The sequence below is a fragment of the Monodelphis domestica genome, chromosome 1, assembly GCF_027887165.1.
Source record: "Monodelphis domestica isolate mMonDom1 chromosome 1, mMonDom1.pri, whole genome shotgun sequence".
NCBI lineage: Eukaryota > Metazoa > Chordata > Mammalia > Didelphimorphia > Didelphidae > Monodelphis > Monodelphis domestica.
This window is the reverse complement of record NC_077227.1, coordinates 172994016-173138194: the sequence shown is the minus strand read 5'-3', so window position 1 is coordinate 173138194 and position 144179 is coordinate 172994016. Positions and strand designations below refer to the sequence as shown.

At 36.8% G+C, this 144179-nt stretch overlaps 4 protein-coding genes, 3 non-coding genes and 1 pseudogene across 7 annotated transcripts; 5 read left to right on the top strand and 3 right to left on the bottom strand.

Annotated features, from left to right (window-relative positions):
- Window positions 1-3981: 3981 nt before the first annotated feature.
- On the top strand, window positions 3982-4058 carry LOC130456789 (small nucleolar RNA SNORD126). The gene has a single exon (XR_008915822.1). It is a non-coding gene; the product is annotated as a small nucleolar RNA SNORD126 (small nucleolar RNA).
- Window positions 4059-7859: 3801 nt separating this feature from the next.
- LOC130456788 (small nucleolar RNA SNORD126) lies at window positions 7860-7936 on the top strand. The gene has a single exon (XR_008915821.1). It is a non-coding gene; the product is annotated as a small nucleolar RNA SNORD126 (small nucleolar RNA).
- Window positions 7937-11104: 3168 nt separating this feature from the next.
- On the top strand, window positions 11105-11252 carry LOC130456760 (small nucleolar RNA SNORA79). Its single transcript, XR_008915803.1, has one exon. It is a non-coding gene; the product is annotated as a small nucleolar RNA SNORA79 (small nucleolar RNA).
- Window positions 11253-15566: 4314 nt separating this feature from the next.
- CCNB1IP1 (cyclin B1 interacting protein 1) lies at window positions 15567-32998 on the top strand. The gene is made up of 4 exons (XM_001368551.5): window positions 15567-16312; window positions 19283-19629; window positions 25397-25730; window positions 31994-32998. Exons 2-4 carry the CDS (start codon window positions 19333-19335, stop codon window positions 32194-32196), a joined length of 834 nt encoding a protein of 277 aa, XP_001368588.1. The 5' UTR covers window positions 15567-16312; window positions 19283-19332; the 3' UTR covers window positions 32197-32998.
- Window positions 32999-34550: 1552 nt separating this feature from the next.
- TTC5 (tetratricopeptide repeat domain 5) lies at window positions 34551-49685 on the top strand. The gene is made up of 10 exons (XM_001379137.5): window positions 34551-34796; window positions 36031-36163; window positions 40802-41013; window positions 41406-41556; window positions 43342-43433; window positions 46256-46312; window positions 46700-46846; window positions 47045-47259; window positions 48307-48451; window positions 49057-49685. The coding sequence occupies exons 1-10, from the start codon at window positions 34668-34670 to the stop codon at window positions 49174-49176; spliced, it is 1401 nt and encodes a 466-aa protein (XP_001379174.4). The 5' UTR covers window positions 34551-34667; the 3' UTR covers window positions 49177-49685.
- A 25981-nt stretch (window positions 49686-75666) lies between these two features.
- LOC100029406 (olfactory receptor 11H4-like) lies at window positions 75667-76644 on the bottom strand. Its single transcript, XM_001379125.3, has one exon. The coding sequence runs from the start codon at window positions 76642-76644 to the stop codon at window positions 75667-75669; it is 978 nt and encodes a 325-aa protein (XP_001379162.2).
- An 8489-nt stretch (window positions 76645-85133) lies between these two features.
- On the bottom strand, window positions 85134-103361 carry LOC100617266 (olfactory receptor 11H6-like; annotated as a pseudogene).
- Window positions 103362-139033: 35672 nt separating this feature from the next.
- Window positions 139034-141467, bottom strand: LOC100022595 (olfactory receptor 11H4-like). Its single transcript, XM_056809962.1, has one exon. The coding sequence runs from the start codon at window positions 141080-141082 to the stop codon at window positions 140150-140152; it is 933 nt and encodes a 310-aa protein (XP_056665940.1). The 5' UTR covers window positions 141083-141467; the 3' UTR covers window positions 139034-140149.
- Window positions 141468-144179: the final 2712 nt, after the last annotated feature.

Below are 144179 nucleotides of genomic sequence, written 5' to 3'. Positions count from 1 at the left end.
CAAAAGTTGGGATGACTGGCAACTGTCCCAAATGCAGTGGATGACCTTGGAATCATTGATGCCTGACCGAGCTCCAAGTACTCTTTGTTGCCCCTCATGCTCCTTTGTGGCCATTGGAACAAATTATTCTCATCTACCCATTCTACTAGGGGGAGTGTTCACATGCTCAGGGGAGAGACATCCCTGTGACTCACTGACGGGTTTGAGGCCTGTTGATTACTTTCAGCTTGGTTCAACCCATTCGCTGGGGTAGTTTTATTGCAGTGTGGCTGCTGCACATGCTATAGCTTCTTGGAGTCACAGGTGAGAATTGGATGAAAAATGGACACCTGAGGTGGATGACAGCAGCTTTGGAAAGGGCTTGGCCAGCCCTCACACTAGAGGTGTTAGTCCTCCCTGAATAGCCAAAAGCCCCTACATGTAATACAGTGAAAAAAGCAGTGAGTTTAGGGTCAGAAGACCTGGGTTTGAGTCTTGGTTCTACCACTTAATTGTTGTATTACCTCCAGCAAACTACTTTTTTCTGTGGTTAGTTTGTGTATCTGTAAAATAAGAAAGGTTGAAGAATGTTTTCCCCAAAAGAGGTAAAAAGATATGAATATACTATTCAGAAGAATTGCAATGAAAAATTAGGAAAGATTTTTTCCAAATCTCTTTAAGAGAAATGTAAATGAAATCAACTTGATGAGCTCAAAGAATAGAATGTTTTCAAATACAGAGTCTAAGTACATAATCAACCAGTAAATCAATCAATTAATAAACAACCTATTGGCTATCAGAAAAAGCAAAAACAGTTTCTGCCCTCAAAGAGTTTACATTCTAATAAAGGTCACAACATATATAAATGTAGAATATTATAAGAGAAAGCTTGGTGACCAGAATAGGTAGAGACTGATTCTGGCTGGGGATCATGGGTGACTTTATGTAGGTGATATTTCAGATTTGAGGAAAGCTGGAGAATTGGGGAATGGCAAAAAGAATAGTTTGACTAGGATATAAGGTAAGTAACTGGTATAGATTTTAGAGGAAAATATAAAATGAATCTTTACATAAGAATAATATTTGTAAGTCTGTATATTTTAAACATTATTTGAATAAAAGTAAAATATCTGAATTGCCTAGTCATGATAAAAATAGTTATAATAAAACTAGAAAGGCAGATTGGGACCAGATTGGGGTAGTGAAAGTCAGGGTAAGAAGTTTTAGACTTTTATGCCATGGGGAACACCTTAAGATTTTTGGATCAGGATGCAGTTGATAGAATGTTATCAGATCTGTGTATAATAAGGAAGATTAATCAAGTGTCAGTATATAGATAAACTAGAGCTGAGAAGATCTGGAGGCTGGAGGTCCAGCTTGGAATTTATTTAGAATCATAGATTTAGAGCTTAGAGGCCTATGAATCCAATGCCTTCTTTTTACAGATGAGGACATTGAGTCACAGAGAAGTTAAATGACTTGCCCAGGGCTACAGATAAGTCAGTATCTAAGATGGGGTTCTAAGTCCAGTGCTGTTATCAGTAATATAGGTACCTAGGACCTAAATGCTGAGGGAATACTAAAGAGATTACTCATTGAACCATTATCTATTTATAGTCCGATTTGGGTTCTTAAATTGGGGGTCTTTTATCCCTACATAAAGGGTACCTAGGTGGTACAATGGATAGAGTGCCAGGTCTATAGTCCTGAGTTCAAATGTGGCCTCAGACACTAGCTATGTGATCCTGCTCTTAGCCCTGTTTGCCTCACTCAGTTCTTCATCTGTGAAATGAGCTAGAGAAGGAAATGGCAAGCTACTCCAGTATCTTTGCCAAGATAACCCCAAAATCGAATTAGGAAGAATCTGACATGATTGAACAGACTAAACAACAAAATCCCTACATAAAGGAGATAATCCTTTAAAGATATAAATATGGTTTGCTACATTCTGATGCTACATAAGTTTGATGTTCAGAGTCTATTTAAATCACCTTCATTAGTCTGATCTTGTTAAGCAAACTTTGCTCAAAAACAAAGCTAGATGGGATACATAACCCACTGTATTTCAATAGAATTTATTTCTTTTGTGATCTTATGTATTTATGCATTTAAAAATATCATTTTGAGAAGGGGGACCAAAGGCTTCATCAGATGACCAAAAGAATCTATACTTGCAAAAAAGTTAAAAGCAAACACATAATTTCAACACCTTTTAAGGTGGAGGAAGGGGTGGGATTTTGCTTTGAACTAACTAGCCAATCAGGTGTTTCCATTGCTTATTAATGCAGCTTCCGGGCCCTCCCCCTTTTTTTCCTGCTGGTGGGCTGGTGAGTAGTACTTGGGGGTCTTCTCAATCCCTTTTGAATCAGTATTTTAGGGGAACCATCCATTCTTGTTTTCAATTCCTAATGCTAGCTAGAAGCAAGATTAGACCCTGTGAAGTCGTGAGAAAGCTCGGGGTGGTGTGGAGGTTTATCCTGGGATGCGGATGAGGGTGACGGGGAAGCTGAGCCAGGCCTTGGAGCTGCCCACGTGCCGGGGCTCTGCTGGCGGTGACCTGGAGCCTTCCGCGGGACCGGGAACTGCGCTAAGGCCTTTTATGAATAACTACCTTGATAGCTACTATCAAGCTAATTTTTCCTCTTTGCCAAAGGGCAGGCCGATTTGAACCTGAATAAGAAATCTGATCTTGCCTTCCTGGCACGTTTTCTGTTCCTATCTGTGTCCGTAAGTGGGTGAGGAGGAGGGGAGAAGATTACTTCTTTGTTTAATATTTAAAAAAATTATTTTATCACTTAATTTTTCACTCTTGCTGCAAATAGTATTTGGGCTGGGTTGGGGGAGACTGTTAGCAACCATTGGAGATAGGGTTTCATTGGGCCTGGGAGTAAGTCCTTTATTTTGTGCTTAGATTTTTTTGAAAACTTAAGCTGAAAACTTTAATTTAGATTGCTAGCTTCTTTGCCCTAATAACCTTGATTGGGACTGAATGGTGTTGGCTCTAAATTTCATTTTACCCCAGCTCCATTTTCTCATTAGTCAATGAGATTAATAATATGAATTGTGGCTTTAATAAAAGAATGGGCAACAAATGTCGACTAGATTATTAAAAATGCCTCCTCATTGATTTATCGATTGGTGTGAAATATGTGCCGTGTTCAAAGAAGTTAGATCATTTGTGGGTCTCCTATTAACCACTGTAGTTTTCTGGCCTGGATAGGACTTTGGATGTGTTAGCTTTTTTTTTTTTTAACGAAATTTCTGGTGGGAAATTTTCATAGCAGTTTTTGCTATGAAAATTGGAAGGTGGTTTTTTTTTTCCCCCGGAGGGTCACCTTGTGCTGACACAAAAACGGATAAACATCTTTAAAATATGATGGATTACATAATGGCTTTTCTGCAGAGAGAGCCAAACTGTATAGGCAACCCATCATGCAGATCTTTTTGCCAACAGCTACTCTTTTAAATATGGGTTAGTTTATCTTGCGGTTTAGTGCTTATGATGAGGGTGAGGGAGGAATGAGAAAACTGGGCTTTGTGCCTTTAAGAGAAACCACGTGGCCTCCAAATTCACATGCAGGTCTTAAGGTGCTGATCTTTATTTTTAAATGCTCATTTCAGGTGCGTAATTCGTTTGTTTTTCTTTAGCAGCATTAATTTGTAAATGTAATTGAAGCTTTGGATGCTAAGAAGTGTAGCTGTAGGCCATTTTAAGAGCTTTTTAAAATGGATATTTTCGTGCAATGTTTGTGATCTCCGGACCCATAGCAAATAGAATGTTGCTCAGGTGAGGAGACTGTTGTAGATCTTAGAGAAATTGTTTTCCTTTTTAAACTATTTAATTCTTAATTCTTCTAGCCTGTATATTGCTTGTTGCCTAATCTAGAATAGGAAAGGAGGAAGGTAGGGGTCACAATGTTTCGACCCTTTGTTAATTAAAAAAAAAATCAAAATCCCTCCTAGTCACTTGATTTGCAAAAACAGCATAGTTCCTGGAAAAGTTTTCTGCCATGATGAGCTGCATGTTTTGTCCGTGTTTCACCTGATTGCCCTGATTATACACATGCCCTGAGCAGCCAAAACTTTTCGTCCTTGGGGGATTTTCCAGCTAGAATTGACCAGTGTAGTTTCGATCCCATGAATCTTTTCCTTAACATATTAAGCTATGAGCAGAATGCAGTTGTGTGACTAGTTCCAGATAGTAATAGAGAAGTTTCTTTTTGTTTTCCAGTTTTAGGTTGAAGATGGAATTGGCTTTTAGTGGAAGAAGGGCTAAAACCTCATCAGGGAAAGAGACATGGCTCTCTGGGGACAACTGGGGAGTGCAGAAGCCCAGCACCGAAAACAAAACTACCTTGTCTCAGATCCATATCCATCATGGACCAGGTTAGCTGGTATTGAACTTTTCAGCATGGGAAGGGATGAAGTGTAGCATTTCTGCATCTCTTTTAGGTAAGTTATAGGATTTGACTTAAGTAGATATTGGTGTTTCCTAACTGATTTATCATAAAAATAATATAAATACACAATACTTATTGATGTATCAATAAATATAAGTGTATGAATATAAAATATAAATAATATAAAAATATAAATTGAATTTCAAATATATGTAACCATAAATTTGTCATTTAAATGTTCATCTACCTAACAGGATAATAACCTCTTGCTATCTGGGATCATTATGAATGCTTTCCAGGAGATGGCTGTCAATTGAGTTTTACAATACAGTCTAGGGTTCCAGAGAACCATCCTGCTTAACAATAGACTGGAGACTGTTTTTCAGCTTTCTCACATTTCTGGTGTACTTTACATAATATGACAGACTTCAGAATGGGTGGTATCAGAATTTGATAGTAGCCTTTTCTGTACATGGAAGGAATCATCACTAGAACAAACCCAACAAGTGCTCAGCCACCCCCAAGGACAAGGAAGCAGCTTTCTCTGACATGAAACTTAAATTTGTTTCTTTGCAGCTTCTTGCTCCTTGGCTTTATCTTCTGGAACTAAGCATGATGAGTCTATTCCCTTTTTCACTTGACAACCCTTAGAATATTTGAAGTCAGTTATCAGGTCTCCCCTGAATTTTATCTTATCCAGGCTAAATATGCCCATTTTCAACTGATCTGCATAGCATTTAAGTCAAAGCCTTTGACCATCTCAGTCATCCTTGAAACACATACTTCCAGCTTATTAGTGTCCTTAAACTAAATGATTGTTTCCAGCACTCCTGAATAAGGTCTGATAAAAGCAGAGTACTGTGGGAATGATCACTTCCTATTCCTGGAAGGTGCCTTCCTCTTAAACATACCCCAGTATGCATTAACTTTAGCTGCTAGGTAGTGTAGTGAGTAGAGTACCAAAAAGACTGAGTTCAAACCTCATTTCAGACAGCTTGTGTGGCCATGGCCCTGGGCAACTCACAACTCTGCCTCAGTTTGTTTTTCCATAAAAAGGGGATAATCATAGCACCTACCTTATACAGACTTGTGAGGATCAAAAGAAATAACTGAAGTGTTTAGCCTATTGGCAGCTGCTCTATAAATGTTGGCTATTATTCATACTGCATATTATTCATATATGAGCTTATATTCCACTAAAATCTTCAGCTCTTAGATCAAGTGCTAACCATGCGTTTCCCATTTGGTGTTGGTGGTGCTAATTACTTTTTTGTTAGGTGCTGAGACTTTACATATATCTTTAATAAATTTCATCTTATTAGATTCAGCCTAGTGGTCTAACTAGGAGAGATGTTTTTGGATACTGAGTCTCTTCCACAATGTTAACTCCCCTAGCTTTTTGTCATCTTTAGGTTTGAATGAATATGCTGTAATAGTACAGATCTTATTGAAGACCTGCCACATTGACAAGGAAACCATTCACATTCTTTTGTGTTCAGGCAGTCAACCAGTCGAATCTATCTCTTATTAATGTTTAGTCTATACCTCTCCCATCTTCTCTACAAGAAGAATGGGAGATAACATCCCCCCAAAAACTTGGCTAAAATCTAGATAAAACTATATCTCCAACTCTGCTTTCATCTAATAATCCCCTCAAGGGGAAATGAATTTAAACTGATTCAGCCACTTTTTGATGAAGCCATGCTGGCTATTTATAATCACTTCCCTTTCTAGATGGTTACTGCTTACGTCATGCAAAAGCTGTTGATGTAAAAAGAGAGACAAAAGACATTTATTCTGTCCTCAAGGAGATGCCCTTATTGAATGGATGGTTTATTCTAAAATTCCTCAGGAATTGAAGGGTTCAAGTTTGTTGCCTTATCCTTTGCAGATCATATTTTCTTATTTGAAAATTGGAACGTGTGTCCTTCACTCTTGTGGCCAGTTTTCTACAATCTTTCAACTATGATGGAAGCTCTGCAGTTGTGTCTGACAGCTATGCTTTCCTCTCTAAAAACTATTCCTTATTTACCATTGACATGTGTACCCTTTAAATAATCATAAGCTTTTTGGCCCTGTATGGTGCTGCACAACTACAATTTCTGCTACCAGGGAGGCTGGACTTGGGAATTCTGAGCTGCGCTAGGGCTAAAGTCAGCTTGAAGGTCCACACTGGGTCCAGCACTAGTATGGTGGGCCCTGAGATAGGAACCAACAACCAGGCTGACTGATGGTGGGGTGACCAGGCATGGGTCAGAGTGCCCCTTCTGTACTTGGCAGCTTGACTGAGATAGACATATTCTATATCTATACTCTGCACAATCTTTTTAGGATACCTGTTCGAGGGATTGTTTTTCATTTTTTAATAACACAATTTAGGTTAGATCTCAAGTGTTCATTTGTATCTCCTGTGGATTTAATAAATTCTTACCTGATATGTAAAGATGACAAAATTGAAAGTTAATTCCTATATGCATTTCTACAAGCTTAATTTTTTTGGGAGGGGTCTTCAGTTTAGTAAAGGAAAGAAAGTCATCTGCACTATCTGGTCTGTTTCACTCAGTTTGACATTTATTTAAAGTGACACATGACCTGGGTAGGTCTCCATTTATAAGATAAAATTTTGCATGTTGCCATCTTGTGGAATAAAGAGCTGCATGGTACTATCTCATATTTGTCCATAAAAAAAGAAAGTTCATTTTATAGGAAGAAGTGTTATGTCTGACATAGTAGGCACTTAATAAATGTTCATTAATTGAAGCCTGGATATGGCTGACAGCAACACTTGAGATTAGCAAAACTGAAATACTCTATTAATCTTTGGTCATTGAAAAATAACATACTTGTGCATGGTATTTTACTGAATAAAACTGGATCATTTGCTGGGTCTTATGGGTATGCATATTAGTGTTACAAAGTGTACTATCTTTGCTCAGGCATATTAAACTTAACCTTTGGAATGTTAGGGCAGTATTGACCTTTAGCATTTAATATTTATGATGCTAATGAGTCAGCATTGAACATTGACATTTAAAAAACTTGTCAAAATGGCTGCAACTTTTTTGAAAAAAGTTTTTGTGATTTAAATGATGGTGTGGTGTAAAGCAATTAAATAATGTAAATATATTTCATTTTGATCTATGTGGTCTCATTTCCTAGAATCTTCAGAGAAGGGCCTACAGTTTTAATGTCCTTGACTTGCAAGCAGAAGCTGCACTCAGTGTTAGAGGTGAGTTAAAAGAATTCTGTCTTTACTTGGATGGATCATCATTATGGAGGGGCAACATTATAAGCAGCTTGGGAGGTGTTCTGTCTCACATTTTGTCCTCCAGCAGCAGGGAGAGCTCTTTATTGAATGAATAAAAGATAACTGGGTGAGTGAAGAGCTGTCTTCACTTCTGAAACTAAAGGGCCTATTTTGAGCTGGGTTTTTCAGTTCAGGGAACACCCCGAAAAAAGGTATCATAGTTACACATAAAGTGTCTGCCATGATGAAATGCAATTTCAGTCCGTGTTTCAGCTGATTACCCTGATTGCATGCATACTCTGAGCAGACTAGAACCAGAGATGAACACTTTAGGAAATGTGGTTAGTTTTATTCCTAGACTTTAAGTCCTGGTTAGTGATCTATATACCAATTTCTAACTTTTGTGACTGTAATACCATATTGTAAACTTGGTATGGTGACAATTTCCCTTCTAAAAGGGGACATTTGTCTCTTTAAAATTAATGACATACATTTATTTTGAAGTTTTTATTTTTATGAGTTTGTAGTACTCTTAAAGTAGAAAAAAATAAGTGAATGAAGGAAAAAGCATTATTGTCACAGGCACCCTGTTGAATGCTAAGGAGACATGATCTCAACAAATACCAACAATTATGAATATTTTCAAGTTTACATGATTATAAGAAACTGATTCTTTAAAATATGTTATCTTGTAAACGACTACTTCCTTGTAACAAATAAGTATAATCTAGGAAAAGAAATTCATATATTGAGCATGTCTGAAAACTTAAGTCTAAATCTGTATGTTAATTCCCTTTCCTCTGCCAAAAGGTAGAAGTTTATTTTGTCATCAGTTTTCTGTAGTCTAGTCACCATTTTATCAGTATTTTCTGATAGAACAAGAGTATCCCTAGAGGAAGTTGGACTTTATTTATTTGTTTATTTATTTATATGTTTATTTAATTTATATATTTTTGGAATAAAGGTTGGCTGATAGTGTATGAAGGTGACCAGTTTTAGAGAAAAATGGAGAATCATACTACTAACATTTAGATAGTAATTTTTGGTAACTTTTGGCCTTTTCTTTTGCAGAGATGAGACTGAAGCTATAACCAAAATCACTTTCTCCACTTGCATTATTTAATGGTAGATGCCATGATTGAAAGTCCTACTGACATGACAAAAATGGTTATCCGCTATCACAGAAGAAAATGGAATCTGAAAGCAGATTGAAACAAGGCATTCTTCACTTTTCTTCCTTTGTGAATTTTTCTCTAGTGTAAGCATTATGCGTCTCCTTTCACAATATGTGAACATGGAAATAACGTATTTTTTTTTTGAAACCCTTACCTTCCATCTTGGAATCCATACTGTGTATTGGTTCCAAGGCAGAAGAGTGGTAAGGGCTAGACAATGGGGGTTAAGTGACTTGCCCAGAGTCACACATCTGGGAAGTGTCTTGAGACCAGGTTTGAACCTAGGTCCCTCCAGTCTCCAGGCCTGGCTCTCAATCCACTGAGCTACCCAGCTGCCCCCAATAATGTATTTTCTGATAACATGTACAACCTATATCATATATTACCTGCCTTCTTGAAGGGAAGGGGTGGGGTGGGAGAGAAGAGAACATGGCTTTCAGAATGTCAGAAAATTTTTAAAAATTGTATTGACATGTAATGGGGGGTGGATGAAAACTAGATCCAAAAAATCTTGAATCACATATAATGCTAAGCAGACTAAGCAATGTTTTTAAAAAAATTTTATAGAGAAGAGAACATGGCTTTCAGAATGTCAGAAAATTTTTAAAAATTGTATTGACATGTAATGGGGGGTGGATGAAAACTAGATCCAAAAAATCTTGAATCACATATAATGCTAAGCAGACTAAGCAATGTTTTTAAAAAAATTTTATGTGGTAAGATGTTTGTTTTAGATGTTCTATCCTTTTGAGCTTAAGATGGAGAGTAAAGAAGTTGGGTTGCACTGGATCTCAGATGCCTCTTAACCTGCAACAGAACTGAACACTTAATGTTGCATACCTATTTTTAAAAAGTATATATTTTTTTGTTACATACTGAGGCTGGTTTGGATAGCTTGGGATAATTTTTTTTATCAAGAAAGTGATCATCACTAAAACCTTGTTGGCATTCATTAGTGAAGAACCTAATAGTAATCATCTAATAGTGAACTCCATTATTTAATAATGTGATGTATTAAAATACCCTGGCACATAACTTTTCTTAGGTTTATTAAGAGCTATCAAACTCTTGTACTCGGGCATTTTTAACTAGAGTTAATGAAACAAAAGCACTGCTCTGTCTGGACACTTGGAAAAGAGACTGATGCAATAGCTAATGTTTGGTGCAAAATGCTTCACGCTTAAATTTTATTCTGCCTTTTTTTTTTTCCCATTCCATGTACCTGAGCTTATGTAGTTTGTGTAAAACTAGTTCCTACTGTAATCTTGCTAATAATCTCTTTGCTATTTTCCCTTCTACTTTCTCTCTGTCATTGGAAAAAACAATGCTTGTAACAATCATTGCTAAAACAAATTTCCACATTGGCTATGTCCAAAAATATGTCTTCCACCCTGAGTCCATTTTTTCTGCTAGAAGTAGGAAGCATGCATTGTCATTGGTCCTCTGGAGTCACAAGTGATCATTGAGTTGATAAGCATCCTTTAGTTTATCAAAGTTGACTATACAATGTTACATATAAATTGTTACATATAGGTTGTCCCTTCCTGTCAGATCATACAAGTTCTCCAATGTTTTCCCAAAATCATTGATTAGTCCTTACAGCACAATAGTAATCCATAATAGTCTTCCATAATTTAGCCACTCCTCAATTGATAAGCACTTCCATTTATCAGCTCTTTGTCCTCACAAAAGGTGCTGCTATGAATATTTATGTATATGTGGGTCTCCCCTTTTCCCTTCTGATATAGATCAACCTGTGCTGCTGCTTGATCAAAGGATATGCATTTCTTTAGCACATTAATACTCCTATTACCTTCCTATACTGTACTCTTAATTTGCTTTGCCATTCTTTGATGACCATCCCCTTAATTTACAGTTCTTTGTACAAAAAGCATTTTTTTAAAAGTATATTTAAGAGATACATTATAGGTCCCTTGATATCTTTAGGGGCATAAATAGGCTTAGTAGTATTCATTGGGTCAAAAGGTACATAGAGTTTAGTAACTTGCAGAATGGTTCCAAATTGTTTTCTAGATACAGTAGGTAAATTTGTAGCTATACATTAATAGTGTGCATTAATATTGGTGTGTTAAATAGTGTGACATTCAGATGTGAGTTGGAATGGAATCTCAGTTGCTTTACTTACCTTTTTTCCAATGGAATATATTCTCAGAGCATGTTTTGTTGTGACTCTTGAAGGTTTAGATTTCTATGTTGAAAATTGTTGGTTCATAGCCTTTGAATGTTAAGAATTTTGTCTTTGTCTTTAAGCTTAATGTATTAAGATAATTTTGTTAAGATCCAGATGGCTGTTCCTCTCATTGCTTTTGAGTTTTGGCAGTGGGATTTTAGGCCATCACAGATCAAATCTGGTCTTTTCTTCACTCAGGGCACCATTGGATGGATTGGCCATCCGTTAGTGCTTTCTGAATTTTGCGGGGCCAGACATAAGGTTAATCTGATCTAATAACATGGGATGTTCCTTATCTCATGCTTATAGATGAGACAAACCGATCTTTTAAATAAAAGCTAAGGGGGAAGGCAAGGAATTAGTTTGAACTAAAACCTAGCAGTTAAAACTTAATTTTGGTATAGTTTTATATTACAGTTATGTAAACTTAACTAGATATTTGGGTGGATTTAATTATTTGAAAGGTTGCTTTCTGATTTTCAAAGTGTTTTTTTTTTCCTTTTCAGAATGAAGATAAAAGCATTCACCTACAGCTTTAAAACTAGAAACTGACTATACTTCACCAGAACTAATAAGTACTAAAAATGGATGAATCATCTTGCATATATGAAGCACGAAATATGATAAAATTCCTTAAAATTTGGCCTTGATGGTTAGCAAGGACAAAGATTGTAAATTAGCCAATTTAAAAATAAATAGTATTTGAATTAGTTTGGAACATTTTTGTTTGTATTTTAAGTGGTGGTATAATTATAGCTTATTTATATAATTGAGTTCATAACAACTATGTCTAACTAGGAGAATAGAACTAAATTACTATAAGTAACCATTTTTTCTCTACCATGTCTGAATATGGTGCTCCAAGATAATTGAAGTGTTTATGATATATATACATAAATGTTTATGTACATGACTATTAACATAAGACTTCAGGAATTGCTTTCTTTGTGAGAGATTTACAATGGAAGATTTGCCTAATGTTCTTAACATTAATTTTTTAGAAGGCTATTCATTTAGCCTTTTTGTTTATGGAACCAGAACGGATTTGGATATTCTCAAGAATATTTTGTGTTGAGCTTGAAAATTAAGCTGTATAATACATTTAGTATTAAACATGTTTCTTAAAAATTACTGAATTGCCTTTGTCAGTAATTTTGGGAGTTGGAAAACTAAAAGAAGACTACAAATTAGTAAAAAGTGAAAAAAAGAGAATGAAACTTTGACTTGTGAACTAAAACTGCATTAATGTTCTCCATCAAAATCAGCTTTTTTGTACTTTATTGTCACTGGTAGTTACCATTCCAATTGTTAAGGCTTAAAACTTTGCAAACATTTTCTAAAAAAAAAATCTTGCCTTCTGCCTTAGATTCCATATTATGTGTTGGTTCCAAGGTAAAAGCAATAAGGGCTAGACATTTGGGATTAAGAGGATCATACAACTTGGAATACCAAATTTGAAATCCAGATCCTATGGACTCCAGACCTGTTACTACCATTTACTGAGCCACCTAATTGCTCCAATCTTGAACTTTTTGCCTCTCATGCCCCTTGTCCAATAAATTTTGCTGCTACTTCTTTATAATCTTTACCCCTTAAAATTCAAAATTACAAGGGTCTTAGTTTGTATTTCTTATCCCTTTCAATGTCCTCTGATGGCTATTGCTTACTATATTCCTATTTATAAGGAAATAAAAAAAAAACCTTTTCAACTTTTCTACCAATATGCAGTTGCCATATGACAATATGTACATAGATGAAATCTCTTCTGGAAGTAGTTTAAATAGTTCGCTTTTCACAATAGAATAAAAAACACCTCCGTCTGTCATTTAAAGTCCTCAACAATTTGGTTACAGTTTACAATTTAAGGGACTATTTCATAATAAGAGGCAGCATTCTATTCTTCCAGCTACATTCTATTCTTCCAGCTAAACTTGTTCCTCTTGATTGGACAAAATCTTTGTACCCACACACTAGCACCTATGGCTGAAATGCATGCTTCTTTTCACTTATTTCATATAATTCTTAGGGGTTTTTTTTGTTTTATTTTTCTTTTACCATTACATGTAGTAAATTTCCACTTAAGATTTCTGAAGTTATATGATCCAAATTATGTTCCTTTTCCCCTCCCTGTTCCAGGAGCTTGCAAGCAATTTAATTTGGGTTATATATGTGTTATGCAAAATATACATATTCACTTTAAGTGAAAAATTTTATAAAGCCCAAACCCCCATGCATACTCAAATAGACAAGTGAAAATTTGAATGCTTTCATCTGCATTTCTATTCCAGTAGTTCTTTAAAATCCTTAGTTTCAATGAATGATGAAGTACCTTTTCTAAAAGAATACATGTCTTTATTTTGGATCTAAGTGCTTGCTGTCTCCCTCATTAAATTATATTTACTTGTCTTAGTAAATGCTATGTCCCATACAGCATGTTAACTTCTTGAGGGCAGTTACTGTTTTCCTCGAGGGCCTAGAGCAATACCTTGCACATAGTGGATAATAAAATGAAATCATAGTTGAATTGGAATTTGGGAACAAAAGTTGATAGTCCTAAGATTAACATTTTTTGCATATCGAGATCTTTGGTATAAATACCTGTGGGTTTTTAAATTGATAACTATTTTATAAAGTTTTATTAATAACTAAAGCAAAAGAACTGCCTGATTTCAGCCATGTGGTAGGTCCAAAAAGAGAAAGGGAGGAGTTACAGCCACTTAAAATACCATCACGCAAAATGTGGGGATGTAGGAAAATGGAATTTTGGGAAGTATTAAGGGAATTCTGGGGGATGAAGTCCAAAGGCTCAAAATCTCTATATATACCACAATAAGCTTTTCTCCACAATATTCAAGGCATTTTAAACTTCTTAGAGATCAGCCCCGGTTTAGTTCTGGGTATATAAAACATTGGATATGTGAAACATTTCCTAAATCTGTTTAGTCATCTAAATAACCTTAATTCACTTGCAAAAATGTATTTTTAAAGTCAACTTATAACTGCCTACATGGTTTAAGTGAAATCAACTCAATTTTTTTGGAAATCTACTTCATTTTAATCTTCAAACTTATGTAATTTATTTAACCAACATATTCGGCCATGGGAAACTTCTGTTTTTAAATTTCCCACAAATACCAATTAAAGGAAATTATCCATTAATTTATAAAGTGACAAAAGTACCATGAAAGTACAAATACAACTGATCAGTAATGCGATATTCCATTTCCATCTTGTGTTTTTAAGTCCCAGCTAAAAATACTATTACAAGAAGGCTTTTTCACTTCTTAAATGTTAGTGCCTTCATCATTTCCAGTTTATTCTTTATGTAGCTTGTTTTAGGCTGTTAGATGAAAGGGATAGAGTGTTGGGCCTGGAGTCAGGAAGACTCATCTTCTTGGGTTCAAATCTGACCTTAAATTAGCTGTGTAACCCTAGGCTAATCAGTTAACCTAGCTTGCTTCAATTTCCTCATCTGTAAAATGAGCTGGAAAAGGAAATGGCCTATTACTCCAGTATTTCTGCCAAGGAAACTCCAAATAAATCTTGTTTGTACAGTTTGTGTGTTTTCAATTAGCCTAAGGTTTTTGAGAGCAGAAGCCATTTTTTGCCTTTTTTTTGGTAGTGTTTAGCTCAGTGTTTGGTATGCAGTATTGCTTAATAAATATTTGTTAACTTAGGGAAAAAAGACAAATGTGGCATAAAATTAGAATTTTACTAGTTTAGTTTCTGGAATTTTACCAGGTCTGGATTTTAGTTTGGGCTGAGCCATTGGTTGGCTATGAGATGCAAAGTTACCTAAATGTTCTTCAACTATAAAATTAAAGGGTTATGCTAGATAATCTCCAAGGTCCCTTTTCAGATATTAAATTCTAGGAATTTTCTTACATATGGACATAGAATCTAACTGGAGCGTGTGTGTATATGTGGATATGTTTTGAATTGTGTATGTGGTTTTTAAAAAGTAGTAGTTAAGCCTTGTGCTAATGGGGGGCCATGCTTATTAAGGGAGGTATAGTTCTTGGGAACTTATACAGAACACTTATGATCAGACTTGTAGCACAAGGAGAGCAGAAAGAAAAATTATCATTCTTATTTACCCAAGTGTTAAAACCTTGTGAATGAGGTATATGGGAATGGTAGTATGGGAAGATTATTATATTTGTTGGAATTATATTTCCATTTTTCTTTTCTTAAACCTTTACTTTCTGTCTTAGAATCCATAATAAGCATCAGTTTCAAAGCATTAAAGTAGAAAGGGATAAGTAATTGGTATTAAGTGACATCCAGTCATGCAAGTAGAAAGTATCTGAAGTCACATTTGAACTCTCATATCTCCCGGTCTGGTTCTCTAACCACTAGATCATCTGGCTGGCCCCAGATTGCAATTTTTCTTAAGTGTCTAATTTCATTTTGTTATTTCACAAACTGTTATTGCATAAATTCATTAATATGTTTTCTTCTCATGTCAATCGATGCCAAAGTTCTGTTTTATATATTATATTGATATATATATATATACATACAGAAATATTTATATGGTCTTAAAAAATAGTAGGGATGACCTGCTCTATAAACAAGTTGTTACTTGGCAATCAACCATATAAATAATGTATAGTGCCTTTAAGTCAGGAACATTGGTTGAGGACACAAATAAGCACAGGACAATTTGTTAAAGAATTTAGTAGTGGAAATAGACTGTATAAAACAAAAATACAAGGCAATATTTAACTTCTAAATGAGAGCTTCAGGAGGCCAATAACGAAACAGCTCCTTTCCAGTTTAGGGTAATGCCACTTAGGTAGGTAAAGGCAAGTTAGTATTTAGAGAAACCTTTTTTCCCCCATTTCTTTGCAATTATTCTTTTTTCTTTTTGAAATTTTTATTTAATTAGTCAATTTGGAATATTTTTCTTTGGTTACAAGAATCATGTTCTTTCCCTCCCTTTCCCCCATCCCCTCCCGTAGCCGACGCGCAATTCCACGGACAAACGTTTTAAGAGGATTAAAGAAATAAAAGTAGAAATCAGGGCAGTTAATTTTGAAGAAGACCATTTCGGCTATAGCAGGATATCCGACTGCAGGAAGTACATCAGGTTCAATGGGCATGTGATATTATCCACATACTTTCTTTACGTAAGTAGGCGTGCAGCGCTCAAGTAACGTGGCGCACGCGCAGTACAAAAACCTGGGTTGCGGCTCCAGGGTACTTGGCGCATGCGCAGCGAGGCAGGTGGGCGAGAGTAGGAGGGGCGAGGGAGAAGACATACTCTTCGCGGCTGAGGGAGGGCCTTTTCCCGCTTTTTCTCTAACGGCAGGCTCAAGTAAAGTCTTAATTTTAACTTTTTTTTTTAGTTGGTTTTAAGTCGTCATGAAGTGCTGGAGGCCGCGTTCAAGACCCTCCCACTAAGTCAAGCTCCCCAACCCCCCACCCCACCACCTCAGCGTTCTGCGCGGTCATGGAAGTAGCTCCTTCTGGTGGAAAATCTCAGAGTGGGCCCCCTCTCTCCCCTGCCACCCCAACGGGAGACCTCTCTGGCTGCGGCCTATCGAACTTTAGCTCAGTCTCCCACCCTCACCTGCTGCTCCCCACTCGATTTTTGGGCCTCGCTCCCTCTAGGCACTTCGTAAAAGCTTAATAGGATTCTAGTTCTAGAGTTGGAAGGAGCCTCTGAGGCCTTCTAGCCCAACCTCTAATTTTACAGATTAGAAAAACAGGTCAGACACAGGATCATAGATTTAGAATTGGAAGGAGTTTATAGAGTCCAGCAGCCTTCTCTCACTCCACCCCCAGCCTTTTATGGCATCCCCTCCCAATTCTCTAATGGTGGGGAAACTTAAGGAAGGTTGTGACTTGCTCCAGGTCTCCCAGGTAGTTAATATCGGACATGAATTTGATTAAACTCAGGTCCCCTGGTCCTTTCACTCTACCATGTTTTATGAATTGAACTGAAAATTAGGCTGCATATTTACAATGACTCAGTCATTACAGCAAATACTAGTAGCTCCCATGAAACCATGCCAGATAATGAGGACATTTGGGCTATAAATTGCTTGGGAGAGGATGCTTGATGTCTGCTACTTGGTTGAACCAAGCATTAGTTATAGCAAAATTTATTAAGTTTCTCATTAAAATAAATAAAACCAAAAAACACTTCAGTCAGTGTAGTGTTGTAGTTTCGGAATGGAGTAGGGGCAGAGTGTCTAACCTTAACTGGGATTGCCATTTAAGAACAAAGAAAACTAAGCTATAAGATTGGTGGATAAGTAGTAATTAACTTTGGGATAAAATACCAGTCATGTAAGTTAAAAAGCAGGCAACTATCCTCTCAACTCTGCTACTGAACATCTGTATAGTCTCTGGGCCCCACTTTACCCATTAGGAAAAAGGGGGAACAGGATTCAAATTGGAAGATACCTAGAGATCATCTAGTTCATCTTCTCATTTTATGTAAAAGAAAGCAGAGGCCCTGACTTCAAACTCCTATTTCAATGCTTATGGTCTATGCTTCTAGATATTTTGTCTTTTCCTATTTGTAAATGATTGTCTGTGCCCACAGCATTGTTGTCCAATTTAAAAGCTAAATTTTTTTAAGTTTCACTGTCAATATCTGTTTTTCAAAATTTAATGTGTTTTATTTGAATAAAGAAATCATATCTGGTGATGATAAAAATCAGCTAATCCAGTAGTGTTGCATTTTTTTTTATGATGTGCAGCAATCAATCAGATTAATTTTCAGGGTAAAATGGTATCAGATGGCTAACACTGACAGAATTTGGACTGGTTGGGATTATAGTTCTAGCTTAACTGCTACATAGCTACATGATCTTGGGCATGACAATATTTCTGAAACACAGTTTTGTCATCTGTAAAATAACAGGTCTGAACTAGATGATCTTTTAAGATCTCTTTCTACTTTACATTCAGGATATCATCATCTCTACAGTGTCATCTTGCTCTAGAATTAACATTCTAGAGCCATATGTGGATGTTCAAGGAGATTGATGTTAAATACTTTTAAAGTAACAGCAAATATTTCAAAATAAATTCTGAATGTGTACTTGTGTTAAAGTCTTGCTTGGACTGAAATCTATACTTGATGATCTCTTTTTCTTTCTTTAAATCCTTATCTTCTATCTTAGAATCAATACTATATATTGGTTCCAAGGCAGAAGAGTGGTAAGGGCTAGCTAGTCAATGGGGGTTAAGTGACTTGCCCAGGGTCATGTAGATAGTAAATGTCTGAGGTCACATTTGAAACCTGGATCTCCTGTCTCTAGGTCTGACTATCAATCCACTGACCCATCTGGCTGTTCCCTTTATAATTTTTTGATATGTGCCCCTTTTGAGAAACTGAATTCTAAATATCTTACCAAATAATAAGAAATGAAACATTTGTTGTGGGTACCCAGGAAGAATACTTTATAAATCTTTTTAGTTGAGTATGTACATGTGCATATTTGTATGTGTGTCTCCTGGATGGAATTATTGGTTGCTTCATGGCATATGATATAGAAGAAAGAGAAGTGAACAAGCATTCACTAAATGCTAGCTATGTTCCAGGAATTGTGCAAAATATTTCATGTGATCTGCTGAGGAAACCTGTGAGGTGCTATTCTTATCCTCATATTACAGCTGGGAAAACAGGCAGAAGATAAGTGACTTGCCCAGGGTCATGCAATTGGTAAGTTTCTGAGGCTGGATGTGAATTCAGGTTCATCTTGACAGTAGGCCTATCTTTCTAAGTGTGTCATCCAGTCACAGAAAAAAAGGTAGAATTTGAAGTTATCGTAACTGGGTTGGAATCCCATTTCTGCTACTTAGTACTTGTGTAACCTTGGGTAAATCACTTAACCTGTCTGGGTCTCAGTTTCCTCATTTAAAAAATTGGGGATTAATTAAAATGAGATAGTTTCTAATTTTCTTCCAGATCTAAAGCTAGTACTCTGTGATAAAACACATTCTAGTAGAAATAGAAGGGAGCTGAGATCTTCTAATCTATATTTCACAGATGAAGAAATTGAGGCCAGGAATGATAAATTGATATTAAAAATATAGATAATTAGTTGCAGAACCCAGTCTCTTATCTTTCAATTCAATATGCTTTCTGTTATAAGAGTTTTCCGAGAGTAGTACTGTTTTACAATTTTTTTCCCCCATCCTCCCTTTGTAGATAGAGGAAACTCAATGTTGATTGCCATGAAAAGTACCAAGTGGCCTTGTTAGTCTTATCCCTTCTTCTATTTTCTTGACTTTAAAGTTTAATTGCTTATCTCATTTGATTCCTCCTTAGAATTCCTTTTGGCATTTTGGAGCCTTGAGAGAATCATTGTCACTACTGAAATGTCTATATGTGAAGATATGCTGCTCTGTAATTATCGCAAGTGTCGTATCAGGCTCTCTGGCTATGCATGGGTAACTGCCTGCTCACACATCTTCTGTGACCAGCATGGCAGTGGTGAGTTCAGTCGGTCTCCAGCTGTCTGCCCAGCCTGCAATAGTACCCTTTCTGGTAAGCTAGACATTGTTCGAACAGAGCTCAGTCCCACAGAGGAATACAAAGCCATGGTATTGGCAGGATTGAGACCAGAAATTGTTTTGGACATTAGTTCTCGAGCACTGGCCTTTTGGACATATCAGGTAAATGTGGCTAAGTTACCCTCCCTTTATAGAGATTATGACTTGAGCTATCTGTGAGTGCTTTCCTGTTTGCTAATTAATGTATACATTTCTTCTTCTTTGTTTAAATTATGAACTTTTTAAGGACTACTTTTTTATTTTGAAATGCTACTATATACTTTTGAGCATGTTATTATGTACTATGTATGTATGTATTTAGAGTACAACTATCCAGATATTTTTTATGATGATGTCTGCACATTTCATAACAATATGAAATAATATCACCACCATATACAGGTATAATGTAATAAAAAAAGAATAATGTATTATCTTAGTAGGGGTGAATGAAATCTGGTAAATCTGTAATGATAAATATGAGATGTAAAAGAATATGGGATTATTCTCTGATTTACAAAAACAAAGTGTGATGGAGCAATAAAGATTTTTTTTAATGGCCAAAGAGAATCAGTAAGGAGAAATGGCTTGATTATTTTGCAATTATAATAAAGCAGCAGATCTGTGAATCCACATTTTTTATTTTTGAAATGTAAACAAATTAAATTAGCCTTATTTTAAGAACTGTAATCAGAAATCCTGATAGATCTTGTGAGTTAGGTAAACACTCTAGCTCCATTTTTACAAAAGGGGTGCTAAGGCACAAAAAAAGACAACAACATGACCATGAGATAACACGTCTTGTGTCAAACAGACTTTATATGCAAAATACTTCATATGCAAAATTTTTCCAGATTTTGAATATGTAGCATTGGGTATTGGCAGAAAATAGCAAATGATATAATATGTAGTAGACAACATTAAATAAATAGACAGTGAAAAGAACAGGACTAAAAATCAGAGAACCTTTCAGTCTTGTGCTGAAATGTTTAAAAAATATCCAAGTACAAACCTGGTTTCTATGAATGTCACAGAAAAGGAATTCTTAATTTTTGTCATGATGATAGAGTGAGTGGTCTCCTAAGGCAAGCAAACCCATCAGTGAGAGTAGAATGATTATAGAAGAACAAAAAAAAAATGCTGAGAGAGAACAAATATCAGAACAAAATCAAGGAATATAAAGATGGAAGAAGGTTTAAGATTTCTTTAAAAACAACAAACAGACAGATGGAGGGAAAAGCTTGATGAAACAATCTCGAATCATTTGTCTTAAAGAAAAGAAAAAAATTTGGTTGAATACCTTAAGGAATATATTTGTAATTTCATTAGTTAAAGGTAAGTTCCAGGTGAGGACCCCCACCCTCTTTTTAAAAACCCTTACCTTCTGTTTTAGCATACATACTTAGTATTGGTTTTAAGGCAGACAAGCCTTAAGAGCCAAGTAATTGAAGTTATGTGACACAGCTAGGAAGAGTCTGAGGCTATATTTGAATCCAGGACTATTTGTGTCCAGGCTTGGCTCTCTACTGAACCATCTAGCTGCCCCTGGAAACTCTTTTTACTAATGAAAGTTGGCACTTTTTTAATGGAGTTGCCTAGGATAATGAAAGGTTATGTTTCCAAAGTCACTGTATGTGTCTGTATTGGGACTTAACCAGATCCTCCTTGTTCAGAGTCATGCTTTCCATAGACCATAATACACTGCTTCTCACCTAAATACCATCTTCCAATAAATTATTGCTACTTACTGAAAATAGTGGAAACAAGACCAAGTGCAAATCCATAGGGTTCTTTGTTGGCTTCCTTTTGAAATTGGAGTTCATCTCACCCAGGTATTTAGTTGTAAAGTTGCAGAGCTTTATGTTTAAGGAGAGAGTCTTTTATATACCTAGGAGAAAACATTTATACAGACACACATATATATGCATTAGTGTGAATTACATAAATCCATTCAACAAGGACCAAAAATTAAGGAGAAGATTAACATAAAATATGCTGAAAAGCAAGAGAATTTGATTTTCAATCCAAGGTTACTTATTCTGCAAAACTGAGCATACTGAATGAGGGGAACAAGGGAACATATGATTCTTCAATGAGATTAGCCCCTTCCCCCCCCCAAAAAAATACCCTCACAAAACTTTTTTATTTTTAAACCCTTACCTTCCGTCTTGGAGTCAATACTCCAAGAGAAGAGTGGTGGTAAGGGCTAGGCAATGGGGGTCAAGTGACTTGCCCAGGGTCACACAGCTAGGAAGTTGCTGAGGTTAGATTTGAACCTAGGACCTCCCGTCTCTAGGCCTGGTTCTCAGTCCACTGAGCTACCCAGCTAGCCCCCCCCCCTCAAAAAAAAAACTTTTAAATATTTCATGATGAGAAATACAGAGCCAAGAATGTGCTTTGCTATGGTAGTTTTGGATATTAATTGCTTTTTTTAAATGATGAAACTCATGTTTTTACTAATAGTTTGGCATCTTCCTCTTTGTCAGATATCTTGAGAATCATTTTGAAAATTCTGTTGTTTCTAGTTCAGGTTTCCCTTTGTATACTTTGGTTCAGTTTTTTTTTTTGCCATCTTGATTTTCTTTAGGACCATTTCTATTTCTTCATAAAGTATTTTGGAGATTGAAAAGTTAGAGTCCAACTGTCATTAATGGAGAAAATAATTTGTTGTGGATCATAACTTATCCTTTCCATTTATTTGTGGTCCTCCTCCTAATCTAGTCCTTCAGTGTTTTAAAAGAAGATCTGACTTAATTGATTTTTATTCTAAACTTACTATAAATGAATTTTTCCCATCATTGCTTCTTATTATGTTTTTTAAAATGCCTTTGCTCATAATTTTTCCCTGTTCTCCTACTTGAGTTCTTTTTTTTTCTGCCAGATTTTACAATCAATTTATGCTCTAAACTAGGTTTTAGCCTTTATTGATATAGCTCTCTGCTTGGCAAGGAAACCAACCCAAGTTCCTCATCTCTAAAATGGATGAGTTGTTCTAATTGTCTTCTGAGGCCCCTTTCAGTGCTAGATCAGTGAATTCATGAGCTACTTTTAAGGAATAATATTAGTCTCTTTGGATATCATTTTCTTTATATATTTCCCACTTTCAGCTTCAACAGCTTTAAAAAAAGAATAACATGTTAGAATTGCCTCAATTGCATGATCTTTTGTCTTGTTTTCATTCTATTTTGGCATTGATTTTGAAGTTTTTTCAAACCAGTCAGGGGTCTATTGATACATAGGTAGCTCATTTGGAAATAATTCCTACATCTGTTAGCTCATAATTTCCTATTAGAATATAGTTACTCTCATTGTTTATGGTGATTTTATTAGTTTTTTTTTCATGTACAGAATTTGATAATTTTTTTCTTGGAGAAAATATTCATCAGTGTATAGGCACAAGGCACAAGGTATCATCTCTAAACCTGTGGGCTTTTGTATTTCTTACTTTGAAACATGTTTTCTCATATAATTTCCTCCATCTTCTCCATACCCTACCTTTGTGTTAAGGTTACTATGTATTAAGGAATATATTTATTTATTTTGGAAAATGTTATTAAATCTTTCTTAGAATCAATATCCCTTGTTGTTTGGGACAGATTTTGGTGCATAAGATGTTATTATATAATACTCCACAATGATCTTTCTATTTATGCTTATCATGAATAGTGCAAGATAAAATGACCAAAGTGTCCTATGCAATGGTATTTTTTTCTTGCATTTGGATACATAAGACAAAAATCTGTCAGCTCCTTCATTAGCTTCTTCAAGGAAAACTTGTGCTATCTTTCCATTTACTTAAATTTTTTCTTCTGTTTTAATTTATAGTGAGAATGTCATTGTTGATATGATTTACTTCTTTTATTTCTAAGCCCACTCTGATTTCTGGACAAAGATCTTATATTTAGATGTTAACAGTGAAGTTATTAGTATTTTAGACATTCTAAAAACTCTGTGATTCATAGCAGCATTGGCTCTCTTTTCTGCCACTATCATTGTAGAAGAAAAGTGAGGGTCCACATAGGACCATGGACTATTTTTTTTTTATTCTATTTCATGTGTTTCCTTGACAAAAGTATTTCTCATCAAATGGATAGCCTTCTGGTTAGTAATGAGTATCTCCATACTTAACTAGTTTGGTTCACAAAACGGAGTTATATGATCAAAATCAAAGTCTTTTGTCTTATGCCCTTTAAAATAATAAATTCAAAATGAATAAATGAACTAAATGTAAAATATCACTATTAAAAGTGAAAGAACAATGAAAAGTTATACCTCCCACAACTGTGGCTTGGGGATGAATTTCTAGCCTACCAAAACATAGAAAATGATACAAAAAACTAAATGGATTATTTTTCTATGTAAAATAAAAAGCTTTTAGAGAAATAAATGAATTTTTACTAGTGACCAGAACAAAAGATAAGAACTAGGAAAAGACCTTTATACATATAATTTTGATAAATCTGACTTGTACAATCTATGGAGAATAGACATATAAGATTAAATATCATTCCCCAATTAATAAGTGATTAATGATTATGAACAAAGGAAGAAAACAAACTTTAAATAATCCTATTCAAAATGCTCAAAATTGTTGCTGAGAGAAATGAAAATTGAAACATTGAAACATGAGATATTACTTCACATATTTAGACTGGCAAAAATAGCAAAATTCAATGTTACTTCTGCTACAGAAGTAATTGCACTAATTCATTGCTGGTAAAAATGTGAATAGGCTCAATCATTTCCAAAAAGATTATGAAATTATGTGAGAAAAGTTAGAAAATTGTCTAGGCTCTTTGACCCTTTTACCTTTAATTGAGTTTATACCCCAAATCAATAAGGTTATTGACCAGAAAAGACCTATCTACATGAAAGTATTCTTATCCATTTTTACTACTAAAAATTAGAAACAATCTGATCGTCCAATAATTGAAAAATACCCAAACAAATTGAGGTATATGAATTTAATGGACTAGCACTATACCATAAAAGATGAGTTCATAGAAATAGATAAAGATTTGTATAAAGTGATGCTGATAGGCAGGTAGGTGGATAGAGAGCTAGGCTTAGAAACAGGAGGTACTGGTTTCAAATATGGCCCCAGACACTTCTTAGCTGTGTGATCCTGGGCAAATCACTTAACCCTCGTTGCTTAGTCCTTGCTGTTCTTCTACCTTGGAGCCAATACTTGTTGCTCTTGCTTCTAAGATAAAAGTATATACATTCCACACAACCGTGGCATGGTGCTGAAGTCTACCAAAATGTAGACAATGCTATAAAAAACTAAAAGGACTTAAAAAAATTAATTAAGAATATTTTTCCATGGTTACATGATTCATGTTCTTTCCCTCCTCTCTTCCCTCCTCCCTCCCTGAGCTGACAAGCAATTCCAACATGTATCGTTGTTCAAAACCCATTTCCTAAATGGACTATTTTTAGAAGGTAAGGGTTTTAAAAAAAAAGTGATGCAGAGCAAAAAAAGCAGAACCAAAAGAATAATACATATACTCTTTTTAGGTTGTTTTACTTAACTTTCTTTAGGAATTGCACAACTGAGGGAAATTTAATTGGAAACAAATTAAAGTCTGCTAGGGGTTTGTATGGTATATTGAAACATAAGTTATGAATGAAAAAAATTTTCAGAGAAAAACAGAACTATTTGTTTTTTCAAAAAGTAACAACTAGGAAAATATGACATTGGCCAAGGTTAGACTTATGAAAAACTAACCATGCCTTAACTTAATTCTAGTGGTTAAAGTTATTAACAATATCTTTCTTTGAGCATGTCTTTATTTCTCTTTGTCACTTGAGCAAACTTTTACAACATATTAATGATGGTAACATTTTCACTTTTTACTTTAATAACTTTTCCCTTTCTCTTTTTGAATAGGTGCATCAAGAGCGCCTTTATCAAGAATATAATTTTAGCAAGGCTGAGGGCCATCTGAAACAGATGGAGAAGGTATATACACAACAAATCCAGAGTAAGGATGTGGAACTGACTTCTATGAAAGGGGAAGTTACCTCCATGAAGAAAGTATTGGAGGAATACAAGAAAAAATTCAGCGACATTTCTGAAAAACTCATGGAGCGCAATCGCCAATACCAGAAACTTCAGGGTCTGTATGATAGCCTCAGGTTACGAAACATTGCTTTTGCCAACCATGAAGGAGTCCTGGAACCATCCATGATTTCTCAGCCAGCTGCTTTTGGCTTCCCAACAGGTAAGGATGTTTGTGTGTGATGATGATCTATGCCTACCCTTTAAACCAGCAGTTATATAATGAAGGTCAAGAAAGTAATTTTAGTTTCTTAATAACAAAATAGCCAAGTAATTGCTTTCCCTCTTTTTAGGAATTTTAGTGATAGAACTAGAAGTACTCAAGTCTTTTCCTGTGTTTTACCCAAACTGATGTACTGGTCTTAAGTGTTTAGTAGACCTTTATTACATATAGGCTAGCTTAATTGAAGAGTTAATATCTGTAGCTGATCAGACTTCTTTTAAGCAAAAGGGTAGTATCTGGTTTCCAAGTGTTAAGAAACCATTGACTGTGTATTTCAAAGTTTCTTCCAAGACATTTCCATTATAAATCATCACAAGCCTCCTGAAGAAAATTCTCTAGCCTCTTCCTCATGTGAAATTGCAACAGTGGCTGGCACTCTGTGTATGCTTTTAAGGACAGAGCTCAATGATTAGGCCCTTGTACATGTACAATGAGCCTAATAGTACTTCAGTGGAATCTGAATCTTATGAGTGCAGTTATATCCTTCAATGGTGCAGATCTCAATACACCCATATCTTCTCATACTTGTTTTTAAGTCCTACTCATGGGGTTTACCTAATATTATTAAGGCTTCCCCTCAAGGTGTTCTGATGTTACTTGGGAACTCCTCTAGTAGGTGGCATATGGGTTGCCTTTTCACCTTTTGGGGGTAGCAATTACATCTTTGATATTTTTTTTCTAATTTTTCATTATCTTTCCCTCTTTCAGATATTTTGAGAATTCTTCCCATAATTAAATCACCTCCAGCACAGGTCTCTTCTTAGCATATATGGAGTTTGGTTTATCTGATCTCCACTTTATCATTTTTGTTTTCTTTAATGCATTTTTACTCTCTTATAAAACACATTGGCAGTTGTGTTAAGAATAAAGACAATTTTTGCTTTTAAGTGGACCATTCTGCAGGCTTCTACATGAAGTAATTTTTTTTCCCCATTTGAATAAGTTTACTTAGTCAATTTAGAACATTATTCCTTGGTTACAATAATCACATTATTTTCCTCCTTCCCCTCTACCCACTCTTCCCGCAGCCAACTTGCAATTTCATTGGGTATTACATGTGTCCTTGATCATAACCCATTTCCATGTTGTTGTTTGCAGTAGGATGTTCATTTAGAGTCTTCATCCCCAACCATATCCCTTCGACCCATGTATTCAAGAACTTGTTTTTCTTTGGTGTTTTTACTCCCACTGTGTTTCCTCTGGATGTGGATAGTTGTTTTTCTCATAGGTTCCTCCAAGTTGTTCAGGGTCATTGTATATAAAGTAATTTTTATGAAATATGAATGAGGCAAATTTAGGGTTAGAGTTGGAGTCAGAGGGTTAGGGTTAGGGTTTAGGGTTATAGTTTGCCCCTACTCATCTACTTTATTTAGCCTATATAATAAAGTCACACACAAAATAATACCTTTATGAAAGCCATGTTGTACTAAAATTGTTGTTCAGTGGTTTCAGTCTGTGGTAGAGACTCTCTCCACAGTCTTGGTTCTTTCATCTTACTCTCTTTCTTCAAGTCTCTACCATAGTCATATCCTACTCTTTATGATCCCATTTAATATTTTTTTTGGCAAAGATACTGGAGTGGTTTGCTATTTCCCTCTCCAGTTCATAGATGAGGAAACTTAGACAAACAGGGTTAAGTGACTTGCCCAGGGTCACACAACCATTAAATTCCATACAATAATAAAATTATGAAATGAAATGTAAAGTTGATGATAAAATATACACAGTACTGTAAAGTAAAATTAACATAGTTGTCCAGTATGTTGTCCCTTCCCTATCTATTGCATCTAGCCTTTATCACTGGTGGTTGGCTAAAATTTCTTTCATAGTTCTTTATATAAAGTCAAATTTGCATGATTCAGATTTATGTAAAGTGAGAACTATAAATATGGTGGCTAGACTAACTCAGAGAGAAGAGTTTGTTGTAGAAATCTTGATAGATCTTTTACATTTTTCATCTTTATGTTGTTTTTCCTGCTTTCTTATTAAATTCTCTTAGGATAATATGGTTTAATTAGTTCTCATAATATACTTTTATAAACTTATTTTTTCTACCATCCCTTCTATTGATTTATGACACAATAGTGCCTGTGATCTTCTACCCTCTTCCTTTCTAAGGATTTGTAAATGATTTTATAGTTTAAACTAGTGTTGCCTTTTTCATGCTCTTTCTCTTTAGCAAGGAGATCAAGTTTTTGTTAGTTGAATTTGTTTCTAGTTTCATTTAGCCTCCTTAGAGGCAATTTCTTTACATTGGTTAAATTTCCATAAGATATGATGGTAGTCAGTTTGGTGTAATATTTCACATTTTTCAGTGTCAGCAGCTCTTAAAAGCTGTGTAGAGTGAGATGATTTTAGTTGCATTCCATATTTCTTCCTATTTTATTCTTATATTCATTTTGATTTTTGTTCTAATAAGCTGATGGTCTAACTATAGCTATGCAACTAATCCAGAAATGATTATCAATTAGCAATAAGTTTTTCCTTCTTTTTTTGATATAGTAAATGTCATTGTTTTTTGGTAATATTAGTAGGTATTTACCATGTGTATCACCTCCTAACTTTCTTGAATCAAATATGTCTAGGGATGGCATTTCTGTGTAGTCTGCCAAGTATTAGTTTCTTTTATTTCTGAAAATTGTACTATATTTGTCATTGTATTTTTATTCATCTTACCCATGCTAATCTATGCAATAAAGCCACTAAATATATTTTGAAAAATTTGTAGCTTCTGACTTAGAATTAGTATTATGTATTAGTTCCAAGGCAGAAGAGTAGTAAGGGTAAGGCAATGGGGTTAAGTGACTTGCCTAGGGTTATACAGGCAGTGTTTGAGACCATATTTGAATGCAGGACCTCCCATTTCTAGCCTCACTTTCAATCCACTGAGTCATCTAGCCCCCTGAAGTCATTTAATATTAACATGATTTAATTTGGAAGTCTTACCAGGTTCTTTGTAGAATTTTTCCACCTCTTTGCCCTCTACAATAGTTGTTAGTATGTAAGCTATAATTATCTTTATGGTAGTCTCTTTTGCTTATAAGCTTGTCATTAGCACTGCAAGAGAAAATAAATACATGCTATATGAAATGCCTTGTTATCTTTTCTCATGTGATAAAATCAGTTTTATTTATTTCTTTTTTATTCTCCTGTGTGCTATCCTTCCATTTAACTTCAATGTTCTTTTTATTTGTTTTGTTTCACTTATAATGAGAATGTCAAAATTGCTATGATAATAGAATATATTCTTATTGGCCACTGGACAAATATTTCACATTTAGAGTGCAAAAGTAAATATTTAACTTGTAAGCTAAAACTACTGCAAAACTTTTCATCCTTTGACAAACCTCCTATGACAACTCTTCTTCTCAGCTGAGTACCTTGTCTCAAACTTCACCAAAAATTTGAGGCCATTTGCTGAGAGCTCCTTCTCCCTTCTTCCTTTTCTCACATCACCTTGCTGCCTTATAGTAACTACTTCACCCCTGCCTCACATAAAGAGGTTACCCTTCTTGCCAATGCGTCCTATATGTATACTTGAACTCATTCTGACCCATATTCTTTAGCAGATTCTTCTCTCATTACCACTCTGTTACTAATCTTATGTCTCTTGCCTCTACTGACTGCTTCAGTGCTGTCTATATACATGCTTATATTTCCCCATCCTTAAAAAATCCTCTTAACTCAACCATCCATGCTAACTATTGTCTTATATCTTTCATCCCTTTAATGACCAAACTCCTTGAGAAAGCCGTCTACAATACTTGGCTCCACTTCCTCTCCTATTACTCTCCTTTGTGCTATCTATAACCTTGCTTCTAAACCTTATCATTCAACTAAAATTGTTCTCTCTAAAGTTACAAATGATTTCCTAATTGTCATATCTAAAGTCTTTTTCTTAATCCTTATTCTTCTTGACTGCTGCAGCCTTCAACACTATCACTGTCTTCTTCTGGATACTTTCTCTTCTCTCATTTTTAGGATATTGATCTCCATTGGTTCTTTTACCTGATTGACCACTCTTTTTCAGTTTCCTTTCCTGGATCTTTCTCCAGGACACATCCAGTCCTCAAGAGTCTGTCCTATGCCCTCTTCTTTGTCTATACTATCTTGTTTGTGATTTCATCTACTATGATTTCAAATGTCCTTTCTATTCAGATGATTCTCAGATCTATTTATCTAGCCCTTCTTTCTTGACCTCCAGTCTTGCATTAACACCTGCCTAATGGACATCTCAATTTGTATGTTTCATAAATATATAAAACTCAACATGTCCATAACGGAATGAATTGTTTTTCTCTTTAATTCCTTTTTTTCTTCTGAACTTCCCTATTACCCACTTCCTGCCTCTCACTCAGGTTCAAAACCTTACTGTCATTTCTGATACTATTCATATAACCATTCTTTTGTAAGTCTTAAATCTCTACCTTCACAGCATTTCTCATATACATCCCCTTCTTTCCTTTCACACAGCAGCCATCTTGGTGTATGGCTCTTATCACCTTATGCCTAGAATATTGCAATAGCTTTCTGGTTGCAATAGCCCTACCTCAAAGTCTCTTCCTACTCCAGGTTGTCCTTTACTCAGCTGCTAGAGTGGTCTTCCTAAAATGTAGATCTGACCATGTTACACTCATACTCAGTAAAAGTCTAGTGGCTCTCTCTTACCTTCAGGATCAAATATAAAATTTTCTGTTTACCTTGTCAAACTTGCAATCTTTTTTTTTTAAACCCTTACCTTCTATCTTTGAGTCAATACTGTGTATTGGCTCCAAGGCAGAAGAGTGGTAAGGGCTAGGCAATGGGGGTCAAGTGACTTGCCCAGGGTCACACAGCTAGGAAGTGTCTGAGGTCAAATTTGAACCCAGGACCTCCAATCTCTAGGCCTGACTCTCAATCCACCGAGCTACCCAGTTGCCCCCTTGCAACCTTTCTGTCTTGCTTGTCTTCTTGTTAGTCCCTTCCACATATGCTATTGTCTCACTGTGCCGACCTACTTGCTGAGAGATTGAACAGGACACTCCCATATTTTGTTGCTCCTCGTCTCCACTTCCTGCTTTTCCTGGTTTCTTTCAAGACAGTTCAAATTCCATATTCTGCAAAAGACCTTTCCCAGACCCCTCCTACCACTGCTTGTGCCTTCTTTTTGAGATTACCTCCCATTTACCACACATACATGCACATCTTGTATGTAGCATATTGCCTCTCTGAATAACATTTTTGTTCCCTTTAGTCATGGACTGTGTTTTTGTCTTTCTTTTTATCCCCTGTGCTTAGCAGAAGGCCTGGCAAATAGTAAATGCTTATAAAATGATTGTTGATAATATGGTATGATTCTGAGTACCCTTTGCCCTAAGCAGCACTGGAATAAGGCTAATTTTGTGTTTTTCTTGGTTTCTTTGGTTGCTGTAGCTAAAAAATTCATTACTAAGTGGCTATCCCTTTGGTGAAGTTAGTTCTCAGAAAATGATTTGTTTTCAGAACTAGCTATAAATGAGAAATTTTAATAGAATTTCTGTTAGGGGGAATATTTTCAATAAAGACAAAAAAGACAAAATTAACTGGAATCTAACCAGAACACTTAATCAACTCATTTCATTTTCTTCTTGAAAGGACCTTATAGTAGAATATAACATATCAGATGCTGAAAACAAAGTTACAACTTGCATGGGATGTTTTGTGATCTGTATATTTTGGCTCTGTCTTCTCTGTCATCTACAGAGAATGTATGTTGAGGGATGATGCCCAGAATATTAAGCACCTTTAAGAACCCGAATCATCTAAGAAAAAATGTGATTTACAAATACATTAAACATCCACTATAATCAAGGCACTATTCTGAAGGAAAATGGTGAAAGTTATAAGGATTCCCTTTTAGCTCTGTAATTCTGTGATAATCATAAGTACATTCTAGTTCTACCTCAAACTCATGTACTTTTCCAGACCCACTTTTGATAGGGGATGGGTAGGAATAAGGAAAGATAGCCATGACAGAACAACTAAACAGAAATGTATATCAGGCCCTTTGGTGGTGATTACAGACCTTTTTACCATTCTCAGGATTATATTTTAATTTTCAGAGGACTGAGTTTCAGGATTCAGTAAACAATGTTTACAAAATGCCCATTAGCTATGTTATTGTTAGAGATCTGTGAAGAAATAGGTAGCTAAAAAATTGTGTTCTGTTCTTTCTTTCTCTCCAGGGAATACTACCAAGTTTCCTGTGGATATGACACCAGTTCGAAACTGGGGCGGTGGGGATGGAGACTTCCAGTTCAGACCATTTTTTGTGGGTTCTCCTACAGCAGCTGAACCTAGCAATAGCTTTTTTAGTTTTGCTTCTCCCAGTCATGAAGCAGAGCCACAGCCAGGTGGTAGCAGAGCCTTTAAAGTAAAAAGAATGTAGCTCATTTTGGAAACAGGGCAAAGTGAGAAAGAGGGAAAGTTATAATTATGCCTGCCTACCATGCCTCATTTTTAAAAGTTGAATTCACTAAGAATTTAGTTTGCTTTCTTGCTTGTCTCTTGTGGTTTTCAACAGTAAATGGATCCTGGTTATGGTGTAGCCATTCTTATGGCAAGTGTTGTTGCTCATTCATTCCTGAGGTTATTAGTTCCCTTGTGCTATTACTTCTATAGAGTTTGCTGCTTGCTTTGAAAAACTTAGTGAGGAAGGAAATTGGCTTTGGACTCTGGTTTTATTTTTTTTTGCCTGTCTATATTATTTTGAATAATGAATACACTGTTTTATTCAACTCAGTTTGATTGTGAACTTTTGCTTATTTGTGATCAGTAGTATTCAGATGAATGTGAGAATATGTTGGCATTTAAAGAAATATTTAGCTTATTGTAACCATCTGACTTGTATGGCCACATATTGCAGTATCCATAAAGTATTTTAATATTAGAATATCTGTGTGTAGATATGTGAACAGTGTAACTTCTTTAAGTGTGTATATATATATTTACCTGTGTATGTAGGTTGTAGTATTTGTGTATATGTATGCATTTTATTTTATAGTTGCATCTTTGTTATATTTTTATATATGTATATTTAACTTGGGAAATATGATATGAATCTATGATCAGATGCTTTTGGCATATTTTTGTATTTATGTGTGCCTGTTGATAATTTTATGTTTATGTGTCACCGTGTCAGCATGTATTTGGAGTATATTCATTCATGAATAAATGAACATCTTAGCGCATTGGCATTTGTTTGTCAAGTCTAATTGAAAATTAATCAGACTTTAAAAAAATGAGTGATAAGGATTATTATTTCCTTAAGTTGGCTATTAGATATTCATTTCAATATGAAACACACTCTATTTTTACCTTACAACATAGTCTCAGTTTTGTTTTTTCAGAGACATATATTTGTCTGTATAATATACACATACACTAAAGGAAGTTTTCATTATTTGTATAACTATAAATACACACAAACAGTGCTTTGCAAACCTTAAGGCACTATACAAATAAATGCTAGCTGTAACCAACACATAATTAATTTTATCTATCTATCTATCTATCTATCTATCTATCTATCTATCTATCTATCTATCTATCTATCTATCTGTATTTATTTATTTAAATAAACTCTTACCTTCTGCCTTGGAAGATCAATAAGGGCTAGGTAATGGGAGTTAAGTGACTTGCCCAGGGTCACACAGCTAGGTAGTGTCTGAGGTCAAATTTGAACCCAGGAACTCCCATCTCTGGGCCTGGCTTTCAATCTACTGAGTTACCCAGCTGCCCCCCACACAATTCATTTTAGAGATGATATTTTAAATGCCTTGTGAAGAACAGTTTCTTGTGTGCTGTTGTTGGAGACTGAATATTTTTAACTCTTGTCACAAACAAGTAAAAATCAAACATGTATCTGTTAGAATCTGATCTTGGAGCTTTAGGAAGGTGTATAATATATATTGAAAAAGCACCTTTTAAGGAATTTGGAGATTTGAGTTCTCATTTAGCTTTATGACTAAGACTCTTTGCTTCTGTTTCCTGTAAAATAAGTGGTTTAGATTAACTGGCCTTTAGTTGTTTTTCTGTTCTCTAATTCTATCATTCATTTAAAATAGATTGGGAGGAATCATAGGAAAGTTTTTCTTGGTGTTTTAATACTACAAATAAAACAACAACTGACATTGATATAGTGTTTAAAGGTTTGCAAAATATTTATGTATAATTATTTCATTTGTACTTCATAGCATTTCTCAATCAATCAATCATTCAGCATTTAAGTGACTACTGTATGCCAGGCACTGTGCTAAGTGCTGCTTAAATGTCAGATTTCAAATGTACTTGATGGAAAAAGGGCCTAATCAAACTAGATGTACATAAAATGAATCTGGGATGTTTTATTGGAAATTGAGGGGAGGTGGTGCAAATGAACATCTCATTTTGAATATCCAAGGACCTTTATAAGGAAATCTACAGGTTTTGATGCAGTTCAAAGAAGTAAAAATGGTTGCCAAGGTGTGACAGCTTTTGGTTTAAATGAGGAGAGCTCTTAAATGTGGAAATTCTCTTCACCTGTAGAGAATGACTCTCTTTTCACCTGCAGCCTATAGCTTCAGTGCTTGGGAATCCCAAAGTGGTCAGGGACTTGCCCCAGGCTCACACAGCTCCCATAGTGTGAATGTGTCTCGGACAAGCCTGGCTCCCTGATATGCTGCCTAGTCAGGCCTGTGGTTAAAATGAGACATGAGAACTCGGTGTGAAAATGGCTTCCTTCGCCAACCTGCCTCCCCCAGGGGTTTCATTTGCAGTTGCCTGGGCACGGAGGAGTGGACTGCAGACAGACAGACAGAAGGCCCGTGGGCGTTCGTCTGACGCTCCGCCCCGTGCGCAGGGGAGCCTCCCCTCCTCTAGATGTCACTGTGGCTCCGCGCGAGTTCCTGTTTCTCTGTGGTTGTAGCGCTGGGGGAGGCGAGGGCTGTAACCGGAGGAATGATGGCTGATGAAGAGGAGGAAGCCAAGCAGTCCGTGCAGCTCTTGCAGGTAAGGGGACTGGGGGCGAAAGCGCTTACGCTAGATTGGTTTATTGATTGTGAATCCACGCGCCCAGCTATGCTGCCCGGTGGATGCGGGGTGCAGTTACTCTACAAACTCTTTTCCGAGTGGGGGGGCCGTTACTGGGGGTGCGGAAGCGTCCTGGGCCGGGGGTGGGGGTGGGGTGAGCTGCGAAGCTTCCTGGTTTGGGGCTGGGGTCCCTGGAGGCCAACGTTTACGTATTAGTAGCCCCGGGGACTGTGCAGGTCGTGCAGCCTGGATGCTCCGCAGCCGCTGGGGTGCCCCCTCCTGTGTATGCCCAGGGCATTTACGTTTCTCTCTCTGGTGGAAGGGGCATGGTGGGAGCTTTACTAGCAGTCTTTTTCTTACACTATTCAGATAAGATTCTGGTTTCTTTTCTCTCCAACCCCTTGGATTTCTTTTTCCTCACAGAGTACAACTCCTCCCACCTCCCCTTTTCGTCAGGTTCACCTACCATGCACTTGTTGTCGGATTGTTTTGCCTCTCCCCATTCTCTGCACGCCCACTCCTTTCAGCCACGAAGCTGGCAACAGTAGAGACAGTCTTGTTCTTCTCATGCCATTATTTTCTTGGGGAAAGTCGTCTTGCCTTTCTGTCGGGGTTCAATAGTATTCTAAAGTAACCTTCTAGAGGGGAGACAGATAAGGGAGCCTATGCAAAGTGCAGAAATAAGGGAAGGCAGTGGCTGGGAAAAGGTTGTTTTTGCTTGTTTTCATAGGCTTCTTGGGATGGAAGGGATTTCTGGCTGTCTAGTCTGTTTCTCTACCCCTTGGGTGGGCTTCTTAACCAAACCCAGAAAAGACCTGGTGTATTTGTCAGATAAGAGATACATGAATTATGCTTTCTATGTCTCAGTTTCAGGGCCCAGCCAAGAGTAGCCAAACAGACAAGTTTTTGGTTGAATTCTAGATCCTCAAGATAAGAACATATCAACAGATTTTTGATAATGGAGAGAAAAATATTATTCTGACAGTGACATATTTCTTGTGGAGGCTGTAGCCCCTAAAATATAGGCTCAAGCTTTGGCTACTTTGTCATCTTTTTTGATTGGTGTTCTAGTCCTGTTGTCCTAACCCTTAAGAGAATCAGAGTGTTGTGGTTTCTGAGTTAAAGATTGCTTTCTGTTACTAACCAATCTCAGATTACCCTGTTTCATTAAAGTTCCTTTCAAATGATGGCACCATCCCTGTACTTTTTTTAGGAACTGGTAGATCAGCTCTACTCATTTCGGGACCACTACTTTGAGACTCATCCAGTTGAATATGCCAGTCAGAAGCATCAGGATGTGCGTGAAGAAATGGAGAAGACCCTACACAAGATGGAAGAAGCAGTAGGTATGGCCCTCAAGGTCCAAGAGTAAAAGCCAGTGTTCCTTTGCCTGGGAAGTAAGATGGCCTCTTCCTCCCTGTGTGTATTCTCTAAAGGGACACTACTAGTTGGTCAAATAAAACATGTCTTTCTTGAAGGGATAGACCATAACTAATGCATGTAGTAAAAAAAGGCTCCATTGAAATCTCCCAAATTCTTAGCTTCTTCCCTACTATGATGGAAAAGGGTCACTCACCTCTTGCTAAAGTATTGAGTAGTCTCCTTGCCTTTCCCTTTCTAACCCAAACATAGTTACCATAATACTTTTCCTATAGCAACAGATTGTTCATACCATTCTCTTCCTTAGAAACTGTCAGTGACTTCTTTTGACCTATAAAATAAAGTCTGAACTAGGCCCTGCATGACTTGCTCCCTTTCAAAACTTCATTTAGTGAGTATTTATTAAGTGCCTTCCCATGTTCTGGGAACATGAGACAAAAATTAAGTTGTTCCTGCCCTTAAGAACCTCATATTTAATTGAGAGGAACAATATCTACTTATGCTAAATACAAAGTATATACAGAATATACTAGCAATTGGGAAGGTACTAGCAATTGGGAGGATCAGGATAAATTTCTTGTAGGAGGTTGCATGTAAATTGAGCTTTGAAGGAGCATCTATAATTAGTGTTTTCATTTCCTCTCTCTCTTTTAATTGTACAGTCTGACTTATGATTTTATCATTTAACTGAAACTGCTTTCCAAAGTTACCAGTGGCCTCTTAATTGCCAAATCTAATGACTTTTCTTCAATTGTCATCCTTTTTGACCTCTCTTGTAGTCTTTGACACTACTGATCAGCCTTTTCTTCTTCATAATACTTTCTTCTCTCTAGGTCTTTGGGACATTAATTTCTCCTTCCCTCCTCCCTATGTGATAGTTCCTTCTTAGAATTCTTTGCTGGAACATCAACCAGGTCATGCCAGCTAATCATGGGTGTCCACCAGGGCTCTGGCCTCTTTTTTTCTCCCTCTGAACTTTTTCCCTTGATGATATCAGTTCCCATGGATTCAAATAACATTTTTTTTAAACCCTTGCCTTTTGTTGTCATATTGATACTAAGTATCAGTTTTAAGGCAAAAAAAAGTGGTAAGGGCTAAGTGACTTGCTGGGGCTTACACTGCTGGGAAGTATCTGAGGTCTAGTTTGAACCCACAACCTTCCATTTGCAGGCCTGGCTCTCAATACACTAAGCCACCTAGCTGCCCCAGTTATCATCTGTATAATGATAATTCCCAGACCTGCTTATCTAACCCTAACCTTTCTTCTGACTTTTAGTCTTTGATCTCCAACTGCCTATTAGACATTTCAAATTGGAAGAAGGGAAGAGTTCTCTCCTCTTCTAATGACCCTATTACTGTTGAAGGTTCTACCATCTGCCTGGTGACCCAGGCTCATAAGCGGGAACTCTTCACTCTCATCTCCCATATCCAATTGGTTGCCCTCTCTTTGCCTATATTACATCTCTAACATAGGCCACCTTCTTTTTGACATGGCTACTACCCTGGTCTGGGCCCTCATTGTTGTCCTTGAGTGCTTGCAGTACACTGCTGGTATGTCTCCCCACTTTAGTCCATCCTCCACTCAGCTGCCGATTGGTCTTTCTAAAGTAAAGGGCTGCTAATGTTACTCTCCTCAGTAAACTCCAGTGGCTCCCCAATTCCTTCAGAGTCATATAAAAATATCTCCTATTTGGCCTTCAAAAGCCCTTTCCAATCTGGCTTCCTCCTACTTTTCTAGTTGTCTTATTCCTTACTCTCCCAATATACTCTTAGTTCCAGGGACATTGATTTCCTTGCTGTTTCTCAAACAAGACATTCTATTTCTGGGAATTTTCACTGGCTGTCCTTCATTTGTGCAATTCTCTCCCTGTACTTTTGGCCTCCCTGTTTCTTTTTTAAGTCACAGCTAAAATTCTACCTTCTACAAGAAGCTTTTCCCAGACCCCCTTAATGCCAGTAGTGCCTCCATCCTGTTGATTCTATCCAGTTTATCCTGCTTCTGTGCTGTTTGCATGTTGTCTTCTCCCATTAAACTGTGATGTTCTTGAGAGCAGGTACTGTTCTTTGCCTTTTTTTGTATACCTTGTGCTTAGCACAGTGCCTGGCATATAGTAGATGCTTAATAAAGGTTTAATGACTGACTGACTGAAGGAAGCGAAGTGTTCTCTGAGGGAGATAAGGAATGAGGAGGGAGTAAATACATCCCAGATATTGAGATAGACTTTGCAAAGGCACAGAGGAGGGATAATATATTATGGATAGAAAATAGCATGTAGGCCTTTTAGCCAGAATATAGTGTGCAAAAGCAAGTAAGGTACAGTAATCTTAGAAAGGCAAGACGAAGCTATCTTTGAAGCACTTTAAATGTTAAACAAAGGATATTATATTAGAGGTAAGAGGAAGCCAAAGAGCTTCTTGAAAAAGGGAGTGACATGATCAGACTTGCTTTAAGAGTATCAATTTGTTAGTAATGTGGGAGTAGAATGAGAGAGGGCATAGTCTGGCAACTAGAGAATCTTTTCCCCTTCTATATTCCTCTGTTTCAGCCAAATTATTCTAATCGTTATCTACTCCCTATGCCATAAAGCCTTGTTTCTTTATTCTTGTTTGTACCATTTCCTTTGCCTAGGTTATTCTCCTTTTCCATTTTTTAGGCATTACTATTCCTATAAGACCTTGAAATCTTTCCTTATTTTAAAAACATATATTTATTTATACAAGTAGTAGCTTTCCCCACTATTCTTCCTTCCCTTCCCCCATATTTGAACACTACATTAAAAATAAAACAAGAAGAAAAGTAAATCATCATAATAAATATGCATAGGTCACCAAAGCATTCCCACACTTGTCATGTCCAAAAGTGTATATCTCATTTTGCAATTTTGGTTCATCCCCTCTCTGGCAAGGGATGGGTATTTAATTTTCAGGCCTATGGACTCATGGTTTATCATTGTATTGATCAGAATTCTAAAATATTTCAGTTTTTTTCCTTTGTAACACTGTTGTCATTATATAATTGTTCTCTTTGGTTTGCTCACTTTACCCTGTATTAATTCATAGTGACCTTGTCAGTTTCCTATTAAATTGTGCATTTTGTTATTTCTTGTGGTTCAGTGATAATTCTATTCCATTTATTCATATACACATTTTATTTACCTATTCCTCAATATGAGAATATACCTCTGGTTTCCAGATTTTTTACTGCTATGAAAAGAGTTGCCATAACTTTTTTTTATATATAATCCTTTTCCACTTTTATCTTTTTGGGTTATACACTTAATAGCTGGGCCAAAGGGTATATACAGTTTAGTTACTTTTAGGATATGGTTTCAAATTGATTTCCAAAATGGTTAGACTAACCCACAGTTCCACCAACAATGTAATTGTTTGTATGTTTTCCTGTATTCCTTCCCAAATTTATTTTCTTCGTTGTCATCGTGACCATTCTCATGGACTTAAGTTAGAACTTCAGAGTTGCTTCAGTTTTCATTTTTTTCTAATAATTAATGATTTGGAATATTTTTTTCATGTGGTCTTTGGTCACTTGAATTCTTTTTTTTTAATTTTTTTTTTCAATTCTTAATTCTTTTCCTCTCCAATCCTGTCACCCACTGAGAAGGCAAGAAATGTGATATCCGTTATACTTCTTAAGTTATACAAAACATTTCTACATTAGCCATGTTAAAAAAAAGCAAGGAAAATAAAAAAGGAAATAAAAATATGCTTTTGTTTCACTCTGAATCGATTAGTTCTCTCTTTGGAAAACAATAGCATTTCTTATGAGTCCTTTGGAATTCTGGTGGATTATCATATTGTTCAGTTACTGAGTTTTTCACAGTTGCTTATCTTTACAATATTGCCGTTACTATGTACATTGTTCTCCTGATTCCGCTCACTTTATTTTGCATAGGTTCATATATTTACTTAGATTTTTCTGAATTAACCCCTTTTGTAATTTCTTATAACACAATAGTATTCCATCAAATTCATATACCATAACCTGTTCAACCATTCCCCAATGATGGGCACTTCTTCATTTCCCATTCTTTGCTGCCCAAAAAGGGCTGCTATAAATATTTTTGTACATATGGGTCCTTTTTCTTTGGTCTCTTGGTAACTGTATGGCTAGGTCAGAGGGTATGCAGTTTTGTAGCACTTGGGGCATAGTTCCAAATTGTTCTCCAGAATGATTGGACTAGTTCACAGCTCCAGCTAATAATGATAGCTTGGATTCTTGAAGTCTTTCCTCATTGGCTCTACTTCTTTCCAGTAAACTCTCTATTACTTGCCCTTAGTTTTTTGTAAACAGTCATTTGATACTTCACATATGATACTTTATATTGATAGTTGGCTTTTTCATGTGCATGACCTAGTTTTATACACACTTCCAAGGTAAATCTATAAGCTTTTTGTGGGCAAGGACTATATCTTAACATGTAATGATTTGTGACACCGTGCTCAGTACAGTATAGTAGAAATTTGGTATTTTTGTTGATTATAATTTTCCCCAAGTCTTCCTACTGGTATAGAGCTATATTCTGGGGAAAGATCCCTTTTAGGATTGTCTCAGATTTCAATTTCTTTTACCTTTTCCTCCTTTATAGGCTATTCCCAGGAAAAGGCCTGGGTTCTTATGCTGACAGGGAAGGCTCTGAATGTGACTCCAGACTATAGTCCTCAGGCTGAGGAGCTTTTGTCGAAGGCTGTGAAGTTGGAGCCTGAGCTGGTGGAAGCCTGGAACCAGCTGGGTGAGGTGTACTGGAAGAAAGGGGATGTTGCAGCTGCACACACCTGCTTCTCTGGAGCCCTCTCCCATGTGAGCTTCCTGCTATATTTACAGGAATCACATATGGAAAGGATGAAATTCCTCTGCTGTTTGGGAATTCCCTCAGTACATGAAAGCCAGGTTGAATCTAAACCAGAATTAGAAGACTAGAAACAGGAATTGAGGAATAAACCTGGAGGAGGGAATGAGGGAAAAAGGACTAAGAAAGGGAGAAGGTAATGGATTTGGGTGAGGGACAGCCAGGAATGAAAACAGTTAGATATAGAACTGGTCTCAGGGAATGGGAACAAAAAGTGGTAAAAATGAGTCTAGGCTTAGAAATGAGAATGATGAGAAGATGGGCTCAGAGAATATGATCAATTAGGAGGAGATGGGGTCAGGAGGGTTCCTGGGGGTTGACTGTAGATCTCTTTCATTTGTAGTACAAAAACAAAGTCTCCCTGCAAAATTTGTCAATGGTGCTTCGTCAGCTTCGGGCTGAGACTGGTGAAGAACATTCCCGTCATGTCATGGACAGTGTCCGGCAGGCCAAATTAGCTGTGCAGATGGATGTGCATGATGGACGTTCATGGTGTGAGTGCTTCCCTAGAGGATTTCATATTTGTTTTTTTGGGGGGGGGGATTGTTAGATTTTACTTTTGATAAATCTGGAGGACGCCCTATTGAATTATAGTGAGGAGAGAACTAGGGGTTTTTAAACTTTTTTGGGTCATGAAACCTCTGGTGCTCTAGGGAAACCTGTGGACCTCTTTGTAGGATAATGTTTTTTTTTTTGGGGTTCAAATTTTATTTTATTTTATTTTTTTGACTTTTTAAACATTATTTTATTTGGTTATTTACAAACATTATTCATTGGAAACAATGATCATTATCATTTCCTCCCCCCGCCCCCTCCCACCACTTCTCCCATAGCCGGCGCACAATTCCACTGGGTTTCACATGTGTTCTTGGTTCGAACCCATTTCCATGTTGTTGGTATTTGCACTAGAGTGTTCATTTAGAGTCTCTCCTCAGTCATTTCCTCTCAGCCCCTGTAGTCAAGCAGTTGCTTTTCATCAGTGTTTTTACTCCCACAGTTTGTCCTCTGCTTGTGGATAGTGTTTTTTAGATCCCTGCAGATTGTTCAGAGACATTGCATTGTCCCTAGTGGAGAAGTCCATTACATTCGATTGTACCACAGTGTATCAGTCTCTGTGTACAATGATTTCCTGGTTCTGCTTCTCTCGCTCTGTATCACTTCCTGGAGGTCGTTCCAGTTCACATGGAATTCCTCCAGTTTATTATTCCTTTTAGCACAATAGTATTCCATCACCAACATATACCACAATTTGTTCAGCCATTCCCCAATTGAAGGGCATCCCCTCATTTTCCAATTTTTGGCCACCACAAAGAGCGCAGCTATGAATATTCTTGTACAAGTCTTTTTCCTTATCTCTTTGGGGTATAAACCTAGTAGTGCTATGGCTGGATCAAAGGGCAGACAGTCTTTTAGTTCCCTTTGGGCATAGTTCCAAATTGCCCTCCAGAATGGTTGGATCAGTTCACAACTCCACCAGCAATGAATTAATGTCTCTACTTTGCCACATCCCCTCCAGCATTCATTACTTTCTGTTGCTGTCATGTTAGCCAATCTGCTAGGTGTGAAGTGATACCTCAGAGTTGTTTTGATTTGCATCTCTCTGATTATAAGAGATGTAGAGCACTTTTTCATGTGCTTATTAATAGTTTTGATTTCTTTGGCTGAGAACTGCCTGTTCATGCCCCTTGCTCATTTATCAATTGGAGAATGGCTTGATTTTTTGTACAATTGATTTAGCTCTTTGTAAATTTGAGTAATTAAACCTTTGTCAGAGGTTTTTATGAAGATTGCTTCCCAATTTGTTGCTTTCCTTTTGATTTTAGTTATATTGGTTTTGTTTGTACAAAAGCTTTTTAATTTGATGTAGTCGAAATTATTTATTTTACATTTTGTGACTCTTTCTATGTTTTGTTTGGTTTTAAAGTCTTTCCCTTCCCAAAGGTCTGACATGTATACTATTCTGTGTTTACCTAATTTACTTATAGTTTCCTTCTTTATGTTCATGTCAGTCACCCATTTTGAATTTATCTTGGTGTTAGGATAATGTTTTTAAATGTATAAAATAAAATGCAAAAGATTATTACCAAGGAAAATACAGTTATCAAAATATTTTTCAAATCCAAGTTCATGCACCCCAGGATAAGTACTCCTATGCTCTGCTTTCTAAAATGAGTTTTTGTCACCCTACTAAGGGATGAAATGGAATGATCTAGTGCTGATTATGGATAATCACTTGGGGTTGGGCTTCTTACTTACCTGCTTTTGCATTTCTTATTCAGATATCTTAGGAAATGCATACCTCTCCCTCTTCTTCAACGCAGGCCAGAACCCTAAGATTTCTCAGCAAGCTCTCAGTGCTTATGCCCAAGCAGTGAGTATTAATGGTCACCTGGGACAGATTGGGGGGGGGGGATGGCAAAAGATTCCTAATAGATATGATTATAGCCTTTTAATAAATAGCATGAGAGACATTTAGTCTCATTTTTAAAAATAAATTTATTTCTCTTTGTTAAATTGTATTTTTTTAACTTGCATGTAGAAACAATGTTTTGAATTTATTTTCTCAGTTACATGTAGAAATAAATTTTGACAATTATTTTCTGACATTTTAGGATTTAGTCCCCTTCCTCCCACAGTCTCCAAGGAAGTAAATAGTCTGACATAGGTTGTACCAGTGCTTTCATGCAATATGTATTTCTGTAGGCTCCATGTCATGACTCAAGACACTTGTCACATCTACAATATATATACAATAAACATTTCATGAAGGAAATAAAATGAAGGATGGTGTGCTTTGATCTATAATCGGATTCCATTTTATTTCTTTCTTTGCACATGCTTGTGGTATAGGAAACAGTTATTACCAGCTGAATGTCAACTCTGGCATGAGTCAATTGGTCTGACTTCCCATAGGCTCATTAGCTGAATAAAAGAATGTAGCATGCACTGGGACTTTAGTTTTTCTCTTTGTGTAGAAATTTAACTATTACCTTATAGTAATTACTTGGCTTATAGTAATAGTTAATGACAATTTTTCTTAACAATCAGTTACTAACATTTGAATACATATTTTAAAAACATTAAAGATTGGAATGTTTAAATGTTTTTTTTATTACATTTAAACTAATGTTCTATGTATTAGTAATTTAGTAATCTAGTTCTGGAATTCTTCGAGGTTTAAATAGAAAACCTTGAACTCTTTGTGTCAAAAGCCTGGTAGGATATAGTTCCTGCCTTAAGAATTGCTTTTCCTCTAAAATTCCTTGCAGATAGATAACTTCCTTCCATCTTCTATTTGCTTACAACTTCTTAGGAAACATTATTTTGCTATTACTCCCCATTTAACTCTCAGAGCCTCTTTGTTACTTTCCTTTTTCTCCATCTTTTTTTTTGTATAGACATTCTTTCAGCATTATATTTTTTTCATTACATGGTTTTGTTTCTATTACCAAAAGAAAATTATAGCTTTGTTTCCACTTGTTAACTCTGCAATTCTGTTTTTCCAATATCTTTGTCCTCATGAATGCTTTACTATTCAAAGAGTAGATTTCTTTTTTAAGAACCTTTGTAGATATCTAGCAGGTTTTATAACCTGTACCCTGTCAGAGCCTTGCTTTAAATTAATAAAAAATCCTTTTCTCTTTCCCCACTTCATAACCTAGATTTTAAAACACATTTAAAAAAGAGCCATATATGTAGGCACACATGTGTATACATGTACCTGTATGTACATGTATGCAATATACAAATATATACACGTGTATTTGTATATATGTATATAAAATTTCCTTACTTTGTACTTGATCTGTGTGTTCTACTATTGGGATCACACATCTTTTGCATTTCCCTTTATCTGTTACACCTAGTTTCAGGTATTGGGTTTGGAGATTGAGTATAATTTTTAATCTAACTTTTAATAAAGTTGGGAAAGAGAAACATCTTTCTGGATGTGTCCATTATTACTTCAGACAGAGGAAATGGAATCGGAATGAGATGTATTTTTTTCCATTTTAACCATAAATTCTCCTAAATTCTTGGAATGCTCATTAATTATTTTATGTCATCAATTAATTAGTTTGTTTATTTATTTATAAAACCTTTACTTTCTGTCTTAGAATCAATACTGGGTATTGGTTCTAAGGCAGAAGAGTGGTTAAGGGCTAGGCAATGGGGGTCAAGTGACTTGCCCAGTGTCACATAGCTAGGAAGTGTCTGAGGTCAAATTTGAACCCAGGACCTCCAGTCTCTGGGTCTGACTCAATCCACTGAACTACTCAGCTGCCCCTTGATGCTGATTAATTATTGACATTTCTCTCTGTCATTGTTTCTTATACCTGAACTATACTCAGCATTGCTTTTCCTTTTCATCTCTATTACATTTTTCCTTTTAAAGTTAAAACTGAATTGTATACTTTCCCCCTTTCTATCTTGCTCTGAGAACCACAGTCAAATCAGTACTATTTTTGTCTTTAGAAAGGGCATGTCACTGGATTCTTTTATTGTTTCATTTACCATCTGTCTGACTTCCTAGACCCAAATACCCCTCCCTGACCATCTCTTCCCTCCATATGTTTGTTTCCTTCTATTAAAATGTAAACTCTTTGAGTGTCAGTACTGTCTCTGTTTGCATTTATATCCCCAGGGCTTAACACAATTCATGGAATACAGTTTTAAGAAATTTTCCCTTGGGGCAGCTGGGTACCTCAGTGGACTGAGAGCCAGGCCTAGAGTCAGGAGGTCCTAGGCACAAATCTGGCCTCAGACACTTTCCAGCTGTGTGACCCTGGGCAAGTCACTTAACCTCCATTGCCTACCAAAAAACAAAAAAGAAATACTTTCCCATTCATTCATTCAAAATGATTTCATACTTATTAATTTTATTCTTATAATATTCTATCAGCTAATTATAATAATATTTTAAAAGTACACATGAAATAGTAGCAAGGATAAATAAGTCACAAGTTTTCCATTTATTTGATTCATTATGAAGCTTCATTATGTGGGTGTTTGTCTCTTTTTGATAGAGCAGATTGCGACTGTATCTATTGCAGAAACAGTGGCATAACAAAGTAGGTATGTAACTCTTTGTCATGGAGGGAAATCTTCAGAGCTTCTGTGAGGCTCTAGCCATGTTTAGAGTTATTATTTTCTGGTTGAATTAGTGATGGATGACTTTTTTATATCTTACTGCAGGAAAAAGTGGACCGGACTGCTTCCAGTAATCCAGATCTCCATCTGAACAGGGCAACGGTAAGACAATTTAAAGCCCATATATGTAAGGAAGTCTTAGTTTATTGAGATAGTTGAGTAGAATTATAGTTAAACTTGGTACAATTAATTTAGAGGAAATACAAAATTTTTTAGGGAGGACCAGCCCTATCTGATATGATAATGGATAGGGATAGTAGAGAGAGTGAACAGGGAATAAAGAAATGGGAAAGGATTGAGGGGAAAAAAATTCAAATGGAAAAAGGGAAGAAATCTGAAAAGATTTCTGTTCACTTAGATATTAAATGAATAGCCTGCAAATGAGATACCAAAATATATGTATGTAAAGAACTATGCAAAAGTTAATATTATCAATGGGTGTAAATATCATGGGATGGGGAGGAATCTTGATCATTTCTTTATATACAGCTGTATAAATATGAGGAAAATTATGAAGAGGCCCTGGAAGGCTTCTCTAGGGCTGCAGCACTAGACCCAGCCTGGCCAGAGCCCCAGCAACGAGAGCAACAACTCCTGGAATTTCTAGATAGATTGACCAGCCTCCTTGATAGCAAGGTATGGTAGCCTGGACAGACTGACTGACCTTTTTCATGGTAGGGTTAGTGGGATTGGAATTGGCAGCGGTTAATGGAATTGCAATTAGGCAATGTGGGTGGGAATCCAGGTAGAGGTGAGACTGTGGTGGGGAAAATGTAGCTTGGGGGAGGAATTAGTCTTTTGATATCTTTTTCTTTTCATCTTCATTATCTGCAGGGTAAGGTGAAGGCCAAGAAATTGCAGAGCATGTTGGGAAATCTTCGGCCAGCCCAGTTGGGTCCTTGTGGGGATGGGCGCTATCTGGCAGCCTCTGGGCAGAAGGTGGCACTGGAGCTAAAGCCATTGAGTACTTTGCAACCTGGCATGAACAGTGGTACTGTAGTGTTGGGCAAAGTTTTGTTCAGCCTTACCACAGAAGAGAAAGTACCCTTGTGAGTGTCTGTGCTAATCTAATGTTCTGCCAGGATTTTCTTTGGCAACTGAGAGGTCCTACTTGAATACCCTCCCTAGTCATAGTGGCTTTTGGGTAGAGTTGAAAGTCATCTTATTTCCCTTCTATGGATGTTCTTAGAGTAGTCATTGCATGGTTAATTTCTGTAATGCCTTTTATCTCAGGGAGAGAACCCTATTAAATCTGTGATGTCCCCTTTCTTGAGCTTTTGCTTTGTCCCATTTGGTAGATGGGCCTTGTTATTCCAGGCTTTAAATAAGGAAAGGTTTAGCAGGTAGGTTTAAGAGAAGATTTAAGAGAAGGGAAGAAAATAGATTGGTTGGGGAGGTTATCCCAGATGTTTTGGATTAAAAAAAGAAGGAAAGTTGAGAAAAATGCCAATGAAATAAGATAATTATGAGAAGTAAATATGGGAAACCTTATGGATAGAAGACTAGTCTTGCAATCAGGAAGAACTGGATTCAAATCCTGATGTTTTAGTTGGATGACCCTGTAACTTTCTAAGACTAGATTTCAGATGAGTTGCACATCTGCATTGATAAAAGGGATTTTCCCCCCATAATGGGGGTTCCTTACACTGTTGAAAACAGGCTGTCTCTTCTTTCCCCCTCCCCCCAAAAAGTATAGGGGATATATAATGGAAGACAGGCTAGAGGGGTGCTTTATTGATTCACATTTTATGTGGAGAACTATAAAGAGTTAGCTTGAAAGAAGATGTGATTATAATTAAAATGACAGACAAGAAATATGCTTTTAGCCTCAACAATTTGGTTGATATTTCATCATAATTAATATTTGTTGTATGTTTCCTGGAAACGTACATAATGGTAATTTATGCTCCTTCCCCTGCCTTCTTGGGCTTACAATATAATCAAAATGATGAGGATGGAAACTCCTCTTGGAAAATAGAGAATGATAGACGCATGGAACTGGTTTACTATTTCTCTAGTTTTTTTTTTCCTCAAATTCCTTGTTTCTAGTCTTCTCTTCTGCCAACACTTCCATCTATCTTTCTCACCTTTGGCAGCACATTTGGTCTGGTGGATTCCGAGGGCCCCTGTTTTGCAGTGACGGTGTATAATATGGTACAGAGTTGGGGTGTACTCATTGGTGACTCTGTAGCCATCCCTGAGCCCCACCTACGGCGCCATCAAATCCAGCATAAAGGAAAGGTGAGTGAAGGCTGCCAGATCCTCTCTCTCTATTTCTTTCTTTGAACCAGATCTCACAACAGGGAACTCGCCTCTTATCAGGACCTTAGGTATCCTGTTCCAGACCTTCAGTGGGACAATAAACTCTTTGATAGAAATCCCTCAACTTGATGTTTTCAACTTTAAGTGAATCTATGGGTACTTTTGAGGTACACTGAGCTAGTATGCTTCCCTATAATTAGAAAAATTACTGTCTTAATTTTTTTTGCTTCCTTAAAAAAATATTATCCTTTTAGTGGTCATGTTGGTGATTTTCTTCTTATCCCAAGCATCTCTCTCATATTTTGAGAACAGTGGAGAAATGCAAATATTTTCTCAGAACCCCTTTTCATTTTTTTATCAGTGTCCTAAGCCCTTGTTCTTTTTGGTAAGTTTAATAGCCTAGGACATTTCTCAGTTATTCTTTGTGCTCATTTCCAATTGTAGCCTTGCCTGGCATAATGGGAGATGGATTTGACATGCATAAATATTGGGTGGGAGGAAGAGGAGGAGATGTTGTGGTCCATTCTGGATTTTGCTTTTTTCCCCAAGACTGGTACTGATCTTCTCTGTCTTGTTTCTTTTAGAACTACTCCTTTTCCTGTATTCGTGTGGAAACACCCCTCTTGTTGGTGGTAAATGGGAAGCCACAAGGCTCCAGCAGCCAGGCTGCTTCCACTGTGGCATATCGACCACAGAGTGAATGACTCTCAGAATCGTCCTACTTAAAGGAAGAAGTGGGGACATGGAGAGATGTTCCAGGGAATGAAGAGGCCGGATGACTCTTATCTAGTGACTCAGAGGGGTGGGCATGTGTTGGGTTGGATTTTTCCTTTTTTGTCTTATTACATAACTTAACTTCTCTTCCTCCAGTCCCTATATTGCCCCGTCTCAGCTCTTTCAGTGCCTGCCCCCTTACATGGGGTAACATCTGTTGTTTTCACTGATCCCTATATTCTGGGCTGAGGTCATTGGATAGGTGTGAGTGCTGGGCCTAGGCTATGGGGGCTGGGTCCCCAAGGTTCCTATTTTTGGATCTTTCCTGAGCCACGTGTGTATATATAAATTAGTTCAATATTTATTGCTGGGGAAGGGACTGAAATTTTTTATAGTTTGTTTTTTGACAATGCTTTTTTAATTTTTAAGTCAAGGCTTTGCCCTTTCTGTGAAGCAGGGGCAACAATTAAATTCATTTGGAAAAACAAAACCAAACAAAGGCACCTGTAGTTTATTTACTTTTATTCTCCTTTTTTCTTGTTGCCACACCAGTTAACATAGTGTTACTTTAGACTCTATGAATAGGGGGACGAGTGGGAAGTATTAAAGCTTGTCTGGCTGCTTATTTTGGGTTCAAAATACCTCTAGACTCAAATATTTCCAAACAGACCTTCCTAAGTAACAGGACTTCTTCAATTATCTTAATCAGGTTTTAGTTCTTTTTCCTATCCCTTTCCCAGGGCCTTACTTTCTGAGAACCTTTGTGTCTCCTTGTTACCATCATACTTAGAATTCCCCTGTAGACACAGAATTAAATGTAGAACACACACTTAACACCAAAGAGATACAAGAGAAACAGAAGTGCTTTTGATTTCTTTAGGGCCCACTGCCTAGTTTTCGTTAGGCCTTCTGATGGTTGATATGTTTGTTCCTGTCCCAGGAGGGAAAGCAGTCCTACTTTAGTGTTCTCACACCTCCTCTACATTTTCCTTTTCTTTGCTAGTCTTGGGAGTTTTCCAGATTTGGTAATTCCAAATGGAGAAATAAGTGAGTGAGATCTTGAAACCCTTTAAATGAGGGTTGAGGATATGAAGTTGGGAAGAGACTATTGGTTCCTGTGAAGGAAATCAATAAAAGACATGGGAGAAACTGCCATTTTGATATTCTTTAAGCTTGCTAGAATCTTCAGGTTCCATAGACCTTGATTCTATTTTGTTTCCTCCAGGTCTTATATTTTCCTCTCTAGCTAAGTAGAGTCTCCTCTTGTTCTGAGAAGTATCCAGGAAAGACATTGTCATCCTTTTTAGGCCACCTATTAGCACTGTCCTAATTTTTAGAATGTTCTAATTCCCAAATCTAACTGAAATCCTTTTTGTTGTAATTTGTCCATTCCCAGTAAAATATATTTACATGTAGAGGGACTTAACTACACGGTATGGCAAAACTATTAAAAACTTTTTTACTCTTTCCTGAGCAGTCAAGTGAAAAGGAGTAACAACGGAGGTTTTTTTTTTTTTTTGGTTTAAACAAAGGTTAGATTTCTAGATAGGATGGTGCAAGCTTACTAGAGCTATAGAAACAACATATCTACAGAACCCATTTCCAAATTGCTCTTTTCACCATTAAATGGGATGAGAGGTATGAACTGTAGTACTTTTGTAGTAGTTGCCACTTTGGCATCGGTATCAATATTGTGGAGCAATTTCAGCCTGTGGACTGGTAGAGGTATGTTAATAGAGTTCTAGGTGATATTCGTACCTCTGTGAGATAATCAGTTAATCAACAAATATTTATTAAGTGATTACTATATTATTAAGTTATTACTATGTGCCAGACACTATACTTGGTGCTGTATATACAAACAAAAATAAAATAGCTCATACCTTCAGAAAGTTTATATTTCACTGGAGGAGACAACATATAGTTAGATATATCCAAAATAAATATACAAGATAAGTTTGTGTCAACAAGGGGACTTGTTACTAGCTGGAGGAACAGGTCTTTATGGTGGTGCTTGAGCTGAATCAGTGTTCTGATATAGGTTTTACATGCTATACGTGATCTGATATATATGTGCCATGTATGATCTGATACATGTACTTTCATGCAATACATCTTTCCATATTCAAAGAAACCTTTATTTGATCTTAAAGGCACTAATGGACCAATGAAGTTTGTTGAGTGGGGAATGATATAGTCAATCCCATATATCACCGATTGTGCCCTACCAATCCGTAGCCAGGGAACTAGATGTGTAGTGGATGGAGTGCCAGGCCTGGAGTTAGGAAGACTTCTCTGAGTTTAATTCTGGCCTCAGACACTAGCTGTGTGATCTTGAGCAAGCCACTTCATTCTCTACCTCAGTTTCCTCATCTATAAAATGATTTGGAGAAGGAAATGGCAAACTACTCCACTGTCTTTGCCAAAAAAGCCCCAAATGTGGTCATGAAGAGATGGACCTTACTGATGACTGAACAAGTTCTCAGTCTTGAATCCCTCTTCATTCAATGCCTTCTTTCCTACATACTTGCTGTTGGGGGAAGTTGGAAAAAATCATGCAATGGTACTGTTTGGGTCCACTACAAATTTATGTTAAATAACCATAATTAGGTCCTCACTTCTAGGCAGTATTTTTACACATCCCTAATTAACTCACTTCCAGTCACCACAGTGGCTTTTGCAAACATTTTTTATCCCTTCTCAAACCTCCAGTGGTTTTCTCTCCCTCATGCTCTCAGCTAAGAGCCTTGCATTATACTGAAAAAATTGGTTATTTGTCAAGAGTTCTTGGGGCAGCTGGGTGGCTCAGTGGATTGAGAACCAGGCCTAGAGACAGGAGGTCTTGGATTCAAATTTGGCCTCAAACACTTTCTAGCTGTATAACCCTGGGCAAGTCACTTGCTTAGCCCTTACTGCTCTTCTGCCTTGGAACCAATACACAGTATTAATTCTAATGCTTTTTGCTGCTGTCTCTCACATGAAGAGATGGCCCATCTCGTCAAGAGAAAACCTCTTCCTTGCACAAGAATCCTCTTCTATCATGTGTCTTCCCCAGCAGATCTTTCATGCCACTTTTGCTTACCTTCAGTCTCTTCCTGACTACTGCCTGTTTTTCTATTGCCTACAAAAATGCCTGTTCCCCCCTCCCCCACTCCCCATTTCTTAAAAAATCTCCCTGGATCCACCTAACCATCCCTTATCTCTTTTTTTTTTTTGGCTAAACTTGAGGCTGTTAAGTGTCTTTTTTTCACTCTTAACTCTACTATCTGACTTCTGACCTCATTTTTCAACTGAAAATACTCTCTTCAAAGTCACCAGTGATGTCTTAGTTGCCAAATCCAATGGCTTTTCCTCAATCCTCATTCACTATTTGTGGAAAAGATCCTCATAAAGAGAGGACCGGGACAGTGGGAGAGGGATGGAGGGAAGAGAACACTGTCCTGGACATTTACTGTTCTTACCTCCCCATATGGAGAAGTCATAGAAGGATATGGCCAGAAGATGGGATCTAGGAAGGAAGAATTCAAAAGGGACATTGGTGGGGATCAGAGACAAGAGGAGAGAGCAGAGGCCTTGTCTAAGGGCCAGGAGGAGGAACTCAATCATTTATTGAGTCTACTTTGTGCAAGGATGGGGTTCTCTTTAGAAGGGAGAGAAATCCTGGCTTGAAATCTGAAATTCAGTAAATGAGGACAGAGTAGGAGAAGGCAAGGGAGACACTTAAACACTGCCACATTGGAGTGGTAGGTGTGAGGGACCTTGACGGGTGAGCCAAGATCCTGCCGTCTTTCTTAGAAGTGCTTTCTAGGGTGTCTGGAAGAACAGTTTCTTTTAACCTTTGACTGGCTGCTGCCCTCTAGAGTTCAGGACTATTTTAGCTACTTTCCATCCTGCCTTGGCGAATCCATGGTTTGTGTAACTGGCCTTTCCATGATGCTTTTTTTTAGCTTCCAGAAGTATCTAAATGTGTTTTTATCAAAGGTCTGTTTATCTTTTCGCTTGCCTCTAGACAAGACTACATATCACTTAGGACAATCTCCTTTTTAAAGAACTCCAGGCAAGGAGGTATCATCACATACATGAGTCAGCCGCCTTCCAAGGATTTCAGAGGGATTACTCTTCCCAACCCTGGGCTCGCCAATCCACCTTCCTCTCATACCTCTGACACTCGGTTCTTTGTTGTACAATCTTCCTCATGTTGCACTCACCTAATTTTGTGTTGCACTGTCACTTTCAGAGATTTAAACAAAGCTTCCCTTTTTTTAAACTTTCTGAAAAGAACTCTCCTATTTCTAGAACCACTTCATTTAAGAGCTTGAGCGAAGGTCTCCATTTCCTTATCTCTAGTTGTTATTGGCATATTCACCCAGGTCCTGGCACATTTGTGCAGTCCTATTTGGTGAGAATTGGGAAAATATCCTTATCTTGTCATGTTCATACACTATTTGATCATGGAAAAGATCCTCATAAAGAGTGTGTGTTGTGTATTGAGGGAGAGGAAGGGGACAGGGGGAGGGGGATGGAGGGAAGAAGACACTGTCCTGGGCATTTACTGCTCTTACTTCTCCATATGGAGAAGTCATAGAAGGATATGATTTGATTGTAAAGACCCTAAATTAGTAAAGATATTATAGTGGATTCCTATGCTCTTTCTTCTCTGGGAGGCCTGATCCTTTCATAAGATTCTCTTGGGGGTTTCTGTGTACTGGCTTATTTCTTTCCCATCCACCAGGCGCAGCTTTCTGTTGATCCAAGGTGGCCTGTTGCATTTTAATTGCCAGGTTTGCATTCACCTGGGATAAGAGCTAGAAGCCTGGCAGAATGTGGACCACTTCTGTGGACTCCCTTTCCCCCTTCACTTTGTTTGGGGAACTAAGATTGGAACTTGACTGATGCAATAGCCAGCAGTCCTGTCCCCTGGCACTGTCGACTTTATTCACTTTTAATTGGTAATTGGTGGCAATATCTCTCACTCTTGCCCTAGCTTCCTGTTCTAATTGGCTCTCTGGAGCCTCTAAATTCTGCTAATCAGCAAGGACCGAGGTACTGAGCTGTAATACAAACAGGAGTCTTGGGACCATGACTTTTTAAACATCATCTTGGTTTCTTTTAAGTTTCTTTATTCATAAGTTCAAACAACTTAATTTTTGAAACCTTGGGGGCATAGGAATCTTTTGGGTATTATTCCCAGAGCAAAAGCTGTCTAAAGAGTGCCAACCTCTTATGGCCTGTGCCTGTTGACTTATTTTGCCTGATCATTGTTTCTATCTCCAGCAAGGTGAGGGGAGAGAGGGAGTAAAGATGGACCATTGGATTTTGGATGTGGAGTTAAATATTTTCCTGGTTTTGAGATGGGATGGTGGGATGTGCTTGGCTGAGCCAGCCAAATAAGGAAACAAGATCATTTGAGGGGATGATTTTCAAAATATTTTGTTCTCAGTTCTTTTGAACAATTAACCTTACCTGTTTCTCTTAACCACAAGAGCTTGCATGTCTGAAGCAAATTTTAGGACTTTTTGCTAAAGATTCAAATATTCTGTGAAAAACAAGCATACATATCTTTCTGCACCCACATACACATTTTTGCATAACTAGTATTTTAAAGAATTCTACAGCCTCTTAAGTAACCATCATAGAACACCACTGTATTACATACCATGTTTGAAGAACAAGTGATGTAGACTTTTCCTCTGAATACCTTTTCAACATTCTAGGTTGAGATAATAATAGTTCACATTCCTAGATTTAAAAAGCACTTAGAAAAAAAAGCCCTTACCTTTCGTCTTAGAATCAATACAAGATTGGTTGTTCCAAGGCAAAAGAGTGCGAAGGGATCAAGTGACTTTTCTACAGTCATATAGCTAAAAAATGTCTGAAGTCAAATTTGAACTCAGGACCTCCTATCTCTAGTCCTGGTTCACAATCCACTGAGCCACCCAGTTGCCCCTTAAAAATCACTTTCTTACCAATCACAAATTCAAGTGTTTTTAGTCCAAGACCAATATTTTTTTCAAGATACAATATTTGCTTCTCATATGTGGGGAAAAGGGAGGAATTGTGAAGGAATTACTGAGATGTTCTCTACTGCCTAGCCTCTGCCTTTTCCCAGATCAGCAGATTTCCTCCATTAACTTCTTTCCAATCTCATAATGAAAAGTGAGAGTTAGATGAGGCCTCCATTTCTTTAGATCCTTCTGTTTATGTAGATCTTTGCTCTGCAAAAGGCCTTCAGTGCCTTTTAGAGCCTCCAATAGCCCAGGGAGATGGATTATTACTCCCATTTTGGAAAGTAACATTGGGACACAACTTAGAAGCTCTTTTAATTTCTAGGTTCTGCTTCTGACAACTATTCTTCCCTTTTCTTGAGTTCATGAATCAGAATTTTCAAACTAGAAGGGACCTAGGAGAGCTCTCCTGGAAAACATATTCTATCCCATAGCTTGTCCAATCTTATTTAGAAGTTATTTTTTTAAGGGTCAAGTATATGCAAAATGTTGAGGATATATGAAGATGAAACGAAAGACTGTCCTTGCCCTCAGGGAAGAGTACAAAATAAACAGATTGTACATATGTATATGTATATACAGTAAACACTAATATTGAAAGGAATAATAATAATAGCTGACACTTCTATAGTGCTTAAAAGTTCACAACAATGCTGAGACATAGATATTATTTATCCCCATTTTATGAATGCTCCAAAGTAAAATGACTTGCCCTGAGTCACACAGATAATAAGTATACAAAGCACACTGTTCATATATCTACCAACAGGGATATTCTAATATTGAATACTTTATGTATATAGCAATATGTGGTTATGTAAGTCAGTTATAATAAACTTTTTAAAAAAATTAATCAAGAATATTTTTCCATGATTATATGATTCATGATTTTTCCATTGGAGTTGATAAGCAATTCCACTGGGTTATACATGTGTCGTTGTTCAAAACCCATTTCCATACTATTGCTTCCTGAAGGCAGGGATTGTTTTGTTTTTATCTTTTTATTCTCCACACAAAGCCTAACCCATACTGGTGTTACAACAACAATATATACAATATACAACAACAACAAATGTTTGTTGATGGATTAATAATGATTTTTCTTCCCACTTTGGTTTGATAGGATTACTACAAGTTTAAATTTTAGGGCTTCAAACTAAAACTCATCAAGACCTCAACTATTATCTCATCTCTTCAATTAGGAGTATTTGGGTGCTTTTTATGATGGAAGACACAAAAAGAAGCAGTTGATAGGTACTTTTTATTCATTGTTGTTTCTACTCTCTCCATTCTAGTCACCATCAACATGAGGGATTGTTATTTTACTTTCAGACTTTTGGTAGACTCTTTGGGGAAGAGAGATCACTAAACCAAAACCAACATCTATGGCAGATAAATGTTCTTATCTACTTATTTAATTTGAAGATTCTTTGAAGGAGAGTACATATAGAAAGCTTAAAGAGTTTAGACTTTGGAGTTTCACTAGACAGAATATTAGATCTGAAGGTCCTTGGCAGCTTTACTCACAATCTCAGCAGAATGAAGTTTTTTGTACCCATATTTACTTTCGCCACAAAGCCAAGAGAAGAGAATCTTTTTTATGTTCTTTTAAACTCTGACTTTCAAAATGTATTTTAAAATGTTTTTCTACTACTTGGATTTGTAATTCAAGCCTTTAGTGTAAAGCAGTTTCTATCTAACTATTTTAAGTCAGAAATGGAAGGTAAGGGGTCAGTTATATTTAAAAGTTCAGGATAATGCCAGGACCACGGAGATCTCATCTTTTGATGTAAAAGGGGAAAAAAAAGTATCCTCATTTGATTGGAAGAAGATAATCATAGAGATTCATGATACTGTTATGCAAACATTTTATGTCCATAACTTTTCTCTTCTGATTTCTTTCAAGCCGCTTAAACAAAGAGTCCTGAAGGACCAAGGAGCTGAAAACTTCAGAAGAATTACTTTCAGATCTTAAAAAAAAGAGGCAAAAATGTCAGTTAGGTTATTGTCTAAAAGCTTCAGAGGCTTAATTCCAAGAGCCAGGAACGGTGTTAACTTTAGGCAGAATATGACACCAAAGTTAGATAACTAAATAAAGAGTTAAAGATTTCTCTCTTTAAAGTTGTGAAAGATTATGGGGGGAAGAATTAAGATAAATAATGTTTAAGGATTAATAAGAATAGTACCTAGTTGTACTTTAGTGTATATATTTTTGAAAATATGTTTTATACATGAATCTCTTGCAATATGATATTCTTTTGTATTTTAAAGGATTTTTAAAAATAGGAAGATAATCATTAAATGTTAAAATATTGTATTGCATGTATTTTTCTTAACCATGGGTATGGGAAATCCATAATTTAGCATATAATCCTCTAGTCATTCAGTATCATTTTACCCTAATTGCAGACCAAATTCACAGGGAAGAAATAAAAAAGCCTTAAGAATTCTAGTCTTGCTTTGCAAATGTAAATCTAAAAAGTAATGTTAAATGTCACACCCAGTAAGATGGTTAAAAGCATTACTACCCTGGGAAAATAGTGAGTTAGTGTTGATACTGGTAGTTGGTATAGAGAGGGGTAGAAAAACTATTTTAACAGTATTCTTGGAGAGCTGTGACCTGGGAGAAAGAAGATTGAGTTTTGTTAACTCTTTGTATCTATCTTTTGAGTACCCACAGTTATTTACATCTGTAAATATACTTTTATTCATATTATGGAAAGTTGTTTGCAACCTCTAAGTCATCCCTAACTCTTCTCTCACTTTCACTCTTATATGCAATCTACCTTCCCAGGATGGAGCTGTGTTTTCATTCATCCAAATGCTAGTTCAGTCTCTTATCACCTCTTGACTGAACTATTGAATATTCTAATTGGTTTCTCTGCTTCCAGTCTGTGCCTTCTCCCAATCTCTGCACAATTGCTAAAATGATATTCTTAAAATATAGGTCCTATTATGTTCACTGCTCAAACCCAGAACAAAAGCATTGGGGAGGGCTATTTGTTCATGAATTTGTTCGTGAATTTGTTTCTCCCTGATGAAATACTAAAGGTTTTATATGTTATTTTGTATTTATCAAATTTATAATAAAAAAGTTCCATTTCTCGGTTGAGCTTCCAGTGAGTGGTCCCTTGGCAGACAGCTTGTCGTCCATGCAGGACTGGAATGTTTGCAAATAAGATGAATCTCTAAGACGACTCATGATGTAAAATGTGCGAACTGTCTGGGTGCGTTTTGGATGGCGAGGCACAATGCGAACTTGAAGAGTCGCTCTAACCAATCGGTGGTCTCTCCAGCATTCAGCTTCTCTCGTGGCTCTGGTGATCTTTACATCCTGGATGTCTCGCCAGCGTACAATGATGTAGTCAATGAGATGCCACTGTTTTGATTGTGGGTGTATCCATGTTGTTTTATATTTGTTGGCCATTCTGAACACAGTGTTTGTGATGGTGAGTTCAAACTCTGAGCATTTCCTGAGTAGCAGTAGGCCATTGTTGTTCATTTTGTCCACTCCATGTTTGCCAAGCACTCCTTTCCATCTTTCATGGTCCTGGCCAATGCGGGCGTTGAAGTCTCCCAGTAGTATCAGCTTGTCATTTGTGGGCATTGAGTGCAGGACGGCACTCAGGTCAGAGTAGAACTGCTCGGTGGTCTCCTCTGTGCTGGTCAGTGTAGGGGCATATGCGCTGATGATTGTGGCATACCGGTCTTTGCTGAGAGGCAAACGGATCTTCATGAGCCTCTCGCTGATGCCCACAGGCAAGTCTGGCAGCTGTTTGAGCAAACTGGTCTTGATGGCCAGGCCAACACCGTGGATTCTGTCTTCATTTGAGGCTCTACCTTTCCAGAAGAAGGTGTATCCAGTGGTGGGTTCACTGAGTGATCCCTCTTCTGGTAAGCGTGTTTCACTTAGGGCTGCAATGTCGATATTATATCGCGCCAGTTCTTTACCTATTAGAGCTGTTCTTCTCTCAGGTCTTGGGGTATTCTCTCTATCAAGTAATGTCCTGATGTTCCATGCTCCTAGTAGGAGTTTCTTTGTATTATGTTTTCTTTGGTTTTGACCACTTAAAGGGATGACCCGCCAGCTGCAGTGTGCTGACCGGGTGTTTGTAGGGCAGGCAATGTTTGGGACACCTTTTCTAGTCCCCTCCCTTGATTAGGGTGAGCAGTGCTGTCCTAGAGAGAGCTGCTCAGTCACCCAGGATGCTGCCGAACGTCACTGCTGCCCACAGGGCCGAGCGACCACTGGTCCGTGGGCCGCCTACGTGCAGGATCGTGACTACAACTGCCAGTGGTCACCTCCACCTGTTGCGTCGCCACTCCCCCATCGCCGCAGGTCTTGAAGAGGGTGGACGTTAGGATAGATGAGTGTGCACAAAGATACTTGTGCGTGAAGGAGATTTAAGTGGAAAAGTCGATGCACAGAGACAGTTCCACTCTCTTGGCATTAGAAGCCTGGGTCCAGTGGTGCGAAAAGTCGTTACACCTGGAGACTTCCTCAGCTGCATTGGGTGGCTGTGTTGTCTTTTGTGCTCCAACATGCCCTAAGCACTCCACAGTGCTTTGCTGCATCGCCCTCTCAGCCGTTGAACCTTCTTATTGGTTTCTTCTACCTGTTCCGCCGAAGCAGTCTTCACATGCTGCGTGAGCAAAGCCCTGGTTCACCAGGGGTTGATGACCTGATGGCTACCCTCACAAGGTTTAGCCGGCCTGTCGAAGCCGTTGCCCGGGGTGTGGCCGCTGCCGCAAGCTAGCAGCTACTGGGAGCCACAAGTGAGAGCTGGGTGTCAGGTGGGAGTCAGAGGCTGGAGAGCTGCCCTAGGAGGGCATGACAAGCCCTCCATACCAGAGATACTACCCCTCCCTGAACACCCCATACACCCCAGTTCAGAGATGCAGTGAAGGAAACATCAAAGGCAGTCCTAGGCCCCAAAGAATGCAACCACCAGGACTGGTTCGATGAGAACAACACTGCTATTGAAGACCTGTAGAGCACAAAGAACCAAGCCTTTATGGAGTGGCAAAATAACCCAAACTATGCTCCTAAAATGGACAGATTCAAGTTTCTCCAAGCCACGGCACAGTGTGAGATCAGGAAGATGCAAGACCGATGGTGGGAAAAAAAGGCAGAAGAAATCCAGTGCTTTGCTGATACAAAAAACTACAAACAATTTTTCAGTGCCCTCAAGACTGTCTATGGGCCATTAAAACCCACCCCACTCCCTTGCTATCCTCTGATGGTGACACTCTCATAAAAGATAAAAAAGGCATCAGCAACAGGTGGAAAGAACACTTCAGTCAGCTTCTCAATTGATGACCCTCTTCAGTCGACCAAAACGCCCTTGACCAGATCCCCCAAAACCGCACCATTGAACAACTTGACTTCCCTCCTTCAATAGAGGGAGTCCAAAAAGCCATTAAACAAATGAGTGCAGGTAAGGCACCCGGTAAAGACGGGATCCCAACCGAGGTGTACAAGGCCTTAAAGGGAAAGGAGCTCCAGGCATTCCACATAGTGCTGACCAGCATATGAAACAAGGCTGTGTCCTTGCTCTGGTACTATTCAACCTATTTTTCACCCAAGTATTACGACATGCTGTGATAGAACTAGACCTGGGCATCTACATCAAATACCGACTGGATGGCTCACTATTCGACCTTTGCCGCCTGACTGTAAAACAAAGACAACAGAGAGACTCATCCTGGAAGCTCTCTTCACAGATGACTGTGCTCTCATGGCCCACCAAGAAAATCATCTTCAAACCATTGTGGACAGGTTCTCTACTGCAACAAAACTGTTTGGCCTGACTATCGGCCTCAGCAAAACAGAGGTGCTGTTCCAACCTGCACCAGGGAGGCCAACTAACCAGGCATGCGTTATAATCGATGGCACGCAGCTTTCTAACGTCAACACTTTCAAGTACCTGGACAGCACCATCGCCAACGACGGGTCCCTAGACCACGAGATTAATGCCAGGATCCAAAAGGCCAGCCAGGCACTCGGGCGGCTGCGCTGCAAAGTCCTCCAACACAGAGGTGTAAGCACTGCGACGAAGCTCAAAGTGTACAACACAGTGGTCCTCAGCTTGCTCCTGTACTGTTGCGAGACATGGACACTGTACGAAAGCACATGAAATAGCTGGAGCAATTCCACCAACGCTCCCTCCGGTCAATCATGAAGATCCAATGGCAGGACCGTATCACCAACCAGGAAATCCTCGACAGAACCAACTCCACCAGCATCGAAGTCATGGTCCTCAAAACCCAGCTGCGATGGTCTGGACACGTCATCCACATGGACCCACGGCGAATACCAAGACAGGTATTCTATGGTGAACTGTCAGCTGGACTCAGGAAACAAGGTCGACCAAAGAAAAGATTCAAGGATCAGCTAAAGTCAAACTTGAGGTGGGCTGGCATTACACCAAAGCGACTAGAACTCGCTGCCTCTGACAGAAGCAGCTGGTGAACCCACATTCACCATGCCGCCACCACCTTTGAAGATGAGCGAGTCAACGTCTTGCCGCCGACACCAGGCCACAACCGCACCTCCCATAACAACTGGCATCCCAGGCCCCATGTGCCACAAACTCTGTGCCTCAGCCTTTGGACTCCAAAGCCACATGAGGGTACACCGTAGATCAAACCACACAAAGACAATAGTCATTCTCGGACACCGAGAGACTACCACTAGACTAATAAAAAAGTTAAAGACCACTATGGAAATAGTTTAATGAGGTTCAGAGGACATGTGGTACCATCAAGAAGCTACTGTTTCTATTCTCTTAGTGGCAGACCTCAACATTATTACCTTTTAGACTTGGTTGTTAAATAAAATGGGTATGAAATTTGGAGTATTGGGGAAGGGAGTGTTGTCCTGAGAAATAACAAAGTATAGTGGAAAGAATGCTGAACTTAGAATAAAAAGATGTAAAATGTGGTTCAGGATCCACCAAAACACTAAGTTGATATGGATGAAAAGTGATCCTAGGAGTTAAATCCAAGAGGGTTCTTTTCTCTTATTTGGCTTATTATTTTCACCTAGACTTGCTCCAGGAAAATCGAAAATACTCAGTGTATATAATTTGTGTGTAGGTTTTCCCCAAAGTGGGAAACTGTCTTCACTCTCATATAAATCCTTAATATACCATTAAAGGCATCAGAAATGGCATAGCCTTTATTTCATCCTTTAGAAAATGATAAATGAATCTGTATACAAACTCAGAAGAAACAAAGTACTCCATCATATCTCTGTGGAATAATAGACTTTGAGACTGCTATTGTGTAAATCTTTTGTCATTATGGTGAATTCTCTTTTCCCTTAGAGTCCCAGACAGGTTCCTTAAGATGCATATTGCTCTGTGGTTTGGATTTTCCTCCAAAGGTAAATGTATTTTGGTTGTTGTTAAAACAAGCAATACCTTTCCTACCAGTGCAACTCACTGGATTTGAGCTTGAAGTAGGAGGCTGCACTGGAACCATGTGGGTGATACATGTCCTCCAAAGAGCAATAAGTATAGTTAAGTAAATCAAATCCATATGTTAGTTATTATGATTTTTAAAACTCTTACCTTCTGTCTCAGAATCAATGCTAAAATATCAGTTCCAAGGCAGAAGACTAGTAAGGATGAGGCAATTGGGGCTAACAGGGTCACAAGCTAGGAAGCATCTGAGGTTAATTTTGGTCCTGGGAACTGCCATCTTCAGGCCTGGTTATATATAGTTGACCTCATATAGTAGTTATGTATGAAAATGTAAGGCATCTGCAGTCCATTGTCTCTATTAAGAGATAGAAAATTATTAGGCAAATTTTGGACTTGTGATTTGGTCATTTTATCGATTGATCAATCAATCAATCAATCAATCAACATTTATTTAGCATTTAGTTTGTTCCTGGCAATTTGCTAAATGCTGAGGCTGCAAAAGGGCAAAAGATAGTCCCTGACCTCAAGGAACTTTCATTCTAATGGAGACAACACACAAACAGATATATAGAAAACAACAGGGGAAAGGCACTAGAATTAAGAAGGGTTTGGGAAGGGTTCCAGTAAAAGATAGGGTTTTAGTTGGGATTTAAAGGAAGCCAGAGAAATCAGTAGGCAGAGTGAAGGAGGAGTGCTTCAGGCTTGGGGAATAATCAGAAAAAAATGCTTGGAGTTGATAGATGGAACGTCTTGTTCATGGAAAAGCCAAGAGGCCAGTGACTGGTTTGAAGAATATGTATTGAAGAATAAGGTATAAGAAGGCTGGAAAAGTAGTATCATAGATTATAAAGGTTATAGGTTATAAAGGGCTGTAAAAGCCAAACAGAACATTTTGTACTTGTTCTTGGGGGCAATAGGAAACCTTTGAAGTTTATTGAGTAGGGGCTGTGTGTGTGACATGATCAGATTTCTGCTTTAGGAATATCACTTTAGTGCCTGAATGGAGGATGGAGGAGGATGGATTGGAGTGGGAATAAACTTGAGGCAGGCTGACCCACTAGGAGGCTTTTGCAATAATCTTGGTGTGAAGTGATAGATAGTGACAGCATCAGAAGAGATGACTAATCAAAGTTCCCAAATCTTTTAAAATTGTTTTCCTTTACGTTATTGGAGTCATTGAGTTAATTGTTCTTCTAGTTCTGCCCACTCTGTATTAGTTCATATGCAGACTAATACTCCTAAAAACACCACTTTTATCATGTCACACTTCTAAATAAAATTCTTTGTATAAAATCTTGCCGTAGACATGCATCCAAAACCTCTCTAAACTATGAATTCAACTAACCTTTCCACCTTTCTCTCATTGTTTTATGACACACAGTCTTACCCCTAGATTGACTTATCTACTTATCAGCTCCCAATCTAGGCTTTCTCAGTCTATTTCCCTCACTTAGAGTTCCCATCTCTTCTCTATTCACATCCTCTTCATCTTTTTAGGCTGAGTTTATTTTATTTATTGCAAAAATCTTTCTTGACTGCTGACTTCCTTAATGATCGCTTTTTTTCTCTAAACCATATCTTATTATTTATAACGTTCATTTAGATATCTCACTTATTCAACTAGACTACAATTCCTTGAAGGCAAAGACTATGATTTCTATTTCTTTCTGTCCTCTATGGTTCCCAGCACAAATTAAATCCAATTTCTTCCTTAATGTCCTGCAATATGTCCTCTTCACGACTCTTGTCACACCTTCATTTTACTGAAATTACATTTTCATCTCATACCTTTTTACCATCTTTATTCTCCTTTGTGTCTCTGATGCATTTGATGCTGTTTCTTGAAAATTTCCATTTCCTTGGCTTCTATGACATTAATTTTCTTGGCTTTCTATTCCTCCAACTGTTTGCTTTTACTTTCTGATTCCTCTTCTTCCAAACTGATCATTTCCTGAGGTTTAGTTAATCCTTGTCTTCCTCTCTACCTTTACTCTTTGTGTAACTCTTATCTCAGAGCCTCTCTCTACCACCTATAAGTTGATAGCTTTCAAACTACTTATAAGTTGATAGCTTTCAAATCTTCAGTCCAGAATTTTCTACATGCCTTAGTCTCTTCCAGCTGCCTACAGGACACCTTGACTTGGGGTCTCTGCTGCAGTCATTTCTGCACTAACATGTGTTATGATCTTTGAGAGTAGGGATTATTTCTACTTGTATCCCCCCAGCACCTAACCCAGTGTGTGATCCATAAAAGGAACTTAGTATTTGCTTAGTGGTTTATTGTCTTTCCCTCCAAAACCAATTCCTTATAACAGTTTCAATTTCATTTTCAATTTTTGCACTGTTTTTCCAGTCTGAGATTTGTAAACCAAGAGATATCTTTGATTCTTCCTTCTAATTTTATCTGAAGTCATCAACTCATTTCCATCTTTTTTTTTTCCTTTGAAATATCCCTGTTCTCAGGGCAGCTAGGTGGTACAGTGGGTAGAATACTGGACTTGGAATCAGGAAGACCTCAATTTAAATCCAGCCTCAAATAGCCACACTAGCTGTGTGACTATGAGCAAGTCCTTTAACTCTGTTTGTCTTAGTTTCCTCATCTGTAAAATGAGCTAAAGAAAGAAATTGCAAATCACTCTAGGATATTTTCCAAGAAAACCTCTAACAGGGTCATAAAGAGCCAGACATATTTACAACAGCTGAACAGCAAAGCTTCCACTCTCAATCACTTTCTTTTCTATTTTTACTGCCCCATCCTCAAGTTTATATTATTGAAGCCTCCTTCCTTCAATTCTTTCCTACCTCCAACTCACATAACCCACTGATAATTGGAAAATTCTCCTAAAATACTTATTTCATGATATCACAACTTTTCTCTCATACTTTGTTTCACCCCTTTGCAAATAGGATAAAATTGAATTTTAGCCTAATGTAATAGTAACTACCCTTGCCCTCACTAACCAAAGGGCAGGTATATTTAATTTCACCCCTTCCCCAGTGTTCTACAGTATTTTTAAATGGGTTTAGGGTGCCTACTCTCTGCCATTGATTCAAGCTAGTTTTGTTCCCTCAATTTCCATTTAACTACTTAATAGATTATAACTATTTAATAATTAATAACTACTTAATAGATTTTGACAAATGAATATTTACTTTAGAGGTATAGCAAGAACTAGCATACAGATACTGTCCTTCCTCAATACCTGGGAGTCCTCCCTTATGCTACCTCATTCTCTGGAGGGGGGGGGCAGAATCACAATTTCCCTCAGATAGTTCTGACTAGAGCTGACACTAACATCTGGTCTGGAATCTTGTCTTCAAGGTCACCATGGTTAGAATCCATTTTGGAGACTCCTTTGCCTATGCCAAAATGCAAACCAGGACAAAATCCCAAGGCTGTTTTTCAGGGGTACAGGTCTAAAGGACCCATTCTGCTTTTGGACAGCTCTAATTTTTAGGACATATTTCCTTTCACCAAACCTAAATCTGCTTCTTTGCTAGTTTCACTCATTGTTCCTAGTTCTGTATTCCAGAGTCAAGCAAAACAAGTTTAATCCCCCTTTCCTATGTTGTGCCTTCAAATACTTGAATATAACCTTTCCTCCTAAATATTCTCTTCTTTTAGCTATATTTCCTAACTTTTTTAAAAAACCCTTACCTTCTGTCTTGCAATCAATACTGGGTATTGGCTCCAAGGCAGAAGAGTGGTAAGGGCTAGGCAATGGGTGTTAAGTGACTTGCCCAGGGTCACACAGCTGGAAAGTCTCAGGCCAGATTTGAATCCAGGACCTCCCTTCTCTAGGTTTGGCTTTCAATCCACTGAGCTACCCAACTGTCCCCTTTCCTAACTTTTAAAAATGATCTTCTCATGGCATGCAACTCAAAATCTTTTACTAATCTGGTGATTTTCAGATTTGTCAATGAACTTCCTAAAATTTGGCACTCCAAATTTACCATAATAATCCAGGTGTGGTCTAACCAAAGTATGATTATGATGCTTATCTTACTCCTGAGTACTTTACCTCTCTTACTACAGCCCCAAAAGGCCTTAGTTCAACTTAACACACTTGTCTCATATTCAGCTTGTAGTCCATTAAACTCTCAGATCTTTTTCAGACAAACTATTATCTATCCAAGATTCTCTCATTTCATACTTGTAAAATAAAACTTTTGAACCCAAATGTATAAGCTCACAGTTATTATTATTAAACTTCTTACTTGATTTGAACCAATTCCTAACTTCTGTTCCCTTTACCTATTCTTCTCCCCTACCTGTTCAAATCCTATCCATTTTCCAGGGTTCAGCTCAAGTCCCACCTCTTCCATGAAGTTTTTACTGATGACTTCCATATGCATTATTGTCCTATTTTCTTGAACTTCTAGAGAACATTTTATCTTCCAATTAACTGGATGAGATTATTGGGATGGATCTTTGCCTGAAGGGCAACTATTAGAGATATATGTTCTTTAGCTCCTTGATAGAGAAAACAGATAACTTTTCTGATTTATTCCCAGTGACTATTTCTGCCTATAGAATGTTGGCAACAGGGCCAGCAGGGAAGACATTTTCCTCTCAGGAGATCTGCCTTTTCCCAGTGGCCTGAAAAAAGAGCTGTAAAAGTTCACCTTTTTCTTTTCCTCCATGCTATCTAACCTTTGGATTTCTAGACCTGAGTATAACAAATTGGTTTGGGGAAGATGACTTCTCTTTTTGTTCCCAGAAGTTAAAATGATGAGATAAGAGAAGCACATGATGAGCCTGAGGAGTTCCTGGACATTTGACTCTGTCTTTCTTTTCTGAGAACAGACCAGAGGCAGGGCTATCAGAAAATGGATTTATAAAGACTTTCCATATAAGTTTAATAGTTCCTAAGAGAGTAATAGTACCTGAGTTTGAATGGTGGTTCACCAGCCTCCTCAAAATAGTGCTTCTTAGAGGAGGAAGAGAATCCTCCACCAAGGATAACTATAACTGAAGAACTAGAACCACACTGTTTATGGTGGGAGATCTGGACCTTGCCAATCTTGAAAAATGAACTGAATTGCTTAAGTGGACTTGTATATAGCAGCTGCTCTGAGGCCAATAAGACTGTTTGTTCCCCACAAAGTATCTTTGTCTTCTGGAGAAGTCCAAGGGATTATTTAATTATTTGTTCAACATGGAATTCATTGTCTTTCTTTCAACCCTCTCCTCTTCCTAATTTTGCTATTATTGTTGAAAGTATCAACATCCTCTCACCTACATGAACCCAGACCCCACTCAGACACCCCAAACTATGTGTCCTCTGTAGCTCTTCACTCTCATCTTCATATCAATTTATTAAAAGTTTCTGTTGTATCTATCTTTGTAACATCTCTCCTATGACACCACAGCTACCCTAGTGCAGTCCTTCTTGCCTTGACTATAGCCTTCTGGTTAGTTTCTTTACTCACGTTTCTTCAAGCCCCAGACTCTTCACTCGGCTGTCAAATTAATGTTCCTAAAGTACTGGATTGACCATATGACATCGCCCCCTCTCACTCAATATCTATCACTATAGAATCAGATATAAAATTCTCTGTTTGACTTTTAAAGCCCACTATCATCTGACCTTTTCCAGTCTTTCTAAGTCTTTTTACTCTGTACGCCCTGCTATAACTCTTTAGTCTGTGAGACCCTGACCTCTTTGCTGTTCCTCATACTAGATATCCAATTTCCCAACTCTGGACATTTTCACTTGCTGGGGGCCATCAGACCAGGACCCCTTGACAGAGTCATGCGTGGTAGCTGGGGAGACCACAGAGTGGGCCTTGGTGAGATATGACTGCCCACTCTATCCCTTTTACATGACCTCTTTCATCAATGTCCTTTACCTATGAATTGGCATTATTATTCCCCCTAGTCTCAAAAGAAATAATGCAAGAGCAAAACACCTGTACCCTAATTCCCTAAAACATCACCAAATGATCAGACCCTTAAACCTAATCCCAAAAGACTATCATGGGTTAACTTTTACTTAGGTACATAATTCCCAGCAAAACCGCAGCTATAGGCCAACCCAAAGACTTCCCCCCACACAGAAGCCTATTCTCATGAAGCCAGCACACAAATCAATCATAGAGGCCCATACAATACGTACAGGTACAGTACAGGTACACTAAGCTTCAATATGCCTCAGTGACTCAATTAAATCAATAACTCAAACTTCCTAGTGTAAGAGTTAAAATTTGGGGGAAACTGAGGCAGGGTAGAAATTAGTTTCTCTCTGCAAGGAGTATATTTTTAGAGGTTTATTAAAGGTTGAGAATTTAAGAAAAATACAAGTAAGAAAGGTACATGCCAGGTTGGCCAAGAGGCCCAATTCAATTTCACTTACATCATGAGATGCGTCAGCTTGCCAGCAGAGACAGGAAGAGAAGAGAGGCCCAGAAGCCTTTCCAATCAGGTTAAATACCTCATCTCGATCTCAGCCCAGGTGAGAATTCAGTGATATTACAAAGCATTCTTGGGAAGTGGAGCAAGGACTTCTGGGGATTGAAGTCCTGGATTCAAGTCTCCATTTTTACACTAGTAAGCCACCTGTGTCAAAATCATTTATCTTGTATTCTGTCTGTAATCACAATACAAAAATATAGAATGTTAAACAAGTGAAAGAAAGTTAAAAGTTAATGTATCACTTTTCCAATTATCTCTCTTTGAACATGTGTGTTAGGTAATGTAATTAGAATGCCAAGAAAATGGGTATAAAAATAAAGATCAGACATTGGGATAGTGGAGCAGCTGAGATGCAAAGCAATCCCATGGCTGTAATGACTAATCTGCCTTCCATTTGTTATTTTTGTTGACTGATCGTTCGCCACCAGTTGGGATACCCTGGAGTCACGAGTGGGGCTGGACCCTGATCACAGCATTCACTTGCTCTCTCACATGCCTGGCCCTCTCTCCCTTCTTGTCTCTGCCTCTTAGCTGCCTATGTTTCTTTCAGATCTCAGCTAAAATACCATCTTTGTATCTTATGAACTTTTTGTGGTGGGAGATATGAAGACTGTCCCATGTCGACATTATACATTGAATATCCATTTGGGACTTTGGGACTCATCATCCCAATTTCAAAAAACCTAGACATGAACTATACCTAAGCTTTATTCAGGAGATTTTTCCCAGAGTTAAAATGTTATGTTTGAAGAAGGAACCAAAGAGAAAAGAAAATCATTTGGGGTAAATCTCCAGATTGTACCAAGCTGTGTAAGCACAGATTCCCAATGGGGCTCAGGTCACAGGTTGCAAATATAAAAATTTAAATTTAGGTTTTATGCTAAATATGAGAATTCTAAAGTAATACTGTGGTCACCAATTTAAAAATATTAAAGCTTAAGTCAAAATGACTTTTAGCAGCTTTATTTACAAAGAGGTGGAAAGAGTGAAAGTGGAAAAATGTAGATAAAGAGAAAAAGTACTGCCTAGCTACCAATATCCTGAGTTTAATCCTAATGTCTCCTGACCACAAATGCAAATTCGAAAGCTAATCTCATCAGAATCCAAAGTCCTAATTAGGAAGCCAAAATCTGAGGAGCCAGGAGATGCTGAAAAATCTGCTGAGAACCCTTTAGTGCACATGAGGATCGCCAAGAATATCACCAGAACTCATGCTGAAGGGAGTGTCCCACTGAAGTGCCAGTGAGCAGGGAGTCCCCGTTTCCAGAGAACCAAGGAAGGAATCACTCCATTCACTACCTTGAGATCCAAGGAAAGAGTGTCCTCCTCCAGTCCAGCTCACTAGTGCAGAGAGTCCAAAAGATGAACTCCTGAGGAGAAGTTCAAAGGAGAAGTTCCTTGGACAGGAAGTTTAGGACTTTTTATAGTCCTTTTTACTGCCACTTCCGGTCCCTTTCCCACTTTATGGGAACCAATCGAAGTCTTTCAATTTGCCTAGCACTGCCCAAGGGGGAGGTACTGGCCTCTGGAATTTTCACCCACTCTAGCAAGTGACTTGTGAACTCTCATACTTAGTGACTAGTAAGGTACTAAGTAGGGGTACTTAAGTTTTTTGATTGATTAACTTAAAAGTTGCTGATTGATAGACAAAGAAAATTTGATTCATTCTTCACACAAACATTATTTCTTTAATGTCCTCTATGGCACTAAGACCAGGACTTTGCACAGAGGAAGTATTTAATAAATACTCAAATGAATGTTGAGTGAATAAATGAAATTATGTAAGATTCATTATGCTTTTCTCTTTTTTTCTTTTGTGAATTTAATTTTTTCCAGGTTAAATGTCAATATAATTTCTTAATATTAGTTTTGTAATATTTTTCAATTCCCGTTCTCTCTTTTTCCTACCCTTCCCCCTTCCTAAGAAGGCAGGTGATAGGATGTAGGTTGTACATTTATTATCATATAATGCATATTTCCATATTTGTCATGTTGTAAAAGAAGACACTGGAGAAAAATTAATGGAGGGATAAGGAATAGTTTGTCTTAATTTGCATTTGGACTCTGTTTCTTCCTTCTATGGCAATAAATATTCTCCCCCTCTTCCCCTCCATTTTTTTAGTCATGATTCTCTCGGAATTGTCCTGGATTGTTGTCTTGTTGTTAATAGTTAAGTCATTCACAGCTGATCATCAAACATTTATTGTTGTTACTGTGTACAACATCCTTCTGGTTCTGCTCACTTCACTTTGCCTCACTTCATGCAAGTCCTTCCAGGTTTTTTGTGATCACTTTATTTTTTACAGTACAATAGTATTCCATTACAAGCATATTCCATAATTTGTTCAACCATTCCCCATTTGATGAACATTCTTTCTCACTATTCCTTTTAACCAGAAAATTAAAGAGAACATTCCATTTCTAAGAGTACTTGGGTTAGTTGAAATTTTTGTCATGTTACATAGCTCCAACCATGAAATACAATGGGAATACCATGACCAATAGAGGGCAGCATGGCACAAGGGAAAAGAATAGATGCCACTTGAATGAAGAAATTTTGTGGGTCCAAGAATGCTGAAGGCAGAGAAGAGATGAGGAAATTGATGGAGTGGGTAAATAGGAATGCTTGCCCTTATTACCATGGGTTGTCCCCATTTTACAACTGGAATTTCCATTTCTAAAGGCTCGTCACATAGTATTAAGTAGTGACTAAGATTTGCGACAAATGCAAATTAGTTTTATTTTTGAGCATTGAAGTTACTCTTCCTAGCCTTAATTCTTTCATAATCCTCAGCAGCAATATCAGTTATTCCCTTCTGTCCAAAAGTTTTGGCAGGAACTTTTTAATGTAGGGTTTTGGGTGAAACTTAACTGGGTAGTAGGGGTTACAAACAACAATGTGATAGTATTTCCCCAACTCTCCTTGGGGAAAAACTGTTTGCAGGACACACTTTTATTTAATTTTATTTTTTCTGAATAATGCATGTATTATCATGCAAAACACATTTATATATTGTTCCTTTTTGTAAGTGAGTAACCTTGTAAAACCAAAACCTCAAAACATAAATCCAAATAAACAATTGAAAAACCCTTTGCTTTCATTTGCATTCTAACTCCAGGAGTTCTTTCTCTGGATGTGGATAGCATTCTTTGTCATAAGTCCTTGGAATTGGCAAGACATACTTTTAAATTAAATTAGAATTGTTAACATTTTCTTCATCACTTTCTTAAATCTAGACAATCAACAAAATGATAAATTAAGGACTGATTTGTAGCATTTGCCAATTTCCAAGGTGCCAATGCTTACTCTGAAAATGTAACAATCCCTGGGACTGGTTCAAGCACACTCCAGCACAGCTCAGGGCTTATATCTGTGTCCTATTTGAAAGCTAAATTTACCTTGAAACAATCCCAATTTTTGAAGCCTCTGAGGGAGGTGGATGTGCAGGTGAAGTGAAGACATTGTGAAAAGAACCTAACAATTATTCTCAAGGAGGATAATGGAAAGGATATAATACAATTGCATTATCAAAGTTGGGCCATGAGGGTACTGAAGGACTGAGGGAGGCAAAGGAGGCAAGATGGTTATCAGGACAGAGTGACTGCTCTGGCTTGGCAGAGTAGGAGAGAATTGGTCAGGCAGGAAAAAAAGGTCATCAGAACAATCTCTAATTTGCACTGAGGATTCTTGGCATGAGCATGAGCTTAACTGTCTCAAATCATGAATTCTGTCAACAGACTGTGACTCCCCTGAAAGCTATGTATTTAATAGCATTTGAGAACTGTGTTTTATTTCATGAACCCCCTTTTACTTGTTCCTAGGCAAGAAGTAACCACTGGAACTAATTAACTAAACTGTGTCTTTTCTATAACTACTCTATTCTGAGTATAACTATAAATTAGCCACATCCTAGAACTATGGACAGCTGTGAGTACAGCTGAATGACAGTATTTAAATATACTGTGATTTTATTCCTTTTTATATATGCTTTGCTTATGAATAAAAACTGCTTACTGTGGCATATGTATTTATTTGTCTGAGTGACTAATTCCATTATGCTCTGTTCAGGTGACTGAGACTTGGTGAAATCCAGCAGTTCCATGAAGAGGATGGGCTGTAGGTTTAAGGACTATTTTTATTTGATAAATCCAAACTGATTATATTGCCTAGACCAAGGATAGGTGTGTAACAACACTATTAAAAGGACAGGCTTGTCCAATAGATGAATGGTTAAAGGAATAAATGTATAATTTTCAAAGGAAGAAACACAATCTATAACCTTATAAAAAGGCTCTAAATCACTAATTACTGGATAAATGTCAATTAAATCAAGTAAACAACTCATACCTATCAGAATGACAAAATTGAAAAAAATAGAAAATGACAAATTCTGGAGGGACTGTGGGAAAACTGTACACTTGTGCTTTGTTGGTGGAGCTATGAATTGGTCTAGCCATTCTGGAAAGTAAATTAGGATGGTGTTCAGGAAGTTTCTGAAATGTGCATACCCTTGGACCCAGTTAAAGCACTATTAGACTTATACTCTCAAAGAAATCAAAGAAAGACAAAAAGACTCTATATGTACATAAATATAGCTCTTTTCATGGCAGTCAAAAATTGGAAACTACAGAGATATCCTATTAGGGAATGGTTAAATAAATTGTATATGAAAATAATAAAATTAATTACTATGGGAATATAATTGCACCAGAAGAAATGCTGAAATAGACAATTTCAGAGGAAATTAGACTTCTGTGAACTGATGCACAGTGAAGTGAACAGGACTAGAACAATTTTTATGACATTATAGAGAAAAAAACATTTCAAAAACTTTAGAATTCTGATCAATGCAATGATAAATCACGAGTTCAAAAGAATAAAGATGAAGCATGCCAGTTGTTATTTGACAGAGAAGTGATGAGCTTAAAATGCATAAAGAGACACAGACATACATTTTTAGGCATGACTAATATGGGAATTTATTTTCCTGGATGATATAGATATTTACTGAAAGATTTTACTTAATGGTATAGAGTAATAGGAGGAACACAATAATATAAACTTGTTATTTGAAAAAAACCCAAAATTTTTAAAAGAAGGAAAAATGAGTGGACTTCAGGAAAGATGTTTCCAATTGTCTGGAAACCAGAGAGAGCTTGGTATTTCTCTGGAGGCTCCTCTGTTGGGTCCAATATATAACTTCTACTATGAATAGGGGACCTTATCATGCCTATTTTTGTTTTTGGTGAATAGAATCAGGTTGGGATGGCTAAAACTGCTTTAGAGGAAGTGGCAGGATCATTTTTTTTCTACCTCCCTACAATTAAACAAACTGGCCTTTTGCCTTTTTGTTTCAATGATCAAACTGAAAAATGAAGGGTTTGGCATATATACCTTCTGTCTTCCCTCTGGCCTAACATTTAGGATCCTCTGATCTTTTGAATATTTGGACTCTTAGGAGTTCCTTCTTTATTAGTAGTACTACTTTTCTATTTTCAGCCCTGTCTGCATTATAGGGTCATAATACCACCCACACTCAATCAGTCCCATCTATTTTTTCTCAGATATTCTTTTTGTATAACTTGGCTGCATGTTTACTGGTTCTTATACTCTCTTCAGATCTTTGAGAAACATAGAAAGTCAATGGAATTGGGTCATTAGGGATTATAATTCTCTTCTAGGGAAGTATATTAGCTTCTTTACATGATTGTGCAAAGGAACGAGATATTTTTTCTCAACTCTAGAGAAAATTTATGACAGATCATATGTTCCACTAGATAATCAAAAAGATCACTTACGAAATTAATTATATATCACTCAGTGTTTTCAAAGGTTTTCCCAGGAGGAAAAACAATCATGGGAAACAATTTATCCAAATTCTCACTGAATGCGAATGCAGAAAAAAATAGTAATCCAAGGAACCTCTCTTTGTTCTTCGTCCTCTTCTCTCTGCAGTATCTTGGCACTCCATCTTTCTTAATATGCTATTTTTCTTTGACTTCTGTGATACTGTTTTCTCCTGGTTCTCCTGGTCTTTTTCTGACAACCTCACCTAATTAAGTTCCTCTTCTTTCTTCTTTCCTTTATTTTCCAAAATATATTGGTATCTCAAATGATTTGCCTCTTTAACTTCTCTCAATGATCTTATTTACTTCTAGGGCTTCAGTTATCCTTTCTATGGGGATGTTTTAACATCTATACTATCAAACCTCATTTCCCTGCATTGAGATCCAGTCCTGTATTTCCAGTTGCCTATTGTACACCTGAATAACCTGATAATACCTCATATCCATAATGGAACAAATAATTTTCTCCCCAAACATTCTTTGTTCAAATAATTTCCTCATTTCTGTAGGTAGAACCATTATTAACTAGGCTTGGAAATTTAGTATATATTTTTTTACTCTTCTCTTTCCCAAATCCCTTATTCCCAGTTGGCTTCTAAATCCTGTTGACTCTATTTTCCTAAAATTTCTTGCATCTGTCCATTATATAGCACTCTTACTGATATCACCTTTATTCATACTTCTGCCTTCATTACCCCAATCTTAAACTATTTTAACCATTTTCTCAATAGTTTTCTTTTATCTAGTGTTTTCCTTATCCAAATCTCTTAGTCAAACAAAGGATATTCATGAATGTTGGCTACTTCTCATACCATATAAAACTGCTTTTAGGGCACATCTCATATCTTTGTTGCGCAGGCTATAAATTAGGGGGTTTACAAATGGAGTCATTACTGAATATACCAAAGTGACAATTTTTTGCATCAAAGTTGGGATGCCATATGTTGGGCTCACATACATTACCATGACTGTTCCATAGAACAAAGACACTACTGTAAGATGAGATCCACATGTAGAGAAGGCTTTACGACGACCAGCTGCTGAAGGTACTTGAAACACAGCTCTAAGCACCAGGGCATATGATGTGAGGATGTATGTAATGGAGAGAAAGAGGACAAGGGAGCTCTGAGTATAGAAGACCAGCTCAGTGATAGGTGCTGGAGCACAGGAGAGGGCCATCAGTGGATCCATGTCACAAAGAAAGTGATCTATGATGTTGGAACTACAGTAGGGCAGTTGGGAGATTAGGAAAATGAGAACTGGATAGCCAAGGAAGCCAGCCAACCAACAGAGAGACACTAGGGTGGCACAGTGCCTCCCAGTCATGATGGTTGGGTAGTGCAGTGGGCAGCAGATAGCCAGATACCTATCATAAGCCATTATTGCTAGGAAGAGACATTCAGTTGTACCCAGGGAAAAGAAGAAATAAAACTGAAGGAAGCAGCCAGAGAAGGAGATTGTTTTAGTCTTGGACAGAAAGCTGGCCAACATATTTGGAACAGTGGAAGAAACATACCAGATTTCAAGAAAGGAAAAGTTTCCTAGAAGGATGTACATGGGAGTATGGAGTCTTTGGTCCCATGTCACTGCACAGATGATGGCTCCATTACCAAGAAGGGTCAGGATGTAGATGACCAAAAGCAGTGAGAAGAGAACAACCTGTGTCTCCCAGGAGCCAGGGAAGCCTAGGAGGACAAACTCAGTTACAGTTGTTCTTGACTTGTTCATGGGTCTCAGAACTGTGGAGAAGATAGAGATAATCATGATTCAGAAGATTTTTGTTGAGATTCTGGAGTTTTTTTTTCTGGAATAAGGAGCTTGTTTCAAAGAGTTTGAAGGAGGCCATGTGTCATGGTGGAAAGAGTTTTGAATGTGAAGGACTAAACTTGGAATATTGGAGCTTAAGTTTGAATAATAACTCTGCCAGTTCTTACCTGTGTGAATTTGGATAAATTGTCTAACCTCTCTGTGTCTCAGTTTCATCATCTGTAAAAAGGAAGAGGTTGTGGTAAAATTTCTAAGGTCAACTTTAGATAATGTCCAACTTTTATTCTATGATTCATTATCCAAGCAAGTGAAATATACTAGTCATTCTGGGACTAGATTAGAGGTAACTCCTGTCTTGCTCTAGGTGAGCTTTGGGGTCCTGACTCTTAGTGTTACTTGGCTAACTAGGCTCCTTGAATTTCCCAGAGTATTACAATGAACAAGTCTGATTTCCTAATCTTTTGAAGCTAAAGAGACAGATGGACCAGTGATATGTACAGTTTAATTTTTTCCTGGGCTTTCAGTGTATAGATGGAAATCACTGTAATATTCATCATCTTTGAGAATCAAAGACAAAGAAGTGTAGAATTAATTTCTTTCAAAGTGACCTTTTTTATCATCCATTTAAAACCATAAAGGTCTATGTTGTAGCTTTTATTTCATCCCTGAAAAACATTCGTTTCTTGTCACCATGCCCACCAATATAATTACAACAATCTTAATTTTCTTTTCAGATAATTCCTACAAGTGTTTGGACCAGGAAAGAAGGTAACAGTATTTAAAGGTTCAGCATATTCTCTTGAATCTATCCTTTTGTGGGGTCTATTATGGGCAGAGACAAATATACCAAGAAACCAATTTTCTTTCCATGAATTTCTGTGCCAACTTAGAAAGGATATAGGACTATTTTTGTTGGATAGAGAACGAGTATGTTTGATGTAAAGAGGTGCAGTATGCAGCTTCTGGCTCCCCAAAAAGATGATTTCTTATTTTGTCAAAACCTCTCTTTTAACCCTTACACAAGGAAGAAGAAAAATGAATTTGAAAAGGGATTGCTGACATCTAGGAAGAAAGATGAGGACTCTAACACTATTATTCCCATGTTGGTAGTCAGTGTGATGAGAAATCTTAATGAGAAATTGAATTTCTAATTATCTGAGGTCTAAAGAGTCTCCTAAGGAAAAATTAGTTTGTAGATTACAAAGTAGGAATCAATGACCCAAAGAGAAGATACTTCCTACTACAGGACAGCTTGTGATACTGCCAGGAACAGATTCCAAGAGTCTAGCCTCATAGACTTTGACCTGGAATCACAATCATGAAAGCTGAGTAATAAATAGCTTTTTGTTGGTGAGAATATCAATATAGAAGAAATTTGATTATCCAGCAGAGACATGGAAAGAAAGAAAAGATAAATGAACTATACTTACAATTTCAAATCACAAAGTATGAACCTCGTCCTCCACCAAACCTTATGGAACACTTATGTAATATTCTCTAGTAGTCAAGCTGATTGGTTTGTTTCATTTTTATTTTCTCTCTTTTCCTCTTCTAATAGAAGTAAAAATGAGCAATGGTCTAGACAAAAGGTGCACAGCTCTAGGGAAGAGGAATCAGGTCTCTAATATTCTGCAGGAATTGCTGAAAGGGCTGACACTTTCTGGGAATATGGTTATGTAGTTAAAAATGTCACACTTCCTTTTTCTCCTCCCAGATCATAAGAACATAATTTCTCAAGCTTTCTGGGTCTATGAATCACCTCTACTAGTAAAAACGATCAACTCCTCCACCTGTTCCTATTTCTGACTACAGGCAAATGAACAGTATCTCACCTCTAGATAAACTAGGAGTGATTGTTTGATCATTCTATCTTTTAATATTCCTCACCATTATACTATGAACTAGAACTAATATGAACTTTAAAAGTGTGTAAAGCATCCAAGTGGCTTTAAGAGAGAAAATTCTTCATGATCTATGCCAAAAAATGGATTGGTTTCCCAGGAGAAGAAGTTACAACATTCATAGGTACATAGCATGGTAGGGATAAAGTAGACTTGGAGATCATCCAATCTAACTTGTTTTTAAATAGATGAGGAAAAAAAAGAAGAAAATGACTTGCAAAAAACTCATGCAGAGAGTCACTGGCAATATCAGGGTTAGAACTAGATCTTCTATTTTCTGGTCTGTCAGTCTTTCCAAACCACCATAGTGCTTCTTTGAGTTCTCTTCAGAAAATTCATAGTGATCAATTGGAGCAGGTATATGGAAGCAGTCATAGTATTGAGGCCTAGCACCCCCAATGAGTGTGGTACAGGTTCAGCCTCTGGAGAGAGTGAATGCTTAGTGAAATCTCAGTCACAGGATCGCTATCCTTGGTGACTCTAAAGAAACTGCATTGTCAGAGAGCATTATCCATCACTTAATTTATTCTCTTTGCACCTGGATAACCCAAAGTTTTGCTTCCTGGGGGTTCCTTTAGTCTTTAAAAGTGTGTAAAGCATCCAAGCTATGTTTAATGCTAGTGATTACTCTGAAATCTCAGGTCCCTCCTTGGTGGATTCAATATCTTTACCATTTCCCCCCTCTAGGGGCCATCTTCTGTCATGCCCCTGGGTCTTCCCAGAGTCTGTGCAGATTGGTCCCAGGAGTTTGGCTTGAATGAAAAAAGAAAGTGAAGAGAAGCCAGAGCAAAGAGATAGATTTTAGCAGACCTTTTCTCTGTGAAGAAATTGCATTCTTTTGAGAAGTCACTTCCAGATCGCTTTGATTGCATCACCATTGCCATCACCATCTCTATGTCTCACTATCTCTATATAGCTATAGAATTCACATCTAATAATAATAATACTAACTAGCACTTATATAATACCTAATATATGCAAGCTACCCTGCTAACCATTTTATAAATATTATTTCATTTTAAATTTTATAACAAGCCTGGTTAAGTTGAGTAAACTGAGGCAAACTAAAGTTAAGCAATTTGCTCAGGGTTACACAGCTAGGAAGTATTTGAGGCTGAATTTGAATTCAGGTCTTCTTTACTTCAGTGTGAGCGCTTTATCCACTGTGCCACCTAACTGCAATCTATATCATTTATACTTATTACTATGTCTATATTAATACCCATATCTATGTTATCTATATCATTTATAACTATATCTAGATCTAAGACTATATCTCTATTTTTCCATTTTCTCTCTTCCTCCTCCCCCCAAATCTGGAATTAGAATTTTTTCAGTTCAGGAAATTCCCAGGTAAGGAATTTGAGGTGAGGGAAATCCTTCTAATAATCAGAGCTATCATTTTTATAACCTTTTAAGGTTTATAAAGCACCTAACAAATATCTCATTTATCCTCCCAACAACCCTGAGAGGTAGGTGCTATTGTCTCCAATCTTATAGATAAGGAAACTGAGGCAGACAAAGATTGAGTGAATCACCCTGGGTCACACCCCTGGTAAGTACCTGAAGTCTGATTTCATTCAACTCAGGCCTTCCTGTTTTCAGGCTCAGTAATCTATTCACTGGGCCATGTAGTTGTATGTAGTCTTTGAGAGATACCTAAAAGCACTAAAAGAAGAAAAGTGATCTGCCTAGGGTAACAAACAGAATGTGTCAGAAATTGGACTCAGACACTGATCATCTTTGCCCCAGAACACAGTAGGTGGTTAATAAATTCTTCTTTTCTATCTTTCTTCCTTATTCTATCCACTCTGTTTGTTTGCTTTCCTGGGCCAGTGTTGCAATGAGTAGAGTATTTAGCTCCAACTCAGAAGGTTTCTAAATAATAATAACAATGAAACAAAAAAAATCATAACCCAAATTAATATTCTGTTTAACCACTTTATTTTGTTAAATAATAATTTTGTCCATTGAATTTGAAATTTAGCTAAAGATAATCTGAAACTAAGAAGATGGGGAAAGGAAGGAAAGAGAATAAGCATTTCTATTGTATCCACTGTGTGCCAGGTACTGTGCTTAGAACTTTTCATTTTTAAAATAAATATCATATCACTTGATTCTCACAATCTTTCTAAGTAGATGCTATTATTTTTATTCCCATTTTATTGATGAGGAAACAAAGAGGAAGATATTTAAGATTACTTTTTCATTTCTAAATAGCTCTCCAATTTAGTGTGACCTCCTTGAGGACAGCATACTGAAAAGCAGACATCACCTTGCTGACAAAGATGTTAAATTTATGTTTTTTCTGGTAGCAATGTATGCCTATGAAATTTGGACTATAATGAAAGCTGAATGTGGCAGTGATACTCTTGTGGTCCTGGAGAAGACATTTGAGAATCCTTTGAACAGCAAGGTGATCAAATCAGTCAATGCTTAAAAATATTAATTGTTCATCAGAAAGTAAAATACTCAAGTTGAAGCTTAAATTCTTTGGCCATATGATGAGAAGATAGGACTCAGTGGAAAAGACTTTGATGTTGTGAAAGATTGAAGGCAAAAGGAGAAGAGAATGGCAGAGGGTGAGATAGATAGTGCCATGGAAGTAATAAACATGAACATACAAATGAGTAATGGATTGGCTAAAAGGTGGGCATCTGGAGGAGGGGAGAGATGTGACCCTGGGAAAATCACTTGCTGATTGTTAGTTTAGAGGGATCAAAAGCTTGCCTTACAATATTCTGTAGGCATCCCCGGGATCCCCTGACACTTCTCATTCATTACTTAACAGGTGATTAATCTTTATTTTGTGTTCTGAATGATACTTGACTATCCCAAAAGAGTTAATACATAGTCTGGAGCCCTCACAATGTGTGTGTGTCAGTTCCCAAATAGGTAAGAGCCCCAACATTGGTTTGGTTTTCTCTAAAAGAACAAAGAATATCTTTACAAAAGAATGAACTCTTGTCAAGGGTTGGCTAAAAGCAGGGGCAAGGAAGCAATAATTATATTAGTTGGCATGAGTCTCTTGCTCCCTCCCAGTTTCTCACCCTACTTCATATTATGATAAAATTCCTTGACTAATCCGGGAGACAAGGTCAGATGGCAAATATCAGCCACAAGGCTCTCCCCTTTCATAGTTCCTGATAGAAAAATACTGTGGAAAGATGTTACATGGAGATTGTTTCTCATATTCTGTTATCAGGGCTCTGTGCTCTACTTCGCTAGAAGTATGCTACTTTGCACAAGATTCAATTTGTTTTTTCTCTCAGTGAGTAAGTACTATGAATTCCAGGGTCTCTCTTGGGTAGGCTTAGTGGGTATACTATGTTTCCCCTAGTGCTATATTATTTCTTCTTTAAAATAATTTAAAATTTTATTATTCATTTTAATATTCTTTTTTAAAAAAAAATTGAGTTTAAAATTCTCTTCTATTTTTTTGAGTTCTATATTTTTTCCTTTCCTCTCTCCCTTTTCCCATCCTTGAAAAGATGAGTGACTTATTTTATATTATACATGTTCAATCATGTAAAACACTTTCATTTTAGTCATATTGCAAAAGAAAATGCAGACCAACCCTCTTACCCTATATAATAAAGTAAAAAGAATGATACAATCTACTTTCAGATTGGATTAGTTCTTTCCTTGGAGGTGAATAGCATTTTTGATCAGAAATCCTTCAGAATTGTCTTGGATCACTGTGTTATTGAGAATAGCTGTCATTTACAGTTGATAATTATTCAATATTATTCTGTAAAATGGTTTCCTGGTTTTGCATATCTCATTTTGCATCAGTTCATATAAATCTTCCCATGTTTTTCTGAAAGCATCCTACTTGTCATTTCTTATAACCCATAATAGCATTCCATCACAATCATGTACCATAATTTGTTCACCCATTCTCTAATTAATGGGAATTCCTTTGATTTCCATTTCTTTGCCCCTACAAAAAGAGCTGCCATAAATATTTTTGTACATATAGCTCATTTTCCTTTGATTTCTTTGGGATACAGCCCTAGTAGTAATAGCGTTGCTGGGTTGCTGAATAAAAATGAAAAAAACTAATCATTGAAACTGCCATTTAGAAATAAATTCAGGGTTCCTGTTTTTCATTCTGTTTTGGGTTTAATTAAAACCAGCCAATTTTTTAAAGTATGCAGAAGATATTGTGTGAGGTGCTGGGGCAAAGACATAAATGAAATATTCCCTGTCTTCCAGAAACTTAAATTCTATGGGAGTCATTACACTTGATAATGAAGCCATCACAGTTGAGGTACCTAGATGCTATAATAAATAGAGTCTTGGGTCTGAAGTCAGGAAAATTTAAATTCAAATCCTGCCTCAGATATTTATGAGTTTTGTGGTCTTGGGATAGTCTCTCAACTTTTATTTGTCTCCATTTCCTCAACTGTAAAGATGGGGATAATAATGCCTTCTACTTCCCAGATATGTGATGAAGAACAAATAATAGAATATTTGTAAAGTGCTTAGCACAGTGTCTATCTGATTATAGACTCCATAGAAATGCTAGCTATTGTTATTATTGATTTTTTAATGAACCTATCTTTTAGAACCTGTAGAAAAATGTAATTTAGGCTGTCCTTTACAATTTTTAAAGGAGAAAATTCCTGGAAATGAATAAAAGACCTTTAAATAGGAGATCTCTCCTTTCTCTGATGAGAGAGGACTTTAAGGTCTTTGTAACAATACCTGGATTCTCAGTATCTCTTTTGATTTCCTCCTAGGAAACTCTACTCTTGAACTCTGGGCAAATCACTTCTGGAAAAGGCTATTGTACCTCTTAAATTAAATGACTGACACACTTCTTTTCCAATAATATATATGCAGAACGAGATCTTTTATTTTACTTTTTCCACTTGAATAATTGTTGATAATATCTAATGGCTTGTAATGATTATTGTTACTTATACTTTTCATATTTCTATTATTCTTTTTTAAATACACTCAATGTTTTGATTCTTTGGAGACTAGTATTTTGGGATTTATGGTCATATAACATTACTAGAAGAATACTGTTGTTAAATTTTTTTTTGGTTAAAGTTTCTAGGAATAGCTGACAACTATGGACTTTCTATGGGAGTGAAGAGAAACTATAAGCATTTATATAGCTCCTACTCTGTGTAGGCACTGTGCTAAGGACTTTACAAATGCTATGTCATTGATACAACAATCCTGTGAAAGTAGGTGCTGTTATTATCTCCATTTTATAATTGAGGAAATCGAGGCAGAGGTTAAGTGACTTGGCTAGGGTCACCAAACAAGGAGTGTCAGAGAGTTAATTTGAATCCAATTCTTCCTGATTTTAGGCTCTGAGTGCTATCCAGTGTGCCACCTAGCTGTGGAGTATAATATTCAATGCAATCCATAATCTGGTTATTGGGGATTTTATTCTTCCTACCATGCACAGGAGTCACTACATATAGGGTGGGGGAGGGTGTTGACTCAATATATTATGAAGCATTGTCTTATAGTTTTTCCTTTCCTTTCCTTTCCTTTCCTTTCCTTTCCTTTCCTTTCCTTTCCTTTCCTTTCCTTTCCTTTCCTTTCCTTTCCTTTCCTTTCCTTTCCTTTCCTTTCCTTTCCTTTCCTTTCCTTTCCTTTCCTTTCCTTTCCTTTCCTTTCCTTTCCTTTCCTTTCCTTTCCTTTCCTTTCCTTTCCTTTCCTTTCCTTTCCTTTCCTTTCCTTTCCTTTCCTTTCCTTTCCTTTCCTTTCCTTTTTCCTTTCCTTTCCTATCCTTTCCTTTCCTTTCCATAAGGTAATTCCCATTCATATTAAAAAAAAATAACCTCTTACCTTTTTCTTAAATTTGGTACTAAGTCAGTTCCAAGGCAGAAGCGCAGTAAGGACTAGGCAATTGGGAATAAGTGACTTGCCTAGGGGTGACACAACTAGGAAGTATCTGAGGTTAGATTAAAACCCAAGCCTTCCTATCTCCAGGTCTGGTGTCTAACTACTGAGATACTCACCTGCCCCTCCCATTTAAATTTAAAATCTCTAAAAATTATTAATGCATTTGAACTAAGGTCTTTCTACTGGTCAGAAAGATCCAGAGGAAAGACTTTATTGTAGTTGCAATTCTTTCTTGAGACTTTGTGGAAGGATGAGATAAACACACACACACACACACACACACACACACACACACACACACACGTTGAAAAGGCATAGGAGGGTTGCAGTCTGTAGTGATAGAGGAATTATTAGATCTCAGGTCCTTCAAAGTAATGAAGAAGAGCCAAAGAGAACATAATAGTCAACTTACCCCTTAAATAATTTTAATGGAATTTGGCTAATTTTTAATCCTCCTAGGACTTTCCTTAGGCATTTTTGATGTTCTTATATATAGACTATATATTAGGAGTTTTCTTTTTAAACCATTATCTTCCATCTTAGAATCAATACTGTGTATTAGTTCCAAGTCAGAAGAATGGTAAGTGCTAGACAGTGGGGCTAAAGTGATCAACCCAAGGCCATATGGATAGGAAGTGTCTGAGGGCAGATTTGAACCCAGAACCTCCTGTCTATAGTCCTGGCTCTCAATCTATTGAGCCACCCACCTGCCCCCTAGATTAGGAGTTTTAAGAGTGGAGTTACTACTGAGTACACTAGTGTGACAATCTTCTGCATTCCAGCTGGATTCCCAGATGTTGGGCTCACATACATCACCATCAGGGTGCCATAGAATAGAGACACGACCACCAGATGGGATCCACATGTGGAGAAGGCTTTATGCCGGCCAGCACCAGAAGGAACACGCAGTACAGCTCTGAGGACCAGGGTGTAAGATCCCAGGATGGAGAGAAAGGGTCCAAAGATAATCATGGAGTTGAAAGTGTAGCAGATGAGTTTAATAACAGGAGCAGGGACACAGATGAGGGCAAATAATGGGCCTGGGTCACAGACAAAGTGGTCAATGATGTTAGGTCCACAGAAGGGCAGCTGAGATATAAGAACGATGGGAACTGGGTAACAAAGGAAGCCACTCACCCAGCAGGCAGATATCAGGTTGGCACAGAACCTCCCTGTCATGATGGTGGGGTAGTGTAGAGGTCAGCAGATGGCTAGGTATCGATCATAGGCCATGACCGATAGGAAGAAACACTCAGTAGTACCCAGGGAGAAAAAGAAGTAGAACTGGCAGAAGCAGCCAGAGAAGGAAATAGTCTTGGTCTCTGATAGAAAGTTGGCTAACAAATTGGGAACAGTAGAAGAAATATACCATATTTCAAGGAAAGCCAAGTTTCCCAGGAGGATGTACATAGGTGTGTGGAGCTGCTTGTCCCATTTCACTGCACAGACAATGGCTCCATTACCCAACAGTCAGGATGTACACCACTAATATTAAGAAAAAGAGGAGATTCTGCATTTCCCTATGACCAGGAAAACCCAGGAGGACAATCTCAGTCACAGTGTGTCTGACTGACCTGTTAGGCTCCAAAGCTGTGGAAAAGACAGATGAAAATAGACCAACTATCCTATTTCCAAGTAAGTGTCCAAAGGAGAAAGTTTAATTTCCACGGGGAAACATACAGGTCCATTCTGAAACTAGCTGTCCTATCCTTAGCTCTTATGGGACATACTCTAGCAGGGGGAATCCTTTCCAGTTTGAACAGGTTTCTGCTAAATCTAAAGGCAAAGAGACATTACGGATTTATTCCCGAATAGTGCTCTTTGTGCCTGGATTCTGGGAGGAATACATATAATACTTAGACTCCTGGCTGTTTTTCCCTTAGGGTAGGTATGGCAGCAGAACACATTTAGTGGTGTACATTAAGACATATAGGGGGCAGCTGGGTAGCTCAGTGGATTGAGAACCAGGCCTGGAGATGGGAGGTCCTGGGTTCAAATTTGACCTCAGATACTTCCCATCTGTGTGACCCTGGGCAAGTCACTTAATCCCCATTGCCTAGCCCTTATTATTCTTCTGCCTTAGAACCAATATACAGTATTGATTCTAAGATGGAAGGTCAGGGTTTTAAATAAATAAAAAAAAGGACATACACATGGGAACCAAATACCACCAGAGTTCATAGAATCATATATTTATGGGTAGAAGGGGTCTTTGAAATCTAGCACAATGATCTAAATTTTAATCTAAGGAAACTGAGCTTGGTATATTTGTGGTAAGTGATGACTTAGTATAGATGAGGTAGTAAATAGCTTAACCATTATTCAAATCCAGGTCCTCCTTCAAATCCAGCATTCTTTCCATCATCATGCTGCCTCAAGAGCCCTAAATGTTTATTTTGCAGGGAAATAAATCTGTACTCACATATTGTTAGGGGCCAATCTAGAGAATTACTAATCCTTTTATTATTGCTTTTGCTGCTCAAATATCCTGGCTGAATGAAGTGTCAATGCAGAAGAAAATAGCTGTGCTCTCTTGAAATTGAAATTACAATGATTTTTACTTTCCATGATATGCATAATTAGTGTTACCTTCATTGATCACTTCCACTAGCACTATATTTGAATATAAAGGAAGAACAAAAATGTTATCATCTTCTGATCAACTAACATATGATATTTTATTAAAACTAGAGATAAGTAGGCTGCAATTCCAGTGTGTCATTAAAACTTTTAAAAGTTTTGTAGTATTTCTTAAGATCAATTCATTCTTATTTTACTAGAATAATAATAACAACAACAATAATTTTAATAATAAGAGAAATGAGATTTTTTGGACAATTCCAAATAAGTAGATCATATTTGTCTATGTAAATGTGCTCAGTATTCACTTATCCAACTGTGTATGAAGCACTCCAGCCCTGAGAAAGATATATAAAGGTTACAAAAATGGAAACAATCAGATCTGTAAGGGTAAGGAGTACAGTATTAAGATGTTGTGAACCTTAAAATCTCTCAGACTTGTGAATGTTAAAAATTTTCCCATTGGGGAATTCTTAATTGGAACAAATTCCCCACTGAGAAACATTCCCCATTTTGATGTGAGAACTCGCCGGGATCAGAAATGGGAGGACCTCTACTCCACTTGGATCCATGCTTATGGTGGGGCAAGGAGTTCTTTGAGCCAGGCCTGTTTTTAGAATTGATACAATGAGATGCTAGGTACCTAAAAGGGTCGGGCAAGTTTTGTCTTAATGAGATTAGTTGACTCAGCTGTGTTTTCACTGGTTCAGACTTACTGAGGGGATTAGTCGACTTAGCAGGAATTCAGATGGGCATTCCTTTGGAAAGCGTCTACAGTGATTGGTAGATGTAGGGACTTAGGGGAGGTGACATGGGAGAAAAATCCCTATATAAGAAAAAGCAGAATCTCTTGAGGAGATATCCTTTTAGATATATTCCTTTTGGAGAATTCCTTTTGGAGGATCTCTGATGAGGACCGCTTGGGAAGAATCTCTTGAGAGAGGCTCTGGAGAAGGGAAACTCTTGGAGGACAATCTCTAAGGAGGTCTCCCTGGAGCTCCTCTAAGGGAACTCTGTCCCTCTGGAGATTCTGGAGAGAGGCCCTTTGGAACAGTCTCTGGCTGGAAGGCTCTCTGGTGAAGCCAGCTGAGATGGAATGGCCTGGTGTTACTAGAATCCTTGTTTAGTCAGACCTTGTGGTGAGTGTTAAAAAACTGACTGATTTTTCTTTTAAGACTCAGGTCTAGGCCATATTGGTTTGAGGCCCTTCATACTTATTCCTTTCTTACTCTCTCTCTCTCTCTTTGATTACTCATTGTATGGTTAATTAAAATCTCTATAAAACCCAATTGACTTGGGTATTTGAATAATTGGGAATATTTCCCTGGTGACCACCTTATATTTGATTTAAAAACCAAGACACTGTAGTGAAACATATTTCTGCGGTAAAATTTACTCACCCTCTCTTATATCTATCACAATTTATATCTTCCACTATTTTAATCACTACAGTTTAAGACCTCAACCATTTTAAATCTCACAATGTCTAAAAAGAATTTTACTAAAAAAATGCAAAGAAAAATCAGAACCTAAGGAACAAATTATATACTAACAACAAAAATATAAAATGACACATTTACAGTAGTGAATGTATTATAGAATCACAGATTTGAGAGTTGGAAGGGACCTCTGTATTCATCTAGTGTAACTTATAAATAAAAACTCTATTATAATCTGCCTAGCAAGTGATCAGCTAGACTCTGCTTCAAGAACTATAAGGAGAGGAAAAGGAAAACTGTTGGACTTTTAGAGGGAATAACTGCTATTTTAGATATTTTATATATTGATATTAATTTATTTAAATTTAGTTATAAAGATTGCTTTAATTGTTTTTAGTAATTTAATATTGTTTATAACAAAGCAATAAAACATATTGAAAATTGTTGACATTAAACTGGGCGCAAAATAACAGATTGTTTTGGATAACAAGGTTGTTTACCAAAATTCATCCTTATGTATTTCATCAAGTCTGTGGAGAGGAAGGGTTTTACTCTTCTATACTTATTCCAGTATGGAGGAAACACAGAAGAATATTTTCAAGACAAGGCTACATTTTAGAAATGATATTAAATATTAAACTTTCATGTGATGAAAATAGTACTTGGCTCCATTGATATGCTTTTCATAGTAGTCAATACCTTTAACTTAAATCTTTACAACTTCTAGAGAATATATTCTGTTTAAATAAGTAGCATAATGTTAGTAGAATGGGCATTGGACTTGTGAGTCAGATGCCATGACCATGGGTTCAAATTAGTTTTCTAACTTGTAAATGGGGATAAAAATACTTATGCTATACTTCTTCATGGGGTTGTGAGGGAATTACTTTGTAAGCCATAAGTTATGCAAATGTAAAGTATTATTTAAATAGTGGAGTTTCACCAGCAAATTCCAACTTCAGAAATGCATCAAATAGTTTTAAAATCTATTTATTTTTTTATTTAAACATACTTAACATAGCACAAAGTTAGAAATATGGAAGAATTATGTGTTATTTTTCAAGATAGGAATCAGATATGCAAAAAACCCAAACCAAACCAAACCCAATCCACTATGCTTGGAGTAAAAAGATTCAGCTGCAAAGTCTCAACTCCAACAATTATTTTTTGTGCCTTCCTCTTCTTACTTTCCAATAATAAGCTGACCTTAAATAACTGTCATTCAGTTGGCAATTTTGATTTGAATTTTTAAAAAAGTATAACATGTACCAGATTTTTTTTTTGAAAGTTGGTGGGGACTGAAGAAAATGTATAGTCTTCCATTTTGTTGGTCATGTGACTGCAAACATTGACTTGATTATTGTTCTAAGAACTGGAGGTGGAAATTGGTGGGGTGTGGGTAGCAGAATGGCATGGGATTGCAGCAGGCAGTGTGGTAGGTATGAATTGGGTTAGTTATAGAGAACTCTCTCTAATCAGAAGCAAGCTGAGGCTGAAGACAGAACTAGGCAGCTGGCAAGATAGTATGGCATGAAGCTGGAGAGTAGCAACTGCAATCCTCAGTATCTCCAAAATAAAGGAAGAGAAGTACATTTCTTTATCAATTCTCCAAGTCCAAGATGATCATTATACTTACAGTGTTCATTTTTATTATAAAGCTTTTTGTTTCCATTATTTTGTGCTGTCTTACCTTACAAAATATAGTTATTACATATTGTTATAATTATGTGTGTCCACTAACAGGATCTTGTTAAACAAGAAAAGATGTTTAAGGGAGCTGCCTTTTAGAGAGGAGATGATGTAAGGTAGGAGCTAAGGGTGTATTGCTCCTCCTCTCACACACTCACACCTCTAGGGGATTGGTTGATGCAGAGGTGCTGCACAGTGAATTGGGGATCCCTAACTGTGAGGGATAAATAGGAAGATGAAGGATAATTTTCCTAATCGAATGGGTGAAAGGCACTCCAAGTTTCCCAGGTAAAATGGAGTTATTGAGACAAGCTTCCCATAATCTTTGACTTGGTGGGGGAGAGGTCTTTGTTAGCACCCCACAGATGCTGGTCCTGCCACAGATGATATCCCTCTTTCTTAGCTCTTGGTAATAAATTGCACTGTATATCTGACTGTGGATTGTTATAGATTTAATGTTCAATAAACTGAGGTATGTAGGGAGATAGGAAGGAGGGAATTGGGAGGGCTAGCCTGAACCCCAATGGTCCTTGGCCCAAGCCGCTGCAAAGCAAAATCTTGGGTTTTACTATCCTGATCCCCAATTACTTTCTTAATGATAGTCTAATATATTTATCAGGACTAGGACACTGATCAAGGCAAGGTGCACAGGGCAAAAAAAAACTCCTTGACCTTCCTGGTTAGAAGAGTATATCACTCTCCAGTGATCATCCGTGAAGTATTTGGTCGATGGTATGTAACTTGAATTGAGGATATGTCAGAGCAATCAGTAGCTGAATCCTTATGGCTCTTGGTGAAGTCCCCAGCAAGGAATTGCTTCCTGGCTCCTTGAGGTCTATCCTCCAAAATCCCAGAGTTCTTCTCAGATCTTTGCTGAGTCCCAGCATCCTCTGCTCCCAATGGTCATTGCTGTCAATCGTCCTTCTGTCACTGTTCCATTTTTAATTCCCATTTGCAACCTGCCTTTACAATATTTAAGGGAAAGGAGTGCAACTAGGTGGCTCAGTGTCAAGTAGGCTCAAGCCTAGAGATGGGAAGTCTTGGGATCAAATTTGACTTAAGACACTTCTTAGCTATGTGACTCTGGGCAAGTCACTTAACCTCCATTGCCTAGCCCTTACTGTTCTTTTGCCTTGGAACCAAAACTCAGTATTGATTCTAAGATAGAAGGTAAGGGTTTAAAAAAATAAATGAATTTTGAAGGCCAGAGAGGAAGGCCTTCAATTTGTAGAATAGATTCATTATGGAGGATTCATGGTGTAATATGGATAAGAATTGAAAAGAATGAGACATGAATATATTACATTTGCTATCAGTGGAGGGAGTTAGTGGTCATTTTATGTGATCAAAAATCCACTAGAATAAGAGGTTATTTCCTTGATCTCAAAACAGCTAAAGGGTATTTTTGATATTCTTCTATCTCAAGAGAGATAAGGTGACAGGCTTACAGTGAAGATTTTAGACCAGAAAATAGAAGAACCAATAAGAATAAAAAGCTTATGATCTTTTAAGAAAGAGAGATGCAGGGGGTAGCTGGGTAGTGTGAATTTTAAAACTACTCCACCCTACTCAGGCTGTACTTTAGAAGATCTGATTTAGCTATTTCCTGATTAGTAACAATGGAGATACTTGGTTTAACAGAATCAAGTCTTGGGAATTATACATTTCTCCACCCTAATTAGTTTAACAAGGTCAGGATGCCTGCACCATACTCAAAGATTTAATTATCTGAGGAAATGGCCTTCAACAGACATGTGCAAAAAAAGAAGACAGTCCCCTGGGTTGTTCTAAGTCAAGCTAAGCTATCATTGGTACAGATGAGATGCAGGAAAGTGACGTAAAACTCTCTATATAAGGCATGTCACTTGCTCTCTCTCCCTTTTTTTCCTGGAGAGGTGACTCTGGCTGGCAGCGTGCTAAGTGTTCCGACATCTTGGCGTGGTGGCAGCTATTGTCTGGGTTTGGTGGTGAGTTTGCCCCTGAGCTGATTCAGGTTCAGGCATCTTGGCTGAGTCCTTTGGAGTTCAGGCTAATTCTTTCTTCCTTACTCTTCAAAACCATATCTTCTTAGAGCCTCTGGTCTTCCTCCTGGCACTAGGAGGGAAAAAAATCCTACACCTTTTCCTTCTTCCTTCTTCTTAATTTCTTTCCACTATATCAATTAAATCACCATAAATTTCCAGCTGACTTGGTTATATTTCTTTTATATTTGGTATATCCATGGTGACCAAATAATTAACATAGTTTAGGTCACAATGCTAAATTATTCTTTATAGTAGCTTAGTGGATTGAGATCCAGGCCTAAAGATGGGAGGTCCTAAGTTCAAATCTCAGACACTTCCTAGTTGTGTGACTCTGGGCAAGTCACTTAACCCCCATTGCCTAGCCCTTATTATTCTTCTGCCTTAGAACCAATACACAGTATTGATTCCAAGATGGAAGATAAGGGTTTAAAAAAAAGAGAGAGAGAGAGATGCAACATCTAACACTCAAGTCTCCAGTGTTAGATAGACAGGATGAAACATCCAGGACTGACTGTCTTTGCACAAGTGGTAGAAGGAGTACTATGGATGCCCCATATTTAGAATATTCAAGGCATAATTCATGTGCCATTTAGTCTATAAGGACTTTCCTAAATGCCCAGGTTGATATTGTATTTTTTTTTGCTTTTGCTTTTATATTTGATATAATTTTATCTATATCCTGTATATATTTGTTTATATTTCTCCCCTCAGATGAAATAAGTACAATGAAACTAAACAATGAAAAATTTTCTTTGTATTTGCATAATATATTTAACAAAAACTTTATTTGGATTGAAATGAAAGGAAATTTATTCAGATCACTAAAATAATAATGTTGAACATCATAGGGGGAAAAGCCTTATCTTTGGTATATTCCACTAAAGTCTCCTTTCCAAGTTCCCATTGACACTGGAGGCTATGCTTTAGTGCTAGTTACTTAAGCATTTCAAAATCTACCTAATCATACACATATCTTATCATTTTGTACAGAAGGGCATGATAAGAGATGATGCAAGATGCTTTATTGGGATCCAGGTATTCTAAGCCTAAATCATTTCTAGGCACCAGAGTAGAAATAGCAACAAATATCCATTTCCATCATCTCCCTGCATTTCCATCCCCTCACATTTTGCCAAGCAAAGGATAGAACAAGGGAATATGTTACTTGTTTGGTCCTAATATTGGAAGTCATAGGATAGAGATGAGACTGGTTCTGTGATTTTATTAGGATAAAGAACTTTTCATAATGGAACTCCTTCTACCAATGCTGATTGACACCTTTTTAATTTACAGTCTTAGAAACTTGCTTAGGACACAGAGAGTTTAAATAACTTTCACAGGGTCATATAGCTACTATGAGCCTTAGGCAAAATTCAGGTCTAGTTCCTTCTGATTTCAGTGGCGACTCTGTGTCCTATTCATTGTTTTATCTCATTAGAATCCTTACTTCTGGTATATGTGTGAAATTTGCAATTTGTCTTTGGAATGAAGATAAAAAATTACTAATTTTGCAGTTTCATATAATCCTCTTTTTTTCTTCATTATATTCTGAAATATTCAGGTTTTTTGATGATTGATAAATTTACAGTAAAAAATTCATAACAAAAATTTTTGGAAAACAAAGGGTCCCAGGGTTCAGGTTTCTAGTAGTTCTTTGGTTTTTTTTTTGGGGGGGGGGGAAGAGATAAAATGATATTTATTTGTTGGAAAAATTTGATTTAATTAGTTAATTTAGACTATTTTTCCATAGTTATAAGATTCATGTTCTTTCCCTCCCTTTCTCCCCACCCCCTTCTGTAGCTGACTTGCAAATCCAGTGGGTTTTACATATGTTGTTGATCAAGACCTATTTCCATATTATCGATATTTTCACTAAAGTGATCATTTGATGTCTATATTCCCAATCATATCCCCATCGACCCATATTATCAAACAGTTGCTTTTCTTCTGTGTTTCTACTCCCACAGTTCTTTCTCTGGATGTGGATAATAATAAGTCCCTCAGAATTGTCCTGGATCATTGCATTGCTACTAATAGAGAAGTCCATTACATTCAATTGTACCACAGTGTACATGTGTATAATGTTCTCCTGGTTCTGCTCCTTTCACTCTGTATCAATTCCTGGAGATCGTTCCAGGTGACATGAAATTCCTCCAGTTCATTATTCCTTTAGGCACAATAGTATCCCATCACCAACACATACCACAATTTGTTCAGATATTCCCCAACCAGAGTGCATCCCCTCATTTTCCAGTTGTTTGTCACCACACAGTGTAGTTATGAATATTCTTTTTTTTGTCCATACATTTTATTTAATTAGTTAATTTAGATCATTTTCCCATGGTTACAAGAATCATGTTCTTTCCTTCCTTTCCCACCACAACCCTTCTGTGACTGACATACAACTACAGTGGGTTTTACATGTGTCCTTGATCAAAACTTATTTCCATATTATTGATATTTGTACTAGTGTGATCATTTAGGGTCTATATCCCCAAACATATCCCCATCGACCCATATGATAAAGCAGTTGTTTTTCTTCTGTGTTTCTATTCCCACAGTTTTTGTTCTGAATATAGATAGCGTTCTTTCTCATAAGTCCCTCAGAATTGTTTTTGATCATTGCATTGCTACTAGCAGAGAAGTCCATTATATTCGATTGTACCAGAGTATATCAGTCTCTATGTACAATGTTCTCCTGGTTCTGCTCCTTTCACTCTGTATCAATTCCTGGAGGTTGTTCCAGTTCTCATGGAATTCCTCCAGTTCATTATTCCTTTGAGCAGAATGGTATTCAAACTAAAGTTTGGAAAAAAAGTTGCAAACCAAAACAGTATCATTGGGTCCTTTATCTGTAGAACACTCTTTCTTGTTAATGCCCACTTCACCTATGAATTTACTTGGGAAAGATCTTTTATGCAAATTAAGAGCAACTATTCAATGTACACCAACAGGGGACATATTGTTAGAACTTCCTGAAAGAGCTCTGGATATTTTCTAAATGTTATTCTTAGATACAGCTGAGGCAGAAAAAGAAAGAGGGAGATGATATATCAGATCAGGTAGGGACTTCTCATTCTACAGATGTTGGTCTATTAAAATCTACAACCCCAGTTAAAGTGATTAGACCAGTGATGGCAAACCTTTTAGAGACTGAGTGCCATGCTCCACCCCACCCCCCTCATAACAAAGACAGGGGAGGGAGGAAGTGCTCCCTTTGGACTGCTGAGCAGAGAGGAAGGTGAGGTGAAGAATGTTCTCAGATGCTCATGGAGAGAGGAAAGATAATGTCCTGAATGCTCTGCTCCCCTCCAGCTCTGTTGTCTGTGAACCACCCATCTTACCCTAGACAAGAGGGAGAAAATTCCCATTGGGTTGCTGGGAAGCCAGGTGGGTGATGTCCTCAGATGTGGTGGAAAGGGGGACAGGAGTAACTCGACACCAAATGTGTGACCTCTCTGTGCCCTCTCTGGTACAAGTGTCATAGGTTTACCACCACAGGATTAGACCATGCCTGGATAGTTTGGTTCACTGTTTTTCATAATGCGACTACTTTTTTTTTATTGTAAGTTATTTATTTAGTCAATTTAGAACACTATTCCTTGGTTACAAGAATCATATTCTTTTCCTTCCTTCCCTCCCCCAACCCTTTCTGTAGCTCATGCGCATTTCCACTGGTTATTACATGTATCCTTGATCAAAACCTATTTCCATGTTGTTGGTGTTTGCATTAGGGTGTTCATTTAGAGTCTTCATCTCCAATCATATCCCCTTGACACATGTAATAAAGCAGTTGTTTTTCTTTGGGGTTTCTATTTCCACAGTTTTTCCTCTGAATGTGGATAGTGTTCTTTCTCATAAATCCCTCCGAGTTGTTCAGGATCACTGCATTGCCACTAATGGAGAAGTCCATTACATTCAGTTGTACCACAGTGTATCAGTCTCTGTGTACAATGTTCTCATGATTCTGCTCTTTTCACTCTGTATCAATTCCTGGAGGTCGTTCCAGGTCACATGGAATTCCTCCAGTTCATTATTCCTTTGAACACAATAGTATTCTATCACCAACATATACAACAATTTGTTCAGCCATTCCCCAATTGAAGGGCCTCCCTTCATTTTCCAATTTTTTTGCCACCACCAAGAGCATGGCTATGAATATTCTTGTACAAGTCTTTTCCTTTATTATCTCTTTGGGTTATAAACCCAGCAGTGCTATGGTTGGGTCAAAGGGCAGACAGTCTTTTAGCACCCTTTTGGCATAGTTCCAAATTGCCCTCCAGAGTGGTTGGATCAATTCACAAGTCCACCAGCAATGCATTAATGTCCCAACTTTGCACCATCGCCTCCAACATTTATTACTTTCCTTTGTTGTCATGTTAGCCAATCTGTTAGGTGTGAGGTGGTAGGTACCTCAGAGTTGTTTTGATTTGCATTTCTCTGATTATGACATTTAGAACACTTTTTCATGTGCTTATTAATAGTTCTGAAAATTGAAATCTGAAAATTTCCAATTCATGTCCCTTGCCCATTTATCAATTGGGGAATGGCATGATTTTTTGTACAATTTATTTAGCTTCTTATACATTTGAGTAACTAGACCTTTGTCAGAGGTTTTTGTTATAACGATTTCCCCCCAATTTGTTGCTTCCCTTCTAATTTTGGTTCCATTGGTTTTGTTTTACAAAACCTTTTTAATGTAATCAAAATTATTTATTTTATATTTTGTAATTTTTTCTCTTGCTTGGTCTTAAAACCTTTTCTTTCCTAAAGATCTGACAAGTCTACTCTTCTGTGTTCACCTAATTTTCTTATATTTTCCTTCTTTATATTCAAGTCATTCACTCATTCTGAGTTTATCTTGGTGTAGGGTGTGAGATGGTGATTCAAACCCAATCTCTTCCATACTGTCTTCCAATTTTCCCAGCAGTTTTTGGCAAATAGTGGGTTTTTGTCCCCAAACCTGGGATCTTTGGGCTTATCATAGACTGTCTTGCTGAGGTCACTTACCCCAAATCTATTCCACTGATCCTCCTTTCTGTCTCTTAGCTAGTACCATATTGTTTTGATGACCAATACTTTATAGTATAGTTTGAGATCTGTCACTGCTAGGCCAGCTTCCTTCACATTTTTTTCATTATTTCCCTGGATATCCTTGATTTTTTGTTCTTCTAAATGAACTTTGTTATGTTTTTTTCTAATTCAGTAAAAAGTCTTTTTGGTAGTTTGATGGCTATGGTATTAAATAAGTAAATAAGTTTGGATAGGATTGTCATTTTTATTGTTAGCTCATCCTACCCATTGTAAAGGATAATTTTAAGGTTGTGACCTAAAATATATTATTGATCACCATGGGATAACCCAAATAAAATACCCAAGTCAGCTAGAAATTTGTGGTGATTGTAATTAATATAGAGGAAAGAAATTAAGGAGAAGGGAGAGGGAAAAGGTGTAGGATTTCTCCTGCCTGGTTTGTGCCAGGGGGAAGATGAAAGGCTTTCACTAAGAGAATAGTGTTTGGAAGGTAAAGAGAAAATATCAGCCTAAACTCCAAGAGGGCTCAGCTAAGATGCCTGAATCTGAAGTATAGTATCAAGGGAAAACTTACCACCAAGCCAGACTGCCACCATGCCAAGATGTTGGAATGCTTAGCACACTGCCAGCCAGAGTTGCCTCTCTGGGGAAAGAGCCCCAAGAGAGGAAGTGACGCGAAATATATTGATGGTTTACATTACTTTCCTGAGTCTCATCTGTACAAATGGTAGCTTTAGCTTGATTTAGAACAGCCCAGGGTCTGTCAGATGTTTCTGCCCATGTCTGTTGAAGGCCATCCTCCTAGATACTTAATCCTTAAGTATGGCTATAGATATTTCTGATTTGGTCAGACTCTGTTGGGTGGAGTAATGTAAAGTTCCCAAGACATTCCTGATTTTGTTAGACTAAGTATCTTCATTGTTAAAATCAGGAGATAGCTAAATCCAATCTTCACAACCTCCCCCCCCCCCATGATCATTGGGAGACTAGTCTCCCCATTGATCATTTAATATAATCATCTTGTAGTCCTAAAGCACTTCTAACTACAGATGTATACAATATTTAGTTTCTAAGAGGAAATTACAATAGTTAGATAAAAGAGGGCAATAGAAGAAAGACAGACAGCAAAACCAATGTTTGCTGAGTGCATTGATAAAACCCAATTAGAGGGCAATCCCCTTTTGGCATAAGAGTATACATTCAAATAAATGTTCAAACAAACTTCAGTTCAATCAACCACATCCAAAGTTCGTTCTTGATCTTCTTGATGTAATGTAGGTTTTCTAGCATCTTTCTGTAACAGTTCATTCTCTGGATTTAAGAGTTAGCAAGCTTCTTCCCTTGAAGATCTTTCTCAAACAAAATTTCAAAATCTTAGATTCTTATTAAAATACACCATGAGCAATTAATATTTTTCCAATTATTTAGATTGAGTTTTAATTGTGTGGAAAGTGTTTTGTAGTTGTGTTCCTATAGTTCCTGTGTTTGTCTCAGCAGATAGATTCCTAAGTATTTTATATTGTCCAGGGTGATTTTAAATGGAATTTCTCTTTCTAACTCTTGCTGTTGAGATGTGTTAGAAACACAGGAATGCTGATGACTTATGGGGGTTTATTTTGTATCCTGCAACTTTGCTAAAGTTGTTGATTATTTCCACTAGCTTTTTAGTTGCTTCTCTAGGATTCTTTAAGTAGATCATCATATCATCTGCAAAGAGTGATGGCTTGGTCTCCTCATTGCCTATTTTAATACCTTCAATTTCCTTTTCTTCTCTAATTGCTATTGCTAGTGTTTCTAGTACAATGTTAAATAATAGAGGTGATAATGGGCATCCTTGTTTCACTCCTGATCTTATTGGGAATGCATCTAGTTTATCCCCATTGCAGATGAGGTTTTAGATATATACTATTTATTATTTTTAGGAAAGGCCTTTCTATTCCTATATTTTCTAGTGTTTTCAAGAGGAATGAGTGTTGTATCTTGTCAAGGCTTTTTCTGCATCTATTGAGATAATCATGTGATTTTTGTCAGTTTGCTTGTTGATATGGTCAATTATGTGGATGGTTTTTCCTAATATTAATGATCCTTGCATTCCTGGTATAAATTCCACCTGATCATAATGAATAACTTTTGTGATCACTTGCTGGATTCTTTTTTGCTAGTATTCTATTTAAGATTTTTGCATCTATGTTCATTAAGGAGATTGGTCTATAGTTTTCTTTCTCTGTTTTTGACCTGGCTAGCTTTGGAATCAGTACCATATTTGTGTCATGAAAGGAATTTGGTAGAACTCTTTCTTTGCATATTATTTCAAATAGTTTGTATAATATTGGGATTAGTTGTTCTTTGAATGTTTGATAGAATTCACTTGTGAATCCATTAGGCCCTGGGGATTTTTTCTTAAGGAGTTCTTTGGTGCCTTGTTCAATTTCTTTTTTTGATATGGGATTATTTAAGTATTCTATGTCTTCTTCTGTCAATCTAGGCAATTTGTATTTTTGTAAATATTCATCCATATCACCTAGGCTGCCATATTTGTTGCCATATAATTGGGCAAAATAATTCTTAATGATTTCCTTAATTTCCTCTTCATTAGAGGTGAGGTCTCCCTTTTCATCTTTGATACTGTTAATTTCTTTTTCTTCTTTCCTTTTTTTATTAGATGACCAGTACTTTGTCTGTTTTATGTTTTTTTCAAAATATCAGCTTCTAGTCTTATTTATTAATTAAATAGTTCTTTCATTTTCAATTTTATTAATTTCTACTTTAATTTTTAGGATCTCTAATTTAGTTTTCATCTGGGGATTTTTAATTTGTTCACATTCAAGTTTCTTGATTTGCCCTCCCTAATTTGTTAATTTATGCACTGAAGGACATAAATTTCCCCCTGAGTACTGCTTTGGCTGCATCCCATAGATTTTGAAAGGATGTCTCATCATTTTCATTTTCTTCAATGAAATTAATGTTTCTATGATTTGTTCTTTAACAGATTTTAGAGAATCATATTATTTAATTTCCAATTAATTTATTTATTTGGCTCTCCATGTACCTTTACTAATTATTATTTTTATTGCATTATGATCTGAAAAGATTGCATTTATTATTTCTGCTTTTTTTTTGTACTTGTTTGCTATGTTGTTATGCCCTAGAAATTGGTCAGTCTTTGTGAATATACCATATGCTGCTGAAAAGAAATTGTATTCTTCTTTGTCCCTATTTATTTTTCTCCACATATCTATAAACTCTAATTTTTCTAAGGTTTCATTCACATCTTTTACTTCTTTCTGGTTTATTTTTTGTTTTGATTTATCTAGATCTGATAAAGGAAAGTTCGGGTAGCCCACTAGTATTGTTTTACTATCTATTTCATCCTTGAGTTCCACTAGTTTCTTCTTTAGACATTTGGATGCTATACCATTTGGTTCTAGTAGTTCTTGATGGATTGCTTCTATGTATTTAAAATTTTCACTTGATTTTTTAAGCTTCCAAAATAATACCTTTTAGTGAATAGCCTCATAAATAAATCCAGTTAGTGTATTATGTAAAACTTTTTTTTGTCTCTAGTAGCCATTATTAAAATAAAAAGGGACAATCCAAACATAGAATCAATCATACCATGTTGACATCTATTTAGATTGTCTGTAGTTATAGGGTACTGATTCTGTCTGATGTGACTCAATTCAGTTTTTTGAGGAAGAAATGTGTAATGTATAGGCATGGAAGGAGAAGATAGCTCTCTACTCTGGGGTCTTCACCAAATAGTCATAGGGAGAGCTAAGCATAGAACCTTAAAGTATAGATTTCTCCATTCAAACTATGCATTCTTCTGGAACTGATGCCTGTAAAACTCCACTCTGTAGATCTTTCCTCTGATCTCTGGTTCACACTTGGTTGTCACTCAACATCTTACAAAGATCTCTACTCATAATGGCATTCACCCTGGAATTTTCCTTTTCTTATCTGTGGTGGAATACAGAATAGATTGTACAGGAACAGAATATTCTTTACAGTAATTAGTGCATAAAGGAAAGCAGAACAATCATGATAAACATCTTTGGTGCTTTCTTTACTTTGAGGTTGATGTATGTGAATTTTACCTAATCAGATCATTCTTTAGAAGATCTGATTTAGCTATTTCCTGATCAGTAACAATGGAGATACTTGGAATAACAGAATCAGGTCCCACATTCTCCACCCTACTCAGTGTAACAAGATTTTGAAAGGTCTGCATTAAACTCAAGATTTAATTATCTGAGGAGATGGCCTTCAACAGACATGTGCAAAAAAGGACAGACCTCTGGGTGGACCTAAGTCAAGCTTGAGCCACCATTGGCACACGTGAGATGCAGGAAGTGATGTAGAGAACAGCCTCTGGAGTTCTCAGGACTTCCTGTGGAGAGGGCATGAGTTCAGTTCGATCCTGGTGCTTGAGCTTGGGGGAGCCCCGCAGACAGCTTTCCTTCATACCGGTCACGTGAGTAATAAGGACTGGCCCCTTCTCTGCCTTGGCTCTCCAAGGTCTTAATGCCAGCTTTGTCTCATCTTGAGCCAGAGTGGTTCTGAGCTAAACTCCTTTCCTTCTCTCCCTTTCCTTCTCTCCCTCTATCTCTCTCCCTCTAATATTTTCTTCACCATAAAATTTTGGCAGCTGATTTGGGTATTTAATTATTTGGGATTTCCCTTGGTGAGCATTTAAATTTAGATTTTTTCAGTCTCAACCATAATATTCACCCTTTACATGTATCTAAATCTTAGTTGAAGAAGAAGCCTAAGTTAACTTCCTGGATCACTTCCCTTATTAGTTGAGCATAGATATTTGGGTGCATGATATATAAGATTTCTTTTTATTAGTCAATAGCTAGAAACTCTGGTACTCTGATCTCTGATGAAGCAACTCTGAAAAGGATGGAGAGATGGCAAAAGGAGTTAGATTCCCAAAGTACAGAATTTGTTGTTCATATAAATGATTTCCCTGATATCCCATGTCTCTTCTCAAGAATTCTTGGTTGCTGTCTCCTGCCCTTCTATAGTAGTACTTTCTCCCTCTTTCAGAGTAGATTGGCTCCTAGGCATAGTCAGGTAAAATGAAGTAAATAAATATTTTGGTATGTTTCTAGATGAATCTCAGGAGAACTCCTATTAGATCCAAAGGGGAGGTAGTCTATTGAGAAATCATCTTCTCTTGGTAATGAGGAAAAATTTCATGACTCATAGGTCTTTTTTACCTCCTGAAAAAATGTTGTCCACACACAAATCTCCCTTCTAATGACTTTATCAGTAGCACAATCCTCTTATTTGGCTTATTAAATGTAAATATATATATATATATAATTAAATTCAACCTGTATACATTTTATTCATTTTCTTTGCTTTTTTTACTATATTTCTGTGATTTTCTTTATTTCTGCTAAACCATGATAAGCATATATATATACACATATACATATATACACATATACATATACATGTGTGTATATATATATATATATATATATATATATATATAAAATCTACTTTTTTCATATATGTTGATACAAATCCAGTCTATGCACATACTCAACATTTCTATTCTCATTCAAGGCCTTTCTTTATTTTATGTTTTTGTTTTATTGTTTTTTAAAACACATTTCTTCAGTTTTTACTAGGACCAGACAGTAGAATGAAGAAAGCAGGAATTATTAAATAGTAATCTGGGAAAAGTTCCATAGATTTCAGAGATTTGCAAAAGCCCAGTATGAATCAGAACTGATATTCAGCAGTAAAAGAAAGTAGTAGGATTTTTGGCAGTATTAGGAGAGATAAAGTTTCCAGGAATAAGAAAGTGATAGCCAGGTTATGCGATAATAATTTGAGGAAATTGGGGATATTTTACCTGGAAAATAGACTTAATTGCTGTCTTTAAGTAGCTGAAATTACTCACATGTGAGAATGTCACCCTAGAGATTCAAGAAAAGGGTACTCCATTCTTATTTGTTGGTGAGTCAACTGTTCTACCTGGAACCTATACATTCCACAGGATTCAGAGTACAATCAAATGAATGGTCCAAGTTTGTTCCACATATCATGGTTCCATGCTGTGTTCCTTGGCTTCGTGTTTCAATGTTTTTCTGATGACTTCTTTTTGGCATGATATTCTGCTGTTGATTTTGAAGTGGCTCCTTTCCTCCAACGGCCATTTAACATCAGCAGTAGCCTTATTCCACATTCATGTGAGATTTTGTATTTTTATTTAATTTGGACAATTTCCATATATATCTTCTTCTCTGGTCTGTACAATTCTTTGCACATTGGAGCAGTCCCTTTCTTGTGTATATGTCCTATGAATACTATTTATCAAAGAAGAGGGGTTTGCCCAATTCCTTTTTGTTGCATGACTATTATATTATCAAAAATGGAGTCTGAGCTGTTAAGTTATATGCCTATTTTCTTTTCTATATAAATGGTGTCAATATATTGAAATTGTTTTGAAGTCAGCTTGGATGAAAATCTAAGTGGAGAACAATGAATCATTTGAAAATGGCTTTTTTAATGGAGATCACATTTTCAGAATTACATAATTGATGGAAATATGAAGAGAATTCAATGATTGGTGCTAATGGTATTTCCACTCTGATGGCATATGTCCTTTGTAAAACTGAAACAGAAATAAGATCCCCTATAGATTGTGATAGCATCCACAACTTCTGCATAAATAATTTTGTGCTTCTGAGTCATCTCCTGATATGCTGCAGATTCCTGGCCTTTCACAAAAAATAGAACTAATATCTTGTAGTGTCTAAAACAGGTTAATTTAGACTGTATATTTCTCAGATTGTTATGCAGTTTAAAGGACAATTTGTTAATTTAGCATGTCTCCTCTCTATCCTTCTATCCACCCATCCATCTATGTATCTATTTATGTATTAATGTATCGATCTATCTATCTTTGTATCTATCTATGTATCTATATAGCTATGTATGTGTATATTTATCTGTGTCTGTCTGTCTCATATAATCACTTAAGATGAACAATGATCTGATCCACAAATTAAATATGAGAATGTTTATATTTCATGTTGTCTTTTATGTGGTGCTTTTAACCATTCCCAGCTCTTCCTTGACCAAAACACCCATTATCCTTTTGATATCAGTATTCTTCAATAGATGTATATTATCTCTTTTGAAATTTGGAAATAATAGAACCTACAATGGACCACAATTTTATGTGGCCTAAAATACAATGTAAAGAAGTATGGTAATTATAAGTAGGTTAAAGTATATTACCATTGATGCATCACCATCAAGAAATGTCATAAAATATGTTATCAAGAAACTGTCTGATTGGGAAAGAAGGAGGGTTAACCATTTAGTGAGAATAAAGGATAAGAGCTAATTGCACTCAATTTTTGAGCATGACATTTTACTTTTGGTTTATTATTCTTACAGAATTTAGATTTTTTTTGAAATTGTAACTATTTGGTCAGTAGCTTCAAAATGAATCTCTTGTATTTCTAATCTTTTTTTTTATGTGTTGTGCCTCTTATTTTTTCCATCAAAATAATTTCTAAAACCCCAACTTTCCTCTAATCCACTAAATATTTATTTATCCTAAAGAAAGAGATCGAAGTGTAACTTGTTAACAAAGTAACCATATAACACTTTCCACTTTCCATAGTGTTTCACCTTTCCAAGGAAAGGAGGAAGTGATATTTTCTCATTTATTTTCTGGGTCTGGTTTCATCTTCATTATAGTGTTGTTTTAGTTTATGCTATTGTAGGCATAATATTGTGTACTTTGTCTTATTGAAACTTTACAAAATACATCCCTTCAGAATTCAAGGACTGAGAGAAAGGCCACAAGCATGTTTCACAGATTGTTTATGAATGATTTTTGGATTGACATGGATACAAACTGTACAGAATAAGAGAAAATGATAGATTATGGTCTATGTCACTGGAGTGAGTTTCCATATAAGGGAATCACTAATCCATAAAGTATAAGGTAATTTTTTGGTTTCTAATGCAGATAAAGGGATATCTTTTACATCCTCGACTGACTATTGCTTATTTCCAATGAATCCAAGAATAAGAAAAGAGAACTGTTAGTTTGTTTTGCAGGGGTGTGCTGGTAAATCTTCAGTGGTAGGCTCTCTAAAGAAAAATTTATGTAAGATACATTATAAAAAGCCTAAAGCCTTATCTTCGGCCTTAGAATTGGTTAAGTTCCAAGGCAGAGGAGCATTAAGGGCAAAGCAATTGGGATTAAATGACTTGTTCAGGGTAATATAGTTGGTAAGTGATTGAGGCCAGATTTGAACCTAGGACTCCTGTCTCCAGACCTGCTCTTTATTCACTGAGCCATCTAGCTGCTCCCATGATGTACTTTTAAATTTAATTTGTATTATTCAAATTTTCTCCATCTTTTCCTAATATTTAGAAATTAACAAAATAATAAATCAATCTCTGATTTTATTGATTTCCAAGGAGAAAATCATCACATTATTAATTACAATCTCCAGTACATTGCTGGCAGGACATTGCTGGCTGTTATTCAATAAAAAAGGGAGAATTTGCATCCTCCACAAAAATCTCTAGTATCAAATGTACAGAGAGTGGCCACTATGATTCAGTGGACAAGTAGTCAGCCCTGCACATCTGGAACATGTTGTGTTTTCATTTCTGTCTCCTGAAAGTCATAATTTCCTTTAAACAGAGTGCTATGCCTTTTCTGATCCCCCAGTTGTTAAGGTTTCCACTTTCTTGAAATTTCTTCGTATGATTTTATGGATTTTTATATTTATGATAGTCATCAATGTTTTCAGGGATATGGTTTCACTTGATTCTTACTATCATTGAGCTGAGATACAAGTGAATCAGGATAGGCAAGGCATAAAAAGATAGATGTCCTATCTCATCTGTTAACCATCAGGAGTAGTAGGAGAACACGTCTTTCTCAGTGGTTTTTTATTTACCTTTATATCTCCTCCATAGTTTTTCTGAAGCCTAGCATTTAATCAGTTTTTGTTGAATTGAATTATCTGTAATTAGAGCATAAAACTACCTGTAAAATTGATGTATGCAGCTGTTTTATTCTGAAGCTATCCCCAAGGACCAGCTCACAGACATCAAGATGCTATAGGACTTTATGGTCATGATGGTTGGGTAGTGCAGTGGGTGGCAGATAGCAAGATAATGACCATAAGTCATGATACACAGGAAAAAAGATTCAATTGTACCAAATGAGGAGAAATAAAACAGGAGGATGCAGCCAGCAAAAGAGATAGTTTTGGTCTCTGAGAGGAAGTTTTCCAACATGCTGGGAACAGTGGCATTTATATACCAGAATTCCACGAAGGCCTAGTTCCCTAAGAGGACATACATGGGGGTGTAAAGCCTCTGGTCCCACCTTACTGCACAAATGATAGCCCATTCCCCACCATGGCCAAGATGTAGATTATGAGGAAAAGCACAAAGAATAAGATCTGTATTTCCTAGCGACCTAGAAAACCCAGGTGGATAAATTCATTCACAGTGTGTGTTCTTGACTTGTTAATTAAATTCTGAGCTGTAGAAAAGGCCGAAAAGATCATATCAGTAGTCTTGTATTTTAGATATTATTAGGAAAAGGATTTTAATAAGGCCCTTGTGAGTTCTGTAGAATAAAAATCATTATATGTAAATCAGATTTTAATATTCCCATCTTAACCCATAATCTCTTTATTTCTCTGGCAAACTCATACCTTGGCTTTTTGGTGGTACAAAGGGAAGCTCCAAAGGGAAGAGGCAAAGAGAACTAAGTATTTATTAAATGACTATTCTGGCAGGCCTGGGCTAAGCACTTTACAAACTTCTCATTTGATCCTCAAATTCAGGCATCAAGTGGCTAATACTTCTTGTACCCAAGACTCAGTTCCCTGCAGAGAAAAGACTAAAGAATTTCTTTTTCACTTGTCCAGTAAAGCCATAGCAACTGTTCAGATATTTAAGGAAAATTTATATTTTAAGAAAAACTTTCAGAGTGTAGGTTTTTTAGTTTTTAGAACTTCTATGTTAGTTGTAGTTTTTTGTATTCTATGAAACACTTGCTTTCTCTCCTTAACTCTGAGTCAGCAACTAACACTAACTTCTCCCCTTCTCTGAAACATCAAGAAATAATATTTTGGCTGTATTTTAATTTGAAGTGTTGAGTCTAATTTGAATGAAAAACTTTTCTTGAGGTATCCATGCTTGTTAGGCAATGTCCTATACTGAAACCCTTGATTTCATTCTTATTAACGTCACAGACTCAGTCAAGATTAGGAAGAAATCTTCTCTTAGATTAACAGGGTTATAAGATTAAGTATAGGAATTCTGTCTTTAATGGAGTTAAAAGAAATATCACTTCATTTTAGCTTTGACCAAGTTGAAAGGGACATCTATTCAGTCAGGATTTAAAGAGGGGAATGTTCCTTTGTGAACCAAAGGAACTCTCCCTTAGTTTTATCATGGAAGAAATCAATTATATGCTGGGATCTGACCTTAGTTTCCCAGGAAGAAATATAATTTTTAAGAGTGTATCTCCCAACATAAACTTTTCTATAATTGTGATGGAGCAAATGTGATAATTCTAAAAGTGAATTTTGTGTTCTGTTAAAATCTTAATTGTAGAATTTTGTCTTTGCTTCCTTTTGACTATAAAATATAAGAAGATGTTAATTGTGGCAGAGAGAATTAAAACAAAAATGATGAATCCTTTTGTTCTCTTTCTTTAAGACAAGTTTATATCAAAAGTACAGAGTAGTGAGACACCTTGGTGGTATAATGAATAAAGCTTTGGCCTGCACTCATGAAGATCTGAATTAAAATTTGGTTCTGGACACTTACTAACTATATGACCTTAGGCAAGCCACTTTACTTATGCCTGCCTCATGTTTTTCATCTGTAAAATGGGACTAGTAATATCATCTTCCCAGGGTGATTGTGAAAATCAAATGAGATGTCTGTGAAGAACTCAGCACAGGGTCTGATATATAGTAGACAAAATTCATTAATGTTTGTTTTTTATTTTTTCCTTTCATATCTCTCTTTTGTCTAAAATTCTTTTTGGTCTTGGACTTGTTAGCTTCATGAGCCATGGAACTGGCTGACCTGATCTGTTTTTTTTTTTTTTCCTTCCAGGCATATGGCATTTTCTTTTGTGTAATGGGAGTTAAAGTTCCAGGTAGGGCATTCATCTGATTAAATACTTATCTGATTCTCTTGGAATCTGCCATTCTGTCCCCCTGTCTATGGCCTCTAAAAGCCCATCCTACCCCTCCCTCAAATTTCTAGTAAGAAATTACTCTTCCCTCTCCAAGTCCCCAAACTAATCCTATTCCAATCAATCCTTGTGAAGATTGAAACACCTATTTCATACATTGAGTGGGAAGTCTGTGACTCACTTGTGAAAGAGTGGGCAGTCCTGGAATGGAGCATTGCCTGTGATTGGGAGACGTAAAATTTAGGGGAATTGACACAAGAGAAAAATGTCTTTAAAAGAGCAAACAGAGACACAAAGAGAACAGACACTTGGACTTGGAGTGAAGGGATATTTGAAGGGAGTCACTTGGAATGAAGCCTGCTGTAGTTGAGACTGATAAAAGAATCTGCTGATTGAACTGACAACATGGTGAGTGTAAAGGCTGACTTCCTTTACCTTTCTGGAGGTGTGAGCCTCCAGGAAAGGCCCATTGTCTTGAGACACCTTTCCCCTGACTGGAGCCTTAGAATTTCTACCTGGTTCAGAGGAAGCCTGAGCTTTCTCTTTCTCTCCCGCCCCCCCAATATTTTCCCTCTATTGTAAATTAAACTACCCTAAATTCCATTTGAATTTAGTAAATTCATTTTTGGGATTTAGAAATTAAATCCCTGGTGACCAATTAAATCTATTTGGTCCAACCATAAATTTAACATCCTTCAGGCTCAATTTTCAATTGATAATGGAGCTCAGCCAGAATTGGTCTATCAAAGAAGAATATCCAGACTGATAAACTTCCTATACTTTTTTCATCAGGAAAAAATCTTCATGAGTCCTGTTTCTTCTTTGACAGGTTATAATCATTTCTTATTATAAGCTCTCCCGAAACATCAAAGTAGTCCCTTATTTGCATTTCTTCTCATATCAGACAGCCTATTCTGTTCTTGCTTTTGAACCAGTATTTTATATATGGCAGAAAAGAGTCAATGAGAAATGTTAACTTTTGTTTTTTTTGGTTAGAAATGAGTTTGCAAATATTTCCATAGGATTGGGGGACATGAGATTGCAAACCACTTAGCTTTTACAATTGTTTCTACAAGTAGGGCTATCTGCTTTTAACATTTTAAACATTCTTTAGCAGAATTTTTTTTTAACGACTCACTTTTAACCATACCGTTGTCAATCTGAAGATTGAACTTTATAGTATGCTGATTACCACTTACCAGGATACTTTGTTTTGAAGTCCAGAGTTCATAGACAGTCACATTCTCACATTTCTAACTCAGATCCAACCTGCAGGAAACTCAGAATGATGAAAATCTGATAATGTTTTATAGTGAATATTTTGAAAATCTGCATTTTCTTTGCCAATGTTCAAGGTCAAATATTTCGACAGGTCAGAAGACTTGTTTCCTATTGTGATAGAGAGAGGACATTTGCAAAAGATGTAAAGTCCCAAAGATCTGATCACTGAGGTCCTTTCCAGTTCTTACCTGCTTTGCTTCTGAATTTCTTATCTTTGTTGGTATTCAAAATCCAGTCTACATTTACAATACAATTACAATAGCAAGCAAATCCACTATCATATTTCACATAAGTTGATGTATGACATTTAAAGAAGCCTATGAACTGACGCATATTTGTCAAAATTTTTATAGATGTAGCAAATCTTTCAACTTTGGCAAATACATTTTTAATCTTAGTAAAACTTATTTGGGTCTAGAACATCATCAAGAAATCTAGATTGTTCTGGTGGAAGTAAAGTGAGCTTAAGAGTTATAAATGAGAGATGCTCCCTTTTTGGGAGCCATCCAGGGTACCATGCCCTGGGATCAACTTCCCAGCTCCTTTGGTATGAGACTGTGATGTTCCATCCATTCATATTGTTATAAATGTGGTAGGTGGGGATTATAATTGTATTTCACTTCCGCTACTAAAATGGATCTTACCTCCTGTTAGAGGCAGGTAAATGATCAGAGTTGTTGAAAAATAAATCTAAAAATCATGTCTAAAGACCCCTTAAAATCAATTTGAGATATTTAGCTCATTAACTTTTCCAAAGGTTGTTATACAATTGCAACCAGTTTTTGATGAAGTCCATCCATCCTCTAGGTTATAATTTACAAAGCCAAAATAGAAAAAAAGACTGTTTTTTTAATATATGGGCTTATTCAATAATGTTTGTTCAGTATGGTTATAGGGGAAAAACAACAGAATATAATAGTAGTTAAACCCAGTACATTAAACTGATTCAGTGTAACAGAATAGTATAGAATATATTAATATATGAAGTTAAAACCAACAAAATTAAATCTTCAGCAGAGCAATCAGAAAAATGCAATAAAATACAGAGATCTTTATAAAACATTGGAGTCTGAAAAGTCTTAAAAATATAACCTCCAGTCTCTTTAAAATTCGTATTTTTTGGTTTGTTTGTTTGTTTTTTTTTTTTGCTTCTTTTTTTTAATCCATTGAGATGCCTTTTGTCAGAACTGACAAATATCTCACAGCAAGGGTGAACATGGGTTTTAGTAATCTCAGATTGGGCAGGCCCAAATGGCAATGAGTTGCAGGGAGATGAATTTCTCCCCTGAATCTCAGGTTAGATAAATAAAAGGATCAATGCACTCAAAAAATATCCTTTGAAATAGGAAATGCACTGCTCTTTTGTAGCATTCTTGTATCCATTCTTGTAACTTCTGGTTTGGAAAAGTCTCTTCCTTCTCCTCGTTCCACCTCCCTGAGGTCCCCTGCCACGTGGAGGCTAATTGTTGCCTAAGGAAAGAACACCCCAGTTTTTACCAGTTGGTTTGTGATTCCTGCAGACACAGGGGCAGCTACCAACAGCCTGGGTCCTGGGGCTGGCCTGGGCTGATCTGGGTCAAGAAGCTGATCAGGAGTAGAATTTCAGGGGCCTGAGCCTGGGCCTGGGGCAGGGGCTGGGCCTGGACCAGGTGAGGGATCTTGGTCAAGAAGGTCAAGAGGACCGACCTGAATCAGAGAGAGCTCTGCGAGAGGGGCCGAAAAGCCTTGGCAGGAGAAACGTGGCTTAAAAAAAATTATCTAGGCTATCTTTTAAAAAAAATTGAGAAATTCTCATCTGACTTATGGTTGCCATTAACTGTAAAATTTAAATTAGTATGTAGTAATAAAATATTATATTTTATGTGGTTTATTAAGGATTATTAGAAATCAAGGAATAAAGAAAATAAAGAGAATAATAACCACGTGCCTCTAGCTGATTAGCCAATTCAGAATCCCCGCACTTAGCTTATGTATTACATCATTGCAATGAAATGGAAGAGCGAGAGGGAGGAGGTGTTAATGCCAGTTAAATACCAATTGTGATCTCCCCAACCTGGGGACTCAGGTGAGCTTATAGGGAATTCTGGGAAACATGGGGATTGAAATCTGGGGTTCAAATCTGTATTTTTACACTGTAGGCATTTGCTAGATGTGTGACTCTGGGAAAGTCACTTAATTGCTATCTGCCTCAGTTTCTTTAACTGTAAAATAGTGATAATAGTAGCCCCTATCTTGCAGATCTTGTGAAGATCAAATGAGACGGTTTTGTAAAAAGATGGTTAGCAAAGTTACTGTCACATAGTAAATACTATATAAATATTCATTCCTTTCTCTGCAAAGAAATGATGCTGGGACACCATACATACAAACAAATACAAAAGGGATTCACATTTAAGGATTAAAACACTGGAGATATGTTTCCTTATCCCAATACTAATCTAAAGTCTTTCCTTCTCTTTTCTTTTATTTGCTTCCTATGCCCTGTGGTACTGTGAGGGCCAATAAAAATTAAATTGTTAATTGATGAGTTGTGGCTTACTACTAAAAATGTCTGGTTATTCAAAGCATACAGGCTAGCAGAGATATCAGGGGTATCTCCTGATCTTGTGACTATACAAGCTGAATTCCTTCTCCTATGAAGGCCTGGAGAGTTTTCATTGTTCTAGTAAATCAGCCTTATCTCCTACTCACAGTGATGTGCTGCAATCAGATTAGGGGATTATTTGGTTTTAACTGGGAGATTTACACTTTGGGATTGTCAAACAGTACCAACCAGGAATTACTTTATTATTTTTTTGATTGTCCACACTTAAAATATTGATGGAGAAAATGCTAATAATGCAGTTTAAGCTAAAGTTGTATTGTACCTATACTCACTTCCCCCCAACCAAATTGTAAACACTTCCCAGTACACCTGCTCTCTTACATATAATCTATTCTTCAGTCAAACTGACTATTCCCTCTCTTTGAACATTTCTTGTGTTCATCCATCCTGGTGCCTTGAGGCATGTTGTTTTCTTTCCTTGTTAGCATCATTCCTTTCCAATCCTACTGGTGAAGTTCTATTCTTTCTCCCAATTTTATGTAGACATATTAAAAGTCTCTTTCCAGCTCAGTGTTCAAAATTAAGTATATTTTCTCCCTAAATCTGTATATAACATGATCTCTCATAGGAAACCTGAATGGGTTACCTAGATTCTCTTTCTGGTAGTTCACAAAAATTATGAATAATTTAATCTGGGATTAAGGTAGAAAGAAACATAGATACCCAGTAAAAGCAATAAGCCAGTATAGAGAAGTAAGTAGAGAAAGGAGATCATCTGCACTTGAAATCACAAATTAAAACAGGAAGTCTTAATGGAGGGTATGTTACTGAAACACAATATTGAAGTCATCATAGAATCCTGGAAATGGAATAGAATACCTGGAAAGTCAATTACAAGATATTGCAAATAGACATGATCTCTTAATGGTTAATTCTATTCTAGTAAGTTTCTGCACATCTTATTTATATGTCATAAAGTATACCATATGATTCTGTAGGAAGAAGAGGGGATTCTAAAGTTGAGGATCACTCATGAATTATTGAATGAACGATTCACTCAATATTAGCAGTAACTTATTGGAGTCAAGTTTTAGGAGGAATTGAATTGAAAATGTCAGTTTTTAAATGAAGTAAAGTCCACTTTAACCTGACTGATTACATAAATATTGAGTGGATAATGTTGCTGGATACTGTAAATCTTGAAATTTCTCAGACTTGTGAATGTTAAAAATTTCCCCATTGGGGAATTCTCAATTGGAACAATTCCCTACTGGGAACATTCCCCATTTTGACTGTGAGAACTCGCTAGGATCAGAAATGGGAGGACCTCTACTCCACCCATACTTAAGACTGCTTTAGGGGAGAAAACTCCTTGCTAAACAATGAAAGTACTTAGACCCATACTTATAATGAGGCAAGGAGTTCTTTGAGCCATGCCTGTTTTTAGAATTGATACAATGGGATGCTAGATACCTATAAAGGTCAGGCAACTTGTAAACTTTCCAGGAGCAAAGAGGTGAAAACTTAATGAGGGGATCAGTCAACTCATCTGTGTTTTCTCTGGTTCAGACTTACTGAGGGGATTAGTTGACTCAGCTGTGTTTTCTCTGGTTCAAGACTTACTAATTACTTTAACTGGGGTTGTAGATTTTAATAGACCAGCATCTGTAGAATGAGAAGTCCATACCTGTTCTGATATATCATCTCCCTCTTTCTTTTTCTGCCTCAGCTGTATCTAAGAATAACATTTGGAAAATATCCAGAGCTCTTTCAGGAAGTTCCAACAATATGTCCCCTATTGGTGTACATTGAATAGTTGCTCTTAATTTACATAAAAGATCTCTCCCAAGTAAATTCATAGGTGAAGTGGGCATTAACAAGAAAGAGTATTCTACAGATAAAGGACCCAATAATACCACTTTGGTTTGCAATTTCTTTACCCTTTGTGTTCTCCCAGTTACTCCTATCACCTCCATAGTTCCCATAGCCTTACAATCTTCTGGGAAATGTTTGCAGAAAAGTTTTAGAAGCCCCTATGTCCACAAGGCAATCATAAATCTGTTTCCCCACTTTCAGAGTAACATGAGGCTCTGTGCTTCTTGGTAGAGAATATATTTGAATAACAGGAACTTGCACATCAGGATCATGAAATTGCATCCCTAGTTCCTCTCCATCATCTTTCATTTCCTCATTTAGTATTACATTCTGACTTTCCTCTGGTCCCACATTAGTATCATTCTGCCAGAATTTTTGTGATTCATTCCACCTTCCATTGGTCTCTACATTTCCATTGCTCACATTTACAACTGAATAATTATTTTCTACATTATTTACATTAGTTATTTCATCTACTTTATTATTTACATTAATTATTTTAAAGCTTCCTCAGAGGGGAGAGAGAAGCTTTAAGGTAGGAAGATAGAGAAAGGATAGAAGTTTTAGATACCACGAGGGGGATGACAGAGTCGAATTAGAGATATGAGGTGGCAGGAATGAGTCTTTATTAATTATCAATGAGCCACAGCCAAGCTCTGATCAAAGGACCATTCCGAAAGCTTATACCAGTCCAGAGATCCACATTTAATACCACATAGGTCGGAGAGATGATAGAGAAAGATTAGAGATGCCAGCAAGGACAGGCATCAGTTGGAGCTGGAAGGGAGGAAGAGCATAAGAGAGAGAGGTGGAGCTGGCTGGGCCCTATTTAATCTCTTTGCAACTATACACAGTACATAGGGATGATTATCATTGGTTAATGACAAGGCATAGGTGTGGTTTCTCTTAACCAGGTGATCACAAAGAAACCTGTGTTCCCGCCTAACCTGGGGAAGCTGAGGTCAAGGGTCAGAGGCTTTCCCAGCCACGTGCAATACTGAGCATGCTCAAGACTGAGCATGCTCTCTTCTAAGGCAATCTGTACAGACCAACTGTTTCCCTTGCCCATAGCTAGGGGAGGACTGCTACATATTTCATAATTTCCATTATCTCATTTTAAAATTCTTTTAATTCTGCATCATTAACAATTTCCCAAAATCATTATATAAACTTAATTTAATCATACCATCCTTTTCACACCTTCATGTTGAGCAGGCTTCCCTTTGTAAATCACCCTTCTGGGTATTCCCTCCAGCCACCTGGGAATACTTTGGTCTTGCTCCTGTCCTGATAAAATCTTGTTTGCTTTGTAAGTTCCAAGCTTTCTGGGAAGCAATACAACATCCATTATTACAATTATTATTACCAGTATTATTAAAATCATTATTAAACTGTTTAGACCATTATAATTTTTCCCATATCCATTATATCCATTATTATATACATTGTCTTGGTTTCCCCTTTTCTGAGCTGAAAATTGACTCCTGAATCTACTCTCTCTCACCATGTGGCCAACTTGATTGCACGAATAGCACCTCAAAGGATTTTGCCTGTTATGTCTATGATGGTATTCATGCCTTGTTCTACTTGGAGGGCTGCAACAGTCTTAACCTGCTATATCTCACTCTCTTGGATCTTTTTTGTTAGCTTCCTTCAGTTGCATCCTCAGTTTTTCAATTACCTCGATCTTATCATCAGCTTGCCTGTTTAGCTCATCCTGGTAAATGTAAGTCACTGTTTTCTTTCTTTTTTTTTCCCAACTCACCCAGATCCATGATGAACCAGTTCCAGGCAATTACTTTTGAAATAGGTTTTCACCACAGGGCAGGCATTCTTCATGAACTGCCTCCTTATGTGACTTACATTTTTTTCAGATAGCAGATGGAGGCCAAGTCAACATTCCCCACAGACAATAATTCTACCAAGGAAACTTGCTGGAGTTTCCTCTTTGCCTTGCTTCAACTGCTCGAATTTTGGTCATAATCCTGAACACTTTAAGTTAGTTCTCATGGTTTCTAAGAAAGACTCCCTTTTCATTCCCAGTTGCCTGTAACTCTCCACTGAATTTATGTCAAGATCATTGTATTCAAGCAACCACAAAGTGAGAGCAGTTTTGGCATTAATTTGTTCTACAGTCTGCTGTTTCTCCTCTTAGTTAAGATCTCATCTAAAAGCAAATAAAAATCATGGCAATTTGGATTGTATATCCTAACTCTCCCTAGCACTTTAACTACTTAGATTGGCTCTTCCTCATATTTAGGAATCCATTTCTTTAAAGATTCCAATTTTATTTGAGTAAAATTCTTGTGCTGCCTAAGATGTATGATAGCTTGGTAAGTTGTCACATAAGAAACATCTCACAAAGGACACAATGTAACTAACTTTTTAAAAATAAAGCCTCAGTTTCCAGTTTTAACTTTGTAGAAGCTTATTGTTCTTCAGGCCCTGCAAACTTCACTAGTTCCTGTTTCTTTAGATCCTGAGTCATAACAGTAAAGTTCATTAATTGTTCACAAGTTGTTTCAATTTTATCCAGTTTCACTTGCAAGGCAATAACCACATTCTTTAATTCAGCAATAACAAAAGTCTTTCAGCCATACACATATCTTTGTAATATACATCTTAAATTTCTAGCCAGTAGAGATATAACACAACATATTATAATTACAGATAGTATATAAGACATTCCCCTTCTTATAGTTACCTCAGTAAAAAGCAATATCTCAAATCTAGACCACTAATTAAACCAATCCAGAATAAACACTAGAAGAGTAGAAGGAATTAGGGAGAAATAATATCCCAAACCCATATTTAAAATTATTATAATATGTATTTGAGATAATACCAGCTGTTGTACTACTGTAGAGCAATTAGTAAAACTACTGTTTACTACCACTGCACAATGTATTCAACAGCTGTTAAAATTAAGCTGAGTTAAAAAACAGGCAAATGGTATATTCCAGTACTCCCCTCAGCCCAACTGCACAGTGGTAAGTTCCAGTAGAATGTTCCCTGAGTGCCTGGAACACAAAATTCTATCCAAAATGGCTACCTGCCAATTAGAGTTCACTCCCCTGCTAGAGCACGAATATTCTATGAGCTGCTAGAGGAATGTCAAAAGCTGCTCTTAGAATTCTAAGGGTCTCAAGATGGCAATTTCTCCCCCTCCCCCCAAATTCAAAATCTCTCTTCTGGTCCTTCTGGCTCAGCCAACTGAAATAAAAACCTTTCCTAGATGGATGAGAGATAATAAGACCCACATAAGAACCTTCCCAGTGCCAGTAAAGCACAACCCTTGAATTATTAAAAAACAAGTTTATTAAGGGTAGGGAAATGTTAAATACAGTCCTAAATCTATCCACCTATAGTTCTCCCATCAATATATGCTCCTCCTTGAGTAATTTGCTCTTCTGATCTTCTCAAGTCCTTCCTATAGCTCCCTGCTCTTACTTAAGACCCCCAAAAGCTATCTGACAATAAACTAACCTAATATGGATTACCAAAAAGACAAAGAGGAAGGATTCTCAGATGTATTTTGAGCCCTTACCTAAAGACTGGGGTTGGATTCACTAGATAACCCAAAGTCTCAGGTGAAAAACCCTTGGAATTACCTTGGCCAAGTGGATTTCTGGCAGATGGATCACAGGTAGATGGTCTCTGTAACTTAGGGAAAAAGCAGTCCACTCCAAGGCAAACTCTCAAACCAAGGAATCACTAACCTCTCCAAGAGATTAGGACTGCCAAGGGAAAACTTGCCAGAGCAAAGACCTCTGTTGATAACTCTGGGTCCATCTAAGATAAATATCTAAAAGCCCTTGTTAGAAGTTGAGATCTCACAGTCTGTCTGAGAACAGGTCCAAGTGCCCTTGCCTTCACCTTCTTTTAGTTTTCCATAACAAGACTGCGGACTGTTCCAGGAACCATGGATGATACTTGAAATAATTCCTACCCCAGGTGCCATATCTGTAATTCTTGGAAACATTATCTTACCCTAATTCCTGGAACCACTATCTAAATTCTTATTACCCTTTCCTATGGACTTTTCTCATGAATGATTGTTTTTGCTTTCTGCGGTTTGTACCTTTAAAAGTTGTAGCCTCTATACATTAAAACGTACTCATTGCCATCAGCTGTGAGACCCTTCTGACCTCACACTGTGTCTGTGTCTTTGATTCTTATCTTTCCCCTTGTCTTTATCTACAGGTGAGGTCCCTCTAATTTCAACCTTTGTATTCCTCTATTATTCTCCCCCAACTTTGCCTGGGGAACTCTGATCCCAGTACTCCCCCCCCCCCCCCCAAGGGCTTTTACATTTTGGCACCTGAACAGAGACTTGAGTGACCGACAACCATTGTGGAGCGTGTGCTTCTAGGAGAGAATCACAGGTAAGGGATTTCTCCCCATCGGGGAACAAGATATCCAAAGTAAAACATGGGGTAATCTGTCTCTCATGTCTCTCATGACCAGCAGTCATTTGCCCAGGTCCTCACTAATATATTAAGATTTTATTATTATTAATTATTTATATATTATATATGTTATATATAATATATTATAAATAAATATTAATAATTATTAAGATATTAATATAAGAATATTAATATATTAAGAGCTCGTGGAGTTAAGATTTCTCAGACTTGCATTCAGAGATTCTATGGGGTTAATTAGTGAATCAGTCGATCCAGTACCCTTCCATGTGAGATCAAAGCTAAATTCAGAGTCTCATAAACCCAAGGAGGAAAATGAGAAAAAGCCCAATATTGTAGTCACTCTCCCAGAGAGGTCTTTTTCACAATCTACACCCCAATTATACCCAGCCTTAGCTCTTCATCAAGTTACAATTTCCCATCCAGAACCAGATCATAATGCTGGGCAATTCCTTCTCCCACAGTGTAATATTTATTGGGAAAGGAAATAGGATTGGGAAAAATGAGGATAAATGGGGGTTAATGGGAGGTTTGTATAGGGGTAAGGAGGAGTTATGGGGAGAGAGGGAAGCAGGTGAAGGAGGGGAGGGAGATGCCCCCTGCTGAGAGGGAACAGCAGGGGTCCAGTAAGAATGGTTTGTCTTTGAATGACTGAAACTGATTTTCAGCTCCCTCTATGACCAGAAAAGATAGTCCACTTATCTGACTTCGAATTCAAATAATATAAAGTTTAATAATCCAGTTGGAATTGGAGTTTTTCCTTAGCTTCAGAGTATAGGGCCAGGACCTAGAGGCTGGCGGAGGGTTTGTCCCACTCCTTCTACTCTCGTTGTTCTAATTCAGAATCTTATCAGTAGACAGAAAGCAACCAAGAACAATTCTAACCTTCAGAAGCCTGTGTCTTCGGGCTGAACCAAGAAGAGCATGCCACTCCAGACTGGGCTGAACAAGCTCCTCTCTCCTGCAATACCTGGAAGCAAGACCACCCCTGCAGGAAGGAAGTGCTAGTCCCAAGACCCAACTGCCACTCCCAGTTGGGCCCTTCCACCACAAACTGTCAGTCTTGTTTCCTTTCTACAACAGCCTGAAGTTTCCCCACCTAATTCTCAGGCTGAGTTAGAAGAAGTGGCTAGTTATCACTTGTGTCAGAGTCCAGAATAATCTTCATCCTTCCCTCCCCCTGAACTCTTGGGATAATCTTCACCTTCCTGCTATTCCTCTACCTTTACATCCCCAGACTCCTCAATTCTAGCAAAGAGGATCCCCCTTTTCTATCCCTTGTCATCCACCTCTTCAAGTGCTTCTATTTTATTTATTTATTTATTCATTCATCCATCCATTCATTCATTTATTCATTCATTCATTTGTTCATCTATTTATTTATTTATTTATTTATTAGAGTAAACCTGTCTCATAACACCCCTCCCTTCTCCTGAAGCAGTGAGGAGAATTCTTAGGGAGCACTAAAAAATACTCTCACAAATAATATCATACTAATTTAAAATAGATTTTAAGATAGGATAGGATAGTTTTTCCCCACTATAGTAATGTGAACATAAATAATGCTTCTATGCAGCAAAGTTAGTGAGAGAAGCTTACATTTATATGAAGTAAATATTTTAGCATTTGTTAGGTTATGTGAACATGCAAGCATCTTGTTTTCAAATTATGATAATGATTGGAATTCAAGTATTATTTATTATGGGTAGAATTTTTTGTCCTTTAAGAAGAAAGTAACTACATCTACTACTATGCTTTGTTTTTATTGGTATTTGCTGCTTAGTTTGTGCATCTATATTTCAAAAGAAGTTTTTTCCCCCCGGAATTTCTGAGATTTTCATTGACCTACAATTAAATGTTACAAGTATGAGTTAGCTATTTACAAGGGAAATATAATCTAAATTTTTAGGTTAAAGGTTAGGACCTCAGGAATTTTTATATCTTCTGACGTAGAAGAATTTATTTTATAATATGTTAGTTTTACAAAATTTATTTCTTAATGGAAGGACATATTTAGAGCAACCTGGATCACATAGACCAGAGATTTCAGACAAACAAGATCTATGAAGATGAAGATAAAAGAAGATTCAGCTAAAGTTTCATGTATGTTATTAATTGCTATTTGGGATAGATCTGTAATCCTGCCCGTCATGTTTACCTACACTACCTAGTCCATCTCCTATTGCAATTTACCCCAAATTTCTCCTTCCTAACCACCTATGGCAGATTAATGTCACCTATTCTCCTCCATTTGGATGTTCCTCCTTCATTCACATATCCATGGATACTTTTTCTAGTCTAATTTTTGCTTCTATCCATACAGGTGAAGCATTAAACATGTAATTTCTCATTTATTTTCTGCATTTCAGTTTATGAATATCCCTCAAATACTCAAAACAGATAATGGCCCAGCATATACATCCAAAGCTCTCACCAATTTCACTTCACAATTCAAAATAATTCTAAAAGATAGGAATCCCATATAATCCCCAGACAAAAGGTCATCTCAAATGATGTCTTTATGAATCGTTGGCAGTTGTCAGGCCCTGTCCTCTTCTAGGGATGGGGATCTATTTGTGTTCCTCCGCCCCCCCCCCCCAGGCACTCCAGCACCCATTTGGATTCCAGAAAAACTTACATGTCTTTGCCATGACCTCTAGTCCAGCAATAAGTCACATGATGCACCCCAGAAGAAAGATGAGAAGGAAGGTGATGAGGAAACTGACTTACAAGCTTAAGAGAATGAAGATACAAAGAGACTGAGCTAAAACAATAACTCAGGATGCTTTACCTCTTTGGGGACAAATTAAGGCACTTGCAGCTTAAGTGAAAGAAAGAATGGACCAGCAAGGATTTGTACCTCCTGATTGTATTGCTGCTTTATTTCTTGTCATGTTAGCATTTCTAGCACCTCCTAGCACTTCTGCCTACAACTACTGGGCTTACATGCCCAACCCTCCCTTTGTACATCCAGTCACCTGGGACTTTCCTTTGGCACCCCCTCCCCCCATCCCATGTATCCTATTTTCACCTTGCTATGCCCATTGAATGACATGTTCAGGGAAACTTTAATTTTTCAGCCCAGACAAGAACCCCCATCATCTGTTTTAGTCTCACTTTGCAATCTGGCTGTGTACAGTGGGCCCCTGATCAACCCCTGTACACTCTTCAGTGAATAAGTCTCAGTTGATTACTTCTTACAATAATAACTTTTAGAATATTTTCCATGCTCCATTCATCTCCCAGACAGAACTGAATGAAGGCTCTAATAATTCTTACACTCTGGCAGAACAACCTGTTGGGATATGCCCCCACTGAAATATCATTACTTCCTTTATTTTTTACCAGTGTACCTATACTCTCCCACATGGCCTTCATGCACCAAATTGTTCCCCTGGATCCTTTTTTGATTGGAGCTTGCCTGGCTCCATAACTAATGCATCCATTCAATATTATAACCTACAAGGATATCTTTTGCCTACTGTACAATATAAAAATACCACACCCAGATATCTATGAGCTTCCGTTATGGCTTTAACTCCCCTGATATCATCCTGGATCAATATTTCCTCTGTTACTTGTTTTTCATCCCAATACATGTACTTGTTTGGTAATATTAATATTACTTTCAGTGAATTTTCTTTTTATTATGATTGTATCAATTGTACTCTTTCTAATTGTCTTTTCCCAGGGCTCCATGCCAGAATAATGCTTATAGTTCAACAGCCCATATTCTCATCCTGGTAAATATTTCTACCCCTTGGTATCATTTCCAGGGTGCCTACATGATCCAACAAATCCAAAATGAATTAATGCGTGCCTAAAGAGCTATTGGTCTTTTTATCACAACTATAATTTCCCTTGTTATGATGTTTATATCTACCACTACTGCAGCTATTACTATTACACAAGAAATCCTAACTGCTTACATTAATAAACTCACTGCTAACATATCCAACACCTGGAACACACACGAACAAATAGATTTGAACAAAGAGTCCAAATTAGCCATCTTAGAAAACAACCTTCTTTGGCTTGGAGATCATATACAATCCATTGTTCTTTGGCCACAACTTGCTTGTCATGCTGATTATACTGCAATTTGTGTTTCCCCCCTAACCCTAAATGAATCAGCACGGGACTTAATGAAACAGTACCTCCTCAACCAATGGAGCAAATTCAATGATATTAACTGTCTAGAACAACTTCATATGGATATTTTATACATATCCCAAAGCCATCTAGATAATTTACTCTCATTTCACCCAGCTGATTTTATTCAAGCCTTAAATATATAATCCTTTAGGCCTCCCTCATCTAATTACCATAGTAGCAATAGCCCTTCTGGCTTTTATCCTTTGCCTTTCCATTCCCTGTTTTATTAGAGTCTTCATGGCACCTTATGGTCAACTCTAAGCTACCTCTCATCAACTTAAATTCAAACTTCAGCAATTAAGAAAAGGGGAAATTTGATAAAAAATAATTTTAAATGCAACTGTGGATAACATTTTGCCTATTGTAATGCATAACATAGATTATAGCTTGCTTTTGATTGCTTTGTATTTCAAACTGTATATCTGATAATCCTCATTTTGATTTTATATACTCATGCTTATTATTAGTCATTTGTTAAACAGCATACTTATTATCAATTATTTCTTAAAATTGTTAATCCTGATCACATCCACTGATATTGTTATATTCTCCATCGTCCATTGGCTTCATTCTATGATATGTAGTCTAAAATTGCTTTTTAAACAAACAAAGAAGGAGGAGATGTCACAGGTTGATAACTCTGGGTCCATCTAAGATAAAGATCTGAGAGCCCTCATCAGAGGTTGAGATCTCATGGTCTGTCTGAGAACTGGTCCCAGTACCCTCACATTCACCTTTTAGCTTCTCATAACAAGATTGCTGACCATTCCATGAACCCTGGATGACACTTGTAATCATTCCTACCCCAGGTATCATATCTGTAATTCTTGGAAACATTATCTTACCCCAATTCCTGGAACCACTATCTACATTCTTATTACACTTTCCCATGGACTTTTCTCACAGACTATTGCTTTTACTTTCTGCAGTTTATACCTTTAAAAGATGTAGCCACTATACATTAAAACATACTTATTGCCATCAGTTGTGAGACCCTTCCAACCTCACACTGTGTCTGTGTCTTTGATTCTTATCTTTCCCCTTGTCTTTATCTACAGGCAAGGTCCCTCTAATTTCAACCTTTGTATTCCTCAATTATTTTCCCCCAACTTTACCTGGGGAACTCTTATTTCAGTCCTGCTCCCCCTGAGGGGCTTTTATAGACCTCCAGCTGAGTCAAAAGCAGGAGAGAGAGTGACTGTTAATGCCAGTAAAACTCCTACAGTCCTTTACTCCTTGTCAGAATCCTATCCCAGGGCTTGTATCTAAATTCTCCTATTTTCCTCTTAAAGCTAATCAATAAAATTTACTCTGTCCCTTTCCTACATTCCTACAACTTGTCTAATCACTTCACATCTATCATTGACATCTTAAGGCAATCAAATATAACTCTCTTAACTTCTGTGGCAGAAGACATTATAGGAAGAGAAAGACCAATGGGATAGCTTTAACTTAAGAAGGAGAAGGGAAGAAAAAGAAGATTGTGTAAAGGTATTTTGAAGGGCTTTGAATTTGTAAAAAATGCCAGAAACTGAATTTGAGGAAGACAAGTTTGGGAAGTTTTAAAAAGCATTTAAGGATAAAGATTTGTGTTAAGTAGATTTATGACTAGAACTTAAATATAAGGAATTGACTTGAGAACTTTAGGAAAAGAGAAAAAAATGGAGGATGAAAAAAGAAAAGGGAAACAGGAAGAAAATCATTTGAAAAGAAAGAAGGAAAAGTGGAAGAGATGGAGGAGAAAAAACCCTCAAAGAGAATGAGGAGGTAGTTGGCAAGATAAGTAATACAAACTAAGGGGGTTATTGAGGGGAAGGGAAAGGAAAATTTTAAAATATTAATTGGCTTCTAGAGAGGCAAGGAGAGTGATAACTTCAGACTTGAAGCTATTTATAAATAATTTACCATAAAATTTTCCTATAAAGATAATACTTAGAATTATTATTTATTTATTTATTTTTTTTTGCTGTGGAGAAAATGGAGCTAGGACACACACTTGCCCCCAAGATTATGATGGTCTGAATAGGTACTAATGATTATAGGTATACACTTGAGGATGTAGCAGCTGGCAATGACCAAGGCAAAGGACCAAGGATTTCACTTTCAGTGAGAATCACCTAGAGGGATGATTTTGAATAGCTTGCATTTGGTGTGTAATGTTTGTATTTCTACAACCAACTGTTTGCTATCCAGTTTTAATAAGCCAACGTTTCTTCCTTCTAGAAGAGAAAGTAAAGAGACTCAAGGACTTTTTCCTCCATCATCCAGATTATCAGGGAGAATAAAGTATTCCTTAAAAACATGGAATCTAGGCTTTACTTTTGTCAACAAAGAAGTGAATTTTTCAGAGGAGAAGTGCCAAGACTGTTGGGACCTTAGAATCTTTGCCCAGATCCTGACCCTTTGTCTCCCATGTGACTCTGTCACATGCTTCTGTCAAGCACTCTAATGTTTGCATTACACAGTCTTTTGCAAATGTCCTCTACCTATCACATTCCCCCCTTTTGCACGAAACAAAAATCATGTTGGAAACACGATTTTTGTATTTGTGCACAATTTGAAATACTTACCAATTACCTACAGTAAGAAATCTACCCAAAATAACAAACAACCTACACTAAACTATCTTACTCTAACTAACACTAAAGTATTCTAGGGAATTTAACAAGGAAAAAGGAAAAGGAAAAGGAATTAAATAATGAACAAGTACAAATGTCAAACAGAAGCAAAAGCAAAACAGCAAATAACATCAAACAAAAGATGAATACAACTGCCAACATCAAATTCAAAATACTTTTATCAGCTAATACAGATAATTGCAGTACATTAACATTAAACTTAGGAAATTTTTTTTGAAAATTACAATAAACAGAACATTGCAAAGTTTTACACTGAAAATAAAACCAAACTTTAAACTCACTTATGCAAATACATGTAACACTAGCTATAAGTGAGCTATGAACATAATTTCACATATATACATAAGGTGCATAACACAATATATACATGTACGCTATCCACATGCACGTATATACACTTATGTACACTTCATAATATACATATATATTTACATATATACATACTGTATAATATAATTAATTTATAATGTTATATATCCTATTTATATATGTTTACATATTTATTTACAATTTTGTTTGGTATGTGATGTCATGCTGTTTTTGTTGTGTAATGTATGATATAGTGCAAGTCAGGATCTAATTTTCTTATCTTATTTAATCCTACCTAACTAATCCCTATCTTCAAAATAATTCTGTCTAACTAGAATTTTATACTTAAACTAAATCTAAGTATCTAACTACATTTTGTTAGTAACTAACTTATCTATAGCTAATTATAACACTGTTAATACCCTAACTATACATTGTTTCACTCATTTAAGTAGTGATTCAATATAACCTAACCATGTTTATGTTTTGTATTTATGTCTTATGTTGTTACTTTTGCTATGGTGTATTGTTTTATTATTTTAATGTCAGTGTTACTGTTATGTTGGTTTTATGTTACTGTTGTACACAACATACTTAACCTTACTTTGGATCTTTCTTTCTCTTCACTCCTCCCTCTTGAATAGTTATTCTTTTGCAAGTATCCATTTATCCTGTAATCTTCTTCATTGCAGCTCTATGATTTCCTTTAGCAATTGAATCTCTACCATAAGTATGACTTCTACAATGGATTACTGTTTTGGCTTCTGGATAGCATTGAACAACTAATTTATTATTCCTGCATAAGCAATTGGTTTTCCTGATGCAGTAATAAAACCTCATTGTTTCCAGATCTTTCCTGTAGCACGACACACTGAAAAAGCATAATGGGAGTCTGTATACATATTTGCACTTTTACCATCAGCCAGAAGACATGCTTGCTTTAAAGTGTCCAACTCTGCACATTGAGAACTAATGTTACTAGGTAATGATCCACACCACAGTGTATCAAATTAATTCTGTGACAACTGCAACACCCACACATCTCATTCCATTAAATAAATATGAAGAACCATCTGTGAATAAAACCAAATTTGGATTTTTGATTGGAGTGTCTTTTAAATCCATCCTTAGCATATTCAATAGATTTACTACTTCTACACATTCATGTAATGGATCACTGTTCTTTGGCAAATCAGGAAGAAGTATAACTGGGTTTAATACACTAAACCTTTTCAACTTGATGTTTTTACTACCTAGAAGCATAATCTCATACTTAGATATTCATTGGTCTGAATAAGCTTGAGTACAAAATTTCCCCATTAGTCCTTCTTTTTGATGTGAACAAAATACCATCCATGGACATCCCAAAACTAAGTTTGATGACTTCTGAACTAACAGAGGTCCAGTAGCTACACCCCTTAAACAAGGAACTGTACCTGTAGCAATTGAATCTAGTTGACAACTATAGTATCCAATTGGATGATAATTTTGTCCTAAAGTCTGTGTCAGTAGACCAGATTCAATTCCTTTTGTCTCATTCACTAGTAATTGAAAAGGTTTAGTATAGTCTGGGATTCCAAAAGCTGGTGCAGATAAAATCACTTCCTTAAGCATCCTTAAGGATTGCAGACGTTTAGCTTTGAGTTTCAGAGGTTCTGGTTCTATATTCCTGGTTAGATCAGTTAAATATTTAGTAATTTCACTATACCCAGGTATCCATTGTATACAGAAACCAGTTGTTCCAAGAACAGCTCTGAGTTGCTTTTTGGTCTTAGGTGCACTCAGTTTCTGGATATGAGCTATTCTTTTCTGAGTGTTATTTCTGGAACTCTCTGACAACACAAAACCAAGATATTCAATACAAGGCAATACCCACTGAAATTTTGCCTTAGAGATTTTATGTCCATGTTTATATAATTCAATCAAAAGAATCTTGCTATCTCTGAAACCCACTTTAGTAGATGGAGATGCTAGGAGGATATCATCTACAAAATGTACTACTTTACTCTCTTTGAGTGTTATTGTTTTAAGGTCTTTGTTCAAAATTTGTGAGAATTGACTCAGAGAATCACAATATCCTTGTGGAAGATGAGTCCAAGTCCCCTTGGTTTTCTCTCATGTGAAAGCAAAGATCTTTTGAGAATCCTCATGAATTGGTATCAAGAAAAACACTGAACACAAATCTACCATGGTGAAATATCTTGCTTGACTTGGAATGGATGAGATTATAGCAGCTGGACTTGGTACTATAGGATGAGTCTTTATTACATGATCTTTTACAGCTCTCAAATCTTGGATGAATCTGTAGACAATTCTGCCATCTTGATCTAGCTTTTGCTTTTTTATTGGTAGTATGGGCATGAGAAACATGGTATTATGATCCCTTGTTGAATTAGGGACTCAATGATAGGTCTTATCCATTCTATAGCTTCTTTACTCAAAGGGTATTGAGGAACACAAGGAACTGGTCTTTCCTTGGTTCTCACTGTTATTGGAATAGCTGATTTCAATAGACCTACATCTGTGGAAGACTTTGACCATAAGTCTTCTGGTATTTCCTCATGAATTGGATAGATGGAATCCAACTCATTCTCTGCATTGACTGAATCTAAGAACAGCAATGGAGAAGCTTTCAGAGATTCTTCTGGGAGTTGTAATGACATATCCCCAGTGTCAGTACATTGAATCATTGCTCATAATTTACAAAGCAAGTCCCTCCCAAGAAGGTTCATTGGACATTCTGGCATACAAATAAATGCATGTTCCACAGATGAAGGACCTAAAGTTATCATTTTAGGTTGTAATTTTGCTACTTTCTCTGGTTTTCCAGTAGCTCCAATCACTTCCATAGTACTAACAGTTTTACAATCTTTAGGAAAACTTTGCAAAACTGATTTACTGGCTCCAGTATCCACCAAAAGATCATATATGTGATCCCCTATAGTTACAGAAACATAGACTTCAGTGCTATTTGGAGGTTGGAAGGTTTCAAGAATTGGTGCAATCACAGTAACATCAGTACAAAACTAAGTAATTTCCTGTCCATCCAAGTTTACGTCTGCTTTAATTGCATGACTTTCCCAGGATTTTAAATCATCAGCTTTTATATGACTTTCATTGGTCCTTAAATTATCTATCTTAGTATCATTGTTCCCATTTACAATTTCATTATTATTATTTAGTTTATATTCTTCATTAATTTCTTATTCTACATTCATTAGGATTTTCTATTAAATTTATATTACAATGTTTTTTCTCTGTACAATTATTTACACTAATTATATCCTCCTTTGAGTCAATTAATTCATTTTTATCATCTACCTTATTTTCATTACTCTCAATTTCATTTATTCTCAACTCATTTTCATTTATACCACACTCATTTCTTGATTCATTTTCATATGTCCCTATGGAAAACCTTCATAAAGCACTTGTACCCTTGCTCTGATCACCTTTTAGTACCTGGTTGTATTTTGGTTTAACTCCAGAATTTACCCATGATTGCATAGTATCCAGATTAGGAGCTTGTTGGCCTTGGTGAAATGTATTTTGACATTGATGAACATATCTGCTTTGATTATTATTATTATTATTATTATTGTTTTTCCATCTGTTATTGTTATAATTATCACTCCAATTATTGTATTGTCTATTAAAACCATTACTTGTATTAATTTGCCTTCTGACTTGATTTCTGAATTTGAAGTCTCCTTACAGATGTCCAACCTGATCACAAAGGAAACAGTGCCTAGGACCTCATTTCCTCTCACTAGGCCTATACTTATTATTATACTTTGGCTGCACAGATCTCAAAGCAGCCACAGCCTTTACTTCCTTAATTTCACTTTCCTTAGCTTTCATTTCAGCTTTCCTTAATTTTCTTTTCAAATCTTCAACAACGAAATCCTTATCATCAGCTTTTTCTTCTGGAACATTTGTTAAATAAGTAGCCTTTCTCTTCAATTCCTCCAGATCAAGCTCTTCCCAATCTGGGTAATTTGACTTAAAGAATTGTCTGACCCTTGCAACTGCATCTTCACAAAGATATGTTTGATGTGGGCAGTGGTGCCTTCTTCAAATGCATCCACCGATAGAATTTCAGCAGACTTGGTTATCCTTTCCAGGAAAACTGCAGGTGCTTCAGATACCTTTTGCTTTATGGCCTCAAACTTTGACCAAGCATTGGGCCTTTTTGTATATCTCCCCATAACATCCAGGATTGCATCTCTTGCTTCAATTAGGATACCATATACCCCATTGTCTGCAGTATCCAGCTTCAAGTTCTCTGGCCATGATTGTAACAGAGAGTCTGATCTTGTCTCCTCTATAAACTGATTTTTCTCTCTCTTAGTTAAGACCGCTTTCATTAAAAGAGCAAAATCATTAAAATCAGGATCATTCTACGCATCTCCTTAATCACTTTATTTGGCTTGTCACTAAAATTTGGTGTTCTCCTTTTAGTAGATTTAAGGTCCTCCAGGGAAAATGTTTTGTGAGTTCTAACCTTATGAACCTCATCCTTTGTTACCGCTGGCAAATCTATAAGGGTTCATAGATTCACTATTCCTGCTGCTTCTTCCTGTTCCAACCTATTTAACCTTTTCCCCTTATTGTTTATATTGCTATCATTTCCATATCCCAGGTTCATATTAATGTTATTCATGAAGTGTTCCAGTGTATCCATTTGTTGTTTCATGTGGATGGCCATAATTTTCAAGTCAAAATCCCTTTTAAACCAAGCTACTAGACCTTTTAGTTGATTTCCACACATGCACAAAGAGGCACGAGACTTGTACATGACACACCCACAGATAACAGTAAGGGGAACATAGGCCATTATATCACATAACTTCATGTCCATTACAGTCTTCATACAGTCCATTTGAAATATGTAATGACAATAATTAGGGAAAGATATAAATACAAAATAAGGAATACACATTATATATTCACATAACAAAATTAACATAGTATTTAACATGCCTGATGACATGTTAGCATCCATAATAGGTACAGTAGAATTTAAAATAATATTGTCACAATGTTCTTTATATACACAAAAAATAAGATGTTACAATTTTCAAATTTCAAAAAAAACCCATCAGTTTTTCCAAGATGGCCACTCCAAGATGGTCACTCCAAGATGGCTGCTGGGAGTATGTGATGCAGCTAAACTAATCCCCCTTGGGCAAGCCAAGCCCTCAGAATTGTATTTGGCTTTCCCCCTGAGCTCCTAGTAGCTCAGAGAGGATGTAGAATGTTGTTTCAAACTGAACACTCTATGGCTACTTTACTATACTTAAGAAATACTATACATATACTAAACATACAATAAACCTAGCTGGCTCTGCCAAACTGTAATAGTGGGATTTGGTAGGGGAATGAACAAGAAGGAAACATATAAAAATCAGGTTTATTTTTTTGGGAAAGGGAGGAAGGAAAAGGGGTTAGGAGAATTATTACAATTAATCTTAAACCCCAATTTCTATAAATCTATTTTAACCTATCTTATCTAAGCTAAAACAATAAGTTTCCCCAATAACCAAATCTCACAAGTGGAGTCCAATCAAATGGGCCAGGATCTTCAGATGAAAATTGTCCAAAATAGGTCCAGTGGAGAAGTGAGTCCTCAGTCCTCTTTTCAAGCTGCCAACAGCCAGTTCAAAAGATTCCTCTCTTCAGTTGGTATCACCAAAAGCCAGAAAACTGTTTTCAAACCTCCGACCCAAGGTCCTTCAAGAGAGAAGTGCCCAGAATGTTGGGACCTTAGAATCTTTGCCCAGATCCTGACCCTTAGGCTCCCATGTGACTCTCTGTCACAGGCTCCTGTCAATAACTCTAACATTTGCATTACACAGTCTTTTGCAAACATCCTTTCCCTATCACACTAGTAAGTATCCCAGGAAAAAATGTGTAATGGTGGATGGTGGTTATCTGCTGAGGCGGTAGAAAAATATTTATTAGCCCAATTACAATAGAAATATCTCTTATTTTCCTTGGTTATGTATCCAAGGCATGCAGGAAACCTCCCAAGATTTGTTAGACAAACTAATCATTACTCATGATAATTCATATGTACATAAATGATCCTCTCAGAAAATACCGAGGAAGCATTTTTTGGAAAAATCAATTAATTAATTAATTAATTAATAATCTTTTTCTATGGTTACAAGATCCATGTTCTTTCTCTTCCCTCCTCCAAACCCCCTCATGAAGCCAATGCATAATTCCTCTGGGGTTTTACATGTATCATTGGTCAAGACCCATTTCTATACCATTGATATTTGTACTAGCATGATCACTTAGAGTCTATATCCCCAATCATATCTCCATCAACTCATGTGATCAAGTGTTGCTTTTCTTCTGAGTTTCTACTCCCACAGTTCTTTCTCTCGATGTGGATAGCATTTTTTCTCAAAAGTCCCTTGGAATTGTCTTGTAGTAACAATGTTCATTATATTGGATTTTCCACAATGTTTCACTTTCTGTGAATAATTGAACTAGAGATTTTAAAGGAAGGAGATATTTTGACATTTTATTCATCACTGAGTCTTGTTGAGACTATAAACCTTGACTAATTTTATTTCTCTATTAGACTACTTTAGTCTAAAGATAAAGGATAGGACAAAAGAATCAAATAGCATATTGAGATATATACACAAGAAAGGAAATTGAATGATCAAAACAGGGAAAAATGATGGAGGCATTTGTGTAAAGACTGGAAAATGTCTCAGACTATCTATTGGGGAAGAAGAAATAGAGGGCATGTTGAGAAAATGGATTACAAATTTTATAAAGAAACTTTCTGTACAAGTGACCTTCTACTTCCTTGTTGTTATCTGTCTGGTCTGTTTTGACCTCCCTCTGATTTGTTCTTGGTGATCTATACCTAAGCAGATTGTCTAACTTCTCCAAAATCATTTGAGATGACAAATTCCAGATGAGATGTCACCTTTCATCAATGTATCCGAACACTAGGATATAATTTTGGGGAGGGGATTATCTTCCATAAAAATCTTTTTGTTTTATGCCCTTACTCAAGGAAGCCAAAGAAACTTCAGTATCTGGTTTAATTTTGCTTTTCCAAAAGGTTCCTCAGATATCTTTTAGACATTCAGTCTTATAAAGCATGGATTTAAATGCATATATTAAACATCTAGTATGTCCCAAACACTGTGCTAAGTAAAGTTGTTTTTGTTGTGATTAGTTTACATTTTATTTTGTTTATATCCAATTCCTTGTGACACATTTTGGAGTTGTCTTGGCAAAGATACTGGACTAGTTTGCCATTTCCTTTTCTAATTTATTTTACAGATAAGGAACAAGGACAAATAGGGTTAAGAGATTTATCCAGGGTGACACAGCTAGTAAATGTCTGAGACCACATTTGAACTGAATCTTCCTGACTCAAGACCCCACATTCTGAACCACCTATTTATCTATTGTGCTAAGTACTGGGAATCTATACAAACAAAAAAAGGTAATTAATTCTTGACTGAAGGAACTTACTTTTTAATAGGGGAAGACAAGATAAAAGGTAGTGGTGGCTAGTGAGAATAATTTTTTGTTTTTTGTTTTGGAATATTAGAGGATAAAGGAGAAGACTGACAAACTCTTTCCAGGAGCAATGGGAATATTGAATTTGATTATAGTCAGGCTTGGAATGGCAGTAGAGTGGAGGGAGAATGGGTTGTGTAGAAGGTATATAAAAGGTAGCAAGGCAACTGCTGAAATATCTTATAGTAAACACAGAAAATTTTATTTATACAATAATATACAAGGGAGAGTCAACAAAAGTCTTTCATTGAGGATAGTTGGAAGGTAGTTGGAGTCTATACTTGGAATCTATACAATACACATGATTCATAGCACAATGAAATGACTGCTCAGGTTTCCTCCTACAATCCTGGTTCTATGCTTGGTTGCTCCTTAGCTGTGTGCTCCCCAGTTGTTCTGATCATTCTGTTTTGGTATTCTGCTATTCTGTTGTTACACTATAGATTTTTCCCATTTGGCATCTCCTTCCTATGGACCTCAAATAGTACTGGACTCCCTTCACATTCATATGATGCTGGTTATTTCTATCTAGTTTTGAAAACTTGATGGCATCAGTTCCTTCCCTTGTGGTAGTATGTTAGGAAGAAAATATCTATGAAAGTTTACCTAAACCTAGGGTTTACCTAATTCTTTTTTGGTTCATGCTTGCTACTGTGGAAGGGAAATTGGAGAGAAAGGTAGGGAAAGGAAGGGAAAGAATGGGAAAGGAAGATAACCAGGTCATTCCAGCCTTGGTAGGGAAATTAACCCAAGCAGAGCCTTTTAGAGGTAGGCTAAGGTGCATAACATAATCAGGCTAGACTTCAGGGATATTTGGCAGGGTTTATTTTGTAATATTTGTTGGGAAAAGAAATGGGATGTTTTACATAATTGTGTATTTAAATCTCTATGAAATTGTTTACCATCTCAAAAAGGGTTAAGGGTAGAAGGGTAGGGAAGGAGGGAGAGAATTTAAGACTCAGTGTTCTTTGAAAAATGTTGGAAACTGTTTTTACATGTGTAATATTTATTGGGAAAGGAAATAGGATTGGAAAAAATGGGGATAAATAGGGAATAATGGGAGGTTTGTATGGGGTAATGAGGAGTTAAGGGAAGAAAGGGTATATAGCTTGGTGAGGCAAGGGAGGGAGATGCCCCCTGCTGAGAGGAAACAGCAGGGGTCCGATAAGGTTTTTTATTGCCTTGATGACTGAACTGATTTTCAGCTCCCTCTATGACCAGAAAAGATAGTCCACTTATCTGACTATCTGACTGTGAATTCAAATAATATAAAGTTTAATAATCCAGTTGGAATTGGAGTTTTTCCTTAGCTTCAGAGTATAGGGCTAGGCCCTAGACGCTGGTGGAGGGTTTTCCCACTTCCGTCTCCTCTATTATCAGTCCAGTTTTGTATACTTCAGAATCTTAGCAGTAGATAGAAAGCAAACAAGAACAGGTCTAACCTTCAGAAGCGACTGGGCCTGAATCTTCCAGCTGAACCAAGAAGAGCATGCCACTCCAGACTGGGCTGAACAAGCTCCTCTCTCCTCTAACACCCAGAAGCAAGTCCCACACGGCAGGAAGGAAGTGCTAGTCACAAGACCCAACTGCCACTCCCAGTTGGGTCCTTCCCCCACAAACTGTCAGTCTTGCTTCCTTTCCACAATTTTGGGTTAAAAAAGAAAGATTTTGCATTTGCTAGAGGAAGTTTGATCTCTGGCAGCTATGCAGGGACCAAAACTTTTTTTTTGGAGGGAGGGAAAGAAAGGGAGGGGGAGGCTCTTTGAGGGCAAAAGAAACTTCTCAGGAAAGGATGCCAAAATTTTGGGATTCTCTCTTTCATACTTTCTCAGATACCTCCCACAAAGGAAGTGGGATGTGTCTGAGGAAGTTGAGGTAGAGAGTCCTGGGAGATGTAGTCTCTCAGAGTTTAGAGCCATTCCAAAATGCATACTACCTTACCTAAAATGGTGACAGTACTTCTAACTCATACACCCATTTTCTCATTTATATAAATTGTGATCATAAGTTAAATATATCTTGAAGGTAGTCTGAGTGAAAATGTAAAAATACAGAGGACTTTGAAAATTTCTTATATAGTGATGACATTTTCATAGAGATACAATTAATTGAAAGGCATAAAAGTAAAATGTATGGTGCTATTAAAGAAGTTTTCTTAATGTCTCCCCCTGTCCCTTTAAAAGGCAAAGGAGCAGAAACATTTCTCAGTAAGAATTAGTTAACAGACAGCCTCTGTGAAAGGGAGTTGAAGGTTCTGTTACCTAGGAGACGAAGGAGGTAAATAAGTAAGAGTGTCAGTTGGAAGGGGTCTTTTGTCTCTGGGTTCCCTAGAGAGCAGGAGTCTGTCTCCCTGTCTCTGACAATGGCAGTTGAGACTAACTGACAGTTGGGGATAGAGAAAATGGATTTAAGGCCTTAACAACTTGTAAGGAGGTTGTAGGTAATTAATGCTTATGGATTAGTTTAGATAGATAGTTAGATAGTGATTAAATTCTTAGATAGTCAGTGTAGACAGAGTAGGCCAGACCTGGCCCTGGCATAAGAAACTGCCCTTGAAGGCAGATAGATTTAGGATTTTTTATATATTTTAGTTAGGGTTGGGATTTTAGGTATAATTATAAGATTAAAGTATATTTTTAAAAAGACACTTTTTTCCTTGTTTTGTTTTTTGGTCTGTGTTTTCTTTACAACGTGACTAACATGGAAATATGTTTTGCTTGCCTGCACATTTATAACTTAGGTCAAATTGCTTGCTATCTCATGGAGGGGAGAGAGCTGAGTAGGAAGAGAACTCACAACTTAAAATTTTGAAAAATGATTTGAATAATTTTTTCATGTCATTGGGAAAATTTTAAAAAATGGTACAAGGAGTCAGTGTAACCTAATCTATATAAAATTATTTATTATTTAAACCATTACCAGCTGTCTTAGAATCAATGCTAAGTATTGGTTCCAAAGCAGAAGAGAGGTGAGGGCTTGGAAGTTTGAGTTAAGTGGCTTGCCTAGTCACATAGCTAGGAAGTGTCAGGCTAGATTTAAACCCAGGACCTCCTATTTCTGGACCTAACTTTATATCCCCTGAACTACCTAACTGCTACACCCTAGTAGATTCTTAATTTTAACTTCTAAAATCACAATCCTCAGTAAATGGCCTCAGGCACAAATAGAATGAGTAGATTATATAAAAATGTTATCTATTCCCTGGAATTTATAGGAAAACCAAATAAAATGATTCAAATGGCACAGATCAGTGATACCACAATGACACTCATAAGATCAGATATGTTCGGAAGGTAATGAGTCTACCTGATTCTGTTTTTATGCTTCAAAAATATTTTATTGAAGTTTTTTATTTTATATCACAATTATTTCTAGGCTTATACTATTGTCACCTCAGCACTCCAGCATTAAAATGAAACCCTTCTTTATGATAAAAAAGTTATCAAAAGTATCTCATAGACACCACATCTAATAAAATATACAATGTTCTACACTAATATGCCCCCCTCTAATAGTTATGTCATTTGGAGGCAAGTATGTTCCCTTATTTGTGTTCTAGGATCTTTCTTCTTTTTTTTTTCCTTCTCAGTCAGAACTTGAGTTCTTCTTGCCTACATCAGTACATATAAATCTTCCCATTTATCAATGAATGAAAAATCATATTATATACTTCATATGTTATGGTTTGCTGTTATTCCCCATCTTATGGGCATCTACATTGTTTCCAGTACTTTGCTGCCTCATAGAATCTTTTTCAAAAATTTAATTAATTAATTAAGAATATTTTCCATGAGTACATGAATCATGTTCCTCCCCCTCTTTCCCCCCTTTCATATTATTAATATTTGCACTAGGGTGATCGTTTAGAGTCTGCATCCCCAATCATATATTCATTAACCCATGTAATCAAGCAGTTGTTTTTCTTCTGTGTTTCTACTCCCACAGTTCTTTCTCTGAATGTCAATAGCATTCTTTCTCATAAGACCCTCAGAATTGTCCTGGATCATTTCATTGCTGCTAGTAGAGAAGTCTATTATATTCGATTGTGCCACAGAGTTATCAGTCTCTGTGTACAATGTCCTCCTGGTTCTGCTCCTTTCACTCTGCATCAATTCCTGGAGGTCATTCTAGTTCACATGGAATTCTTCCAGTTCATTATTCCTTTGAGCACAATAGTATTCCATCACCAGCAGATGTCACAATTTGTTCAGCCATTCCCCAATTGAACGGCATCTCCTCATTTTCCAAAAGAGCATGGCTATAAATATTTTTGTACATGTATTTTTCCTTATGATCTTTTTGAAATATAGACCCATCAGTGGTATGGCTGGATAAAAGGGGAGGCAGTCTTTTAACACCCTTTGGGCATAGTCCCACATTGTTTTCCAGAATGGTTAGATTAATTCACAGCTCCACCAGCAGTGTATTAATGTCCCAATTTTGCCACATTCCTTCCAACATTTATTACTTTCCTTTGCTGTCATGTTAGCCAATCTGCTAGATGTGAGGTGATACCTCAGAGTTGTTTTGATTTGCATTTCTCTGATTATACGAGATTTATAACACTTTTTTATGTGCTTATTGATAGTTTTGATTTCTTTATCTGAAAATTGCCTATTCATGTCCCTTGCCCATTTATCAACTGGGGAATGGCTTGATTTTTTTGTACAATTGATTAAGCTCCTTATAAATATGAGTAATTAGACCTTTTTCAGAGGTTTTTGTTATAAAGATTTCCCCCCAATTTGTTGCTTCCCTTCTAATTTTGGTTGTATTGGTTTTGTTTGTAGAACCCCTTTTTAATTTAATGTAATCAAAATTATTCATTCTTAAAACCTATCCTTTCCCATAGATCTGACAAGTACACTATTCTATGTTTACCTAATTTACTTTTAGTTTTCTTTTTTATATTTAAGTCATTCACCCATTCTGAATTCATCTTGGTGTAGGGTGTGAGATGTTGATCTAAACTTAATCTCTCCCATATGGTTTTCCAATTTTTCCAGCAGTTTTTGCCAAATAGTTGGTTTTTGTCCCAAAATCTGGGATCTTTGGGTTTATCGTACACTATCTTGCTGTGGTCATTTACCCCAAGTCTATTGCAATGATCGTCCCTTCTGTCTCTTAGCCAGTACCATGTTGTTTTGATGACCACTGTTTTATAGTATAGTTTAAGATCTGGTGCTGCTAGGCCCTCACCCTTTACCTTTTTCTCATTATTTCCCTTGACGTTCTTGATCTTTTGTTCTTCCAAATGACTTTGTTATAATTTTTTCTAACTCAGTAAAAAAGATTCTTGGTAATTTGATAGGTATGGCACTGAATATACCTCATAGAATCTTGCTGTGACTGTTGTTTCTTTCTTTGGAATTCTTGGTTATATTTCTAGTAGAATAATATGATCATTTTAGTTACTTTTTTCATAATTCCAAATGGATAGCCAAAATGGATGGACCAATTCACAGTTCTAGAAGCAAAATATATGTGTTTATTTTTTTCCTACAACCTCTAAAACCTTTATTATTTATAATTTTTGTTATTTTGGTCAGAGAGGCAAAATTTCATATATGTTTTAATTTGTATTTTTGTATTATTATTGATTTGTAGCCCATTTCTAAATAGCAATTAATAGAATTTATAATATGAAACTCTTAAAAAGTGCTCATAACAATCAAATTTCATAGACTTTGCTACTAATGGCAATACAATGATCCAGAACAATTGTGAGGGGCTTATGAAAAAGAATGCTATCTATTTCCAGAGAAAGAACTTTTGAATTAGGAATGTAGATGAAAGCATATAATTGATCACTTGTTTTTTTTTTGGGGGGGTACATGTTTTGGGGTTTTGGTTTTTATAAGATTATTCACTTAAAAATGAATAATATGGAATCAAAAAGTGCTCATATTTTTGATCATTCATTTATTGAGCAATAAGTCTTGGTTATACTTTTTTTTGGTATCCTCAAATGACAAGACAATGCTATGAACAAACTAATATCTTACAAATTCTTGTTTCAATTCAGCAAATATTGATTGAAATAATTCTAATTTTAATCAATAATGAGAAGGAAAATCTATCATAGCCAAATAATTACCTTTTGAAATTACATAGGAAAGTATTATTTTATTTGTTAAATTAGGTATTTCCTCTTTTACTTCTTTACTAAAGTGCAAATTGAATCTTTCTTTAAGGCTGTGTACTTCCTTTCATTTAGGATACTTGTGGTGTTTGACAGTCTCTGGAACACTAAATTCCATGTGTGCATATACTTGAATTCATCTATTGTTATCTTTCTGAATTTACTTGCACAGTGTATAATAAATGTGAGAAACCAGGGACTCTAGCTGATACCTACTGCACTCTGTCTTCATTCATTCCATGCTTGCAGTACTGGGCAGCCTGAGAGCAGAAATCTGGATAAGGGCATTGTGTGGAGAATGCCAGGTCTGAGTTAGAAGTAGGAAAAGCCAAGAAATTGTTCTGTGTCTCTAAGCAAAATATGTAGAAGGGGGCAGAAAGGATGATGATGATGATGATGATGATGATGATGGGAGTGCTGATTATAGAGGTAAGCTGCTGCATGGGAAAGATATGGCCCTTAAACCTCCAATCATCTGGAAATCTTGAAAAGGATTATGGCAGACAATTGGGAAACCTGTTTGATCTCACAAGTAACAAGAGGAGCAATGATAGAGCTATTCCGTTGAGCAGGGTTTTGTTCTAGGAATGTGAATAGACTTCAGTAGTTAATCCACTATGCCATGTCCCCAACATATCAACTTACCCCCAAAGTATAACCTTCAGTTGTAGCAGGAGACTTTGCTTTTCTCAATTATTTACCTCTCTATCTCCTCTAGGGTTTTCCCCTGACAAGCATGCAATCACTGTTTGTTGAATTGAATTATCCACTATTAGAAAATGGAATCATATGTCAAATATATACATATATTTGGCTTTATTCTGATGATATTCCAATGAATTTTCTCAGGGCAGCTTTCATCTCCTTATTTCGGAGGCTATAAATTAGAGGGTTTAAAAATGGTGTCACAATTGAATAGAACAAGGTTATTATCTTCTGTACTTCTCCTGAGTTTTCAGATGTTGGGCTCACATACATGATCATAAGACTTCCAAAGAAGAGGCAGACCACAGCCAGATGAGATCCACATGTGGAGAAGGCTTTACGTCTACCAGCTGCTGAGGGAACTTGCAACACAGCTCTTAGTAACAGAATATATGATCCAAGGAGGTAGATAATTGAGAGAAAGAGGATGAGGGAACTTATGATATAAAACAGATTTTCAGTGGTAGGAGCAGGGGCACATGATAGAGCCATGAGTGGATCTATGTCACAAACAAAGTGGTCAATGATGTTGGGACCACAGAATGTCAGCTGGGAGAGCTGTACAGTAGTTAGAGAATAGCTTAGGAAACCAAGCACCCAGCACACAGATATCAAGCTGTAACAGCGCTGTAAGGTCATTTTGATTGGGTAGTGCAATGGGTGGCAGATGGCAAGATAACGATCATAAGCCATGATGCATAAGAAGTAGATTTCAGTTGCAGCAAGAGAGGTGAAGAAATAAAACTGAAGGAAGCAACCTGCAAAGGAGATGGCTTTGGTCTCTGAGAGGAAATTTTCCAACATTCTAGGAACAGTGGAGGTGATGTACCAGATCTCTAGGAAGGCAAAATTCCCCAGTAGGATGTACATGGGAGTGTGGAGTCTCTGGTCCCACTTCACTGCACAGATGATGGCCCCATTCCCAATCAACGTCAGGATATAGACTATTAAGAATAATGAAAAGAGTAAAATTTGTATCTCCCAGTCCCCAGGGAAGCCTAGGAGGACAAATTCAATCACAGTGTGTGCTCCTGACTTGTTCATTGATTCCCGAGCTGTGGAAAAGACAAAAAGACTCAATTATAGCAATTGTCTTGCATCTTGGGCTGCCCTAGAACAGGATTTTAATGAGGCCTATATAGGTTTTTTGGGGTAAGCAATAAACAAATGTCACATGGAAACCAGTTTTTAATAATCTTTTCTTCCTTTCACCTCTCTAATTTTTGGCCAAACCAGCCCATAACTCAACTTTCTTGAACCACCTTTCATACTTCAAGGTACCATTATTTTTTGCTTACCTGGCTACAAAAGGCTCGAATCCCTGTAGGGAAAAGACCATAAGATATCCCTTCCATTTCTTCATTAAGATTGTGTCCATCTCTTACTTGGTTAAGGAGGATTTGTTATTTAAGAGAAATCTTAATAGATATAGGATACAGTGACAGCTGGGGAGATAATTCAACTTACAAAGCTTGTTCTATGTTAGTTTTGATACTTTTTCTAGTACAAAATATTTACTTATTTTTTTGTTTTAGTTTTGTGGCAGTACATAACACCACAGTCTGGTTATTTTCTGAAATGTTAATAATATTTTACTTTGAAGTAATTTGTCTAATCTTAATGAAATATCTTTCAACTAGTCATGCAAAGAATATAATGTTCTATTCCAAAGTCCTTGATTTCATTCTTATTAAGGACATAAATTTAATTAAGTTTAGGAAGGAAGCCTCACTCAAATAGATTTAATTGGTTATCAGACTAAATGCAGGAGTTCTGTTTTTAGAATACTTAAATTAAAGAAATTTCTCTTTAACTTACCTTTGACTAAGCTGAAAAACACTACAGGATTAATTTGAAGAGTGAGTTTTTTGTTGTTAAGGAAAGAATTCTTTGTTTTTATAGACTAAATCAAGGGATGTGACCTTTTTGGTACACTATGGCCCTGACCTTAGTTTTCTAGGACCACAGATCATCTTTAAAGGTATATCTCTTGTCATGTAAAAGAGGCATTCAAGGAAGAGCTTTTAGAGTGACTAGGAAAATGGGGTAGTGTTGGCAGGCAACATTGGAACCTCATTTCCATTAGAACTTGTTCAAAGAAGCAAAATATATGTACACATACACATTCACAGTTAGTTGGATATAGAAATCCATCTTATTGTACAGGGAAGTAGGAAGGGAAGGGAATAAGAGGGGGAGATTTTAAGAAGGAGGATAAATTAAAACAATCGGAAGCAAAATTGACTTTTGAAAAGGGAGTAGGGTAAAAAAGAATAGGATGGAGGGAAATGTATAGTTAGCAATTTTTATGGTGAATGTGAATTGGATGAACTCACCCATAAAATGAAAACAGATAGCAGAATGCTTTAGAAATCATAATCTATCAATATATTGTTTACAAGAGATACACTTGAAAGGAGCGGGAGCAGAATCTATTATGCTTCAGCTGAAGTAAAAAGGTAGAAGTATCAATCAGTCTTGGACAAAGCAAAAGCAAAAATAGACCTAACTGAAAAAGAAAATCAGAAAATGACATTTTACTGAAAGATATCTCAGACAGTGAAGTAATATAAAAATATATAGGAAGTTTGTCAAATAAATAGGGAACTGAGTCAAATTTATAAAAATTATAGCCATTCTTTAATTGATAAATGGTCAAAGATTATCAATAGTTTACAGAAGAAGAAATCAAAGTTAACAAGTCAAGAAAAAAATGCTCTAGATTGCTACTAATAAGAGAACTGAAAATTTAAACACTTCTGAGATACCACCTTATACCTATCAGATCCATTAACATTAAAGAAAAGGAAAATCTCAACCCCACATGATAGAGAAGATATAGAAAAGTAGGGACAGATAGTGAACTGGTCCAACCATTCTGGAGAATAATTTGAGACAATGCCCTAAAGGTTACAAAACCGTGTATACCCTCTTACCTGTCAATGCTACAACTAAATATATATCCAAAAGAGATAAAAGAAAAAGAAAAAGTGCCTATATATTAAAAATATTGATAGTAGCTTTTTTTATGTTGGAAAAGGATTGGAAACTGAAGGGATTCTCCTCAGTTGGGGAATGGTTAAAAAGTTGCAATATATGATTGTAATGTAAGGCTATTGTGCTGTAAGAAATGACAATCAGGATGATGTCAGAAAAAGCAGGGAAAACTCACAAATGAACTGAAGTAAAGTATAGTGAGCTGAACCAGGAGAATATTGCGAACATTAAAAGGAATATTGTAATGATGATCAATTGTCAAACAGTAATTCTGATCAATATAGTGATCCAAGACAATTCTGAAGGACTCATGATGAAAACTGTTATTGACCTCCAAAGGGAAAATGTTCCCCTTGAAAATGTTCCCATCATGAACTTAGTGCATATTGAAGTATAATTTTTAAAAGTTTCTTGCATTTTTTGCATCATGATCAATATAGACATATATTTACAAGACTTCACATGCATAACTGATGTAATATTCCTGATTTCCCATTTTGATGGGGGAAGGGTTGGAAGAAGGGAGAGAATTTGGAATTCAAAATTTAAAAATGTTATAAATACTTAAAAAAAGAGTATCTCTCAAATTATTTTTTTTCAAGTTCTATTAGAGCAACAAAATTAACCTCAAAAATGAACTTTGTATCCTTTAAAAAAGTCTTCCTTGTGTAATTCTATCTTTATTTCTGGTTAATATAAAATACAAGATAGCATTGACTAGCAGAAAGAATGCCAGAGGAATGAGGAAAATCTATTCTTTTGACCTCTTTTTTAAAGTAACAGACTTGTTAAAAATAGAACCCAAATTTTTCTTCCACGTCTTTCTTTTGCCTAAAATTCTTATTATTCTGTTTTTGATAGATCTGGTTCCTTAAGTTATGGAATTTTCTGAGCCAAAACAATTTTTCCAGTCACCTGTCATTTTCTTCTAAGATTCTTCCTTTGAGATTTACATCTATGAAACCCCTAGTTTGGTTCTTTTGTGATCTATTTCTCTGACTCACTGGTCATGGCTTAGAAAAGCCTCTCCTGGCTCTTGTATATATTTTCAGCAAGAGGTTACTTTTCTTCTTCTGGTTCCCAAAGCCAATTGCCCTTGAACCGTAAGCCATAACTTTTTTTTTAAAAACCTTTACCTTCTGTC

Excerpts from the sequence above, each read along its gene's own strand:
- LOC100029406 (XM_001379125.3), bottom strand. The coding sequence starts at position 76,644 with ATGATTATCTCTATCTTCTCCACAGTTCTGAGACCCATGAACAAGTCA.
- LOC100022595 (XM_056809962.1), bottom strand. The coding sequence starts at position 141,082 with ATGAACAAGTCAGGAGCACACACTGTGATTGAATTTGTCCTCCTAGGC.
- CCNB1IP1 (XM_001368551.5), top strand. The coding sequence starts at position 19,333 with ATGTCTATATGTGAAGATATGCTGCTCTGTAATTATCGCAAGTGTCGT. Across the intron at positions 19,630-25,396 it reads TGGCCTTTTGGACATATCAG|GTGCATCAAGAGCGCCTTTA; the intron begins GTAAATGTGGCT and ends CTTTTTGAATAG. Across the intron at positions 25,731-31,993 it reads TGCTTTTGGCTTCCCAACAG|GGAATACTACCAAGTTTCCT; the intron begins GTAAGGATGTTT and ends CTTTCTCTCCAG.
- TTC5 (XM_001379137.5), top strand. The coding sequence starts at position 34,668 with ATGTCACTGTGGCTCCGCGCGAGTTCCTGTTTCTCTGTGGTTGTAGCG. Across the intron at positions 43,434-46,255 it reads TCAGTGCTTATGCCCAAGCA|GAAAAAGTGGACCGGACTGC; the intron begins GTGAGTATTAAT and ends ATCTTACTGCAG. Across the intron at positions 47,260-48,306 it reads ACAGAAGAGAAAGTACCCTT|CACATTTGGTCTGGTGGATT; the intron begins GTGAGTGTCTGT and ends CACCTTTGGCAG.